The 144,179-nt window shown below is 43.2% G+C and overlaps 8 protein-coding genes across 11 annotated transcripts; 5 read left to right on the top strand and 3 right to left on the bottom strand.

Moving 5' to 3' along the window:
• The first annotated feature begins 6,159 nt into the window (after nucleotides 1–6,159).
• Nucleotides 6,160–30,947, top strand: pabpc4 (poly(A) binding protein, cytoplasmic 4 (inducible form)). The gene is made up of 15 exons (XM_084310910.1): nucleotides 6,160–6,814; nucleotides 10,552–10,745; nucleotides 12,024–12,139; nucleotides 13,419–13,558; nucleotides 14,255–14,349; nucleotides 15,086–15,223; nucleotides 15,890–15,985; nucleotides 16,803–17,072; nucleotides 17,516–17,606; nucleotides 17,786–17,881; nucleotides 21,773–21,906; nucleotides 26,576–26,666; nucleotides 27,900–28,030; nucleotides 30,237–30,338; nucleotides 30,559–30,947. The coding sequence occupies exons 1-14, from the start codon at nucleotides 6,619–6,621 to the stop codon at nucleotides 30,333–30,335; spliced, it is 1,887 nt and encodes a 628-aa protein (XP_084167036.1). The 5' UTR covers nucleotides 6,160–6,618; the 3' UTR covers nucleotides 30,336–30,338; nucleotides 30,559–30,947.
• Nucleotides 30,948–35,286: 4,339 nt separating this feature from the next.
• On the top strand, nucleotides 35,287–44,957 carry ppie (peptidylprolyl isomerase E (cyclophilin E)). Its single transcript, XM_084310651.1, has 10 exons — nucleotides 35,287–35,342; nucleotides 35,575–35,673; nucleotides 36,321–36,364; nucleotides 36,507–36,533; nucleotides 36,663–36,744; nucleotides 36,824–36,921; nucleotides 39,473–39,596; nucleotides 43,397–43,582; nucleotides 43,966–44,108; nucleotides 44,764–44,957. Exons 1-10 carry the CDS (start codon nucleotides 35,312–35,314, stop codon nucleotides 44,830–44,832), a joined length of 903 nt encoding a protein of 300 aa, XP_084166777.1. The 5' UTR covers nucleotides 35,287–35,311; the 3' UTR covers nucleotides 44,833–44,957.
• Nucleotides 44,958–45,700: 743 nt separating this feature from the next.
• Nucleotides 45,701–48,001, top strand: gjb10 (gap junction protein beta 10). Its single transcript, XM_084309734.1, has 2 exons — nucleotides 45,701–45,824; nucleotides 46,212–48,001. The coding sequence occupies exon 2, from the start codon at nucleotides 46,300–46,302 to the stop codon at nucleotides 47,122–47,124; it is 825 nt and encodes a 274-aa protein (XP_084165860.1). The 5' UTR covers nucleotides 45,701–45,824; nucleotides 46,212–46,299; the 3' UTR covers nucleotides 47,125–48,001.
• Nucleotides 48,002–52,737: 4,736 nt separating this feature from the next.
• gjb3 (gap junction protein beta 3) lies at nucleotides 52,738–59,603 on the top strand. The gene is made up of 2 exons (XM_084309806.1): nucleotides 52,738–52,891; nucleotides 57,683–59,603. Exon 2 carries the CDS (start codon nucleotides 57,729–57,731, stop codon nucleotides 58,578–58,580), a length of 852 nt encoding a protein of 283 aa, XP_084165932.1. The 5' UTR covers nucleotides 52,738–52,891; nucleotides 57,683–57,728; the 3' UTR covers nucleotides 58,581–59,603.
• An 8,357-nt stretch (nucleotides 59,604–67,960) lies between these two features.
• hmgcl (3-hydroxy-3-methylglutaryl-CoA lyase) lies at nucleotides 67,961–78,953 on the bottom strand. The gene is made up of 9 exons (XM_084309819.1): nucleotides 78,834–78,953; nucleotides 78,560–78,643; nucleotides 78,003–78,110; nucleotides 77,495–77,590; nucleotides 73,689–73,837; nucleotides 73,268–73,331; nucleotides 72,960–73,148; nucleotides 70,351–70,476; nucleotides 67,961–70,089 (listed from the first exon to the last, which is right to left on the bottom strand). Exons 1-9 carry the CDS (start codon nucleotides 78,930–78,932, stop codon nucleotides 69,988–69,990), a joined length of 1,017 nt encoding a protein of 338 aa, XP_084165945.1. The 5' UTR covers nucleotides 78,933–78,953; the 3' UTR covers nucleotides 67,961–69,987.
• A 1,476-nt stretch (nucleotides 78,954–80,429) lies between these two features.
• On the bottom strand, nucleotides 80,430–98,529 carry zbtb8a (zinc finger and BTB domain containing 8A). 2 transcript variants are annotated; one of them, XM_084311023.1, is made up of 4 exons: nucleotides 98,396–98,529; nucleotides 92,408–93,291; nucleotides 82,244–82,413; nucleotides 80,430–81,341 (listed from the first exon to the last, which is right to left on the bottom strand). In XM_084311023.1, the coding sequence occupies exons 1-4, from the start codon at nucleotides 98,458–98,460 to the stop codon at nucleotides 81,024–81,026; spliced, it is 1,437 nt and encodes a 478-aa protein (XP_084167149.1). In that variant the 5' UTR covers nucleotides 98,461–98,529; the 3' UTR covers nucleotides 80,430–81,023. The 2 variants fall into 2 exon arrangements, with proteins under 2 accessions (XP_084167149.1, XP_084167150.1); XM_084311024.1 differs by having other exon boundaries at nucleotides 92,408–93,287; nucleotides 98,396–98,526.
• Nucleotides 98,530–98,809: 280 nt separating this feature from the next.
• gale (UDP-galactose-4-epimerase) lies at nucleotides 98,810–117,305 on the bottom strand. 3 transcript variants are annotated; one of them, XM_084310423.1, is made up of 11 exons: nucleotides 117,183–117,305; nucleotides 114,895–115,023; nucleotides 113,686–113,798; nucleotides 113,139–113,252; nucleotides 111,943–112,119; nucleotides 111,251–111,364; nucleotides 109,229–109,295; nucleotides 105,502–105,587; nucleotides 105,062–105,139; nucleotides 99,945–100,059; nucleotides 98,810–99,227 (listed from the first exon to the last, which is right to left on the bottom strand). In XM_084310423.1, exons 2-11 carry the CDS (start codon nucleotides 115,013–115,015, stop codon nucleotides 99,163–99,165), a joined length of 1,050 nt encoding a protein of 349 aa, XP_084166549.1. In that variant the 5' UTR covers nucleotides 115,016–115,023; nucleotides 117,183–117,305; the 3' UTR covers nucleotides 98,810–99,162. The 3 variants fall into 3 exon arrangements, with proteins under 3 accessions (XP_084166549.1, XP_084166550.1, XP_084166548.1); XM_084310424.1 differs by having other exon boundaries at nucleotides 113,686–113,795; XM_084310422.1 differs by having other exon boundaries at nucleotides 98,811–99,227; nucleotides 113,686–113,801.
• An 11,714-nt stretch (nucleotides 117,306–129,019) lies between these two features.
• LOC311225740 (kazal-type serine protease inhibitor domain-containing protein 1-like) lies at nucleotides 129,020–132,905 on the top strand (the record flags this gene model as incomplete). The annotated part of the gene is made up of 5 exons (XM_084311134.1): nucleotides 129,020–129,107; nucleotides 130,148–130,666; nucleotides 131,078–131,241; nucleotides 131,756–131,927; nucleotides 132,796–132,905. The coding sequence occupies 5 exons, from the start codon at nucleotides 129,020–129,022 to the stop codon at nucleotides 132,903–132,905; spliced, it is 1,053 nt and encodes a 350-aa protein (XP_084167260.1).
• Nucleotides 132,906–144,179: the final 11,274 nt, after the last annotated feature.

Below are 144,179 nucleotides of genomic sequence, written 5' to 3'. Positions count from 1 at the left end.
CCGTACGCCTGTCACAGCCTCCGAACACAGTGTTTGACACTGAAACGTAGTCAAGTTTTGTTTTATTTGTCACATATATAAGGTAGTACATGTACATTACAGTGAAATGCTTGGTTCTGCTGAGCCCCCTGCGATTGTGCTTCATACAGTAAAAGGTCAAAAGAATAAAGGCCAAACACTATACAACAATATACAAACTAAAGTATACAACCTAAAGTATAAAGTGAAGTTAAAATTGCAAGCTTTTTAAAATGCAAATGTTTTCCCCTCGGTTTCTGCGTAGGAGTGTGCCTGAGGCGGTATGATACGGTTGACATTCCTCACTGCCCCCTCTAAAGTCTTAAAGTATAGCAACGACATTGATTGTACCAATACTTTTTTTTGCGGCTACGAGTGAACACATTCGAATTAAATCAGCCCCATTACATCCCGTTCAAAAGTAAAGTTTGTTATTCCATTTGTATCTGATTGACAATTTGCTCATTAAATGCGCGCGTTGGTTGAATTAGTTTCAACTGCAAACACCTGTGTGCCGCTTGTTGCCTGAACATTTAAAGACGAATTTCCCCCACATTCCACACGAGAGGGCAGTGACTGTGTTTCTCCAACGCGACGAGCTCTACAATGGGGCTGTTGGGGATACTTCTGTGTTATATTTTTGCAACTGTTCTACCTGTTCAATCGACTATAGATGGACGTGGTTCTCCAGCTGAAGCCGGTTATTACATCCCATATGACACGATTTTTAGTTCCTGGTTGATGGAGACTCCTAACTTTCACATGCTTGGAGAATTGCCTCCCCAGCTTCCTGAAGTCCAGGTGTTCTGTAACGGGTCTCGGATGAGTTTGCTCGTTGATAAACTATTCAATGGTGTCTTATTTAAAGAAGAGGACCTCCAGCTTGGTGATGGCTGCTACAGCAATGGAGATCTGGAAAACCATCTTGTCTTCACATATGACTTTGTTCAGTGTGGAACTAATCATGAGGTGATATTTCTATAGTTTAAATAAATCTCAGTAATTTCAATCTGTACTATATACTGATTTGAGTCTTGCATTTTCCTCCACAGATTCAGAATGGTATCGAGGTATTCTCCAACCTGCTCAGTTTCAACTCTAGGAAACCCATCACCTGGTGGCCAACACCCTTTGCAATGCCCATCTCCTGTGTCCCAAACGGGTATATATGTTTGTATGTATTTTGAGCTATTAACGCTATAAATGGTTGTCCATTAACCTACATGATGAGTTGCTGATAAGAGTACATTCTCTCAGGTCAGAAGAGAATCCCCCTAGTGTTCCTGTTTCAGTGGCACTTCCCAGTATGGAGAATAGCGGGAGGGTTTCCTTAAAAGCAATGAATGGTGAGTGATGACAACGGTATGCTACTGTGTTTTCATACTTCATGCTCCGTTTGCTCATTTAATGTGAATGTTCCTGCAGCATCCTGGACACTGACGGCAGAGTCGAATATCTACCAAAGAGGCCAAAACATCCATCTCCAGGTGACTAACTCTGGTTCTGACCAGAAGCCTTTCATCCACTCCTGCTTTGTCTCTGCATCCCCCAAGACCAGATCAAGGGCCTGGCTCATTGTGAACAAAGGGTAAGATCTTTCGCCACAGTTTATGCGTCGCCTCCAGTCTTATTCTGGTCCAGTGTAGCGATGGTGGGTTAAGGGCTTATCTACCTCATGCTAATGCGTATGAACTCCTGGTGCAGTGAATACTCTTTGGATTAACCAAATGGCACATTATGTATAATGCCGGTATCAATCTTTACATGCTGTTCGGTAGGTGCACAGCCTCTGTGGGATCCAGTCATGCCATGACTCAGTTTGTGCCATCCAGGAGCGAGAATGCAGTTAATTTCATTCTGAATACTTCTCATCTTGTTTCTGAGGTGAGTGTCCTCCACATGCTGACTGAGTTGACACTGCCTCTGTGATGCTCTGATGGTGGTTAATAAATCCTGTCCCTTCTGAAGGTGCACATCCACTGCACTGTGCTCATCTCGGCCAAGGGCATCACACCAGATTCCAAATCGTGCAACTACAACAAGATCCAGTCAAGGTATTTAATAAGATTATATAATACAATTATTTTGGGGGTCACCGTGGTTCAGGAGGTTGCGCAGTCTGTTAATCTGAAGGTTCCCGGGCTGCCTGTGTCCTTAGCAAGACACTTACCTGCTCCAGATGAGCAGGTTGGCAACTTGCATGGTTGCCACCGCTGTCTGTGAGGGACAAAAATGTAAAGTGCCCTTTTTCTTACAATTCTTTAAAGTTGTTAATGAGATCCTGATTAATGTACTGTGTTCGTTTCAGATGGGAGGAGCTGAGTGGCGATGCAGAGGTGTGCAGCTGCTGTAGCTCAAAGTGTAAAGGTTCCTCACTCAAACACTATGGTCAGTTTGGTTTATTTTTGCAATACTAAATGGCTATATTGTCAATAGACTATAGTTCTGGTCTTCTAATGTCATACATTTTTGGATGTAATTTCTCTCTAGTTCTAATGGCACAATCGCCAACCCTTGTCATTTCAGATGCCAAGGCTGTAGTCAGTACTGGTCCCCTAGTCATCGTAGACGTAACGCCTCCATCTTCGATCCAAGAACGGAATGACCCTTCCAGCACCCCCGTGTTTAACTCTATGCAGTCTGCTTTAGCTGTTCCTGGAGTGACTGAATACCAAACCACCTCAAATACTCAGTCTCGTTCAGGGGTTCATAGTGGACAAGGTGGGGTCATTTATGGTGGCACCTTCTCCCAAAGCTCCTTTGAGAGTAATGCCATCCCTGAAGCCCCTTTTCCCTCTCTACCCAAGATGGCAGAGGGGGTGTTTATATTAAGTCAGAGACCTGGAACCGCACAGACCCTGTGGCTGCCGGGACAGGTGCAGTTCACTGACTCAGTACTAGGTGAGACTTTAAACTCTCCCTCGCAAAGTAATGCACCAGCAGAATTGCAGCCGAGTGTCACTTTCTCAAATGAGATTCCAGCGCTACATCTTGTAGCCCCAGGCCAGAGGTTCTTCTCCTCTCCTTCCACAAATGAGATGCCGGATGAGTGGTTGAACGAAGCAGATGGTGATTCTTTAATGGGGGGCTTGAATGTTCCCTCTATGGTTGACGGGTGGCAGCTTCATGTTTTAGATAGGTGGCCAGTTCCTCTTATTTCCATGCTTGATGGATGGCCGATTCCCCCAAAGCCAGAGGAATCTCCAAGAAAACGATGGGGTGGGAGACCCAGGATGCCTCTCACCAGAACGACACAAGAGCGGTACAAGGCTTGGCCAGTTGACGTGAACCTGCATGAGGGTAGTGTTGACCACAAGAGGGAAGAGTTGGCTCAGAGGCAGACTGAGATTCTGGTGCCCAAACAGGCAGATGATGCAGCATTCCAATCGGTAGTGCACTCCAAGCTGCTCTTGTCTCAAGCCATGGATGGGTCTCAAATGCTGAGTTATGAGGAGGAACTAAAGCCAGGAGGGCGACTAAAGACCAGAAGGTTCGAGGTGAATGACATTGTAGATCAAAAGAAGCAAGCGACTGGGCAGAGGGGGCTCCTCTCAACCTTCCTGGATTTGCTGAGGTATATCTCTTATTTTGGCTGTTCATTTTCAATGTCTCACTACATGATTTTGACAAGTTTATTGATATTTCCCTCTCGGCAGGAAGCTGGACACCGCAGAATAATTCAAAAGGAAACGAGTGCCTTCAACATAGTGATCTGATTTAAATAAAGTGTTTTACTTCCACACTGTTTGTTTACATTCTTACCCTGAATCTCAAATCAACATTGTATCTGCTCGGTCTTGCAGTATTACATTTCAATTAAGGTATTAAAAGTTGCATTTGAATTTGCACTGATATAAAACATTTTGGCGGGCAGGCTGTTGAATATACATTAAATCTCCCAAGTTTTATGCAGGGTGTTATAGATTCATCCTATTGCAATTATTTGTAATAAACCAGCTTACTGAGCATACATTCTTTAGCTTACATATAATGTCTTAAATTCTATCTAGGCCCAGGTGCAGCTTCTCTTTCCATGCTGCGCTCCAGGATCACTTCATTCTCAAAATTAGCTCAGGGTTTCACTTCACATAGTCAGTCATTTTCAAGTACCTTGGAACCTCTGACATAGCCAGACACCGTCTAATGACTGCATTTCCACATTGTTCTCTTAGAAATGCCTGACATGACTAAGCGTCTTTATTTTCTATGTAACCTTGTGTCTTAAAGTATAAAGCCAGTTATTAAACACACTGGGCTCACTGTCACAGATTGTCTTCCGCTCTCTGTATATATCAAACTGAGACTCTGTGCACAGAAAAAAAACTTCTGGTACAACTTGACTCATCTGAATTTCTACAGTTAACTCTCTTGGCTCCTTTAAAATATTCCACAACAGGGGCTACGAGAGCTTATGGAAAGTGATGTAAAATTGGTGTGCATTTTTTTTTTTTTTTTTTTACTTGTATGGTAGTGAATTTTCCTCAAGTGATATTTAACACGTCTTAACCTTGTTGATACCTGCAGATACCCTGGTGCGCTTGATTTGGGGGTTAATTCATGCAAGAATTTAAATGTGTTCTCTGGGTATCTTTAATTTAAACAAGAATACCCTGAAGACTCTGGCAGGAGCACTCATTCAAGCACCTCATGGTACCAAAGGCGCTAAAAACAAAATTACAAACATCACAAAACAAACTGGTCAGACTACTGCTTGACCTTACTCCAAGAACCCACCTCACCCCTGCCCACTTTTGACAACCTAGGATGGCTTGGAGTAGACGACAGGTACAGCAACTTGCAATGGGCCTGGTCTACAAGATACACTACACCACTAAGGTACCCATGTACATGTCAAAATACCACGACCACAACACCAGAGGGAGCTCCACAAATCATGTTAAACCCAGATTTGGCTCAAACAAGGGACTAAACACTTTTTGCAATTATGCCACATCAATGTGGAATGCCCTACCCACAGCTGTAAAGGAATGTGAATCACTACCCACTTTCAAAACCACTCTCAAAGAGCTCCTACGGGAGACTGCAATTCGAAACTGGCCCCTGTAAATGTCTAAACCCAACCCCCTCCAATGTACAGTTTCCCCCACCCCCACCCCGACTACCCAACCCCCACTCCACCTTGATTGAAAACTTTATTAACAGATTGCAGAATGGGTACAATACAGTACTCAATACACACAATTGTTAAGGGGATGCAGACCAGAGAAAGACTTTCGTCTTGTTTACATCAGGGTCCCCCATTTTCAATTCATCAGGACATATATGACATACATGACATACAGATAGACAGTACTGCTACAGCTATACATTTATGACATACCAGATTTGCAAATACAGTAGTTTGTGATACAAAGAGTCCAGAAAAGAGTATATACATTTGATGTAAAAACTGTACATTGGGGGAGGTTGGGTAGGTGGGGTGGGGGGGGGGGGGGGGGCTGTACATTGGAGGTGGTTCGGTGGTTGGGGTGGGGGGGGGTGAACACTGTACAACTGTACAAGCAAAACTGTACACCTCCAATGTACAGTTCCCCACCCCACCTCTCCCAACCCCACCCCACCTTCCCTACCTCCTCCAATGTACAGTTTCTTCCCCCTCAAATGTATATACTCTCTTTTTAGACTCATTTTGTACACATAAACAGTACTGTATATTTGTAGATCTGGTATGTCATAAATGTCTAGATGCAACAGTACTGTCTACCTGTATGTCATGTATGTCATATGATGAATTGAAAATGGGGGACCCTGATGTAAACAAGACGAAAGTCTTTCTCTGGTCTGCATCCCCTTAACAATTGTGTGTATTGAGCTGTACTGTATTGTACCCATTCTGCAATCTGTTAATAAAAATGTCAATCAATCGGTGAAACATCCCTCACATCGAGGTGTTTGGTCTCACGGGAAGCGTTTTGCCTTCGAATCCCCTCCCCCATTGTAGTCCCACCCAGATGTCGCTGTGGGCTCAGCCGTGTAGTTGTGACAGCGCGGCGTGCGCTCTCCCTTTTACACCGCTACGTTTTCTATTCCAAGTTTGACCCTCGCCAGTATTTCCTCCGCAACCGCACTCACTATAAAGTGCCCATGCTTTTCTCACGCAGTCTCTTTCCCCGGCCACAAAACAACCGTGAGTGTCTAACTCACTGTTCTTGAAAAACCTTACAAAAAAAAATATAAAAAAATATAAAATCTATAAAATCTACATAAAAATAAGTACCGTAATATATTAAAAAAAAATACAAATCTAAAAAATAAAAAAAATAAGCAAAATATTTTATTAAAAAAAATAAAACAAGATGAACAGAAGGCCTCCGGCTTACCCCGAAGTTAGCATCTAAAGGCAGAATTACTTCGGGAGACACCGAATTAACCTGCGTTTCAAGCTCGTCATTCTTTGCTTTTTATTCAGCAAACGTGGACAACTTCTGTAGATCAGCAGCAACATTGAAACTGTCAACAGACCGTTTCTTTATTTGGTCCGAATTACGCACAGATTCGACTCCGGAGTACAATTCATGTCAACATTTCTCTGGCTTTTGAGGGAAGACCACGATTCATTTACTTTGTGAAGTCCAAGATATGAACACAGCGACTACGGGGAGTTATCCAATGGCTTCTCTCTATGTTGGCGACCTGCACCCCGATATCACGGAGGCTATGCTGTATGAGAAATTCAGCCCAGCTGGACCGGTGCTTTCTATTCGGGTATGTCGGGATATGATCACCCGACGCTCCCTTGGATATGCTTACGTTAACTTCTCACAACCTGCTGACGGTAAGAAATAAACCATGCATGCAAAATATCATCCAGTAATTACTATGCAGTTATTACAATTACTTGTATGAGCACGCGTGTGTGTGTGTGTCCTGCATGCATCAATGCACATGTCAGACATTAAGGCAGACATCCTACAGTCTAACTCTAGATTTTCACTCTGAAATGTGCACAACACGCTTTGCCGTTATAGGGTAATGCAAATAAATAACATAATATACAAAATAGTTCAGATGAGACAAGCTGTGAACCTCAACTCTTTAAATCCAGCTTTTGGGTCCACATTATATGCATAATGAAGGATACATAATCTAGAAAAAGTAAAAACTACATTATGTTGTTGGACCTCTTTGATGCATTGAATTGCAAAAACTGAAGAATAATAATGCTTGTGCAGATACTGTAGACTGGAGTAATATTTTGACCCATTTAAGTACAATGCCCCAGTTCTTGCTGCTGTGGTATAGGCTCTGGCAATGCCAGGACTTGGAACTACATTCTGTGATTTTTCACATACAGGTTGTGTGTAATGCCTGGAAGTTTATTGTAAAAACCCAGTGATATTTCGGCATATGATGGAAGAGTAGTACTGCAGTGGGAGAATAATTCATCTCTGAGTTTATCTCACCCAGAGTGACCCATTTATGCTCCTATTTAAAGGGGCACCAAGGGACATTTCCGTAGTGAAATGAATTCCCATTCCCCCCCTGCTGTTACACTCACTGAAGGGAAGAAGAGGAACAGACACAGTGGAACAATAACTGTTTGATTGTCACACATATTCATTTAGTCTGATGGACAAAAAAAAACTACAACCTTTTTTTGTATTGATTATTTATTTTCCCAATTTACCCCCAGCTTTATTTGTGATCTGCTTGGGGGCCAGGCGAATGTGTCAGTAATATATTGCAGTTAGATTAATAGTAGTTGATTAGCGTTGATACACTATAGCTGGTGTATTTAAGTATATCATTTTGTAAGTGCAAATCTATGTTGCTTCGAGCCAGCTTAGAAATCCCAATACACATTAAAGGTAGATAATATAACCATATAGACAAAGGCCATTGGAAACCACAAAACCAAGCATTATTTATCTTTCGGCTTCAGACAAATCATTCGGTGTACTTTCCAACACCATTGTAGACCACGCCTGTCACTCTGAGACCATGGCGTCGAAGGCTTGAGCAACAAAGGTGGTTGTTGTGAGTCTTATCTTGACCGCAGAGACCCCCAGCAAACTGTTTACACACAGTGAGTTTTTTGGCTTGTTGTATCAATACTAAACACCTGTCACAGCGTATCTGTGGCAGGGCCAGTAACTTTAAAGCTGTAGCAATAACTAGGTTACAATTGGCTTACTCTCCAAGGATAAGACTGTGGTATCTCTCACTTGAGTCACTGTAAGAGGAGCTGGATGTGGGAACCTGAAGAGAGGGACCATTTGTTGGCAGTTTAGAGTATAGAGTTGGGGGGGGGGGTATTGAGTAGATATTGGATGTTGGTTGCTTATAGGTTATTAAAATAATTTTCCAACATATAACCTAACATGGAGGGTGAGACAGGCTGGTGTATCTTGTTGTCAGTATAAACGAGCGAATGGATTTGCCACTAGTTCAGCGAGGGCAGAGGACTCCGTGCATGGTGAACAGGGTAGTCGAGGCCTTTATATCATCTCTTGTTGTTTGATTGATTGATTGAAAACTTTATTAACAGATTGCAGAATGGGTACAATTACAGTACAGCTCAATACACACAATTGTTAAGGGGATGCAGACCAGAGAAAGACTTTCGTCTTGTTTACATCAGGGTCCCCCATTTTCAATTCATCATAACATAATGACATCGACGACATACAGATAGATGTATTTCATCATGTCGCAGCTGCGTGTGTAAACAGTGACAAGACCTGGTGTTATTCATCTGTGCATTCTTGTCGAATGTGTCTCCTCTCCTCCTCATCAATGGTAGAGAATGCTCAACTCACAGTCCATGCCAGCACATACCTCTCAGGACCCCACGCTAAATATAGAGCCTCTTTTCAGGCAGCCCAAATGTTGCCTGACCTGAAACACTCAATACATTATGAGTCTTTTAAATGATCGAAACGGTCGATGGGATAGGATAACATGGCTTGCTATTAATTAATAATCCAGTTGTGAGCCGTTGCCATGTTTGTTTTGCTATAGACGGCCCTGTGACATTTCACTTCAATCATGTCATGTTCTAAATTACTGCGAGAGTTTGGTATGGCAATGCCAATCATTATGTTTAGCTATAGCTGATTACGATCCAGGTTATTATTATAAATATATATATATATATATATTTATTATTACCAAGAACCCCACTGGGAACCTTCTAGAATTAGACACACATGTTTGACTGCCATCACGCACCTTCTCTCAGCACACGGATTGTGAAGTACAATTGCAGGGCAAACTGCTGATGCCAGCAGACGCAAGGCAGCTCCGTTTTGTTTACCAGACATTTTTAGCTGGAAAGCCCTGTGTGTGTGTGTGTGTGTGTGTGCGTGTGTGTGTTTGTGTTTGTGTGGTAGTGTGTGTGTTTGTGTGGTAGTGTGTGTGTGTGTGTGTGTTATTGTGGAGTGACTGAACAAAAGCATGCTCACTAGTTTCCATGTCATGTCTGCCCAGATGGACATGATAGCCGACATAATGAGAGAGAGAGAGAGAGAGAGAGAGAGAGAGAGAGAGAGATAGAAAGAGATAATTAAGGGAATTAAAGGAGATTTGAACAAATAAACTAGGCTCAAAGATGATGATTCTATTTAACTGGTAGCTTACTACTAACATGTCATGTGACCTGGCCGTGTAGCATGTGGGCCATCACTGCACTACTGTTTCTATCTGTCTAAAGTGTGAGCGCCATGTGCTCCTAACTAGCCCACTGCAGCTGTTTCTCTACGAAGCACAACAGCTGCTGCTCCACAGCCCCTCAGCCTTATGCTCCACTACCTTACAATGTTACACACATGCCTTGAATATCAGGGGTGTAACGATCTCAGTACAGAATAGAAAATAAAAGGTCTCTTTGAAAACAGTGGATCAAAATGGAAAACTGTACTACTCCTCTCGTTCTCTTCCATAAGTCTTAAGTTCCCCGTTTGTCATCTAAACTAGGCATCTGCCTACATCTTGTGCTATGCACACAGACAAGCCAATATATACTGATATAATATATAGTTCTGTAGTTACACACACATGTACACATGAAGAATCGGAAATTCAAATCGAATCATGACCTCAAAATCAAAAATACGTATTAAATCAGAACATTTTCGTATCGTTACACACCCCTGTTGATTGATAGTATTGGTTATGGCCCGGTGGCATTGTCCACTCAATTATAGGCATACGCAGGAGGTCAAGCTGTTTTTACAACAGGCTATTGTAACATCATTGTATTAGGCTTGGGTTGTGTGGTGGTTTCTACCCCCCCCCCCCCATTGATTTTTGGAATGGGTTGAAATAGTTAATTTGTGCCTTGATTTTGGATTTCCCATAGCAGTGTGGTGTAATAATAGTAATAGTGTGTTGGTAGTTTGGAACCGTGCTCTACAAAATGGCGCATGTGGACAGTAATAGATGGAAGCATGGTGTGTGTGTGTGTGTGTGTGTGTGTGTATGTGTGTGTGTGTGTATGTACACACTAGTTGTTGAGATGTTCACGGGGCTTCATGTAAACAAACATCCTCTGTCCTCCGCCTCCCCCACCAGCGGAAAGAGCCCTGGACACCATGAACTTTGACGTGGTGAAAGGGAAGCCCATCAGAATCATGTGGTCACAGAGGGACCCGTCCCTACGGAAGTCCGGGGTGGGCAACGTGTTCATCAAGAACCTGGACAAGTCCATCGACAACAAGGCCCTCTACGACACCTTCTCTGCCTTCGGCAACATCCTCTCCTGCAAGGTAGAGACGCCTTGAACACGGCTGAGGATCGGAACACTACTACAGGCACATCTATTTTAGATGCTTCAGATACAGTTTCTTCTTTTGCATGGATAGGGGAGTTTGTTGTTTGGCAGGCAGACGGTGCACGTGCCGGGAGTTGGAGATGCATTACTTACATGGAAATTATATCATTCCCCCCCCCCCCCCCCCCCATCCCCCTCAAATTCCCCCAATTACTGGCACGACAGTCTTCTTCTCATGGCGTTAGCCTATCGGCTTTCATATTTCATATTTCAGCCTGTCAGCTTTCACCATTTCAGCAGGTTTATTGTGGGTTTTAATATTGGGTTTTGCTTAACCTGAAGCTCCCATTGACAGCGATATAGTTCGATCCATCCAAAACACAGTCAAGAGACTTGTATGTGTTTTATGTTGTAATTCCATCAAGTCAAAACCTAAAGTTGTACATGCTTGTGTTTACAATGACATGTTTTGCATGGAGAGAGGAAGCTGACTTGGGATCAGCCCTTACTGGCACTCTTTGCCTAGGCACTATAGGCATAAATGCCAAAACTGACCTCATATCAGCATTTTCTGGGCATCTCCAACTTCTTGTTTCTGAAAACTATCCCAAGAGGAGTGTTCACCAAAGGATGGGAGACATTATGGTCATAATGATAGGTTACATCTAGATGATGTAGAAAACTACGTAGAAAATTATATCTCTGGAGCATGCTTTAGAGATGCATTTTGGGAGCTCTTTGGGAGGTTTGGGAGGTTTGAATTCCTGCTTAGATAATACATGGAGATTAAGTCACATAGGAAGAAGGTTGATAGTCACACCAATACCTTCCTTTTAAAGGTGCTGTAAGTGGTATTCTTCTGGTTAAATAGTTCTACAAACAGCCATCACTGATATAGCGTGTTTGGTCAGTAACATGGGTCTCTCAGTCCCTCCAACTCTGCAGTAAACACCCACTTCAATCCAATCAGGAGAGAGAACCCAAAATATTTTTACTTATTTCAAGAAATCTTGCCAAGCTAAATTAGCTTACTGTGCTGGTAGATTATTTTTAAGGACACATTTGCTTCTCTCGATTGGATAAAGTGGGAACGGGATACCAGAAAATGTATTTTCTGTTTACTGCAGAGCGGAGGGACTGGGCTATTATTTTAACATGTAGACCACTTATTTGAACAAACGTGTAAAGAAAATACCACTTACAGCACCTTTAAAAGACCAGTATTTGTATTCTTGTAGTCTAACCAAACAGCTGAATGTCTTCTCTGGTCCAGGTGGTGTGTGATGAAAATGGCTCCAAGGGCTACGCCTTTGTTCACTTTGAGACCCAGGATGCCGCAGACCGAGCCATCGAGAAGATGAATGGCATGCTTCTGAATGACCGCAAGGTGTGAGTGTCTGATCATCCAAGACGAGACGTTTGTTGTTGTTTTTCAAGAGGCCCAGGGCCTTTGGTTTTTAGCTTGGCACTGTTTTGGAAGATCTATTTCACAAGTCAAGAAGTTTCAACACGAGTTCTGAACAGAGAATTCTATGTAATGTTTTGGTTCCGAAGGGTTGACATTCAAAGAGCGCAGCTGACTTTGATTAGGATTAGTGGTGCCAGTGAGTTCCCATTGCAGAAGAAAAATGTTCCGTGTCTGTACGTCAGTTGAATGTTTGGTTTTTAATGTTTGTAATGACTTAAAAGGTAATGCTTTTGGTGATTTTGGTGATTTTAACAGTGTCTGGCCAGTGTTTGTGATCAAATTGACATGAAGAGTCGCACATTATCTTTACCCGTATGCCTATCTTGACTGTTGCATATTCCTGTTGAGTGGACTGAGTTTTGCTGCGTTGTCCTTTTTTCTTCTTTTTGCATTGTTCTCAGGTGGTAGGTTTGTGAATCGATGTGTGAATAATACAACTAACAAGGAGGTTTCCCTCAGTGGCCACTAATAAGATAATAAGACTCTTTAATTTTATTTGTCCTAGCAGCTGCGTGTCCTCCTGTATGTCCATTTGTCCACCCGTCGGTCCGTCTGCCGTGGACTCCCTGTGTGTGTGTGTAACCAAGCTTGTGTGTTTTAGTGATGGATCGAATGCAGGAATGCAATACTGGATGGCCAATTGGGAGAGGTCGTCGTAGCAAGGTATATAAAGATAATTTGGTCCTCTTCAGCTTTCATTTGTACTGCAGAGGTCTAGCCCTCCATCCCTCTTCATCCAAACCCCTCACCAAGTCTTGGACCAGGAAATGTGATATTCTTTGTCTCAGTGTCGTTGTCGTCTGTGTTTAGCATGCACACACTTATTTGCCTGCCGTTTTGGTGATATTAACAGGAATTTCATTGTTTATCCCAAGAATGAGTCCACAATTGACAAGTGAGTGATGTGACTTGCGAATGTGTCTTGTGAATGTTGTCTACTTTCTTTTCATAATGGAATGGACTCTCTCTTACTGGTCTTGTGTGGTCAGGTCTGCCTCTGTGTCAGTGCGGTGAGAACCGGCCCGGGATGAAGTGTTTTTCAGGTCTTAAGTATTTCTGAAGTATGTAGATTCAAAAAAAAGGGAAGGGAAAAAAGAGACAGTCAGAGAGACGAATGCATATCTTTGCTCCGTTTTTTCCCCTTTATGTCCGGGACTGTTTTACAAGAGTGCGCTCCGCTGCTCTCCCCTTCGTCCGCAGGTTCGTGGGGCGTTTCAAGTCTCGCAAGGAGCGAGAGGCGGAGCTGGGCGCCAAGGCCAAGGAGTTCACCAACGTCTACATCAAGAACTTCGGCGACGAGATGGTAGATGACCGACTGAAGGAACTCTTTGAGAAATACGGTGAGCCGAGGCTAGATTTAGGCAGATCGATTCCAGGGGCTTTACGTAGTGGATCGACGCGGTCTGACTTTGCCGTCCAATAACATGCGTGTGTCCTGTGGTATATCTACACATAGATCTTATGACAGTCTCATCTCATCATGGCGGTGTGAGTGTCACACGGGCTGTTTGTGTTTTCCTTCGGTCATGACCGAAGCTTTATCAGGGGGTGTGTCTTGGATGGGGATGTGGTGGAGATTGATGTGTGGGGTGTTTCGGGGACTGGCTGTTCTGGGGGGGGGGTTCACATGCCTTTGAGCAACACTGTACTTATTGTACTTATTTTATACCTATTCTTATGTCTGCACGTTCTACGTGGCACTACTTTTATTGTCCTTTATACCTATTCTTATGTCTGCAGTTTATGCATTGTTTTTATTCTGTCAACTGTATGCTAATTTTATGCCTATGTTCATTTTGTGCTATTTAATGTGGGGCACTTTGGGCCGCGGTCCATGTGTGAAAGGTGCTATATAGATAGAGTTATTATTATTATATTGTAAAAAGAAATGTATGCATTGAAAAGTCTCGACGACATTGAAAATGAGAGTGACTTCAATTGTCCTTTTCGAGAATAAATAAAGGTTTGAATCTACAGCATACCTGTGATGGCTGAAAAACATGAACCTCGTCTTGTTTAAACTTGAACCCCACCAGGAAAGATTCTCAGCGTAAAGGTGATGACGGACCCCACCGGCAAATCCAGAGGCTTCGGGTTCGTGAGTTTCGAACAACACGAGGACGCCAACAAGGTACTGTGTTTGTTAATCCTGGGGTTCTTGAGAGGGTGCCAGTGATCCCCAGAAAAACACAGAGAATTTATTTATATCCCTGAAACAACAGTGGTGGATATTACGGATTAACCCCTAACCACCACGGCATCCGCTGTTGCCACCGCGGACACCTGGAATAGTCTTTAATCAAATCTTTTTCCAAATTTGCTGAGAAGATTCATGAATCTACTTTTGGTGACCCCATGACCTTGTTCATCTGATTCTCCCAAAACTTGCTTTGTGGCATCTAGGGACCAATATCTTTGAATGTATCATTCGGATAGTTGATATATGGCCGCAAGAAAAGAAAAAAACACATGATGTTTTGCACCAAACGAATATTTTTGTCTCATGACAACAAGGAGGCTGTGGTGCTATTCCCAACTACCGGCTTATCCTACCATGATGCACATGTGTTTTTTGTGATATCCTAGCATTGTTATCAATATGAAAGTGATGCATAAAACAATATGGCCGTCATTTATATTTCTCAAAATCATGTTTTTCTTCCCTGCTCCTCCTGTTCACATGCTTCTCACTAAATCTCATGCCTGGTGTTTTGTGACCATCGTCTTTTAGACCGAATCATTTTGACCAGATCACATCTCAGATGGGGGTCCAATTAGTTGAGCCGCTACGTTAATCCATCTTGAATGTTTTTGTGTGCGGCATGTGTCTGTATGTATCTATCTGACCAACACGACTACAACCACAGGCAGTGGAGGACATGAATGGAATGGAACTCGGCGGCAAAATGGTCTTCGTTGGGCGCGCTCAGAAAAAAATGGAACGTCAGGCAGAGCTGAAGAGGAAGTTTGAACTGCTGAAACAGGAGAGGATAAGCCGTTACCAGGTCAATATGATCTCCAGTCTGTTTCTTTGGCATTAATAAACTAAGAATAATCATTGTTAAACGCTGAATTGTTCATAATATTGCTTTATGCTCAGCCATTTCTTTTTTTAAATACTAACCATGTACTGTCTTTCACTAGTATGCACTCTGCTACTAAGGAATCTACCTTGCCTATATTATTACCTACTATGCTAATAAGCACTCAAGTACCCTTACCCTTAGCTGCCTGAGTTGTACCATTCCTGCTGACTTGTTGTACAAAACTTGTAAGTGGCTTTGGATAAAAGCATCAGCTAAATGACAAAATGTAAATGTAAGATGTAATGTTCTAGGGCCACCCATACTTACATGTTGTGCAGTTGTGGTATTCTGAAACACTTTGGATAAAAGCATCCAACAGCATAATGTTATTCATGTTAATAGCATGATAATAGAGACATTATTCTTATGACTAACAGACAGTTGGATGAGTTTGTGTGTGTTTGTGTATATGTGCGTGTTTATGTGTAACAAATATGAGTATATATGTATATGTGTGTGTGTGTAATGATATTTGTGTGTTATGTATATACATGTGTGTTTATGTGTGTGTGTGTTTATGTGTTTATGTGTATATGTGTGTGTTTATGTGTGCTGTGGATCATGACGGTTTGCTTGTGGTTTCAGGGTGTTAACCTTTACATCAAGAACCTGGACGACACCATAGACGACGAGAAACTGCGCAAAGAGTTCTCTCCATTCGGGTCCATTACAAGTGCCAAGGTGAGAGAGTCCACAGGCAACCAGACACACTAGAACCAATGTAATGATGCAGTTACACAAGTATTGTCAGAGAGTGTGTTACGCTGCATTCATTAATGGTTGGAGGTCGGAAGTTGGAAGTAGGAAATGCCTCATCTACAACCATCTCCAACCTACGTGCGTTCGAACTACAAAGTCTTCCATGAACTACAACTCCCACGTCAGAAAGTTTACAACGACATATAGCTAATATACTTACAAATGTGATCTTAAAACGGCTAATAATAACGGTAACGTTTATACGACATGGGCGGCCATGTTGAAATGATGTCAAACGACACAGAGGCTTGAGCTCATAACCGCGTTTGCGACTAGGAACTCCGAATCGACGCGCCGTTTTATGTGATTTTATAACCTCCCGAGGCCCTGAAATGCTTGTTTCCGCGTTCAAGTTTTGCGCTCTGATTGGCCAGGTCATGTGACATGTGCGCCAATCGTGGGACAGCAAGTTCTGCGCCTATTTCCGGGTGTAACAGCCTGCAAACCACCTGGCGTTCTATCGCCATGCTCTAAGACAAACTCTAACCTTAACCAACTTCGAAAGAGCGCCTAAGCTTAACCGTCGGAATCAGGGCAGGCGTTCTATCGCCATGCTCTAAGACAAACTCTAACCTTAACCAACTTCGAAAGAGCGCCTAAGCTTAACCAGTGTAGAAACTTGCGGTCCCACGATTGGCGCAATGTCACATGACCAGAAACGCGCATGGCCAATCAGAGACGCGGAAACAAACATTTTGTTGTCTAAAGTATTCAGGCTGACGGGACGGCTCTGTTTCAGGTGATGCTGGAGGAGGGTCGCTCCAAGGGCTTCGGCTTCGTCTGCTTCTCCTCTCCGGAGGAGGCCACCAAGGCCGTGACGGAGATGAACGGACGCATCGTCGGCTCCAAGCCCCTCTACGTGGCCCTGGCTCAGCGCAAAGAGGAGCGCAAGGCCCACCTCACCAACCAGTACATGCAACGCATCGCGGGCATGAGGGCCATGCCGGCAAACGCCATCATCAATCAGTTCCAGCCCGCCAGCGGATACTTCATGCCTGCCGTGCCGCAGGTGAGATGGGTTTTGACTTTAAAACAACTGTTAGTTCTAGGAAATATACACGATTCCAGTCCAGAGTGTACAATAATTCACACTTGTTACTTTCCAAGTCACTTGTGATTCATCGAGGGTTCACTGCAGAAGTGCTGCTGAAGCCAGTGCTCAGTACAGATAGCAGATACTATTTTATCTATTTATTACAAGATTATTTGCACTACATCCCCTACCTAATTTTTGCATTCTAAAAAGCTTGCATTTGTACTTTATTGTTTGCATTTTGTACGCCACTTTGTACTTTAGGTTGTACTTTAGTTTGTATATTGTATTTTGTATAGTGTTTGGCCATTATTCTTTTTACTTTCTACTGTATGAAGCAGCACACTCTCAGGCGGCTCATACAGAGCCAAGCATCTCACTTGAAAACTTGAAACATTACACTCTGCACATATCTCCAGGCCCAGAACAGGACCACCTACTATGCACCCAATCAGCTGGCCCAGATGCGGCCTAACCCCCGCTGGCAGCAGCAAGGTGGTAGAGGACAAGGTATGGATGGATGATATATGACAGCAGTATCTATCTATGTCACTACTATCAACCACTACACAGATATTCACAGCGATGACACCGTTGTTGCGATAATAAGTGCATTGGGTGTAATTAAATGTTCTGTCCTGTGTCTTCCTGAACTTCTCGTCTCCTGCTCCGTCTTCCTGCCTGCCTAGGTGGATTCCAGGGGATGCCCAACACATTGCGCCAGCCAGGCCCACGTACCAACCTGAGACACATGGCTCCTAACGCTGGCGGCCAGGGCCCACGAGGTAGATCACTGTTTAGGATCAATATATATATAGATCAATATATATATATATATATATATATATATATATATATATATATATATATATATATATATATATATATATATATATATATATATATATATATATATATTCTTATTTAGCCTTTATTTAACCAGGTTTGTTCCATTGAGATCCAGGATATCTTTTACAAGGGAGACCTGGCCAAGAATAGCGGCAACACAGAGTTTCAGAATAAACACAGACATTACAGATAAAAGTAGCATTACAAAATGGTCAATTAAAACATTTTCACACAGAAAACCTGGTTACAATAGGCTTCACCTGTAAAGCCATTGTAATTTCCATCATTCAAATTTAAAAGAGACGATAAGCAAATCGGAACCATACCCAGAATGCCAGTTGCAGTTGACAGCTGCTCTTGTATTATATCAAATGCATGCTGAAGATACACATGCATGCACATGCAGGAGTGAGTGCAAAGCTGAGGACAGTATCATCAGCATAGAAATGAAAGGCTGTGTTTGGAATATTCTGTCAAACACAATTTATATATATATAATAATGGGCCCAGAACCGAACCTTGTGGGACCCCCTTGCAGACTTGCAGTACCTCTGATGTACTGTAGCACCCCTAACTAAACAGCCTGAGTTCTGGCTGTGAGATAGTTTGCAATCCATCCAACCCCATATTCAGAAAACTAAAATAGCTGTAAAACGTCCTATTAAAGTAACAGTATCAAAGGCCTTAGAGAAGTCTTATGAAAAGAGAAAGACAGCATTGCTTCAGTTATATAATTTATGACCATCATAGCAGCAGATTGTCACATCCTTTAATTCTGAATTTGCAAAGTGGGCGTATTGGTGGTATACAGTTCAAAGCCCCAATTTGGATTGTTTTGGACCATATTATAAATGTGAGAGGTATACAGTATTCACAAACATTCTTGACTTTTTCTAGACTTGGAGAAGGAAAGTAAACTTGAAACTGTGTTAACCCATTCTAAATCAGAATATAGGTTTGTTTTACTCCAGTCCTTAAATGTATTACCGACATAAACCATTTCCAGACACTAAATACAGGTAATCACAGTAATCATGCAGTATTTGACCGTAACACATATCATGATATATACAATATCATTATCAAAAAGAGTTCTTCTGAATATTGTGATGTTTATATTTGCCCTCATTACCCAGCCCTAATTAGTTCCTCTTCCGCCCGTGCGGTCGGTCGGCGGACCGCAAATGACATCATGTCATAAATCAATATCCCCAGACTGTTCTACAAAAGTATCGTTTTTTTTGTCAAACGTATTCAAGTATAAACATCATAACCATGTCACAACAGCATTTATAATGTATATTATCATCAATACGTTAGTTTAGGAATAGGTTAAAATGTTATTAGATAGATTTTCCTTTTTGAAATGGTCTGTTTATTTCGCGAGAGGCGACCATTTTGGAAAACTTTGAACCATGGGAATTGTAGTTTTTTTGTGGTAATTTTGTAGAGGACGTTCATAGCTCTGGATCTGCGTTGGAATTTTTCAAAAGTACACTTCCTGGAAGGATCTATGGGGTTCAAGGTTCATAGTTCTGTATGCATTTTTTTTTATAACTCTTATTATTCGGGATAATATACCACAAAACGTAACGTTATTGACAAATATTGAAACGCAGTTAGTTTCTCTTCCCTATTGTTAGCATGCAGCAACAATTAGATCTGAAATTTGTTTCTAAACGGTTGCACCCTGGTCAAAATAAAAAGAAATGTACACTAGATTACAGTAGATTTCATTATCTGTTCTTATGCACGCCTGGTGATACTAAATCCAAATAGAACTCGGCCATTTGAAAGATAATGTATGTATATATATAAATGTGCGAATTGGCCATAATAAGGTAATTTATAAGCCTGCTATTCTATATTCTATAATAGGGCTGACCCCTATTAGTCGATTAGTTGACTAATCCATCGAAAGGAGCCGTAGTCGACTGGCCAACCTCTTAGTCGAATATTAAAAAAAAAAAAATTATAATTGTTTAAAAAAAAATATATATATATATCATTCTTTCCAAAAGAAAAGAGGCCTAGAAGCGTGGCTAACGCTAATGGCACGCATACCAGAGGCTAACTGCCTACGAAAACAGGCACAGAGGCACTGAAAGAGGATTTCACCCATCTAATGAACACACTAGACTAGACAAATATCAAGATGTATCCATCAGTGGAGCCTTCAGTCGACTCCTTCAGACATTAATCACCCCCCACAGCCCAAATGGAATGATACAAAAAAAATATATAAAAAAAAAGATATGTAAACGGGAACTATCTTATAAATGGCCTTTTCCTGTGTTTAGCATTGTTTCCTAGCTATGTGGACTTATATTAATAGGATCTATGTCTCTAATTCTCATATTGGCGCATTTTTCAATTCTCCTCTCACAATATTCACACTCACTGAACTGAGCCATCTGAAAATTAGCATATCTGTGATGTCAGAGGTTTCTCAGCTGCATAATAACGCCCGCCCCTCTGTTTGTTGCCACCAGGCCACACAGTGGTTGGAGCCCAGCCTCAAAACGGCTTAAGATCTTGAGGTAGAAAAATGCTGTTTTTGAGTACTTGATTAGAAATACAAAACAATAAAAAAAATTGAAAAAAAAAACTTACAGAGGTGTTCCATAGACTCACAGGAATTGTGTAAAATTGCCCAAATAGTGAAAGAAATAGTCAAATAGTTCCCCTTTAAAATATTATACTTTTTTTTATTATTATTTTTAATAGTCGACTAACGGCAAATTTTGGCCAATCATAGTCGACCATCCAAATCCTTAGTCGGGGACAGCCCTATTCTATAATAATATTTCAAATTCCATTGGTCCGGATGGGAGAATTCAGTACTGTTTGATTGATTGATTGAAAACTTTATTAACAGATTGCAGAATGGGTACAATACAGTACAGCTCAATACATACAATTGTTAAGGGGATGCAGACCAGAGAAAGACTTTCGTCTTGTTTACATCAGGGTCCCCCATTTTCAATTCATCATAACATATATGACACACACGACATACAGATAGACAGTACTGCTACATCTATACATTTATGACATACCAGATTTGCAAATACAGTACTGTTTGTGATACAAAAAGAGTCCAGAAAAGAGTATCTACAGAACCTTCTGTTTAATCATCTTCCCTTTATTAATTTCCTTAGATTTGTACACATGATCTCAAGAAGGTACTGAACAAGATTAGTGGCAGTTTTTAATGTTTGGTCATTATTAGCATGGTGTTATTCACTGTCAAAGATTAAAAGAAAAATCATAATTCATATTCTCCTTTGTTTCATCACAATTTAAGCAAGCCTAGTAATAGACACAATATTTCTGACACTGGGAATACATTCACTGAGGTCCATAGATGTCCCTAGATACCAAGAATATGCAAATGGGCCTTGTAGAAAATAGGCTACAGGCTTAAGAGGTTAAAGGAACACGCCAATAGTATGGGAAATGCGTTTACCGAATGGTAGTGGATACGGACCACTAGCCTAGCTTAAAACTCGGGGAGAGGTGTTTTTAGCCAACAGCTAGACTAGCTGGCCCGTATCCACTTCCATTCATCTGTGCTAAGCTAGGCTAGCTTGCGGTCAGGTAGCTTTCTACTGAACGCACAGAGAGGAAATTGGTATCTATCTTCTTGTCTGACTCTGGAGAAGACGCTAAGCTAATCTCCCAAAATGTTGGTGTGTTCCTTTAAGATAATGTTATACTCCTAGATTTATCTACCAGTTCCAATGGCTCTGGGTGACCCCGTTGGAGCTCTAGCTGTGAAGGACGTTTGTGTTGACCCTTGTCCCTTTTCTCCTCCCCATTACTAGGTGCCGGCCAGTCCATGGGTCCTCGCCCCCCCATGGGGGTCCCTGGGGGCCCTCGGGCCATGCCACCCTACAAGTATGCCACCAGTGTCCGCAACCCCAACCCCCAGGTGGTGCAGCCAATCGCCTTACAGCAGGTATGACCCACAGGCCGATCAGATCAGGGCAAGAACAGTGGTTAGCACTGTTGCCTCATGTAAGATAAGATGATCTTCGGGTGTCAAAGCAGCATGGGGGGGTACAGGGTGTGAATGAATGAAAACTTTATTTAACAGATTGCAGAATGGGTACAATACAGTACGGCTCAATACACACAATTGTTAAGGGGATGCAGACCAGAGAAAGACGTTTGTCTTGTCCCCCATTTTCAATTCATAGTGACATTTATGACATACACAACACATACATAACATCATGACATTTATGGCATAGGGACATACATGACATACAGGTATATAGTACTGTTACATTTGTGACATATACGATATGCAAATATACAGTACTGTTACCCATAGATCCTAACAGATTATATGATGGGGAGGAGACTGTACATTAGGAGGGGGTGGGAGAAAAAATATACATACGGTGGGGAGAAAATATATACATACGGTGGGGAGGAGACTGTCTATTAGGAGGTGGGGGGGGTTGGATATTTACGGTGGCCAGTTTCGAATTGCAGCCTGTAGGTGCTCTTTAAGGCCATGGTTACACTGGGGAATGCAGCAACGTTTTTGTTGCTGAATGATTACGTTTGCTGTCCAAGTTAAAAAGAAACGCCGTTTTGGCAGGAAAACGCGTTGTCCTACTGGCAACGCTGAAAAGGTGTTTTCGTTTTCGCCAAAACTCGCTGACAATGGTGCCATGTAATCTGCATGAGCCAGATACGGAGCCGTTCTGCCCAATGCCCATGCGCAGTAGAGACCCGCACGGTTATTTCCAGTGTTTACAGCAGAGCTGTACCAAGTAGCTGCGGCTACCAACATGTTGTCAAGTTATTGTTACCACGCAAGAGTCGACTGCATGAGCAGCTCAGAGCTCCTCTTTCAACATAACAAGCATTAAACAAAATGGCCCAGTCATCTATTCACTTTTGTTTAATACATGAGGCGTTGTCTAATGTTATCTAGCTACTGATAGCTCCTGATATCAACATCTGATATCATCAGTTTGGTGCTGGCTGGCTAGCGTCGCTCGTGAGCTAACGTTAGCTACCTAGCTAACGTTACTTTCAGACCCTGTTAGCTGCGGCTACCAACGTGTTGTCAAGTTATTGTTATAAGGAGCCCAGTCCAAGCTACCACAGTCTGCATTCCCTTTTGTTAAATAACGTTTACATCCATTAATTCTGCTAGCATTAACGTTACCACGCTGCTAGCCACAATGCTATACTGTTATACTGGCATATTCCAATCATGTTAGCATGTAAGCTAACAAAATCGGCGATATTTTTGTGAGACTAAACTATCTGCTCTTGGTGGTAAATTTGTTTCATCAACAAATGAGCGGCAGAACACACAGTGAATGTATCCGTTTTGTTTATTGCACTTTTATTGGACTTTCTTTGCTGAAAAATAAATGCTACATTGGCTAAATGGCTCACGAGCGGTTTTGAATGTTGGTAGGGATTCACATATTTTTACGGCTGTGGGTAGGGAGTTCCACATTGTTGTGGCATAATTGCGAAATGTGTTTAGTCCCTTGTTTGTGCCAAATCTGGGTTGCACATGATTTGTGGAACTCCCTCTGGTGTTGTGGGCGTGGCTCAGGGGTAGAGCGGGTTGTCCAATGATCCAAGGGTTGGTGGTTCGAATCCCGCTCAACCCCATGTCCATCCCACTGCCGTTGTGTCCTTGGGCAAGACACTTAACCTACTTGCCTTGTATGAATGTGTATGCATGTGAATGAATGTTGGTGGTGGTCGGAGGGGCCGTAGGCGTTGATTATTCGCCACGCTTCTGTGAGTCTGCCTCAGGGCAGCTCTGGCTGCAATTGTAGCTTACCACCACCGGTATGACGGTGTATGAACGAATAATGGACTCTGTGAAGCGCTCTGGGTCAGTGAAGAGCGCTATATAAATCCAAGTCATTATTATTATTATTATTCACTGACCTTTGGCAAGTATTTCGACATGTACATGGGTACCTGTGTGGTGTAGCGGGTGGGGGATGCATAGCTTCACAGTCCTATATACACTATAGGTACACTTAAAGTATAGATACAAATACAATATAATATAAAAAAAGTACAAACACAAGATAGTCCAGTGATGAGAGTCCAGTGATATTAGTCTCTAGTGCAAAATACAAGTCAGTACGGTGATGTGAGTCTCTAGTTCTCAAGTCCCGAGTTGTGACAGTGATAGTTCTGGCAGCAGATCCGGCCGCCCAAGCCCTTTGTTGTAGAGCCTGATGGCTGCCGGTATAAAGGACCGGCCCAGGCGGTTTGTGGTGGGTCGGGGGGATGAGTCTTAGGCTGAACGTGCTCTTCATTCTGGCTAACTCCTCGTAGAGGGAGTGAGAGGGGTTCTCCAGGATGGCTTCTAGCTTTTTCCTCATCCTCCTCCCAGCCACCACCTCTAGGTTATCCAGCTCACCACCCACTACTGAGCTAGCCTTCTTCACCAACTTGTTCAGCTTGCTGGAGTCCCTCGAGTTGATGTTGCCCCCCAGCACACCACAGCAAAAAAGAGGACGCTGGCTACAACCGACTGGTAGAAAGATAGAAGTTCCTGGGTTCAAACCCCAGCAGCAGGGCTTTTCTGTGTGTATGTTCTCCCTTTTGCGTGGGTTTCCTCTGGGTACTCCGTTTTCCTCCCGCACAATAAGACTTGCATGCTAGTGTAAACTACTAACGAGTCGGTCGCAGTCAACCAGCAGCTGCTAACGGGTCTGACCCTTTAGCTCAGTTGGTTAGTGTGGCCGAACTGTGGATTCTATGGTCCCAGGTTCAAATCCACAAGGTTATACTAGGCATAGCCTGCCATTACCCTTGACCAAGGTACTTGCATTACTACTGGAGTTGGTTCCCAGGTGCTGCTCTGTGGCTGCTCACTGCTCCTAAATAGTTAGAATGGAATGCAGAGGACAAACTTCCCCAACAGGGTAATAAAGTAGAACTCAACTCAACTCACATCATTAATGGGTGTACATTCACGCCTGTCTCGTTCTTGTCTTCTCTTTGCTGGTTCTGGGCTGTATACTGTATGTGCACTGAGCTTTGCTTGCTTCATATCACAGCTGGGCAAATTAACATAGACTGAGACAATCTTTTGATCTCCCAGATGATGGTAGGTCAGGTAATTTTATTTTACTTACTCAGAAGCATTTTATGTTACCTAAACATAAAATCCGGGCCACTTGTGAAACACAAAGTTGTTGAAATGGTCAACAGTCTGTTTACTGGGGGCTGACATCTTGATCTTCATTATTTTCACTCCAAGTCGCATTTGATTCATCATGGCAGCGCGCCGTAAACAGACAGACTCTCCATTTAAATTCTGAGCCTATGTTTAAGTCTATATTCATCTATGCTTTGCTTGCTTCGTGTTAGAGCCAGCAAATCCTCTCTCATCTCCTGTTATTCCTCTTCTGCATATGGCTCGCTGATAACAAACTATCATTACACATGGGCAAAACAGAGTCCATTCTCTTCGGTTCAAATAACAAACTCAGCAAGACCGACGGCTTCTCAGTTACAGTGGGTGACAATATTGTCACAAGGAAAGAAGATATTACCTACCTGGGTTCCATCCTAGAGGCAAATCTTTCCTGTGACAAAATGGCATCCAATGTAATAAAAAAAGTCAACCAACGAACTTGTTTCTTGTACCGGATCTCCTCACTGGTAAACAAGAATACCCTGAAGACTCTAGCAGGAGCACTCATTCAAGGGTACTACGACTATGCTTGCACCTCATGGTACCAAAGCACCTCAAAGGCGCTAAAAACAAAATTACAAACATCTCAAAACAAACTGGTCAGACTACTGCTTGACCTTACTCCTAGAACCCACCTCACCCCTGCCCACTTTGACAACCTAGGATGGCTTAGAGTAGACGACAGAGTACAGCAACTTGCAATGGGCCTGGTCTACAAGATACACTACACGACCAAGGTACCCATGTACATGACAAAATACTTCCCAAAGGTCAGTGAATACCACGATCACAACACCAGAGGGAGCTCCACAAATCATGTTAAACCCAGATTCGGCTCAAACAAGGGACTAAACACGTTTCGCAATTATGCCACATCAATGTGGAACGCCCTACCCAAAGCTGTAAAGGAATGTGAATCACTACCCACTTTCAAAAACACTCTCAAAAAACACCTAAGGGAGACTGCAACTCGAAACTGGCCCCTGTAAATGTCCGAACACAACCCCCTCCAATGTACAGTAAATTACCAAGTATGGTCTTGTCAATAATCCAATGTACAGTGTTGTTTGTACAGTTGTACAGTGTACCCCACCCACCCCTCCTACCCAACCCCCCCCCCCCCCCACTCCTACCCAACCCCCCCCACTCCTACCCAACCCCCCCCCCCCCCCCCTCCTACCCAACCCCCCCCACTCCTACCCAACCCCCCCCCCCCCCCCCCCTCCTACCCAACCCCCCCCCCCCCCCCCCCCCCCCCCCCCACTCCTACCTGATGTAAACAAGACGAAAGTCTTTCTCTGGTCTGCATCCCCTTAACAATTGTATGTATTGAGCTGTACTGTACTGTACCCATTCTGCAATCTGTTAATAAAGTTTTCATTCATTCATTCATTCATTCTATAACGACTTCTTCACCCGTCCCTTCCAGACTCAGCCAGCTGTGCATGTCCAGGGCCAGGAGCCTCTCACGTCCTCCATGCTGGCTGCCGCGCCCCCTCAGGAGCAGAAACAGATGCTGGGTGAGAGGTCATAATGTTGTATATAGGTGTATTATAATATACATATAAGGTCATATTACAGGTGTGGTCATAATACAGGTGTATTATAATATACATATAAGGTCATATTACAGGTGTATTATAATATACATATATGGTCATAATACAGGTGTATTATAATATACATATATGGTCATAATACAAGCTGTATTATAATATACATATAAGGTCATAATACAGGTGTATTATAATATACATATATGGTCATAATAATACAGGTGTATTATAATATACATATAAGGTCATATTACAGGTGTATTATAATATACATATAAGGTCATAATACAGGTGTATTATAATATACATATAAGGTCATAATACAAGTGTATTATAATATACATATAAGGTCATAATACAGGTGTATTATAATATACATTATAAGGTCATAATAATACAGGTGTATTATAATATACATATAAGGTCATAATACAGGTGTATTATAATATACATATAAGGTCATAATACAGGTGTATTATAATATACATATATGGTCATAATACAGGTGTATTATAATATACATATAAGGTCATAATACAAGTGTATTATAATATACATATAAGGTCATAATACAGGTGTATTATAATATACATATAAGGTCATAATACAGGTGTATTATAATATACATATATGGTCATAATAATACAGGTGTATTATAATATATATATAAGGTCATAATACAGGTGTATTATAATATACATATAAGGTCATAATACAGGTGTATTATAATATACATATATGGTCATAATAATACAGGTGTATTATAATATACATATATGGTCATAATACAGGTAGTATTACGATACATTCTGTAGGGACTTTAACCTTGTGTCTCTCATACATCCTGAATTGCAAATATTTTCTTCCAGTAGATAAGTTCACTTCAGATGTTGATCTCTCTCTCTCTCTCTCTCTCTCTCTCTCTCTCTCTCTCTCTCTCTCTCTCTCTCTCTCTCTCTCTTTCTCTGTTCCCCCCTTCTTTCTTCTCACATGACATGTTAGTAGTAAGCTACCAGTTAAATAGAATCATCATCTTTGAGCCTAGTTTATTTGTTCAAATCTCCTTTAATTCCCTTAATTCTCTCTCTCTCTCTCTCTCTCTCTCTCTCTCTCTCTCTCTCTCTCTCTCTCTCTCTCTCTCTCTCTCTCTCTCTCTCTCTCTCTCTCTCTCTCTCTCTCTGTCATACCTACATACAGGGGAGCGTCTCTTCCCTCTGATCCAGTCCATGCATGCCAGCCTGGCAGGGAAGATCACCGGCATGCTGCTGGAGATTGACAACTCAGAGCTGCTGCATATGCTGGAGTCCCACGAGTCACTGCGCTCCAAGGTACATCAGTCATCATCATTATCATCACCATCATTATCATTAGTGTACCATGAGGGCACTATCATCATCACCATCATCATCATCAGAGGCACTTTATTCACCAAGTACAATGAATGGACAGGAATTTGTCTTAAAGAAAATAGTAAATGGGTTACATTTATATAGCGCTTGTATCCAAACCGCTTTACAACTTATGCTTCACATTCACCCATTCACTCACACATTCACACACAACGACGGCAGAGGCAACCATTCAAGGTGCCAGCCTGCTCATCGGGAGCAGTTAAGGGGTTAAGTGTCTTGCTCAAGGACACTTCGACATGCTGCCGAGAGGAGTTGGAATTTAACCGGGAACCTTCCCAGGTGACTGCTCTACCTCTTGAGCCGCTGTCACCCTGTAAAAAGACATATCGACAACTTGCATATTCTACCTGTGGTACAAAGGCAATAGGACCTCACATACAGTCCTCGGGGACAGCAGGGACTATAAATCACTACAGTGTACCATGAGGTATTATAGGGACTATAAATCAGAACAGTGTACCATGAGGCATTATAGGGACTATAAATCAGAACAGTGTACCATGAGGCATTATAGGGACTATAAATCAGAACAGTGTACCATGAGGCATTATAGGGACTATAAATCAGAACAGTGTACCATGAGGCATTATAGGGACTATAAATCAGAACAGTGTACCATGAGGTATTATAGGGACTATAAATCAGAACAGTGTACCATGAGGCATTATAGGGACTATAAATCAGAACAGTGTACCTTACTTACTTACTTACTTAGGCCTTTAAATTCCCAAAGGAACATAGGCCATCGACGAAGCTCCTCCATCCTCTTCGGTCTTGTGCCCTCCGCTCCAGATCTTGCCAGGACAGCCCTTCTTTCTTCATCTCCTGTTCTGTGGTTCTTCTCCACCTGGAGAACAGTGTACCATGAGGTGGTTATAGGGCCTATAAATCAGAACAGTGTACCATGAGGTGGTTATAGGGACTATAAATCAGAACAGTGTACATGAGGTAGTTATAGGGACTATAAATCAGAACAGTGTACCATGAGGTAGTTATAGGGACTATAACTCAGACCAGTGTACCATGAGGTAGTTATGTAAGGGATAATGTGCGCCTCTGTGTTCCAGAACGCAGTGTCAGTCAATTATTTTGCGACAATGACCGAGTATAGCTATACATTATCCCGCTTATTACAGGGCTAATTTACTAATATACGTAATTCATTTTACACCATCGACAAGACGAGATCAAATGCAGACGCAGTTGTTCTGTTGCTCCTCTGTCATCGGCAGACGGCAGGTGTGTGGTCTGATTGCACCTGATGTAGTGCAGCTGTGCATATGCTGAGCTTAGCTTTCGTGACTGCGATCAAAATGCTTGATTGTGATTGGTCAATAGCGCTCTGTTGCCCCTAACAGCGGTCATTATTGCGCGTTGCCCATAGCAGCGGTGAATTATCGAGAAATAATTGACCGCTGTTATGGGCAACAGAGCGCTATTGACCAATCACAATCAAGCATTTTGGCGAATGTTAAAACGCCATGTAATAAAGGGACTATAATTCAGACCAGTGTACCATGAGGTAGTTATAGGGAGTATAAATCAGACCAATGTACCTCATGGTACACTGGTCTTAAATAGTCTTAAAAAGTATATAAAGTATAGCTTTAGAGAGGCTGTGAGTGTTATACAACACTGACACAATTCCTTGGTCTGCAGACACTGTAAAGTATTGTAAGAATGTGCTTGGGTGCTATTATCCCCACCATGATGTGTTTTGGTCCTAATGCATTGTATGTAATTACTACAGCTCTTGGTGTTGGGACCTCGCATTGGAAATTAGGCCAATGTGGATAAAAATCCTGAACTGAACTTACTGTAAAGATATTTGGTCATTATTTTAACATGGAAAAGCTACTGCTAACAACACAGGCCACTGTGAAAGTTTTCAAATGATTGTCAGTGGTTATTAAAGACAATGTGAAGACAATGCCTACATGGGTATTGGTTTATAATTAGAAAATACAAAGAAGTGGGGGGCCCTGTGCCCCCCCTCCGTCCCCCGTCCCACTTCATCCCTGATCACCTGTCAAAAAAAGGTGTGAACCCCTGCAGTATTGATTAGCCACCTCAGCACTCTGTCTATTGTTGTATGATGTCATTGTTCATTGTGTGTGTTCAGGTGGAGGAAGCGGTTGCTGTGCTACAGGCCCATCAGGCAAAGAAGGACATCACCCAGAAAGTGGGTGTCATCACCACGACCGCCGCCACCACGTCTTAATGTGTAAGAGAGTGTACTTTATTAGATGAATATACAGTAACTAACTACATATAAACACTGCAACGTTGTTCTCCTCGATACCTGTTACATCCCCCGAGCCGTGAGCTATCGATGAGTGAATGAGTTCATATGTAAATAATAATTGTTATTGTGAAACGTGTTGTTTTGGTCCTTCCGTTTATAGGCTTTAATAGAGTGTGTTTTTATGTTGTTGTCATTTCAGGGTTCGGCAAACTGAGAAACGACAGGGGGAGAACATGCTGACTGTAAACCACCAGAGTCCTCTCCAACAATATGCAAAAACTAAAATCAAGAAAAAAATTGAAAATATAATTTAAAAACATACTTGAACATTTTGGAAATAAGATATTACAGTACTTAATTTTCCTAGTTCTGTAATAGTTTTAAACTGTATATGATAAGCAATAATGCAAATGAGGGTATTCTCTTGACCTATGGCCCTTCATTCTGTGGCTAAGGACAGACCCCTTTTCTACCAGGGAAATGAGCCTTGCTCTGTTTCTTTGTTTGAAAGTTTTGTGTTTGATTTGATTTGAACTACTGAATTCCTGCGTCCCATCATACTATCATGGATGTGTGGCATTCTCAATAAAGGGATGATATATCAAGTTTATCACCGTTGTTTGTCTTTCTTTGACAAAACAGTTAGCTTGTTTGTTTATAATAAAAAATATATATAAATTATATTGACATTGTTTAACCAAATAATAATGCAAAACTAGTGCTTCTGAATCAGGTTGAGGTCTAGCTATTGAAGTTATTTGTCACATTAGTAATGGATTCTGATACTTATTAGTTAAATATTATTCATAATTTTGAAATTATGCTAGTATGGGGACATTGACAGTGGTGGAAAGTAATTAAGTGTCTACTGCAAGTACAGCACATAAATATAATTTCAAGTTACTTTACTTGAGTACTTTCATTATAGGAAAGTTTACTTTTACGTTTTACTCCACTACATTTCAAAGGAAATGTTATATGTTTACTCCCACTAAATTCAGTTACTATTTTGAAGAAAAAGATTTTGCATAGAAAATATGGGAATGATTATGTACTAAAAATCTGAAGCCTGACAACTTTAAGAGGATGTAATCAGCAGCATAACTGGACTACATACTACATACTTTAACATAACTGAAAATATACCAACTCACTTCTCTCTCTCTAATGAATGATACATGATACATAGCCTTTACCTTCTCTCTCTCTCTCTCTCTCTCTCTCTCTCTCTCTCTCTCTCTCTCTCTCTCTCTCTCTCTCTCTCTCTCTATCTCTGTCTTTCTCTATCACACACACACACCATATATATACCATATTCACACACGCACACACTTTCTCATTCACTCTGTCACACCCCACACACACACGCACTTACATCCACATAGCCTTCTGTCCACATAGCCTTCTCATAGTCTGCATATCATATCTATAACTCATAGTCTGTACTGTATGTCAAGGTACCATTTAATTTAGTATCATGTATAAATACTCTACAGTCATGTTTAAATACTTACAGAGATCTAGACTATAGTCATTCTGTCAGTAAACTATCCTTAATCAAAGACTATTTTGTCCGCCTCCATGAATAATCTGGTCAAATTATTCCACATCAAACCTTTAGAGGTCAGTGGTTCGAGGATTGCAAAAAGCTAAAACAAAAGGCCGGCTGTCACAAAACAGTCACATCTAGAGACCTCAAAACCTACTCTAGTGAGGCCTTTAACCTAGAACTGGAGAGTCTGGACTGGTCAGAAGAGCTCAGTGGTACACTGGTTGAAGAAACATGGCTTGGTTTCAAAACCAAATTCTCAACAATACTAAACGACATGGCCCCCCTAAGAACCACCAGGGTAAAAGATAACGCTGAGCCGTGGATGCACTCCAAAATATTGACCACTATGAAAACCAGAGACAAAAAATGCTCTGAGTTTCGTAAAAGTCAGTCAAAGCTTACCAAAAGCTCGAGCAGTGAACTCCAAGCCCACGTGACTGAACTCAAACTGCAAAGAAACAGACTAAGAAATGACGTAAACTCCATGATCAAAAATGCAAAAAAGAATTTCATCAATGACAAAACTGAGGAAAACAAAAAGAAACCCAGTGAACTTTGGAAATTACTCAATAATCAACTAGGCTGCAGTAAAAAACTTAATACCAGATTTTCAAATATAAACATAAAGACAGATAACACGCTCATCACAGACAAGCTGGATGTGGCCAATTACTTAAACATTTTCTTCACAAACATAGCCACAACACTGGTAAATAAACTACCCTGGTCCCTCCCACTCAGGGCTTTTTGGGGTAGAACACATCCTAGCCTACTACAATAACCTAGGGGTCCGCAAAGACGATTTCAAACTTGAAATGGTAACAACAGCGGAGGTACTAAAAAAACTGAGAGCCCTCCAACCTAACAAGGCCACTGGCTATGACAATATCCCGTCCAAATTCCTCAGAGACTCAGCAGCCGCCATCACCCCAGTCATCACACACATAATAAACCTCTCCATAAAACAGGGACACGTACCCAAAGACTTCAAAATTGCGAGAGTAACCCCCCCTGCACAAAAAAGGCAGCAAATTGGACCCAGGCAACTACCGCCCTGTTTCTATTCTTACCTCCATCTCGAAAGTCATGGAATCTTTTTTACGAACAGGTCGAAAAGTACCTTGCGGAAAAAAATCGAATCTACGAATTCCAATCTGGCTTCAGAACATCCCACTCCACTGACACATGCCCTCTCTATTTGAACGACCACATCAAACAAGAGGTGGACGTGGGCAAATACTGCGGCATGGTCATGCTGGACCTACAAAAGGCCTTCGACACTGTCAATCACTCCATTCTGATTGACAAGCTAAAAGCAATTGGTTTTGATAGTCTATCAGCGAGCTGGATGCAATCCTACCTGGAGGGGAGAGAACAGACGGTGGAGGTAAACGGTACTCTACCCCCCCCCCTCCCAGTGAGCTGTGGTGTTCCACAAGGAAGCATACTAGGACCGTTACTGTTCCTAATTTATGCAAATGACATGTCGTCAGCTTGTGACTGCAACTTGTTCCTGTTCGCGGACGACTCAGCCCTGCTGGTCTCTGACAAGAACAAGTTACAGGTTGAAAAAACCCTCAGCTCGGAACTCGGCAGAATCTGCACCTGGCTCGCTGATAACAAACTATCATTACACCTGGGTAAAACAGAGTCCATTCTCTTCGGTTCAAATAACAAACTCAGCAAGACCGATGGCTTCTCAGTTACAGTGGGTGACAATATTATCACAAGGAAAGATGAAATTACCTACCTGGGTTCCATCCTAGAGGCTAATCTTTCCTGTGACAAAATGGCATCCAATGTAATAAAAAAAGTCAACCAACGAACGCGATTCTTGTACCGGATCTCCTCTCTGGTAAACAAGAATACCCTGAAGACTCTAGCAGGAGCACTCATTCAAGGGTACTACGACTATGCTTGCACCTCATGGTACCAAAGCACCTCAAAGGCACTAAAAAACAAATTACAAACATCTCAAAACAAGCTAGTCAGACTACTACTTGACCTGACTCCCAGAACCCACCTCACCCCTGCCCACTTTGACAACCTAGGATGGCTTAGAGTAGACGACAGAGTACAGCAACTTGCAATGGGCCTGGTCTACAAGATACACTACACGACCAAGGTACCCATGTACATGACAAAATACTTCCCAAAGGTCAGTGAATACCACGATCACAACACCAGAGGGAGCTCCACAAATCATGTTAAACCCAGATTCGGCTCAAACAAGGGACTAAACACGTTTCGCAATTATGCCACATCAATGTGGAACGCCCTACCCAAAGCTGTAAAGGAATGTGAATCACTACCCACTTTCAAAAACACTCTCAACAAACACCTAAGGGAGACTGCAACTCGAAACTGGCCCCTGTAAATGTCCGAACACAACCCCCTCCAATGTACAGTAAATTACCAAGTATGGTCTTGTCAATAATCCAATGTACAGTGTTGTTTGTACAGTTGTACAGTGTCCCCCACCCACCCCTCCTACCCAACCCCCCCCCCCCCCCACTCCTACCCAACCCCCCCCATCCACCCAACCACCTCCAATGTACAGTCCCCCCCCACCCCCACCTACCCAATCCAATGTACAGTTTCTACGCCTAATGTATATACTCTTTTCTTTCTGGACTCTTTTTGTATCACAAACAGTACTGTAATTGCAAATCTGGTATGTCATAAATGTATAGATGTAGCAGTACTGTCTATCTGTATGTCATGTATGTCATATATGTTACGATGAATTGAAAATGGGGGACCCTGATGTAAACAAGACGAAAGTCTTTCTCTGGTCTGCATCCCCTTAACAATTGTATGTATTGAGCTGTACTGTACTGTACCCATTCTGCAATCTGTTAATAAAGTTTTCATTCATTCATTCATTCATTCATTCATTCATTCATTCATTCACCTAAGGGAGACTGCAATTCATAACTGGCCCCTGTAATACAGCTGTACTGTATTGTACCCATTCTGCAATCTGTTAATAAAAATCAAATCAATCAATCAATCAATCAATCAATCAATGCATGCTCCCAAGCACTGGAACACACAAACATAATGTAGAATATACTTTCACTTTGGATACTTAAGTAGAATTTTGAATGGAGACTTTTACCAAAGTACTATTTTATCTGGGCATTTCTACTTTGATTTAAGTAAAGGAACTGTGTATTTCTTCCACCACGGGACAATTGTGAATATTGTGATCAAGCATACAATAATACTGGAGGAGCTGATAGACAGATGGACTTCTGCTGGAGATGATGGTGATTGCGGATTTGATTCCAAAGACAGGTGGCGCAAGAGCTCGCTTGAAAAGGAGAGAGGCGGGCTTTCGTTGTAATGCACCAATGAGGATCTGTGTTGGGGTTAGGGTTGAAAGGTTACATCCAATATGGCGTCGACCAAACGGGTGCTGTATATTGGTTAGTGTGTTTAACTTTTGCTTTATTAACTATATTTTAGTTGAATTACTGAACAAATTACCATCGGTGAAACATATACGCATTAACCCCTGTTTGCGGCACAGAAATTAGTCTCGGATAGCAACATGTGAAGCGAGGAGAGTTGGCAAACGCTAACGTGGTAGTTCAAAAGGATGGACGTTTTCTCCTTGCCTTGTTAATTTTCTAAACCAACGTTTGTGTGTTTTGATAGGTGGTCTGGCGGAGGAGGTGGATGAGAAGGTGCTGCAGGCAGCATTCATCCCATTTGGAGATATAACGGACATTCAAATCCCTCTAGACTATGAAACCGGTAAGATCAGATGTTTCTTAAACTTAGCTAAACGTTGAGCTAGCTTAGCCGCCGTAGCTAACAACGCTAGCATAGAAGATATAGACAGCTAGCCCATAATATCCCCCACCACGGCTATAACCATGTTTAACATTACATAGCTATAACCTAACCAACCTTCGCGAAGAAGATGAACGGTTGGTTCCCTTTAGAGATGGCTATAACGTTAGCTAGGTTATGTTAAAACATGGTGGGATGTATTGGCTCACGTTTCCTTTTGCCTTTTAATAAAAAGGGCGTGCATGATATATCCAATGTACAGTTTCTTCGTCAAATGTTTTTAAACTTTTTTTGTATCACAAACAGTACTGTATTTGTAAATCTGGTATGTCATAAATGTATAGATGTAGCAGTACTGTATCTGTATGTCATATGTCACTATGAATTGAAAATGGGGGACCCTGATTGGACTGATGTAAACAAGACGAAAATCTTTCTCTGGTATGCATCCCCTTAACAATTGTGTGTATTGAGCCGTACTGTATTTTACCCATTCTGCAATCTGTTAATAAAGTACGTAATGTTTCACTCAAGATATTCAACGTTGTACCATGCATCATTATGAATCATGAATGAAGAAGCTAAAGTAGCTTTCTTTTCCTTCCTAGAAAAACACAGAGGATTCGCTTTTATTGAATTTGAAATGGCAGAGGTGAGTTCTGGACCAAGTGTAAAGTAAATTATAGTGTAGTATTCATTGCCACCTAGTGGATCTTGTAATAAATGGATAATATGATGGATCTTGCTGTGATATTCCTATATCTTATGTCTTTTATGTAACTCTTATTCCCCAGGATGCTGCAGCTTCAATTGATAACATGGTGAGTTGGTAGCCTGTATCTGTTTGCCTGTATGTCATTGTTGTACCTTAATAACTGTATGTCGATGCCACGTGGTGGTGGTCAGGTTACTTGGTAAAATGTATTTGTTTCACTGTCTTTCCCTGCCAGAACGAGTCTGAGCTTTTTGGACGGACCATCCGGGTGAACATCGCCAAACCTATGAGGATCAAAGAGGGATCCTCTCGACCAGGTGACTCACAAATTAATCCCTATTCAGTTTTGCCTGGATTTGTAAATATTTTGACGCTAACTTCCTGTGTTTCTGTCAGTGTGGTCCGATGACGACTGGCTGAAGAAGTTCTCTGGGAAGAACGAGGAGACGGAGATGGAGGAGTCGGCTGCAGGATCCGCCAGCGCCACAAAGGAAGTAAGACAGCGTTCTTGTCGACGTGGTGGTGATGATGATGGAGAGGAGGAGGATTAGATCAGATTAAAATGTATTGCCATTATACAGCACAAGCACAGTACAACAACAGTAAAGTGCAATAGTAATATACAATGTACAGGAGATTAAACCGGGTATAAAATATATAAATTAGTACTACTGAGTATAGTACTAATCAGATGTATGTACAGAGTTGTACTATTAATATGTACAGTGATGCAGGTATAAAGAGGTAGTAAGTTATACTGGCCAGCAGTGTAACTAATAAGAGTAGGTAAGGGATATGTATAGATAAAGTATCTATCTACAGGTGTGTACAAATTATTATATGCAGGTATGTACAGACGGATGTGGATATATATATATATGGTAATAGTATAGATGTATATACGGATGATGACTATGATAAAGCCTTAGTAATGAGGTCAACGTCTGTGTCTTTCGAAGTATATGAATAAAAACCTGTATAATCTTTCCATAACTCATTCGGGGCCAAACCCGTGATAAGTCTGGTTAACTCGCCATGCGCTGGGTGCCAGACCAGAGATTTCTCGGGTTTTGGTCGTTATTTCTTTTATTCGATATTTCCCTTCATAATTCATCCATCCAGCCTGATGTAGGGCTGGGCGATATGACGATATTATATAAATATCGGGTACAGTTCATTAACGATACACTTTTTAAACGTATCGTGGATATCGTGATGTTTTGCCCAAGAGGCTTGTGTCGCGTCAATCTGGTCCACACGTTGACACTTTTGAACAGCGCCGCCCCACACACTACTGCATCAAAAGTGACTACTTATGATAACAAAGGCATTCGTTTTGTGGCATTAACGTTATAATAATAATAATGCAGGACCTGTTCAGAGGTCTCTATATAGTTACACTTTCAATAACATCAGCGTATTTACATAGTGCCGACCGAGGTCGACCTAGATATAGCAAGCTCGTTCATATCTCAGCCCGTGCTGACTCAGTTGTGCCCATTCTGCGGTCTGTTAATAAAGTTTTCAATCAGACAGATGTATGGAAAGGCTTTTATTATAACATCCGTTACAGTAAAATCATTATGCCTCCAGTCGTTTAGTCCTTCTGCGGAGCTAAAAGCTAAACGTCGGCCGCGCGAGCTGCCATTGTCATTGAGCTCTCCAATGGCGGAAGTAAAAAATAAATACGCGCTTTCCGATTGGTGCTAAGAACAGCAGGGCGGGTGCAAGCGATGTGACGTAATTGGCAGACGCGACTGTCAATCAAAATCATTCTGTTTGCCGACTGAATGAATGAGAACGTTATTAAAAGATTGCAGCATGGGTACAATACAGTACAGCTCAATACAACAACAGTCAACAGCGGACTGGAGGATGCAGACCAGAGAAAGACTTTCGTCTTGTTTACATCAGGGTCCCCCATTTTCAATTCATCATATTTCATATCTAAATCATATAATATCTCATTGCTAAATATATGCAATATATAATCTAATAATCCAATAATCTAAATCTAATATATAATATAAAAATGCTAAATGCATGGGTATTTTATTTTGTCTTTAATGTTAGCTTGCAAACTCAAATACTGTCTTGGTAAGCCTCATAATGAATTTTGGGGAAAAAAAGAAAAACATCGTGATGCGTATCGTGTATCGCCGAAAGGTCAGAAAATATCGTGATATCATATTTAGGCCATATCGCCCAGCCCTAGCCTGATGTTATCATTGGGAATGGGTCTGAGATCGCAAACGTCCAATACCGCCGCCTGCCTTGCGGCCTCCATTGCACTCCATTTGAAACGATGTGGCTTGTTGCCTGGGCCGAGCTGCGGCGGGCGGGGTCTAAATACTCTGGTTATAACAGATGCATCAACGAGGGTGTGCCCCCCCGTTCATGTTCAATACTGGATTATGATCGCGATCAGTATTTGGAATGGCGATCAGATAATTGGATTATTCTTTTTGCAGTACATCATAGACAAGGTAAGGACTATATGTTATCAATCTTGCGTTGATCCGATAATTCTTTCCCCGCAATCGTGTCTGTAATGTACTGTGTAACATATTCCGTTGGTGGCGATCAAAGCATAGAAAAACGACCCCCCCCCACCCTTTCATGCATGCATGATGAAACATAATACCGATAATCTAGCGTTGATTTCAGATTGATTATTGATCCAGGAGAGGAATGGTACGATTTAATATGAAATGCAGTTTGGTGGCGTTTCCTGGGATTACACAGAAGCACTCTAAAACTATACTCATATTCACCACAGTATAAAACGGAAATGTATGGGTGGGGGGAAAAAAAGATTAAAAAAAAGTCTGTTTTTTGCATCTTGACCAGAAGAAACTCAATGACAATCTACTATGTTATTAGATCCATAGCTATAATATTTAATATAGTTTTTGGGGCATTTATCCCCATTGAACAAAGCGCTGGCACACATGGCCATACGCCCACAGCGACCTCTGGCGTCCAATGAGTTAAGTGTTTCTGTGAAACAAAATTAAGATGCTATTGTTTTGTTTGTTTTTCCAGGGTGAGCCGCCAGCCAAGAAGGGCAGAGTGAACCCTCAGGTCTACATGGACATCAAAATCGGCAACAAGCCTGCGGGTCGACTGCGCTTCCTCCTCAGGGCTGACGTCGTTCCCATGACAGCAGGTCTCCATGCTTTTCTTTGTATTGGTTTTGGTATCCTATCTGCAAAATAACAAAAACAAACGTATGGCGTAAATAATAAATAACTGTATAATAACTATAACTACCGAGTACCGATTCACATTTCGTTACTGTACAAAAAGAAAAATCATTTATCAAAAATAAAAAATAAATAAAAATTCACGTCAACGTTCACATGCACAATATACGCTTACCTAGGATTTGACTTGATTCAACAACAAAGCAGTCGGGGCAATGGCAAGCCGAAAGCTGTCGAAAGTGTGGTTATTTGAAGTTTGGATTTTATAATTTTTTTTACAACTGAGGTAGGTAGATTAGAGACTGAAGTACCGAAAAAAGGTACCGTTGGGTACCGGTATTGATTCACAGGTTCAAATGTGAAAGGTACCCAACCCTAACGAGAACCAGTGGAATATCATGAATATTGCCATGGCTGTGATGCGCCTGCAGCCACGAGAGCGAAGCTCGAGTGGCGTAGGCATCACAGAGTGGCAATATTTATGATATCCCACTGGTTCGAGTGTATTATTGCTTTTATACAGCAAGTTGCACCGTCGGGGGAAAATATAGGATGAATACAGACAATTATTGTGTCTTTATATCGATTTCAGTGAACTTGACGTAGAAAAATAGTTCCTTTTTTTTATCCACTTTTTCTCCCATTTTTCTATATTTTCTCCCATCCCAATTTCGTATCATCCAATTCAACCCTCCCCTGTCACGAACGCTGTTTCTTGCCTCCCACAAGCCGGCTGCAATGTGGACTAAGTCATACATAGCACAAGTCCCCTCCGGTACTTGAGGTAACAGCAGTCGCATCTTTTCACCTGCGCAGCTCGATCTCTCAGTGTCGAGGAGTAACGCGTGGGAGGCTCACGCTGCCCCCGACACTTCCTGATTCTACTGCGCAGGCGCACCAACCGACTTGTAGGAGTCGCTTGTTCACAACGTTCGATCCCCACCCTTCAGTTTCCCTCCCCGTAATACGGCCAATGTGTATTACTGCGGACGACCAGCTAAACTGAAAACAATGTGGAGAGCTGGATTCGAACACGCGAATCCTAGCGTCTCCACACTGGTGGCGAGTGCCTTGCCCACTACACCACCTAGCCGCCCAGAAAAATAGTTCCTAAAGATGTCTCGTTGCTATGTAATTTCAAATGGAGTAGGCTTGCTATGTAATTTCAAATGGAGTAGGCTATCGAAAGTCGGAAAAAGTCATCAGCACCTCGGACAGTTCCGGGAGTTGGCCCAGTTCAATGCCCAGGCCGTCGTCTTGGTGGTGTTGAAGGATTAATTGCGGCTTTTTTCCAGCGCGACCAGCTCGTCTTTCGTTGGATTGGCAATTGGCATTTGGCCCGTCCTCTTTATATATCCACTTGTTTATGGTTAACGGGTACGTTAAATCAAACATAACGGTGTCCACGGAGTAGGTCATGTTGACACCGTTTCCGTTTGATGAATGGCAGTTGACATTTTCGACAACATTCTAAAGCCAGTGCAGTGGTATATTCATGGTGATTTAACCGTGAGTGTATCATGAATATACTCACGGTTTAGAACGCTCTCGACCAATCACAATGCGTGATCGGACCTACCTGTTGGTTCAGATCTTGCATTGTGATTTGCTGAGCAACATTCCAAAATCTCCTGGTAATGCACTCTTAACCTAGCAATGCCTTATGTTTACTGCTACACCTCCGGAAAACCTTATTAATAAGATTGTTGATAAAACTGTTGCAATACGACACTGGAGGTTGTGCTATACCATGATGTTGGCACTACTGTGCTGATGTAATGCCAAAACCTCACAGTATAGCAGGGCTGGGCGTTTTGACTTCCCACGGTCATGAAAACAAGATAACCAAGATAAAACGATAATAATTAGGCCACATTGCCGTGTTGCTCTCATTTTGTCTAGTGTTGTAAATGCAGTGTACCACTACCCTTCCTACCCCAAAGGTAAAACAAATTCAGTCGTCGTCATATGATCTCAAATCAATGAGTAATCGTCATTAGGTTTTTTGTACTACAGTATGGTACTCTATATATATATATAATGTGAGAATGATTGAGAGGATTGAGGTTAAACCTGCAGTAGATAACGTCTTCTAATTTAACATTGTGTTTTCAGACGCACAGAAAGAAATCATAAAAAGGTTGCCACCGATGAATAGAATAATATCAGGGTCAGTAACACCATTAATTTGCCACAATACTGAGTGCTAGATCCACAAAGAATGGATTGCACGGTGCTAGTTGCACCCTTACTTACAATTCATTATGAATTGAAAATGGGGGACCCTGATGTAAACAAGACGGAAGTCTTTCTCTGGTCTGCATCCCCTTAACAATTGTGTGTATTGAGCCGTACTGTATTGTACCCATTCTGCAATCTGTTAATAACATTTTCATTCAATCAATCACCGTGCAGATTGATTGAATGCAGGGTGCAACTTGCACCGTGCAATCCATTCTTTGTGGATCTAGCCCTGAGTAATGCCTTAAGCGTGGCTCGGACTTCCACCCAATTAGTAGGGAAGTTGTCAGGGAAAGGCTAATACTTCTTTGGCTGCCAATCACCCTCATGCAAGAGCCTATAGCAGAGAAACATGGTCAAAAAATTAAATAAAAAAACATCTTATTGCAATTAGGGGTGGGAATCACCAGTTTCATCATGATACGATACGATATCGATTCTTTGGACAACGATACGATATTTGCCGATATCACAAAGTCTCTCACGATACAATACGATACGATTAGATTCAGGTGCCTGCGATCGATATGAGATGATATCATATGCCCATTTAACACAATCAGTAACATTTAGATCAACAAAAAAAAGGTAATGAAAATATCATTTGACATTTGTATTTTTGAGCTCTTCCAGACATTTAAAGGAAAATCAATCTATTGTTTTTAATACAAATAGACCTCCTGTTCACTGTAAAGTGCCACGTTTTTATATATTGAGCTTTAAACTTTAAGCTAAATTTTTTGGAACTCAAAACTCACAACCTCCCTCTCCCAAACCGTTCCTACAACAATTTGTTGATGTTGCATGATCATGTATAGGCCTACATTTATTATGTATTATATTGTTTATGTTTAAATAACATTTAAACATCAAACTCCTCTGACCTCATCTGGTCTTTCCAAAGACGCGCGCACACACACACACAGAAAGAGAGAATGCTATGCTGTAACGTCTACACACACGGAGCTACTGCTGTTGTTCTTGGGCGGATATGAGACTCGCCACAGGATTTTCAAAATAAGAGTATCGATATGAATCGATCTTATTACATCGCATCGATCCGATTCGATTGTTGATAATTACATCGATGTATCGTCCCACCCCTAATTGCAATGTGGTTAGAAGTGGTGGAGAGAATAAAAGCCAGCATATAATGGTAGTGTCTGGTTAGGAACAAATTATAATGGTTGGATTATCCAATGGGGGGTCCGGGAGAGGGGGGTACGAGCTGGAGCATATGTGTATTTGTATATCCTATTGTGTGTTGTCATGTTTGTTTATGTGTTTGTTTAAAAAATAATAAAAAAATAAAATACAAAAAAAAAAACATCTTATTTTGTGGACCGTTTGAATGTAATACATTCTCAGACTTGTACCACAGGACTGTGAGTTTCAGTGTGCATGTGAAGGCGATCACAGGTCACCCGCCCTCTTCCAAGGTAACCACATGCAACGTTTATGTTTGTAGGGAGTCTGTTAAATGGAACATGATGAGTCTTATTCCCCCTTACGTCCTCTACAGAGAACTTCCGCTGCTTGTGTACACACGAGAAGGGCTTTGGCTTCAAAGGCAGCTGCTTCCACCGCGTCATTCCTCAGTTCATGTGCCAGGGAGGAGATTTCACCAACCACAACGGCACCGGCGGCAAGTCCATCTACGGACGCAAGTTTGACGACGAGAACTTTGTCCTCAAACACACGCAAGCAGGTGAGATGTTTCCGCATACCTTTCCAACTGTCTTTTCCAGAGTTGGACAAGAAGATGGATACCAATTTCCCCTCTGTGCGTTCAGTAGCGAGCTATCCGGTTGCAAGCAAGCCTAGCACAAATGAATGGAAGCAGATATGGACCACCTAGCTGTTGGCCTGAAAACCTCTCCCGGAGTTTTAAGCTAGGCTAGTGGTCCGTATCCGCTTCCATTCATTTGTGCTAAGCTAGGCTAGCTTTCTACTGAACGCATAGAGAAGAATTGGTATTTACCTTCTTGTCTGAGTCAGTAAGTGCATTTCCCATAATGTTGGTGTGTTCCTTTTAACATGTTTTTGGACAATTGTATTTAACTGGCTAATGTTCCTCTTTTACGCGTACAGGACAGTTATCCATGGCAAACTCCGGGGCCAACAGCAACGGCTCTCAGTTCTTCATCACCAATGACAAAACAGACTGGCTGGACGGCAAGCATGTGGTGTTTGGAGAACTGGTGGAGGGCATGGATGTGGTCCGTGCTATGGAGGTAAGGGATACAGCAGTATGAACTTAAGGGACTCTGACTCTTGGTACTTAACTAAACACTGCATGGTGCAGTGTGCTACTATGTTTTCTAAAACGGGTAGCTCAAATCAAGCAATCTGATGGTATAATGAGCATATACCCAGCTATGATTCTAATTCCTTTTCACAAGTCGGTATAAAAAAAGCAAAAAACTGTGAGCCTTGTTAAAAGAGATGGTCTGGTCTACAGAGGAGACTGGGACTGACACATCCCTAGTTAAAAGGAGGAATCCTTTTGGTGCCAAAATTGGGGAAGCCCTTGCGTCATGACACACAACATGCCCATATATGTATCTTTCCTGCCTGTACCTCCCCTCCCTCCCCCATGCTGCTATGACACCTGAATTTCCCCAAGGGGATTAATAAAGGAACACTTGACTTGATAAAGCAGTGTGTGGGGGATGGGAATGTGATGATGTATCACTCTGGTCGTCATGGTTATAGTAATAAAATTATGTATAATGTGTTTTATAGAATTTTATAAAAAGCAATCTTTACATTATTGTCCCTTTTTTATATTGAAAGGAGCCAGTGAACGGTCTGAGATGGATTTTGATATTTGACATATCTTGAGGTACATTTGTAAAACATTAACATTGCTCTCTCCTGTTTCTACAGGCTCAAGGAACAAAAGAAGGCAAACCGAAGCAGAAGGTCATCATCTCAGACTGTGGAGAATATGAATGAAATGAATTAAACTGTGTGTGTGTGTGTGTGTGTGTGTGTGTGTGTGTGTGTGTGTGTCTGTGTGAGAGAAGGATTAAGTGTGTCTTTGAACGTTTCCTCTTTGTTTGAGCCCCATGTAAATATTCGAATAAACACTTTTATAAAGTACCCGTATGAAGATGTGTCTTTGTATTGCACTGGCTAAACATTAGTCGTTACAGCCAATTAAAGTAAGAAATAAAGTGATTTTCATCAACAATTAGCTATGTTTTTCTGAAAGGGGGCATATTATGGAAATAGTTTTGCATAGTCTTTGCATGGATGTGGCAGACTGACTTTATTAAGCACTGGAGGATTTGCCATTAGGCCAGGGTTTTGGATTAAGTGGGACACAGATCAATTAACTGTTTTTTTTGGAGCCAGGAACACTGCCTGCCCAATGTACTGCCCAGTTTGTAAAAGTGCGTTACTCTTTGGTGTGTGGGGTAACCTGGCAGGGAAGGAACTTATTAATTTAAAAATGTCTGCTATAAAACTGTTCAATCAATACATGGGAAGAAAGAAATTCTGGAAAATAAATAATTCAAATAAATTAAAACGTATATGTTCCACAGATTCAAGGAAGTCTTGTAAAGTTGTTCAAAAATATACATGTCCCATTTAATTGATCGTGTAGTTGAGATAATTAGAAACTATAGAAAGCTCAAAATTCGGAACGAATAGTCGAGACCAAAATTGTAAATACTATTGAAATAATATTGTTCTTCGTTTACATCAATCAATTTGCGTGTAACGACGGCCCTGCGGAAAGTCCAGCTGTTAAACCGCTGCTGAACTGCCGCACCTGGGCAGGTTGACCGAAGTAAGAAGATATTAGTTAACCGTAACAACTCCACCCACTCCACTCCCATGTTGAGAAACATCTTGACATTTTCGGTGGTGCATCGGAAGCCTGTTCCTCCGCTCCGGCTCTGCCCCAGTAAGGGAGCGTTCACATCGTTGAAAGTAACCATGTGAGTATATGATCGTGTATTTTATTATTGTTTTCAATGGCAATAGTTGGTGTTGGTGTTTTGGATACGCGCTATTGACGCACGGAATTATGCGTTTATCTTCAGTGTCTGTAGCGCAACAGTTGTTGGAGCTTGAATGCGCGAACTGAATTTTATGACTAGAATGTTTATGTCTATAACAAAAACATTGGACCTGTGAGTTTTTTTTTAATGCCCACTGTTGTACAGACATGTGAATTAGCCCTATGTGTTTTGAATAGGTTACTGGTTGTTACTTGATGTCCTTTTTTTTTTTTTTTTTTTTTTAATGGGAAAACCGAATTACTGGTAATAATAGCCAGTAAACTATGATCCAACTCCATCTAATACATTCCTTATGTATCTCAGCTTTCTAGATTGCTGAGGTTGGACTTTTCAACTATTCCGAGCTTCCCCTATCTTGCCTCCACCAGAAGGGAGGGCAGACAACCTCACCATGAACTGGGCATTCCTCCAGAGCCTCCTGAGTGCAGTGAACAAGTACTCCACGGCGTTTGGCCGCGTGTGGCTCTCCATTGTCTTCCTGTTTCGGGTGATGGTGTTTGTGGTGGCCGCCGAGAAGGTTTGGGGCGACGAGCAGAAAGACTTCAAGTGCAACACGGCTCAGCCGGGCTGCCACAACGTGTGCTACGACCACTTCTTCCCCATATCCCACGTCAGACTGTGGGCCCTGCAGCTCATCTTCGTCACCTGTCCCTCTTTCCTGGTGGTGCTACACGTGGCCTACAGGGACGAGCGGGAGCGGAAAAACTGCCTCAAGTACGGCGAGAACTGCCGGCGTCTGTACAAGAACACGGGAAAGAAGCGCGGAGGCCTGTGGTGGACCTACGTGCTGACCCTCCTCTTCAAGATCGCTGTGGACACCACCTTCTTGTACCTGCTCTACCGCATCTACGAGGGCTACGACTTCCCGTCGCTCATCAAGTGTGCGCAGAAGCCCTGTCCCAATGTGGTGGACTGCTTCATCGCCCGGCCCACCGAGAAGCGCATCTTCACCATCTTCATGACGGTCACCAGCATGGTGTGCATCCTGCTCTCCTGCTTCGAGCTCACCTATCTGATAGGCAAGCGCTGTCGTGAGTGCATCACGGCCCTCCACCACTCACGCAACGCCGTGCCCACCCCCATGCCCACCGCCATGCTGCCACCCTCCCTGGCCAACTGCAAGAATGGTAACCTGGTGGAGTCGAGTACTCTAAGAATGGAGAGCAACTGTACCCTCAAAGCCCCGGCCCCCTCGTACTGCGTATCCATATCTTGAGATACTGAGACTTCACAAAGACTCTGAAGACTGTATGGCAAACAAAGAGGAGGTAAAGGAGATGTTCTACATCAAGTACACTTCCCTGGACAATTGCCAGACAATTGTCTACTCGGAACAATGAACTACAGTGGAGCTGGTGGTCTCTTGACAAACCTGGGTAGACTGTTCACTATCGCGTCTATGATCCCCTGTGAATTGTGAGAAGATCTGAAATGTTTAGACCGTGAACCGAATGATGAATGAGATTGGAAGAAAAAAAGATTGTCATATATTTAATCATCGATATGAAACGTGCACTTTCCTGTTTATCTTATGGCCGTTTATAGAAGGAAGTTCTTTAGTGGAAAAAAAAGTCAGTGTCTAATCCCATCTGTGAGAGAACTGCATCACAGTGTGATTACAATGGAATCAAATACATGAGTCAGTATAAACAAAACATTGATCATTTGAAGAAGGTGGTTTTCCAAACTCAAGGATTTTCAACTTAATATTCCTCGTGCTCCGTTTTGTAAAGGGCTTCAACTTTATCCTTGCGTCTAAACCATACTAAGGCCTCTACCCATTGCTCAGCTTTTATTTGCAGCCATGGTGGCTTCAGAGATTCTCAGCAGCGCCATTATGATAACCTGAAAGACTGTGCCGTTCATATCATCTTCATGTGACTCTTCATTTCTGATATTTTCACGGCTGAAACATACTCTGTACAAAGTCAGAGGGAGCTTCTGTATTTCTTTAAACACATGTAGTTTATACATCGGGGTGTGTATATTGCCACGCAGCACCTCACTGTTTACATCCATACATTTTGGACATTTATACATTTGGATGTGTAATACTTCTTGTAATTATTTTTCATTAAAGAATGTTGTATCCATTTGTGTAAATTGTGTTTTATTGCACAAGACAGGGTGTGTAATTTATTTTACATTGTTAAAAAGAGGGAAACATTGATTTAATACATTTATTAGTATTTGCGTAGAAAATTCCCTGTTAGGATCACAACATTGTACCAGTCACCTTCTATATTTCAGATTCAACGCCACATTGGTCCCATATCATGGTCTTTCACTTTTCAGTGAGTTTCAGAGACACACATGTCAGTATGGACAGTAGATTCCCATGTTGCCATGATGATTCCCCCTACTTGTTTATACCTTGTTATATATTATATATGTTATAACCTTGTTATATTGGTTCTTTCAAAGAGGTAGGGTTCCCCTCTCCCCCAATTTCTCAGCATTGACGCGACGAGTCGACCCACCCTGTGAAAGAATGGTCGGTGACAACAGCGGCCTCCTGAGTGGGCGACTCCTTTGTTTGCGTGAGAATGATAAGAGGGATGGTATCTGTAGTAAAGGTGAAAACGGGTGAGAAAACCGATAAAACATGTTTAAGTTTAGTTTGGATGAGACACAGATTGCATTTAGATAGATTTAAATGATTGCTCTCTCACTTGTAATCCCCAAAGGGGGTGTTTGGGTGGCACATACTAGGTGTGTGTTTTGCAATATCTACAGGCCGAAAGAATGCAAGCAACGTTCAATATTTGTCAGCCCTGTTCAGTCTTTTGAATCGGGACAGGGTGCGGGTTTGTTCATGTGTACACTAGAGTTCCCACGTTGAGCCTCTGGGGTATTCTTTTAGCTCCCTCTCAACTTTGCCTGCGTCGTAATACATGCCCATGATTTCAGAGTCTGGTGAAGAAAGCTATTTGTTTTTCCTGTTGTGTTTTGACACACATGCAGAGACACGCAGAGCACAGTACTTTGACTCGCGGGGTGCATTCCTTCAGGTACGCCCCGGCAAACTGCCTAGACCAGTTCTCATTCTGGAGCCAAGAAAGAACTTTCCACCCCTCCTCCTCCCCGTCATCTCTTCAAGTGAGTTGAACTCCAGTAGGTGTTGCCAAGGCAGATGTTCACATGTCCCTGAACCTTTATGCCACAAAGCACTTTTACTGAAAAGCAAAGGGTTATAATAAGCTTATAATCTCTTGTCGACCCCTCAAGACCTTTAGTCCAGAAACAAGGCATCTGGGTTGGACAGCATGTATCATTCTTGGAAGACCGGGCGCAACAATTGATAATATTACTTGTTGGACAAGCTAAAGCGTATTAAAGGTTATTGGGTCACAGTAAAAGTATTGAGTGATTTGAGCAACCTTGTAATTCAATGCAAACTGGGCATATCAGAAATATGATACGTAGGGTCTCCTACACGTATTGCTGTAGTGTAGTTGCACATGACACAAATCATGAACAGATGGTTTGAAAGTTTATGTCATTTGACCCAATGAGAAAGTGTGCTGCATTGATTATCTAGCCATTTATGTGCTGAGGTAATCTATTAAAAAAGTGTGCGGGTAAGGCAGGATTTAACATACACTCTCACATACCTAACATAGACTTACTCATGTACCGATATTACAGTTACTGATACATAATAGATTATACCTATTTTGATAAGGATGTGGTTAGTGATGTACAGTATGTACTGGCTGCACCACTGTGAGATGAGACCCTTCCCTGTCCGTTTGTAATCTGAGAGCCAGATGCAATAGAGCTGAACGTATGGGCGCCACCTCTAGAGACAAGTTGGCAAAGGCACCCCTCTATATGAGCTGGCAAGTTCTGGCTTGGCTCAGACATTTTTAACAAACAGACATTTGATGATGCCCCCCCCCCCCCCCCCCCCCCCCCCCCCCCCGTTTGGGGGCTTCGGGTTGATCTACAAACACTGGCAACGCTCTTGTCTGCTCTTGTCCAAGGAAGAGGTAAGAATACATATGCTGTGAACTGAAATACAGAGCCATACGGCTCTATTGTGAAAACATCATGAGAAACACTTAATTATCTTCTGTGTCTGACAAAGGTTTGTTTGTAAAAGAGGCTAGTTGTGGTGTTATGGAGAGACTAGAGCCACTAGAGTCATAATCCTAAAACTGAGGACGGCCTCAACAGAGTGCTAGGTTTCTTCATTGGGATTCATAGGATAGAGTGGAAACTGGTGTATGTAAAGTACAAAACCTGCCGCAATTTCACACACAAAAAAGCCAAACTGCTGTTCAAACAGTGAATAACAGAAGAGCAGGACAACACAATGGAATGTTAGAGAGCCTGAAAGGTAACATGATAAGACATGGTGGATGATATGAATAGAGGCCTTGCTGAAATCTGGCTGAATCCTCCCCACTGACCCATCTTTCAATCACAGTGTAGAACGTAGCCGTGTCTCCGTCCCCGACCGCCATGAACCTATAGGTGTGGCCCTTGAGGACTGGCTGCACTTCTCTGCTCACATTGTCTCAACAACCAGAACCTGCGGATTCTTCCTGAACAATGTGAGGAGGATCCACCCCTTCCTGACACCCAACTCCTCCTGCAATCAACAGCCATGTCACGCCTCAACTATTGTGGTGCACTGCTGGCTGGTGTACTGGTTTGTGCCACCAAGGCGCTTCAACTCATACTGAACGCAGCGGACCGCCTGATCTCCAACGTACCAAAGTCAGCCCACGACACCCCACTTCTCGGAGACCTGCACTGGCTTCCCATTGCTGCACAAATCAGCTTCAAGGTTCTTTGTCTGGCATTCAGTGCAACAAAGGGAATGGCTCCATCCTACCTCTGGTCAATAGTCTCTAACTACACACCCTCAAGACAGCCCAAATCTGCCCAATTTTCCACTGTCGACTAAAACACACTTTTTCAATCAATATCTGAATTTAAAAACATGAATGAAAAAAAAGAACGTACTGTCTTCTACTACTATGTACTGCTACATGTCTATACTACTTTCTACTATGTACTATGCTACTATTCGCTTTGGATAAAAGTGTCAGCTAAATGACTAAATGTAAATTAATAGAGGCCTTGCACAGAATGTCTGTGTGGTGTCTAGACTCTTTCTTCCAGTATGCATGCCTGTAACCATTGGTAACCACTTTCAAAAGAAAATGCCAAATTTCTGTGCTGTGGTAGAGTACACTGGAAAAGCACAATATTACTGTCCTACTGTGACTTGTTTACAAGATCCAGTAATAACACCAGATTATTATGTTTATTTTGGTCATATATCAATACATAGAAATCATTGTCTCTTCCATTGCTGTGTACAAAACAATGGTTGCTGTGCAACAGGCAGCCATGTTGGAAGAAAGATAATTCCATTCAATGCCTCTATTATCTTGCTGGCTGAGTTGTCCCCCCACTCTTTCACCTTTACTCATATTCTGCCACTTTGCCACACCTCACCATCACAATGTAAGACGTCACCTAGCAGCATATCTCTTCTTTGATGCTTTCCACCAATCAGCAATGCAGAGAGGAACAAGAGCAAAATCACATTCACCTCAACTCAGGTGTGTCAGTACGTAGATAAAGGTATTCTGGGACAGGTTTGTACAAGAACTAAGTCCTGTTCCTGGAGACTGGAGAGGAAATTAGGATGACAAATAAATAGGCCCAAACATGTGTAACGGGGAAGCCCGTGGGTATGTTAGGAGTGAATTCACTTCTTAGTGCAGCGGCCTGTGTCGTCGCCCGCGGACGCGGGAGCCCCCTGTTCGACTCCCCCTCGGGACATTAACATTTTAACATCAAACACAACGCAGACCCAGTATGATCCGTCACAGTGGTGCCCAGTGACCCGGATGTCCTGAGGGGCGTGAGTTTAGGGAGGTGAGTGTAACGGGGAAGCCCGTGGGTATGTCCACAGTCACGGAAACAGGTGTGTTGACGAGTGACTGTGGCAGTGCGGGCTGGTAAATTAAACTCACTTCCCCATAACAGGGTTAACAGACGCATAGGTACGGTAGTTAGGAGTGAATTCACTTCTTAGTGCAGCGGCCTGTGTCGTCGCCCGCGGGAGCCCCCTGTTCGACTCCCCCTCGGGACATTAACATTTAACACCAACACAACGCAGACCAGTATGATCCGTCACACATGCATGATCTGATCTGATCAAGTCTCAGATTGACAGAATGTGTCAATGTCAACATGTATTCATTAATTTTGAGTACCTCGGCTCACACGACTTTAGGTTTTCAGAGTTGTATTTTTCAATGCTTTCAAACTGTATTATTTAAAGATGGTAAGAGTGTTGTGTTCATTTAGTATACATAAGACAGTACAAGTATTTTCTTGTGATATATATTATTACATCCACACTCCTTCTTCATTGCAGGGGTTCAATGAATAGGTGAAATGTAGTCCTATATATCTGATAGATGTTTAATAGGCGTACATAAGGCTTTCTATAGATTACTATGCACATAAAGACATAGGCATTGTACTGGCAATGTGACACCCCACAACTGAAGAAGAAAATAATAGATGAATAATTTAATAATAATAATAATAATAATAATTATTATTATTATAATAATTAAGGTGGCTATCGATACTACAAGAGTAGTAGACAGAGAGAGAGAGAGATGAGAGAGAGAGAGAGAGAGAGAGAGAGAGAGAGAGAGAGAGAGAGAGAGAGAGAGAGAGAGAGAGAGAGAGAGAGAGAGAGAGAGAGAGGGGGGGGGGGGGGGAGAGAGAGGGGGGGGGGTTCAGTAAACATCTGTGCCGCCCCTGAACCAGTAAACCACACCCACATGCAACTCCGCGGCGCACATTCTCAAGACTGTGGTATTCTACCTGTCGAGTGGAACTAAATCTTTAGGGTTAAAAGTAAAACTAAATTAAAACAACAGTTAACCAAAAGGAAATGTTAACTCACAGTTGTTCTTCGAACTAATAATGGACTGATTACATTGGTAAGTGGAAAGCCTTATAATAGTTTGATTTTGATGGGGATGGGGATTTGATACGGGCTACGTGTAAATACAATTGCGGTGTGGTGAAATAAGTTGATAACTTTTATTCAAAAATAGTCTATATTGTAGATACGTAAACGAGATGTAGGCTTACTTACATAGACAACCATTGACGCTCCGTGAGAATACCTGTCAAAACCAGTTATATGAGTGCATTTTATATAAATAGTTGAATAGGACTATATAATCGTGTATGTTTCATGTTTAGATAAATACCTGAACATACAGTAAGGCTATATGTAATGTGCTATGTGTTTACGGTATGTTCATGCAACCAAATAACATCAATAATAATAGGTGCCCCCCCCCCCCTTCAAATGTTTTATGGAAGGTTTTAGAGCAAGGCCTACTGTACTCACTTCATTTAATACCTGTCTCGACTGTACTGCGTGTTTTGTTATTGTTAGCGTCACACTGGCACTGCTGGTGCTGGAAGGCCATTGAATATTGTCTTCGAATTTACAATTAGTCATTTAGCAGACGCTTTTATCCAAAGTGATCCAAATTGTGAACATTTAAGTCAGCAGGAGAGCTATGATTTAGTCATCCAAATGGTATTTCCATGGTTGGTCTAGTGAAGTTCAATCAATATTTGTGAATGCGCTCTTCTCTCTCAAAGTCTGAGACCTGAGAAGTAAAATAGTTTTTATACCCAAATTATTCTATAGCGGTGTAGTTTTGAAACTAAAAAAATGTACCTTCACACCAGAACATAATTTCTCAGTGTCATATTAATCTTTCCCAGTTCACTATCTATGGAGCAGCTCCATATTTTGTACCTGATGACATCACAAGTTTGACTTTTAGCATTTGGATTTGAGAGATTTGTCATATTTTGAACTTTCTTAGATCATAGGAACAACATGTATGAATTAAATTAGGTGGTGTTCCCTTTTCAGGAGCTAAATGTTTCATCATTATATCCATTATAATAAGCCATCTGGGACAAGGTATTCATAGTATTCTCATAATGTCTTTTGCTATACAATATGGCACAATTCCACAGCTCCTCCACAATTGTCATTTAATGATAGGGGAGAACGGGGGACGTTCGACGTTGTCACACTTTTTACTCTAGTGTGAATTGCTCATCATCAAAACATCTTTCAATAGTCATTCCTACATGTGGTGGTGTAGTGGGCGGTGGTGTAGTGGGCAAGGCGCTCGCCACCAATGCATGAGACGCTGGGTTCGAGCCCAGCTCTCCGCATTGCTATCAGCTTGGCTGGTCGTTCATACTAATACAATTGGCAGTATTAGGGGGTGGGAAGCTGATGGGTGGGGATCGGACGTTGTGGACAGTGACTCCTACAGGTCGGTTGGTGCGCCTGCGCAGCAGAATCAGGAAGCGACGGGGGCGGCGTGTCCCTCCCACGCAGACCCCCGACGCTGAGAGATCGCGCTGTGCAGGTGAAAAGATGCGACGGCTGCTTCCTCGAGTACCGGAGGGGACACGTGATGTAAGGCTTTGTCCACATTGCAGCCGGCTTGTGGGAGGCATGGCCTAACAGCGTTCGAGACAGGGGAGGGTAGAATTGGACGATACGAAATTGGGATGGGAGAAAAATAGAAAATGGGAGAAAAAGTTGATAAAAAAAAAGAAATTTGTCATTCCTACATTAAATTGAAGCTTAAAAAAATTGAAGCTTAAGATGTTGGCTTGAAATGTGTATCCCTCTCATTTTCCAACATATTGTAACAAAGAGTTAATCACCTATCAAAGACACTCTGACACATTGTGACAACCAACCCCATCATGGGGATGGTTGTCACAGACTATGGGGTTGGTTGTCACACCATGTGTTTTAATGGGAAAAATCTTAAAAAGAAGACAAGAAGGCAGAACTAAATTTGAAAGTTTAATTGCATTGACAAGTTGACAAATACATAACTTAATGCATCTTAACATGAACATAAACAGGAAACACATCTTTAGGCCATCCTATAAGGCTATATAACAAAATAAGAACACAATAAATCGGCCTAACAATAATAGCCTACACAACATGTGACAACCAACCCGTGTGACAACGTCCCCCGTTCTCCCCTAATCATGATCTTAATTATGATCATTCTATTTTATCATAGTCACCTGTTGTTGCGATCAATATATGTGATAGAATGCTAGAATGCTACTTATACACCTGCATACAACCCATAACTCATAACTCTTGTACATATTATAGCATGTACAATAATTCTGTATATACCATATATTTATTCTCACTATATATATAAAGAAGATATACTAGTAAGAGTAGAATAGGTATAGATATAGATATATAGATATAGTATACAGATATGTAAAAGGATTATGTGCAGGTAAGTACAGACAGGTGTGGATATAATATATCCACACCTGTCTGTACTTACCTGCACACAACCTTTTACATATCTTTAGATACTATATCTACATATCCTAATCTTACTACATTACATTACATTGTCATTTAGCTGACGCTTTTATGCAAAGCGACTTACACGTTTTGTATGACAAGTCAGCAGGAAGGGCACAACTCTATCAGCTGAGTAACAATGTTCATCGAAGTGTTCAAACTTGAGTGCTACAGTGTAGAGTAGACAGTAAGAAGGTTATTATTATTATTATTATTATTATTATTTTTATTTATTTCAAATATTGATTGAAGAACAATAGTCTTTAGTCGACGGTGAAAGATTGGTTGGGTTTTGGCTGTCCTAACTGTGGTGGGAGGTTCGTTCCACCATTGTGGAACAAGGACCGAGAATAGGCTGCCTCTTTTTGATGACTCTCCCGGAGCTCGGACAGGAGTGGGTCTGAGGCGGCCAGAAGACATAGAGCAGAGGGGTCTTGAGGGTGTGTAGTTAGCCGGCGATGGGGAGCCAGTGCAGGTCCCTAAGAAGTGGGGTAACATGGGCTGACTTTGGTAGGTTGTAGATCAGGCGGGCGACTGCGTTCTGAATGAGTTGAAGAGGCTTGATGGCGGTGGTCGGTAGACCAGCAAGCAAGCAGTGCATTGCAGTAGTCGAGGTGAGAGATGACTGTTGATTGGACAAGGAGTTGGGTGGCTTATTTAGTCAGGAAGGGGAGGATCCCTTCTGACATTGCTCAGAAGGAATCTGCAGATTCTGGTTGTTGCGGCGATGTGAGCGGAGAAGTTCAGCCGATCGTCGAGGACAATGCCAAGGTTCTTGGCGGTCGGGGACGTGGCCACAGCTACATTCTCCACTGTGATGGAAAGGTCGGTCAGGGGGGAGGATTTGGCCGGCAGGTGAAGCATTTCTGTTTTGCTTAGGTCCAAAGGGGGCGGGGGCCGACAGGGTCCCTCTCCATGATACTCGGTAGGAGCAGTCGTCGAGATAGGATATCAGCCATGCCAGCGCAGAGCCAGCAACTCCCATTCCTGCAAGGGATGCGAGGAGGATCTGGTGGTTGACTGTGTCGAAGGCTGCCGACAGGTCCAGGAGAATCAGGACAGAGTTTCAAGTTTCAAGTTTCTTTAATAGTTGTCATACAGAAGTACAGAATACTTTCATACAAAATGCTTCTTACTGTTACGCTCCAGAGACTGTGCTAGACAAGATAGTATCAAATAACATAGTATAGCATGTAATTTAGAAGAAGAAAATGAGGTCACAGTGTTCGGTATAGACATATGTATATGTTCTGAGTTACCATATAATATACAATACTATACTACTAGAGGAGAGGCCCTTCGCTTTTGCTAAGTGAAGAGCCTCTGTGACCGCTATGTGGGGTGACCAGTCCTGAAGCCTGACTGGTTAGGGTCTAGGTACTGTAGGAGGTAATTCTGTAAGAGATAATCAGTAAGTTGGTTGGATACAGCACGTTCAAGAGATTTAGAGAGGAAGGAGAGAAGAGAGACCGTACGATAGTTGTCTATGACGGTGGGGTTCATGGTTTTTTTTTTTATGAGCTGTGTGACTCTGGCTTGTTTTAGGGAGGTGGGGGACCACCCCCGAGTTGAGGGAGGAGTTGATGGTTGCCATTAGGAATGGATTGGGAGGATATCTGGTGCTATGGTCTGGAGGAGTGGATAGGGTAGCGGGTCCAGCTGGCATGTAGTGGGACGGTTTGACGTTACCAGTGTCAAGGCCTCTGCGTCTGTAATGGGAGAGAAAGATGACAGAGTGAAGGATGAGGTTCTCGATTCAGAATTTGGAATGGGTGGGGGTTGGGATGTTCTCGACTTTATTCTCAAATCGCAAAGTCTTCAGCAGAGAGAGAGGAGGGGGGGGGGGGGGTGGAGGGGGAGTGAGGAGGGAGGACATGGTGGTGTGCAGTTTGCGAAGGTTCTTGGCCGAGGCCTCGATCCTATGGTGAAAGAAGCTTTGGCAGTAGTAAGGGTTTTGGAGAAAGCTAATAAGAGGTTGTGATATGTGTCGATGTCAGCAGTGAGGCGAGTCTTTCTAGACTTCCTCTCGGCCACTAACTCTGCACATACATCTGGTTAGAACTACACTCAGTAGTACTAATTTGTATATTTTCTACCCAGTTTAATCACCTGTACAGTGTACATTGCATATTACTATTGCACTTTACTGTTACATTTGTACTCTGGTTGGATGCCAAACATCTTTTCATTGTACTGTGCTGTATAATGACAATACATTTTAATCTAATCTAATCTAATATGGGATGCCATCAGTATTGGCTCAATAATGATCAGATAGAGTAGATGATACCAACAAAATAAACAACCCTGCTCACTAATACTTTCTGTTTTTTAGGTAAACTACAACCAGACAAGAAGTTCACAAAAGAAACAGTCAAATCATGGACTGGAAGACGTTCCAGGCCCTCCTCAGTGGAGTGAACAAGTACTCCACAGCGTTCGGTCGGATATGGCTGTCCGTGGTGTTTGTGTTCCGGGTGATGGTGTACGTGGTGGCGGCAGAGCGAGTGTGGGGCGACGAGCAGAAGGACTTTGACTGCAACACCAAGCAGCCCGGCTGTGCCAACGTCTGCTACGACCACTACTTCCCCATCTCCCACATACGGCTGTGGGCCCTGCAGCTCATCTTTGTCACCTGCCCGTCCTTCATGGTGGTCATGCACGTGGGGTACAGGGAAGAGCGCGAGCGCAAGCACCAGGCCAAGCACGGTGGGGACACCAAGCTGTACCGCAACACGGGCAAGAAGCACGGCGGCCTGTGGTGGACCTATCTGCTCAGCCTCTTCGTCAAGACGGCCATAGAGATCAGCTTCCTCTACATCCTCCACCGCATCTACGACAGCTTCTACCTGCCGCGGCTGGTCAAGTGCGACGTGGCGCCCTGCCCCAACCTGGTGGACTGCTACATCGGTCACCCCACTGAGAAGAAGGTCTTCACCTACTTCATGGTCGGAGCCTCTGCCCTCTGCATTGTGCTCAACGTCTGTGAGGCCATCTACCTCGTCTCCAAGCGCATTGTCCGCTGTACCAACAAGATGAAGAAGCGCCATCGCCACACGGCTGTTAGTCAAGAGGACCACACGAACGACGCTTGCAATAACCACAATCTGCGTCTGTCCAGACTGGAACTGAAGGAGAGACCTCCATCCTTCAAGTCTGCCTACAGGCCATTGGCCCTCAGGCTCACGGAAGACATGCGGGCCTCTGCCCCTAATCTGTTGTCTTCTGCATGATCAGAAGAACTAAGCCTAGACTAAGACTAAGGAGGGAAAAAAAAGACTACGGCTACGTTCACACTGCAAGCCCCGCCCAATTCTCATTTAATGCTCAAATCAGATTTTTTGTTTGTTTGGCCCTTCATTATTTTTTTAAATGTGGCCAATATCAGATTCCAGCGCGGATTGGTCACGCTCCTGAACTAATGCACAATCAATAATGAAGATGGACGTAAACATGGAGGACACTGAAGTCACAGTTTATGGTTCAATTTATAAGTTGATGTGCAGTGGAGGCCAGCTCATTCGTGAGCAGATGATAATCGGAGGTGAAAGAGAGACATTTCTGATTTAGGATTAACATATGAAATCAGAATCGAAAAGATCAGATTCCATGTGATTCGTGCTGTTCACAATGGAAAAATACAGATCTGAGTCACACATGAGCAATCAGATTTGGGCCACTCTTGACTGAACGTACCCTAAGAGATCGACTGGGCTTGGGGCTAGACCTCAGGGAAATACTTCACAAAGCAGACAGAGGGCCATAAATCTCAAACTCTTGACCCTTCTTGGCTCTTGAATGTGGCCTGTTTTACAAGTCCATCCGCAATCTTTACAAGTCGACTGGCAGACAAATTGAACTGTCAATATCATGCTATTTACTTTTTCTGAAACAATAAATGCTTCATAACCTTTTTAAATAATACTTTGCAAATTGAATTCATCCCACCCTTTAAACATTCCAGTCAGGTTTCTGGCCAGGTCCATGAGGTGTGACATAGGAGGGGGTGGGTTGTAATGACTTGTGTGGAAATACTCAGTCACAGACAAGAAGGCAGGTATTCATGACACACCTGGCGGAGGTATTCACCCATACTGTGGATTTCCTAGTGCAGGGATCCTGCTCACACCTCCATGGGTTAGTCTCTAGCCCAGATGGGGGTTAGCCTAAATGGATTTCTAAAGAAATTATTCTGAGAGGGGAAAGATTCATCTCTAGCCACTAACTAGACAGCCAAGACACTATTTCAATAATGGATGACGGTGAAAGCATACACGCCACCGAGAACAGTTAGTACTCTGTAGATATTTAGAGTACTAACTGTTCTCGGTGGCGTGTATGCTTTCACCGTCATCCATTATTGAAATAGTGTCTTGATCTAGCACAGAATAGACGAGCCAGTCATGCTGTTGGTTTTATGATAAACAATGACTTCATAACTTACCTGCTAATGATAACGTTAACTAATGAAAATAATAAAGACACTTTCGCCGCCATGACTCAGCATCAAACCCACCTTGTTGAGCATCTGCAACGACATAAACACACGGAGATGAGCAATGATTGTTTCTGAATCGTTAACCGTATGAGAAACGGGTAAATATTTACGAAATCTAAGTGATTTTCCAACCTCGCGGAACTAGAGCTCGGTGAAGGCTGCAGGGCAGCGCTGCCGGCTGTTCGCGCGTCACTCGGGGGGCGTGCTTCAGCGGCCAATCAGAGCGCAAAACGGCAACGCGGAACTGGAACAGCGTTGTAGAAGGCATTCACGCGGACTGCACAGCAGAAAGAGAGGAATGGAACCTTTTTTTTTAAGTGAGAAGGTAAACATCGGGTTACACCTACACATGTAGACAGGTCAACCAACCAGACAATGCTAGGCTAGAAGTGAGCATTGCTTATGGGGTGTCGATTGAACCATGTTCCCCAACATAGGTAAAGAAACGACCCCATGTTTTATAAAATCTAGCTGTCGAACCCCTTATGACACACCTTATTTTCTCCATCTTAAAGGGGAACTATTTTACTATTTCTTTCACTATTTTGGCACCTTTACACAATTCCTGTGAGTCTATGAAACACCTCTGTATTTTTTTATTTTTTTTTATTCATTGTTTTGTATTTCTAATCAAGTCCTCAAAAACAGCATTTTTCTACCTCAAGATCTTAAGCCGTTTTGAGGCTGGGCTCCAACCACTGTGTGCAGCTCATCATGTACCTGATGCCACACAGCCACATTATCATGCAGCAGTGTCTCTCTGACATCACAAATCAGCACATTTTCAGATGACTCAGTTCAGTGAAGGTGAATATTGTGAGAGGAGAATTGGAAGAATGCGCCAATATGAGAATTAGAGACATAGATCATATTAATATAAGTTCACATAGCTAGGAAACAATGCTAAACACTGAAAAAGGCCATTTATAAGATAGTTCCCCTTTAAGGAAGTGCAAAATATCCCTGAGCCACATAGAGTGAGATGGAGGAGTGGGTGACTTCCAATGCAGTAAAATGAGACGTCTAGCCAGGAGAGTAACAAATGCCACCTGGTCAGCTTTATATCGTGGCAGAGACAGGGTAGTAGGAGGGACACCAAAGCAAGCAGTTATGGCAGTCGGACTGATTGGGATCTCAATACTATTTGAGATAGTTTCAAATATTTCAGACCAAATATTATGTAGGGAAGAGCAGGACCAAACCATGTGACTATGTGTAGTAGGGGCACAATGGCATCTATCACAGGTGGGATCAATGTTGCCATAGATCTTGGCTAGCCTGACTTTAGTCAAATGTGAACAGTGAACAATTTTACATTGGATCAGCCCGTGCCTGGCACAAATTGAAGAGGAGTGGACCCGGTGTAGAATATCCTCCCACAGGTCTTCTGTAATGTTCTCACCCAGGTCCTCCTCCCATCTCCTCCTGATATTTTCTAATAAGGTAGGGCGCAGTGAGGAAATCAAGGGTTAGCTGTAATTGTAGCTAGTAAAGAAAAAGATTGTAAACCAAAATGTCATCTAAACTGATTCCAGATCCTAAGTGTTGATTTGACAATAATATTTTTAGAGTAGGGAGAGGGCGAGGCAGGAAAAAGTAGAGGTGCGTGAGCAAGAGCAGCCAGTGAGGCAGGGCTGGAAGAGGAGGATTCCAAATGCAACCATACAGGAGATGAAGGTGTGTTTTCAAACCGTGCCCAATGTTGTATTACTCTAAAGTTGGCTGCCCAATAATAGAATTTTGAATCGGGCAGAGCCAATTTAACCCTAACCCTCCCAGAGGTTTTGGTCTTTGTAGGAGGGCTCTACCGAGCCTAGGAACTCTCCTGCCTGGGGACTCTCCTGTTCCAGATGAACTGCAGGCAAGGGGGGACTGTACAATCCCTTTAAAAAGAAAAGTGTATTTGGCCAGGCCGTCTTTTCATATAGAGCATCCCACCAATGGAACTCAATACCTCAAACAATTAGATAAATGCAGTAATGCAAATATCCCTGAGCCACATAGAGTGAGATGGAGGAGTGGGTGACTTCCAATGCAGTAAAATGAGACGTCTAGCCAGGAGAGTAACAAATGCCACCAGGTTAGCTTTATATCGTGGCAGAGACAGGGTAGTAGGAGGGACACCAAAGCAAGCAGTTATGGCAGTCGGACTGATTGGGATCTCAATACTATTTGAGATAGTTTCAAATATTTCAGACCAAATATTATGTAGGGAAGAGCAGGACCAAACCATGTGACTATGTGTAGTAGGGGCACAATGGCATCTATCACAGGTGGGATCAATGTTGCCATAGATCTTGGCTAGCCTGACTTTAGTCAAATGTGAACAGTGAACAATTTTACATTGGATCAGCCCGTGCCTGGCACAAATTGAAGAGGAGTGGACCCGGTGTAGAATATCCTCCCACAGGTCTTCTGTAATGTTCTCACCCAGGTCCTCCTCCCATCTCCTCCTGATATTTTCTAATAAGGTAGGGCGCAGTGAGGAAATCAAGGGTTAGCTGTAATTGTAGCTAGTAAAGAAAAAGATTGTAAACCAAAATGTCATCTAAACTGATTCCAGATCCTAAGTGTTGATTTGACAATAATATTTTTAGAGTAGGGAGAGGGCGAGGCAGGAAAAAGTAGAGGTGCGTGAGCAAGAGCAGCCAGTGAGGCAGGGCTGGAAGAGGAGGATTCCAAATGCAACCATACAGGAGATGAAGGTGTGTTTTCAAACCGTGCCCAATGTTGTATTACTCTAAAGTTGGCTGCCCAATAATAGAATTTTGAATCGGGCAGAGCTAATTTAACCCTAACCCTCCCAGAGGTTTTGGTCTTTGTAGGAGGGCTCTACCGAGCCTAGGGACTCTCCTGCCTGGGGACTCTCCTGTTCCAGATGAACTGCAGGCAAGGGGGGACTGTACAATCCCTTTAAAAAGAAAAGTGTATTTGGCCAGGCCGTCTTTTCATATAGAGCATCCCACCAATGGAACTCAATACCTCAAACAATTAGAGTGTCCACATCATATCACTCATTCAAGTGCAGGGTTAAGGAATGGCTCATTGATAACCAGAATTGTCAACACTGAGGTGTCTGTGTATGTGTGTGTGTGTGGATATGGTGCGTTTGTCTATGTCTGGGTCTTTCAATATGTCATGATGTGCTCTGTCCTTGTGTCCATGACTGTATTGTGACCTGTATCCCGTATGTTCTATGTGCTTTTGTTGTGTTTTTATTCTAATGTTATTTATCTTGATTTTATTCTGTTTTTATTGCTAACCCTTTTTTACACAGGATTTTAGCCTGTACCTTCTGGCAGGGGACTGCCAATGGAAATTAGCCTTTTGGCTCAAATTGGGTGCATTTACACCTGTAAAATGTTTTATTAATGTACGCTGTCCCCCTTGATCAAATAAAGTAAAAAGAAATAAAATAAAATGCGACACCAAACTAAATGTTCTGGAAAAATTCTGGAAAAATGCTTGTGTAAGAAAGATGGGTAAACATAAACACTGAAAAACGTATGAGAATTTTGGTAGGGAGTTCATCTTAACTGAGTTGACTTGCGCAGTTAAGGACAGGGGTAATAGTGACCATCGTTCAAAGTCTTTATGCAGTTTGCTTAACAAAGGGGAGAAGTTCAATTTAAATAAATCCTTAAATTTGTCTGTGAAACGAATGCCAAGATATGTGAAGCCAAGTGGGGACATTTGAAAGGGCAAAGTATGCAAGGGGTAATTTCGACCTTCTGCATTCAGAGGGAATAGCTCACTTTGATCTAAGTTTAGTTTATATCCTGATATTTCACCGAATGAACTGAAAACGCCAAGGGCAGCTGGAATAGAGACAGAGAGATTCGATACATATAAAAGCAAGTCATCCGCATAAAGTGATGTCTTCTGTTCAATGCCAAATCTATGAATACCGAGTTATGTTAGGATTTGATCTGAGAGCAATGGCCAATGGTTGATGTGATATTAAATAATAAAGGACTCAAATAGCAGCCTTGCCGAGTAGAGTGAAAGAGAGGAAAATATTCAGACTGTGCGTTATTGGTTCTGACTGAGGCTATAGGGGAGGTATATAGCAGGGTTTATGCAGCACAGCCACTCCATGTATATAGACTGCCTGTGTTTTGACGTGCCTGTACACAACCGTGCCTCATCCAGGCCCACTGTTGATTTAAATCAGGCAAAAGGAATGCTGTGGTTTAATTCTGTCGCCTGGGAGCGCACAAGCTCGGAAGGGACAGGAGGTGGAAGGGCAAACAGATGCTGATGTTGGAACTGTGATGTGGATATTTGATAGCCACACATTGTCCTTTGTGGAATCATTACTGTATCTGGAAAACTATTTTATTATTATTATTATTATTAGTAGTAGTAGTATTGGTAAAATAGTGGTCTTATGTTCGTTTTGCTATCATGCCATTTTCTACTCTTTAAAAGTGAAAGTTACCCTTTGAACCTTTGTGAATCTAGTCATCTTAGATCTATGGTCCCATCTGGAACACAGCCTCAGATGATAGTCATCACTCAGATGATAGTCATTCTAGATCTATGGTCCCATTTGGAACACAGCCTCAGATGATAGTCATCACTCAGATGATAGTCATTCTAGATCTATGGTCCCATTTGGAACACAACCTCAGATGATAGTCATCACTCAGATGATAGTCATTCTAGATCTATGGTCCCATCTGGAACACAGCCTCAGATGATAGTCATTCTAGATCTATGGTCCCATCTGGAACACAGCCTCAGATGATAGTCATCACTCAGATGATAGTCATTCTAGATCTATGGTCCCATCTGGAACACAGCCTCAGATGATAGTCATCACTCAGATGATAGTCATTCTAGATCGTCATTTACATCACCATTACAAAAAGGAAATTCCACGGTAATATGTCGCTATTGGTGAGGATTTCACCATAGGATGTCAGTTGACTATTCACAGATAATATCTCATATTAGCATGAACTGTTAACGTAAAATAATTGTATTCCCACTACCTCCTCAAAGTTAAAGGGGCACTTCACCAAAAAGAAACTGCTGATTTATTTTGAACATAATTTCACACATAAAAAAAAAAGTTTTGCACACATTAATTTAGTTTGACAGTTATTGAGAGTAAATTTGTTTGAATATGGCCACCAGTGATGTCATCTGGGTCATTGAATCCTTGTGTTGTGTTAATTACAGCTCAATGATTGAATAAATTAATTATAAGGTAGCAGTCCCTATAAGACGAGGTTGTAATTTTTACAATTTCATGGTGCTGTAATTAACACAACAATGGCTCTGATGACATCACTGGTGGCCAAATTCAAACTCTCAATAGCTGTCAAACTAAATTAATGTGTTTTTGGATGTGTGAGATTATGTGCAAAATAAATCAGCATTGTTTTTGGGTGAAGTGCCCCTTTAAGTAATTAGAATTTCACATTTGTGAGTATATGACCTCACTGACACAAGTCAAGTTTAGCTCAGAGTTCATTGGAGACACTACATCGCTACAGGAATCTCAGTCCACCTGTCAGTCTAGTCTGTCAGGTTTCTCTGGTGTGGTGGTGAGGAAAACTGTAACCATTTGTTAACATCCTTGTACATCATTGTATCCTTGTCAATGAACATTAGTTTTTAACCACAATCTCCCCCTGGAAACATATTACGATCACCATGACTTTGAACATTTTTCATTTTCTATATACAATTCTGTACAATTCACTATTCATTATTATTAGTGGTGTGTTATACTGTATATGCAAGGATTAAAAAAAAAATATATATATACACATTACAAGGATTTTAACCACAATCTCCTCTTGGGATGATCAACATGACTTTTGTTTTGGTACATAAATCTGTACAATGCAGTCTTCAGTGTATGAGTGGTGTGTTACATACTTTACAAGGATACAAAAGAATCCTTAAAAAACACATATATGTATTAGCCATCAGATTACAAAAGCATATGACGTCTTTAGTTCATCCGGACCAAACTGGCTTCATAAGAGGTCGCCTGATCACTGATAACATAAGACGAATACTGCACGTACTAGATGCAGACAAGGACGACACCATACCTAAGGCGATGCTGTCCCTGGATGCTATGAAAGCCTTTGACAGGCTGGAATGGTCGTATCTATGGGCAGTATTAGAAAGGATGGGGTTAGGAAAAGGATTCATTGATATGATTAAAGTATTATACAAAGACCCATCGGCCATGATTACAACAGGTACATTCATCTCCAAAATCTTTCCGGTATCACGCTCAGCCAGACAGGGTTGCCCTCTTAGTCCCGGACTATTCGATCTATCATTAGAGCCTTTAGCACAATATATAAGACAATCCCAATCCATAGAACCAATCGTAATCAAGGGCACACAACATAAAATTAGTTTATATGCGGACGACGTAATATTGTTCATGCAAAGCCCCAACACCACATTGCCTCATCTACTCAAGTTGATTGAGAACTTTGGTGATTTATCGGGATTTAAAATAAATTGGCCGAAGTCGGCTTTCCTTCCACTTAACACCCATGCAAAAAAAGATATAACCCTCCCAGGTGAGATACCTATGGTAAAACATTTTAGATGCTTGGGAGTGGAAATATTCCCCACCATAAGACAAACGGTGAAGCACAATTACACAAAAATACAAAACAAAATCAAAGACGACCTTGACAGATGGGCAAAACTTAAAAACTCAGTACAGGCAAGGGTATCAATAGTTAAGATGGATGTACTACCTAGAATCAACTTCTTCAGTTCAATGCTACCGTTACCCCCTCCAGAGGGTTACTGGAAAAGATTACACTCCTCCACACATACAAGTTTATTTGGAATAACAAACCACCACGTATAAAAAGATCCACCGCACAGAGAAATAAAGCAGACGGTGGTATGGCATTTCCAGATTTTTTCCAATATTTTAAGGCGTACACATTAAGACCATTGACAACATGGTTTGATCCCCAAGCATTAGTATCCTGGAGAAAATTGGAAGAAAACATAGTAGCCCCACATAGACTGAAGGACATAGCATACACTAAACTACCAATCAAGCACTGTGAGCGGAAATTTGGCCCCATAATTACCCATGCGATCCGGATATGGCGTGAAACACAAAAAAAATATCCTAACCCACAAAAATGGCACAATCACACTCCCTTATTCAATAACAATGCACTCTTAATTGAAAAACGTCCTATAAGATTCCCTATATGGGAAGAGCAAGGCATACACTCATTAGGGGATGTCTTTAACAACCAGGGTTTTTGTAGTTATGGAGAAATATGCACAAAATGTTATCTCACCGAGTCCACATGGCTTTTTTACATACAGTTACGGCTTACGGCTATGTTTGAAGTCTCACGGTGTTCCATTAGACATACCAGTTGAACACCACAGATACCACAAATTCTTCTATGAAAGAGAGACATCGAGAGGTTTTGTTTCAGGTTTTTATTATCAATTACTAACGTCCTCGTATGAACCCCTCCAACTAGACTCTGTCTGGAGGAGGGATATACCAGACCTGGAAAGTGACTTTGATTGGCAAGGAGCATGGGCAAATGTCCGACTTACATCAAGGAACCCGGACCATCAACAAATCAATCTTAACTATATTCACAGGACATACTTGACTCCTATAAGACTGAACAGAATGGGTCTTAAACAAGACTCCAAATGCTCCCAATGTACAAATGGAGACGAAGGGACATTTATGCACATGTATTGGGACTGCCCACCAGTTAAGGCATTCTGAAAAGATGTGACCCAACAATTATCAAAACTCGTATCTTGGAATATACCAGTACACCCCTCTGTATTACTATTGAATGATGTTTTTGAGTTTGCAGTAAATCCACAGCTAAAGAGATTGGTTTTATCGGGTATCACAGTAGCTAAAAAGCTGATCGCATCATGCTGGTTTCAACCGGAAAAAATGTGCCGGAAAGTTTGGTTTCTTACATATCTCGATGTGATTTATCAAGAAATATCTACAGCAAGAATTCTGGGTCTTAATGAATCCAAAATGTCAATGTGGTTAGAAGTGGTGGAGAGAATAAAAGCTAGCTTATAATGGTAGTGTCTGGTTAGGAGCGAGGGATAATGGAGGTACTATCCAAGGAGGGGTCCGGGAGGGGGGGGGTTCGAGCTGGAGCATATGTGTGTAGGGTTTTAGATAACAGGTATTAGGGGTATATCCTGTATAAGACATTGGTATAATTGGTAATTTCGTTGGATATACACTGTATACGGTAAAATATTATTATATCTTTTTTTTGCTTTCTGTTTCTGTGCTTGCATGTCATTTTAGCCATCTTAATTGTTAGTTTCATTATGCATTGTGTGTTGAGTACTGACTTTTAATAATTTTGTTTTGCAATAAGAAAAAAAAAGAAAAAAAAAGAGAAAAAAAAAACACATATACAACTGTTAGTTAGGGCTGCTAGATTATGGCAAAAATCGTAATAATTCTGAACTTTATATATAATTAAACTGAAAAACAAAAAGACATGACCCGACTCAAAGACTTGACATGTCTTGAAAACATGACTAGTCTTAAAACATGACCCGTCTAAAAGTCAATTATCTTGTTTACATAATCGTTGGAAGCCAAATTCGTACTTGAAAATAAAATATGATTAATTGTCCAGGCCTACTGTTAGTCTTGATACATGTAGCAGGCAAACATGCATGTAATTCCTTTGTTACAGTATGTTTCAGAACGTGCACATAACGCATTGTAATACCCCAAGAATATGATTAAATGTGAAACAGTTCCTTCATAAAATAGTATTTATTTTTTTAAACAAACGTGAGCATCGTTTCGTACACAGATTTGAATGAACAGACAATAGATTAAAATAAATATTTACACAAAATTCACGAAACCACCCAAACCAATAACAGAGTGGCAACAGTGCAAAGAATGCCAGCCCGTTTCTCCCAAGCTAGCGGTTACTGTGGCTACGTTCATAAGGACTCATTCAGTTTGATGGAATCCCACGGTGCTTCCAATCAAACTACGATCACCTAGAAAATGTTGACCATTGCTTACAGAGGATTATATTATAAAACAAAACAGATCTCTTCATTTCTTCAACTAATTGTCATTTTGGATTACAATGGTAGACTGACTTCATCAGTTCAGAGGACACTGGCTGATCATCATACAGATTTAAAAATGAAGGCTGTGCAGGCGATCGACCGGACAAAGGGAACCCAATATGAGCATATCATTGGTGGAGGTCAACCAATAGAAATCACACTGTTTAATCTCTACATTTACCCTTTAGATCCAGGTAGAAGGAGTGAGGTCAGGGTTGTAAATCCAACAGCTTTCACAGTTTGGACATACTGTACTACACTCACTGCCAAGGGCTTTCTAAATTAATTGAGTATCAAACTAATGAGTACACATGTCAAGGCATGGGTTGGTTCTGACATACATGCTCAGTGTGACTAGACAGACTGTACATAAGGCACCATATAGGCCCATTATAAAGCCCCATCTCTTCTGGAGGTGAAGTCTGTACCTTGCATGGCCACCCGCATTTCACTGTATGCCCTGGTATGTATGTGACAAATAAACCTCTTGAATCTTGAATCTTGAGTACATGTGTGTAAAACTGTCTGCGATATGTTCTCACCAGAGTTCTAATATATATCTCACTAAATGTGGCAGGACGAGGATGTTTGTTGCACCAGACTTGGTGAAGGGAGGAGACACTCGGTACTCAGCTGTGTCCTTGTTGTGAAAAAATAAATAAAAAATGATATATTCTTAAAGACGAATAAGGAATCTTAACAATGTGTATTTGAATCCACGAGAGAAGGGGGAATGATAATGTAAGGAACGCAAGTAACAACCCATTTGTTAGATCAGTAACTGTAACGTGACTCCCCGAAATTGGAACAGTAGTTACATTACTTCGTTACAGGAGAAAGCAACGCGACTATACACCGACACGTTACTTTGGATTTACTTTGTAATGCGCCACCACCAAACACTGGAACGCAAATTGAAGGCCATGACTCAAATAAGTTGAATGACTGTTGAGGACTGGGTGGATGACGGTGGATGGTTCAGTAGTGTTACTGATGACAGGTCCTGTCGCGGGGGGGGGGGGGGGGGGGGTGACCTAGAGCTTGCAGGTGGCCCGGGCCACTTTGGAGTTAGTCTTCCGGTTGAGGGAACGACAGATGAAGGCTCCAGCATCCATCAGCTTGGGGAGGTCCACTCCCTGAACAGACAGACAGACACACAAAGAGAGAAAGAAAGACAAAGCGTCAAAGTCAAACATTTAAAAAAAGAGAACACAATGCATGTTGTGAACGGACTAGAAACTAAACAAAAAAACACCACTCCCAAAGATTAGACCACCTCTAGAGTAAACACGGCTGACAATGCCGCTTCTCGACAGATTGGAAGTAAAAACACCCGCGTGGTGGAGGAAGTGAAAATGAAGGGAGGACAAAGAGGAAGACGAGAGGTGGATTCTTACGGTCTCGATGCCCAGTCCGTGCAGCATGTAGACCACGTCCTCTGTGGCCACGTTCCCAGAGGCGCCCTGTGCGTACGGGCAGCCTCCCAGGCCTGCTACTGACGAGTCCACCACACTGACACCCATCTGGACAACACAGGGAGATCCTTTGACTTGATACACCCAAGAGAAATATTATGCATTGCTAAATTATATAACGTTCATATGCATCGGTGAGTCACATCTATAAATCAAAATCAAAATCACTTCCTATATGTGTGCAATACTGCTGTATTCACAAATACAGTGAATGTACAGGAACGGGCTTTTGTTGGTATTGAGGCAGACACATCAACAACACAACTCACTACTTTTAACTCTTTGGACGCCAGACCCGATGATAGTATAGTCGGGTTTTCATCGTTATTTCTTTTATTCGATATTTCCATTCATTACAGGCACACGGACTCGGGGTTAACATGGGGAATCATCCTGAGTAGGGATGCCCCGATCACGTTTTTTGCCACCGATACCGATCACCGATCGTCTTGAGCCATATCGGCCGATACCGATCCGATACCGAACCGATACCGATCGTTTTTGATTAAAAGAAAATTCAAAATTATTTTATATAATTTTTTATTTTTTTTAAATAAAATATATATAATTAGACTTGTACTTGTATTATCTGCGAGACATCGCCACCACGCAACAAGTCAAAATGCTCGCTATCTGCAAACAGCTCCACTGTCTGTGTGTACTAGAGTAGCCTCCAGCTACGGCCAGGATTCTCCGGTGCTGCAGCTCGACCCTAGTATTGGTATAAATCACATTCAGCAAGCCCTCAGCTCGAATACGCATCGAATCAATGTTATAAGACATTGATATCAGGATCTGTAGCTACTGCTAGCCGGCTAGATAACGCTAAGACAACGCCTCAGTGAACTATTTAGTTTAGAGCTAACGTGAGCTACGGAGGTAACTTATCATGCACTCGACTATTGCTGGAGCATTTGTTGATATCAGCAGCCATCAGTAGCTAGCCAGCTAGATAACGTTAGACAATGCCTCATGTAGTCACTGTCATTTAGTTTAAACAGTAACGTTAGGTAGGTAGCCAACGTTAGCTCACGTCGCATGCACCAGACTATAGCAGACTGCGAGGCTCTTGTTTACATGAGTGCGGGAGGGGCTGGGGAGGAGGAGGCGCCGTACGCTGCAAGCAGCTCTGTGTGTCTGAGAGAGAAGTCAGCAGTGACTGTGAGATCTCCGCTAAGAATTGGATCATGTTTTTCGATCGGTTTTGACGATCGGCGAAAATAAAGCATTATCACCGATCGCATATTTATACTGATTATCGGCCGATAACGATCGGTGGCCGATCGATCAGGGCATCCCTAATCCTGAGAATGCCAAAGTGCAATACCGGCCGCATCCACCCAGGTGGCAGTATCGAGCACCCTTTGAAACATTATATCTTGGCCTGTGCGTCGATCAAAGGTCTCCGGTCGGACTTTTCTTTGTGGAGCGGTTGTTCCGATCGGATTGAAAAGCATGAAATGCTCCCGATGCATGATGTGTGGCGGATTATGTTGGCGACACGATCGACACCAATACTGGGACTCGCAATCAGATAATTGGAATATTCTTTTTGAGGTACATCCTAGTGAAGGTAAGGGCTATATCAATCCTGCTGTGATCCAACCATGACTTCACCTCGATCACAACATATGTGTGTAAGTGTAACGTTACTCAACAACGTATGCCGTTGGTGACGATCAAAGAATAAAAAAAACAACACCCTTTCATGCATTCCTGATGAAACATAATACCGATAATATAGATTTGCTTTCGAAATAGTAGCGTGTACAGGCGAGAGACGGCAACGCTTTTAGTGAAATGCACGTATTGCTGCATAGCGTCGTTTTCTGGGATTAGACAGGATAACTCTAAAACTATACTCATATTCACCACGGTATAAAACGAGTTAAATCTCCCCCCCCCCCCCACATATTGAACGATAGACAGTCGATGGGCCATAGTATTGTATCCATAGCTATAATATAGAATATAGTTATAGCCCTGCAAACACTGCCACTTATTCCCATCTCTTAGAGCTTGGCGTGCTAAGTACAAAACAATGCTCAACTGCGTGGCATCCATTGAGTTAAGGACTCCATCGCAGAGTTGTTTACACACACACACACACTTGCAACTATTACCCAGCCTCTTAACTGTAATCTGACTCTTCTGCTTCATGTATTACATACCTTGTAATTGTATTTTACAAGTTTGTTTTAATTATTTCCCTTAGCTCTGTGATGTATGTCTTGTCCGTCTCTCTTCTTTTCCCTGTTACCCTTCGAGAGGCCTTTTTGTCCTCTGACCGTCATTGGAAATAAAAATTTGTTCTTAATTGACCTGCCTGGTTAAATAAAAAAAATAAAAGAAATAAACAGTGCACACTGACACCTCACACACAGTGCAAAGAGACACGATAGACAGTAGACTATACATAACACCTCATATGTACACATAATGGTCATTTTCACAGCATGGCGCCCAGTATGGTTGCACACGTAGACGCGCTCTGTTGAGTGTCCAGTGCGCCGGAGCCAAGCTGTACCAACCTGCAGGGCTACGAGGATGTTCGCCAAGGCCTGGCCGTAGGTGTCGTGGCAGTGGACGGCCAGGGCATCGACTGGCACCTCTCTGGTCACCGCTTCCAGCATCTCGGCCATGCCCCCCGGGGTGCCCACTCCTATGGTGTCGCCCAGGGAGATCTCATAGCACCCCATGGCGTGGAGACGCTTGGCCACCTGCAAGTGACACACAAACAGACGACGCTAAAACTGGCGGCTTGAAACGATAAACATAATAGCCATAAAAGATAATGACGATGCTATTTTCTTTTTATTTAAACCATGCAAGAACTCACATGTGCCACTCTTTCAGGTGCCACCTTGCCTTCATATGGACATCCCAGCACACATGACACATAGCTAGAGGGACAAGGAATGTAGATGAGTCATTCTACGATCACACATTAGCGTTGAAGGGGTAATGTACTGTATGATCACTCTTTTCACTACACGCCGACAGTTAAAGGTAGAATCTGTAATGCTTTCAAACATCAACCCCAAGCCCTGCTTAGTATTGCACTTTATTTAAATGTTTTGCTTTGGTCAGGTGTGTGAGTTGGAGTTGAGTGGCAATAGCGGAGGGGTTGCTATTGCTGGCGAGAGAAAATCACAGTATAATAAGTTACTAAATGTCAAACAAAGTGAAGTACCAAGGGGTTACGTCACAGTTTGACGGCATTACAGATTCTACCTTTAATGTCTGGCTGCCACTCTTACCCTCTGACAGGCACACCAGCCTCCTTCGCTGCTCGCATGACCTCTTCAAAGCGCTGGAGACTCTCGTCCACTGTGCAGTTAATGTTTTTCTTGCTGAACAGCTCGGACGCTGCGCCAAATATGGCGACCTCTGCAGCTCCTGCCTTCACCTGTGGGGAGGATGAAAGAAACAGTCAAAGGTATACCTTAACAACAAGCCCTGGGTATCAGAACAATCAAAGGTATACCCTAACAACAAGCCCTGGGTATCAAAACAATCAAAGGTATACCCTAACAACAAGCCCTGGGTATCGAAACAGTCAAAGGTATACCCTAACAACAAGCCCTGGGTATCAAAACAGTCGTATACCCTAACAACAAGCCCTGGGTATCAAAACAGTCAAAGGTATACCCTAACAACAAGCCCTGGGTATCGAAACAGTCAAAGGTATACCCTAACAACAAGCCCTGGGTATCAAAGGACTTGCCAGTGTGCCTAAATGAGAAGGCAGCATTCCTTACGGGTGACACTGAGGGTTATACTGACAGAAGGAAGGAACTCTGAGCCAAATTACAGTGGGAAATTAGTTCTGCACAGGAAGTCCCAGATAAGGATGGGAGAGGCTCAAAACAATGATGGGAAGGGTGCCTTAATAGTCAAAACAACATTTTATGGACAGTTCTTCCTTTGTGAATTAACTTAACCAGGTCTATGGAAGATTCAACACTGTTGTCGTACAAAACTTGTAAGTCGCTTTGGATAAAAGCGTCAGCTAAATGACTAAATGTAAATGTCTAGACGAGAGTGACGCTATCTGTGCCGAATGTCCCCATGATGCCCACTCTTCATCTGTTAGAGGAGGAGGAGGAGGAGGTCGGCCATTGCTTCTCACAGATTAAGCCGTGGCCAGATGGCCTACATGGTTGAGTTTTGAAGGTGTGTTCCAACCTGCTACGGTGTGTTTTACTCAACTATTTCTGATCTTACTCAATAGCTGCACTGTACCTAATCCATGGACAGTGTATACAATTACACTGGTACAAAATAAGAGCTGGGATGACCTTCAACCCTGCAATATTAACATCTGTACTGGCTATGTGCGTGGAGAGGGTCCTGAGCAACCACCTGACCTCATCCATAGCAGAACAATTGGGCCCTTTACTCTTTGTTTACTCTAGGCACACAGGGGACTGAGGACTCTCACTGTGGTCAACATGGTTCCCAGTCACCTACAAAGGACAAGACCAACGCACAAGTTTCATTTATTGACTTTAGTTCAGTAATTCATAGTATTCGGTCGCAGACATCTTGGGTCGCAAAACAATAGGTGATTGTAATCAAACAGCAGTTGATTATCATTACAACCACAGCTAAATGAGGTGTGACATTGCGCCATATTGTATGGCAAAATACATCATGAGAATACTATGAATAGATCCTTTTCACAGTGGCCATTTTGACTCGTCATAGCAGGCTAAACACAGGTGTAACTAATAACATACATTTTTTAAATTTTTTAATTTAGGTGTGTCGGAGCTATGTGCCAGTGAGCCAGCATGCACTATACAAGGTCACCGTCACTGGTGTGCGTGTGTGTTAAGCAGTGTTGTAGTACTGGAGTCCAGGACTCTGACTCACTCGTGACTCGACTTGGACTTGAGCACTGATGACTCAGAGGACTTTCACACTCAGCCTTTTGTATCGAATCACCGTCCCGGAGCACGGGGGGGGGAGTGTTCTCACTCACCCCTTTTGGGGTGCGAACCGGCGCTGATTCGTTTCACCCCCCGCTGAACGGGATCAGCTGGCAGAGGTGGTCTCGGGTTCGGCCCCGGGAGAACGGGGGGTGTGGCTTTGCGAGCTTGTACCTTTTCACGGGCGTGGCGCCTGGTGCTGACATAACGTCATACATTTTGTTTGCCATTGCTATGTCTATACATTGTTCGAATGCATTTATTTCTATTAGACCAGTGGTGCCCAACCAGTCGGCCGTGGTCGACCAGTAGATCAATGACATGCAATATATAATTGCCACAAGCGATGGCATAATGTTAGCTTCTGAACAGGCTAGTTAACTAGCGTTAGCCGTTAGCCATTGCTGTATACTATACTTTCTTGTTCGAATGCATTTATTTCTATTAGACCAGTCGGCCGTGGTCGACCAGTAGATCGCTCAAAACGCTCAAAAGCGGACTCTACAACACCATCCATTCGTGATAAAATTGGGTGGGTTATATTGACAAGGCTTGACAACAGAGGTTCAAATATAACTTCATATTTATTGGCAATTTGTTCATTTTATATCAACATCCAGAGTCCGCAGTCGTGTTAAGACATTCCCGTTTACATTTTCGGTCGACCAGTAGATCAATGACATTCAATATAATCGATGCGAGCAATGTTACTAGTAAAAGGTTATAAAGCTAACTAGCGGTAGCCGTTAGCTTAGCGTTATTGTTAACCCTGCAAAACGTTCAAAAGCGGACTCTACAACAGAGTTCCATTCGTGAGAAAAGGGGGGTGGGTTATATTGACAAGGCTTGACAGCAGAGGTTCAAATATAACTTCATATTTATTAGTTATTTGTTTCTTTATATCAACATCCATTCTCCAGTCTCCGTGTTAACACTTCCTGTGTTTACATTTCGAGAGTGACATCATCGACTACGGCAAGCTTACAAGCTCAAAACGCAAACCGTAAACAAAACCCAGAGCACACCCAGACTGAAGTGTGTACACAAACTAGAGGGGGGGGGGGGGGAGTTCGCATCAGATCTCGGAACGGGCAGAACGGAACGAAATAGAAACGAATAGGGTGAGTGAGAAAAGGCTCAGACTTGGACTTGAGCATTGACTGCATAGTGGTCTGTTTAGTACGTTTTAATCAGAGGTGTAAAAAGTACCCAGAAACTATACTTAGGTGAAAGTATGGGTACCGTCTCAAAATCGTTCTCAAGTAAAAGTCAGAGTATCTGGCTAAAAACACACTTGAGTAAAAGTAAAAAAGTTTCTACTTTTAAATGTACTTAAGTAAAAACTTTATTTTTTATTCCGGGGCAATGAAATGTTCCGTTTCGTCCTCTTCATCACTCGTACTATCGTTTGTGGCCATCTTCTGTAGCTTGTCACTCTGACTGTCTATTCTTCTGATAGCAGGTGTTTAATCAAAGTTTTTAAATAAAGTGCGGCTGCAGGATTAATAACGTTAAATGTTAGTTCGGCCAGAGAAACAAATATACTAATTAAAATAGTTGAACCTGCGAGATTTGTACTTTGTACTTTGTAGGTCTGCATTTTAAATGTAAGGAGTAAAAAGTATGTTTTTGTTTCTCTGAAATGTAATTGAGTAAAAGTACAAGTATACAGACCTAATAATACTCCAGTAAAGTACAAATCCCCCAAAACAGTACTTAAGTATTGTAACAAAGTATAATTACTCAACTACTTTACACCCCTGGTTTTAATTAACGGGGCTGATGATGACACAGCCAGCGCCCGTGGTTTGACCATTAACGAGGACAGTAGTGGTCCGTTTAGTACGTTTTTTAATTAACGATGATGCTGGTAACCAAAGAGACAGCATTTTTTCCGGTGTATGTTTTGGAATCTAATCATTTAACCATGGAGTTTGACCATTGCTGATAACGTTAGTTAGGAGGAGTTACTAATGTTAGTGAGTAGTGGGGTCTGTTTATTAGTTATTCATACAGGAAGGTGGAGGACGATGTATGCGACTTCGCTTGTCTCACTATAATCCAACAATGGGCACCACCTCTCTTATTGATCCGGTGATATGTTGCAGAGTGAGCGATAGGCTGATACTCACAGCAGCCTGGAAGCCCTTGAGGTTGGGGGTCAGGACTGGGTAGGAGACACCAGGTTTCCTCTGGATCCCCTTCATCACCTCCACCTGGTCTGCCATCTGACAGTCAACAAGAAAAAACAAAGATTATCTCAATTCGCCTATACGGAATGCACAAGACTCTTGGCGACAAGGGCGCAAACAAGACATATCGACAGCTTCCAAAGACAACAGGACATCACAAACACCATGTTATTTGTAAGGATACAGTTAGTACAATGTACATCAGTATTAACAGTTTAGCGTGTTAATGGTTTGTGACGGTGGAAGGAGATGAACACAACATTTTTCACCATGATTCTAGAGCACAGACACCGGCCCTGATGTTACTTCCTGGTTACGTGATAGTACAGGCCTGACATGGCACATTGTTGGAGACAATGGTACTGTTGTTATATTCTCCATTTATTGTAATAATCGGGGGGGGGGGGGTGTCAGGGCTTTTGCATGAGAATCGCCCTGTCACGGTTACCTGTGGAACCCATTTTGGAGAGACAAAGCTGGTGGCTTCAATGACCGACAGCCCCGACTCTGACAACATGTCAATCAAGTGAATCTTTGTCTCGGCAGGGACAATGGTCTGAAAGTTGAGCAAAACAAGAAGAGAAAGTCATTGTCACTTCTGCATGATTGAAATTACTTCACAAAACATGACCTATGCACCCTGATATTACAACTATGACAACAATGGCTGTATGGCTGACTAGTCACCTAGTAGTACGCATTGCTTTATTATCGTATTCTTTTATTAACTTTTTTCACTTAACTTTTTTTTTTATTATGTTATGAATGAATGAATGAATGAAAACTTTATTTAACAGATTGCAGAATGGGTAGGCCTACAATACAGTACGGCTCAATACACACAATTGTTAAGGGGATGCAGACCAGAGAAAGACGTGTCTTGTTTACATCAGGGTCCCCCATTTTCAATTCCTAGTGACATTTATGACATACACAACATACATGACATTTATGGCATAGGGACATACAGGTATTTAGTAATGTTATTCATGTTATCTTACGTACCTTCTCATTCTGAAGACCATCTCTGGGTCCAACCTCCACTATCTTCACTCTCTCCGGAAGAAACTTACCTACACTCACACCAGCCTACACACACACAAGCACAAGCACAGATACAGACACACATTTTAAGTACATGTAGAAAGTGGTAACATACCTATTGCGACAGGTAGATATTTCTGGTTAACCAGCCTTTGACTAGAGGACGTTTGCTCGCAAGCATATAAATCCACAATATTAACGATTGGACATCCAGGATAAAAGTACAAAAACTCACTGGTTTTGGGACAGATGCAGAACAACTAATATCCATGCAGTGGCGACCCATTCTGGAGCTAAAAATGCCTCTGTTGACAAATCTCATGACTGCCGCCATGTTGGTTCAGCCTTCCTAATGACGCCACAGCCTCTTCTTTGATGGCTCGTCTTCCTGCTGCCACTGCCACCTATGGGTCAGAGTTTGTAGCTTGATTTTACAGATTCTCCTTTCAACTTCTCAGCATTATGAGAGGTTATGAAATGTTTTCCCCACTGAACTCAATTAAAACACTTTTATTTAGATCAGTACTTTTTATTCAGAAATAGCGCCTTAGATCTTTCCATAATCCCTCTTAGATATACATGACATACATAGGCTATCGATTATTTTCAGAGGTCAGAGCTCATGCAGGGTGACCTGCAGTGCATCACCCCTGAAGCAGTTTTGGGTGCAGTGCCTTGCTCAAGGACGCGTTACAGAAACATCAGATGCAATACCAGCCACCCTCCATGTCAACTCACTGTGCTTGGGATCAAACCAGCAACCTTTAGATAATAATAATAATACTACATCGGATTTATATAGCGCTTTTCTAAATGCTCAAAGACGCTTATTGCCCTAGGTGCTCAACGGTAACAGGTTGCCTGCTCCACATGTTCTGGGAATGTAACAAACTGAGACCTTACTGGGGCTCAATTTGGGAGATTCTCGAAGAGGTCACAGGGTTTGAGATCCCATGTACACCTAAATTAGCATTATTAGGAGACATGTCGGACATTTCTCCAGATAAGAGAGGCAAGGTGCGGATCATTAAATTGGCCATGATTGCAGGGAACAAGTGTATTGCCATGCTGTGGAAAAGTGCTGAATCCCCCCCCATGTCTATGTGGCTTAGTGAAATCTCTTCGTACATGGATGGCATCAGAGAAAATAATGTTCAATCTAAAGAAAAAACCACATCTCTTTGATAAATGCTGGGCTGGGTTTAGGCAATACTTAGAACAGATTACATAGTAGGTTGAAGATGTAGGCTATTATTGAAGCTCCCTTTTGTATTTCTGATGGGTATATATTGCAATGAATGATACTGTAAATGTTATTAGTTGCTCTTTGAAGAGAAAAGATGTAACGTTAGATATTTATTTGTTTGGTGTAGAAGTATGGGCACCTGTTAGACGGGTGTAACTGGGTTTACTAAATTCTCAAAATGTGTAAAAATAAAAAAATAAAAAATGAATTTGTTGAGGTCCTAGTCTGGGGGAGGGGAAGGGGGGTCTGGCCTAGAGTTTTTTTTTTTTATATTGATTTTTTATTTTTATTTCAGGGGGGGGGGGGTTATTTTATATCTATTTTTCTGTAACTCTGGGAGGGGGGGCAGTTGGCAGCATTTCCTTTTGTATGGTTGTTGAACTGATGCTGTAAAACCGAAGAAAAAAAAGAAAATACCAATAAACATAGTTTAAAAAAAAAAAGACGCTTATTATTATTGGTCAGCCTCTCTCTACCTCTAGGTCTACCTGTCCCCAATCTGATCAAACAATTCTCTAAATATTCTGATGAGGATAATAGAACAAGAATAAAGCAAATTTATAAAAATATCTTTAATGTGTGAAAAAGTACAAAAAGGAAATAAATAATTGGCAACTTTTAGTGCGTATCAAATCATACATAATCATAATTATACATAATCATAAAGTCCCACAAAAGTGAGACCATCACAAGACATTAATTAGCACACAAAGAAAACTGCTCATTGTCGACGTTCTTACAGGCATTGGCACAGACTCCTCATTCCCTTTGCTTTAGTGAACCTTGATATCGAGTTCAGTAGAGATTCTGCTAAACGACTTCAGCTCCACAGAAAGTTTTTTTTCACATGCACATGTAAAACAACATGATGTCATAATGATTCATGATGACAGAATTATATCCCAAAAAAGGAAAACACTGTACAGACATGCATGACGTCACCTTTGGGCTTGCAGTTCTTCATGAGGAGCAGAAACAAAAACTAAAAAAAACCTTAGTTTACACGTCAATATCTTTCTCTGGAAACAATGATTCATCAGGATAATTCCTCTATCTTAAATGCTTGTTCTTACATCACCGACCATGACATTACATATCATGCACAACTTTATTTGCATAAATAATGGCTTTTATCCCCCCTCGACCCTTGACCCCCACCCCATCCTCTTTGGCGCAGTTTCACTGTAGCTCCTCGTCACTGTCGTCCACCTCGTGGATGATTAGGTCGGCCCCCGAGTCTTCCGCCAGGTCGTCGTCATCGGTTACCAGCCAGGACCTCCGGGTGTCCCCCTCCTCCTCCCCGTCCACTCCCAGGAGCAGTGCCGGCTCCTCGTCGGCCTCCTGCAGACTGTCCATGGCCAGGCTGTCGCAGCCCACCTCCTTGATGCACTCAGTGCACATGCGGTAGCGCCTGGTGCCCTCGCACACCACATGGCTGTTGTCCTCTGACACCTGCTGCTTGCACTTCCTGCAGACCAGCTTCCTGGCCTCGTGGATCTGCGAGGTAACCAGGGACAGAGTAGTACGAGGTTAGAAATGTCAAGTTAGACGACAAAAAAACACTTCTGGCAAAAGAAAGGTAATGAAAATGCAACAAGAATATGATCTAATCATTTTCCATTGTGCTTTTTTTTTTGTTTTGATCCACTTTTTCTCCCATTTTCTATATTTTCTCCCATCCCAATTTCGTATCATCCAATTCAACCCTCCCCTGTCACGAACGCTGTTTCTTGCCTCCCACAAGCCGGCTGCAATGTGGACTAAGTCATACATAGCACAAGTCCCCTCCGGTACTTGAGGTAACAGCAGTCGCATCTTTTCACATGCGCAGCTCGATCTCTCAGTGGCGAGGAGTAACGCGTGGGAGGCTCACGCTGCCCCCGACACTTCCTGATTCTACTGCGCAGGCGCACCAACCGACCTGTAGGAGTCGCTGTCCACAACGCCCGATCCCCACCCATCAGTTTCCCACCCCCTAATACGGCCAATGTGTATTAGTATGAACGACCAGCTAAACTGAAAGCAACGTGGAGCGCTGGGCTCGAACAGGCAAGCCCAGCGTCTCCGTCATTCGTGGCGAGCGCCTTGCCCACTACGCCACGTAGCCGCCCCCCCCATTGTGCTTTTTTATGGCCCTTACTTGTCTGATATCGGTTGTTTGAACAATAGTTTGTAAATTAACCTGTAAGCTAATATTTGGGTCTTATTGCTTAATACAATTACACAAACATTTGTTTAACAAAGAACAAATGCATTTCAGTTTTGCTCTTATCTCCTTTTGTTTAACAATACATTTCAGTTCCCCATTCAAGTTCTCGGTTAAAAAAACTTTATAACTATGGGTGTTGGTATCATCGCATGTGCTTATGTGTGTATATACACGTTGGGAATGACCCTACTGTCTCAAAATGGCTGCGGAGGTGCTCCAGGCGTGTGAAGCGCTTGTTGCAGGCCTGGCAGGGGTACGGTCTCTCCCCCGTGTGGCAGCGCAGGTGGCGCTTCAGGTCGGCCTTCCTCTTCACCGTGTGTGTGCAGAAGGGGCACTTGAAGCGCATGGAGGGGTTGATGTCTGTGGGGAAAAGACAGAGGAGACACTCCTCAGGAACTGCCGCTAAATGGTAAATGGTGCATTTATATAGCAGCTTTTATCCAAAGCACTTTACAATTTGTTCCTTACATTCACCCATTCACTCACACACACACCGACACTTCGACACGCTGCCCGGGAGGAGCGGGAATCAAGCCGGGAACCTCCGGATTACCAGACGACTGCTCTACCTCCCGAGCCACTGTCACCCCTAATCCTGGCCGCTAATCCTGTTCACTACCAGGGTGACGTGATTTCTATTGTGTTGACTTTGGGTTTCACTTTGCCAAAGAAAAAGGTGGGTCACCTCTACTACCACATAGTGGGCCCACATATGACAGACTTGGTGAATGATTGTATCCAAACTAAAGTGCCGTATACTATCAGACCGACATCGTGTCCATCTCGAAAATCATGGAAAAAATATTTTACGAACCTTGCGGAAATAAAATCTAATCTACGAATTCCAATCTGGCTTCAAACCGCCTGGGCCGGTCCTTTATACCGGCAGCCATCAGGCTCTATAACCAAGGACTCGGACGGCCGGCTCTCCGGTCAAGAGAACTATCACTGTCAGAACGCGAGAACTCCTATCCACGTGCACTCACTCACTGGACTATCTTCTTTTTTTTTATTCTTTTTTTACTTTTTATATTGTATTTGTATTTACATATTGTATCTATAGTGTATATAGATATACTGGACTGTGAAGCTCTGTATCCCCCCCCCCCCCCCCCCCCCCCCATGGTGCTTTGACACCTGAATTTCCCCAAGGGGATTAATAAAGGATCATCTTATCTTACTTACAACTTTTAACACAAAACAAATATATATATATATAAATCACACCGAAGACTATCAAGTCCCATAAATAGTAATGTAGTGTTAGGTCACCCGAAGATTCATAAGCGTAATATTAAATGTCCAGGTAGGGAACTGGGGAAATCTCCTGCCGCTGAATGGTGAAATACAACAGGGGGAGACTGAAGGGACCTGCCTGAAGATGGATCAAACCTATGTTAACACGGCCAGTGTTGGAACGCAATTGCTTGACGTAGCTTGGTGCACTAACAAAACAAATGTTTCAAATAATGTAAGTGCCCTGCCAACAGTGTTATATAAGCCTACAATAGCTATCAATAGGAATGGCATCTGTGTTTTCCACCGAAAATAGGCGTGACCGCGAGAAAAGCCCCATGTACCCGGATGCACTGTCCTGTATGAAAGCAAAAATGTTCTGCATGGGTTGGTGCCAGTGGCAGTCAAACCAGTAGCCCTGGCAGCGTTAGTGGCGTGCTACACTGTACCTCTTTAAGTACACAGAACCAGTAGTTATGGCAGTGTTAGTGCCACACTCCTGAGTTTGGGCCACGGCTACCATCTTGGGGGACTAACTTTCATAGTGATTTTTGGGAAGGTATACACCCCTGTTGCTAGAAAATATGTGATAGCAATGCAGCAGTTGCCTCCAAATGTGTGCTATCATATCTTTTATAACACTACCAAGCATATTTTTCAGGCCTCCTGTCCGAAATTACATGCCCCAAATTAATCATGATAGCTCCTGAACCATAAGGCCTATATGCATGTGTCTGGTCTCCTTTGATAGGTAACAAGCTAGGACATATGAATCCAGTGTAAGTAAACCCACATATATTACCATTCCAGAGTAAATGGAGATACAATGAAGGAAAACATCATATTTATATCCTCGCCTGGTACATAATCTTAATTTAAAAGGCAATATGACCATTATTACCAATATCACATGGATAATAATGCAACTGAATGGGTCCTCCTACTCCTTGACTACAAATGTAACTCTGGATCTGATGAAAATACACAAAAAATACAACATTTATAGGGCGGCTAGGTGGTGCAGTGGGCAAGGCGCTCACCACCAATGCAGGAGACGCTGGGTTCGAGCCCAGCTCTCCGCATTGCTATCAGCTTGGCTGGTCGTTCATACTAATACAATTGGCAGTATTAGGGGGTGGGAAGCTGATGGGTGGGGATCGGACGTTGTGGACAGCGACTCCTACAGGTCGGTTGGTGCGCCTGCGCAGCAGAATCAGGAATCGACGGGGGCGGCGTGCCCTCCAAACGCAGACCCCCGACGCTGAGAGATCGCGCTGTGCAGGTGAAAAGATGCGACTGCTGCTTCCTCGAGTACCGGAGGGGGACACGTGATGTAAGGCTTAGTCCACATTGCAGCCGGCTTGTGGGAGGCATGGCCTAACAGCGTTCGAGACAGGGGAGGGTAGAATTGGACGATACGAAATTGGGATGGGAGAAAAATAGAAAATGGGAGAAAAAGTAGATAAAAAAAAAAAAAATACAATTTATGATACAATTTTTCAAGATATCCCATTTGATCCATGGACATGACTTTTAAAGGCTGTCTAGATCTATAATTATTATTATTATCTGACTCCACCCACCCATATGAACAAACATTTTATTGGATGTCTATAAGCCAACCACTGTTCCACATCATCTAAAGTGGACTGCATTAGAGCCACACCCCTCTTTCAGCAAGCATGGCCGATCGTGATGCTAGGAGAAAGTGTAAGGAACATTTTAATCAAGTACCGGTAATCATGTTTACATTTTTAACACAAACCACCTTCTACTTCCTTATGCAGTAAAAACATTGACGGGTAATTCTGAGCTCATCCAAACACTGAACAAGCTTGGGCATGGGGTCTATTACTCCCAACTTGAAGAGAATGACACTGCTCTGTGTCTCCAAAAGCTAGCAACAGCCTCAACTCAAAGAGTTGTACTTCCAGCATCAATCTTGCATGGGACAATATTGATAGACTTGAGGAAACTCTCACTGGAAAGGGCACATCACATAGAGTCAATGGTATAGTTGTACAGGCCAATGTCTATGGACCACAACTACCAAGAGCTGAGCTTCCACACATTGAGAAACTGAAGCAGGACCAAGAACTGGGAGTATATGTAGCAGGTGTGGGCGCGTGTGGGCACACAGCCTCTCCCAACCAGGGACACTGTGTCCAGGAAACCAAGGAAGCTGCTCTTCTTGCCTGCAAGAAGAACCTGGTGTGGGCACTTGCAAGGCAAACAGATACAGAGAATCAGACAATCCCAAGCTGGACTGGTTTTAATATCAGCACCAGGGACCAAGAACCAATCTCACAAGATATAGTTGGGTATCTGCCAACCATCAATTCACCAGCCACACAGTTGACCAGTGTTTGAAATCCTGAATCAATCAGAGATAATCAGAAAGGAACTGCATCTAGAATCAAAAGTAGTCATGGATCAAGCACTATATGCGAAAGCCACTGAAATTACCTGGAAGCACAAAGAGCGCTTCTCCAACATTCTTTTCAGAATGGGGACATTCCATACCATATGTAATGCCTTAGCCATCCTAGGAAAGCGATTTCGGGATGCTGGTCTAAAGGACATATGCATAGAGGCTGGAATTGTCGCAGAGGGTTCTGTCAATGGAGTCCTTGATGGTAAACACTATAACCGTGCTGTCAGGGTCCACAAGTACATCTATGAAGCACTGATGAGACTCGCATGGGTTGAGGACAGCATTCCAGAGAAGAGTGGGATGATCAAATCATTCTTGGACAATGTGAAAGACATGACCAGTGACTTGAACCAACAGACGGCGAACAATCTGCTGCAAAGTCCACTCTTAGCTGAGCTGATAACCCTGTGGACAGACTTTCTGGAACACCTCCGCCACAACAATGGAGAGCTTTCTGCATTCTGGATGTCATACATTGACATGGTAGATAACGTAATACTTGGCCTTCTGCGTGCCTCTCGTGAGGGGGACTGGGAGTTGCACCTCCATGCTATAAGAAGCATGATCCCATGGTGCTTTGCTTATGATAAGATAAATTATGCCAGGTACCTGTCCCCTTACTTTGCTCAGATGAAAAACCGCCCAGAGAAGCATCCTGCTGTGTATGAGGCCTTCAAGACAGGCCAATTCTTGGTGCAGCTGTCAAGTAACAACCCCTTTGGACGGATCCCTGTGGACCAGGCTACTGAAGTCACAATTAACAGCTGAGCACCGCAGTGCATTCCTGGGACAGTTATGGGAGATGGTGCAAGGTAACAAATCAGAGGTTTGTCATGCGGAGCTACAGGAGCCAATAATCCTGAAAGATGAGGAAGCAGCTTCAGCAGTGGTTAGCCTCATACCGGAATGGGTCAACCCATTTGCAGAGAAGCGGGACCTCATTAGAATCTCTACAGCAAAGACAGCCCCCAAGGAGATTGACTCCAACCTGATGAAGGCATATGAGATTGGTGAGCAATGCTATGCAATCTTCAAGGATGAGAGACTGGCAAAAGACCCACCAGCAAATAAATTCCATGACCCAATGAAAACGGGCCACGGCTACCATCTTGGGGGACTAACTTTCATAGTGATTTTTGGGAAGGTATACACCCCTGTTGCTAGAAAATATGTGATAGCAATGCAGCAGTTGCCTCCAAATGTGTGCTATCATATCTTTTATAACACTACCAAGCATATTTTTCAGGCCTCCTGTCCGAAATTACATGCCCCAAATTAATCATGATAGCTCCTGAACCATAAGGCCTATATGCATGTGTCTGGTCTCCTTTGATAGGTAACAAGCTAGGACATATGAATCCAGTGTAAGTAAACCCACATATATTACCATTCCAGAGTAAATGGAGATACAATGAAGGAAAACATCATATTTATATCCTCGCCTGGTACATAATCTTAATTTAAAAGGCAATATGACCATTATTACCAATATCACATGGATAATAATGCAACTGAATGGGTCCTCCTACTCCTTGACTACAAATGTAACTCTGGATCTGATGAAAATACACAAAAAATACAACATTTATAGGGCGGCTAGGTGGTGCAGTGGGCAAGGCGCTCACCACCAATGCAGGAGACGCTGGGTTCGAGCCCAGCTCTCCGCATTGCTATCAGCTTGGCTGGTCGTTCATACTAATACAATTGGCAGTATTAGGGGGTGGGAAGCTGATGGGTGGGGATCGGACGTTGTGGACAGCGACTCCTACAGGTCGGTTGGTGCGCCTGCGCAGCAGAATCAGGAATCGACGGGGGCGGCGTGCCCTCCAAACGCAGACCCCCGACGCTGAGAGATCGCGCTGTGCAGGTGAAAAGATGCGACTGCTGCTTCCTCGAGTACCGGAGGGGGACACGTGATGTAAGGCTTAGTCCACATTGCAGCCGGCTTGTGGGAGGCATGGCCTAACAGCGTTCGAGACAGGGGAGGGTAGAATTGGACGATACGAAATTGGGATGGGAGAAAAATAGAAAATGGGAGAAAAAGTAGATAAAAAAAAAAAAAAATACAATTTATGATACAATTTTTCAAGATATCCCATTTGATCCATGGACATGACTTTTAAAGGCTGTCTAGATCTATAATTATTATTATTATCTGACTCCACCCACCCATATGAACAAACATTTTATTGGATGTCTATAAGCCAACCACTGTTCCACATCATCTAAAGTGGACTGCATTAGAGCCACACCCCTCTTTCAGCAAGCATGGCCGATCGTGATGCTAGGAGAAAGTGTAAGGAACATTTTAATCAAGTACCGGTAATCATGTTTACATTTTTAACACAAACCACCTTCTACTTCCTTATGCAGTAAAAACATTGACGGGTAATTCTGAGCTCATCCAAACACTGAACAAGCTTGGGCATGGGGTCTATTACTCCCAACTTGAAGAGAATGACACTGCTCTGTGTCTCCAAAAGCTAGCAACAGCCTCAACTCAAAGAGTTGTACTTCCAGCATCAATCTTGCATGGGACAATATTGATAGACTTGAGGAAACTCTCACTGGAAAGGGCACATCACATAGAGTCAATGGTATAGTTGTACAGGCCAATGTCTATGGACCACAACTACCAAGAGCTGAGCTTCCACACATTGAGAAACTGAAGCAGGACCAAGAACTGGGAGTATATGTAGCAGGTGTGGGCGCGTGTGGGCACACAGCCTCTCCCAACCAGGGACACTGTGTCCAGGAAACCAAGGAAGCTGCTCTTCTTGCCTGCAAGAAGAACCTGGTGTGGGCACTTGCAAGGCAAACAGATACAGAGAATCAGACAATCCCAAGCTGGACTGGTTTTAATATCAGCACCAGGGACCAAGAACCAATCTCACAAGATATAGTTGGGTATCTGCCAACCATCAATTCACCAGCCACACAGTTGACCAGTGTTTGAAATCCTGAATCAATCAGAGATAATCAGAAAGGAACTGCATCTAGAATCAAAAGTAGTCATGGATCAAGCACTATATGCGAAAGCCACTGAAATTACCTGGAAGCACAAAGAGCGCTTCTCCAACATTCTTTTCAGAATGGGGACATTCCATACCATATGTAATGCCTTAGCCATCCTAGGAAAGCGATTTCGGGATGCTGGTCTAAAGGACATATGCATAGAGGCTGGAATTGTCGCAGAGGGTTCTGTCAATGGAGTCCTTGATGGTAAACACTATAACCGTGCTGTCAGGGTCCACAAGTACATCTATGAAGCACTGATGAGACTCGCATGGGTTGAGGACAGCATTCCAGAGAAGAGTGGGATGATCAAATCATTCTTGGACAATGTGAAAGACATGACCAGTGACTTGAACCAACAGACGGCGAACAATCTGCTGCAAAGTCCACTCTTAGCTGAGCTGATAACCCTGTGGACAGACTTTCTGGAACACCTCCGCCACAACAATGGAGAGCTTTCTGCATTCTGGATGTCATACATTGACATGGTAGATAACGTAATACTTGGCCTTCTGCGTGCCTCTCGTGAGGGGGACTGGGAGTTGCACCTCCATGCTATAAGAAGCATGATCCCATGGTGCTTTGCTTATGATAAGATAAATTATGCCAGGTACCTGTCCCCTTACTTTGCTCAGATGAAAAACCGCCCAGAGAAGCATCCTGCTGTGTATGAGGCCTTCAAGACAGGCCAATTCTTGGTGCAGCTGTCAAGTAACAACCCCTTTGGACGGATCCCTGTGGACCAGGCTACTGAAGTCACAATTAACAGCTGAGCACCGCAGTGCATTCCTGGGACAGTTATGGGAGATGGTGCAAGGTAACAAATCAGAGGTTTGTCATGCGGAGCTACAGGAGCCAATAATCCTGAAAGATGAGGAAGCAGCTTCAGCAGTGGTTAGCCTCATACCGGAATGGGTCAACCCATTTGCAGAGAAGCGGGACCTCATTAGAATCTCTACAGCAAAGACAGCCCCCAAGGAGATTGACTCCAACCTGATGAAGGCATATGAGATTGGTGAGCAATGCTATGCAATCTTCAAGGATGAGAGACTGGCAAAAGACCCACCAGCAAATAAATTCCATGACCCAATGAAAACCAACAGGCTAAAAACATTCAGTGATATGTGTAAGAAGAGAGAAGTGAAATCAAGTGGGAGGGCATTGCAATCATCTTGAAAGCAAACAGGTCTTTGTTTGGACACATCAAAGTGATGGCACAAGGGCGCAGTCTACATATGGAAGATATCCTTTCTCATCCACTTGGGCGATTTTCCTGGGCCCTGTCCACAGTCCACACCAGGCAGATTGCTGAGAAAGACAAATAAAGCTACTTTGGCCACGACCTTACAGACAAATTTAGCATTAACATAGCAACTCCCAGGGAACTCTGCTACAGTGGTTGATGGAATGAACTTGGTCCAAAGAGTGAAAGGTGATCAAGTTACTTTCAGAGATGTTGCCACAACAGTTCTGGGTATGGCTCTGAGGGAAGGCAGTCAGAGTAGCAGAATATATGTTGTGTTTGACACATACAAGGAGAACTCTATCAAGAACAGTGAAAGCTATCTACGGGGTGAAGAGACTGGCCATGAGTTGCAAGGTATCACAGGTACACAGATGGTGAGGCAGTGGAGGAGCTTCCTGACCAAAGTCAGTAACAAAACTAGTCTCATTAGCTGTATAGTCGATGAATGGAGGAAGGCAGAGTACAGAGCAAAGCTATAAGACAAGATTCTGTATGCAACTGTGAATGACAAATGTTACAGAATCTCATCTCAGGACAGTGAGGAGGTGTCAGCTCTTCAATGCCAACAAGAAGCAGATGGTCGCCTACTTCTCCATGCTGACCATGCCACAAAGAGAGGGATACCCATCTGTAGTTATCTGCTCAGAAGACACAGATGTCTTTATCATGTCTTTAGCGTTCTGTGACAAGATTGAGGCCCCATTGTTCCAGATGTGTGGCAGTAAATCCTGTGCAAGGCTTGTGGACACCAGGAAGGTTGCTGCCACTGTTCGCGTAGAGGTGTGTAGGGCTCTCATCGGGTTGCATGCATATACAGGATGTGATACTGTAAGTGCTTTTGCAGGCAAAGGGAAGACAAGTGCCCTAAAAATTCTGACCAGCAATAGGCAAAATCAGGACACATGCTCAGAGTTGGGTCAGGAATGGGATCTCTCCCCAGAGCTGAGGGACAAACTAGAGGCATTTACATGTCTCCTGTATGCCCCAAAAGCATCAACCACCAAGGTCAATCAGCTCAGATATCACATTTTCTATGCCAAAAAAGGTGAACTTGAAAGTCATCAACTCCCACCATGCAAGGACTGCTTAACAAAACATGCACAGAAAGCCAACTACCAGGCTGGTATATGGAGAAGATGTTTGGAGAAGGACCCACAAGTGCCAATCCCTGTTGGCAGAAGCCTGAAGATGGAGAGCGAAGAGGAAGCTGAACAGTTGGTGGTGGACTGGATGGAAGGCCAGCCAGCACCCGATGCCGTCCTGGATCTACTGGCCTGTAACTGTCCAAAAATGTGTTTACTCCCAAGATGTATGTGTGTTGCAAATGGCCTCAGGTGCACTGACATGTGTAGACTGGCAGACTGTGAGAACCAGGCATCCACCTCAGAGAGTGTGGAAAGTTCTGATGAAGATGTGGAAGATGTAAAACAAAGTATGGTAGGGTTTGTATAATAATAATAATAATAATAATAATTATTATTATTATTATTATTATTATTATTATTATTATTATTATTATTATTATTATTATTATTATTATTATTATTATTATTATTATTATTGTTATTATTATTATTATATATGTTATTGTTTTTTTACATCTGTACTAGTCTCGGCTCCCAGACCATTGGAGAGCACCGCCAACAGCGCCACGGATAGAGACTTAGAACTGTCTGTACTGAGGGGAGCTTTCCCACCCTCTAACACTGCCAATTGTATTAGTATGACGACCGGCCAAGCCGGTAGCAACGGCGAGAGCCAGGCTCGATACCAGCATATCCTGCGTTAGTGGCGAGCACCTTGCCCACTGCGCCACTCAGCCGCCCTGAGTATACCTTTTTAAACGGTATCATAAATGTTGTATTTCTAATGTATTGTCATCACATTTACAGTTACATTTGTAGTCAAGGAGTGGGAGAACACATTCAGTTGCATTATTATCCATGGGATATTGGTTATAATGGTCATATTGCCTTTTAAATTAAGATTATGTACCAGGCGAGGGTAAAAATATGATGTTTTCCTTCATTGTATCTCCATTTACTCTGGAATGGTAATATATGTGGGTTTACTTACATTGGATTCATATGTCCTAGCTTGTTACCTATCAAAGGAGACCAGAAACATGCATATAGGCCTTATGGTTCAGGAGCTATCATGATTCATTTGGGGCATGTAATTGCGGACAGGAGGCCTGAAAAATATGCTTGGTAGTGTTATAAAAGATGTGATAGCACACATTTGGAGGCAACTGCTAGATTGCTATCACATCTTTTCTAGCAGTAGGGGTGTGTACCTTCCCAAAAATCACTATGAAAGTTTGTCCCCCAAGATGGTAACGACCAACCCTACTGGCTCACGGCCTAACACACCTCTCTAAATCCTCAGAAACAGATATTTTCTCACACACTTCCTCCACTCACCTTTGTTGAAGTGTCCAATAACACCAACTATAGTTGGAAGAGTGGTGTACAGCTCATCGGCCTTCTCTGCCCTCTGTGTCCGTGCCTCCTGGATCTCCAGGGCTTCATGCTGGGTGGAGGAGCGGGTGCCGTAGGGTGTCTTCCTCCTGCTCCTGGCCGTTCCTTTCCCTCTGCGGCGCTCCGGGGCGGGCAGGATGAACAGAGGGTCCCCAGGGTCCTGCGGATCCTCCGCGTCCACGTTGGCCGGAGGAGTGGTGGGGCTGCATGGGTCGGGCTTCAGGCCTGCAGCCGGAGCTTCCTGCTCCGTATCCCTCACCAGGAAGCCCGGCTGGGACCGGGAGCCGTCATGGGTCCAGAGGGCCGGCGGGGGGCTGACGGAGCAGGGGCCCTGTTGCTGCTCTGGGGCCTCGTCTTCAGCCCTGTGGGGAAAGCTGCAGGACTCGGACAGGCTGAAGTAGCGGTCGCCGTCTCCCTCCTTGGCGCTGATTTCCAGGGAGGACTTGATGAAGTTCTTGCAGTAGCTGATGACGTTGTTCATCTGCAGGTAGCTGGCGGCTGACATCACCTCGATGACGTTGAGGCTGGAGAGGTCGAGCTGGCCCGAGTAGATGAAGTCCAGGATGACCGTGAAGGTCTCGGGGGTGAACACGTCGAAGGAGGCGTTGACTGACTCGCCCAGCCCATCGGCCCCCTGGGACAGCAGCATGCGGAAGTAGCCGCTGCTCGCGAACAGGACGTTGCGATGCGCCCTGAACAGCTGGCCCTCCACCAGCACATTGCAGTCACAGAAGAGCTCCTGGCGGCGCTGTTGGTTGAGCTGCTTCAATAGGCTGCTCTGGTGGGAAGCGGTGATGTCGGCTGTGTTGAACCACCTCTGGGCCTGCCTGGGAGAGACAGCAGAGCACCACTTCAGATGAGCTGACCCTTTTTCATGTATTTATACAGGTAAACACAGCTTCTTCATGGGCGACCTGTTTACGATAGTGCGTTGGACAAACGAGTACAGTTCTGACAAGAATTCTGTCAAACGTCAACAAACATGTCTTTCATTTGAAACAAGTACAAGCAACATCAAAACTCTATCATTACCCTGCCCATACCTGTACCCCCCCCCCCCCCCATTCTGCTATGACGCCCAAATTTCTCCAAGGGGATCAATAAAGGAATATCTTATCTTATCTTAAATAAATCTTCTAATGGAACAGAATGTTCTAACTTAAAGGTTTTCTGTAGTTCATTCCATTTGTATGGGACATAATATCTAAAACCAGTTTTGCCAAGCTCAGTTTTTACATGTGGTGTATCTAAAGTTAAGTAATCCTGTGAACTATGTCCGGTAGCGTGGCTACTGGCTACATGAGTAGAGCTCCGGACTCATGATCGGAAGATCACCGGTTCGAGCCCCGGTCAAGGCCGTTGTCGGAAAGTGGTGTTGTTGTCCAGCAGGGGGCACTCTGTCCTCTGGACTTGTCAGTAACAATGCCCCTGTTACAGTGATAGGGACACCGTATAGCTGTGAGTGCCGTAACTCGGATGAGATGCTAAACTGAGGTCCTGACTGAATTCTGTTGTTAACACTTTCAATGCCCAAAACGTGATAAGACGTTTTATCAGCCCAATGCCTGAATGCCCACGACGACAATTATCGTTTTATTTTTTTATTAGCGATCTGAATTCATATTTCATCAACCGAGTCTCCCGTTGGTATGCAGCCCCTGTAGGAGCTCAGATGTGAAAAAACCGCCCCCTATCGTCTCCCAGATGGTAATGCACCCTTTTGGAATGGACTCAATGAAAATGGATGACAAAAGAAAAATCCGGAATCCACATTTTACTTCTCAGGCATGTATCCCGAGCCGATCGGATTCATTGTGGAGCCTCAGAACAGCGTGGAATACATATGTACAGTATGTAGCGTTGGATCAATAAAAGTGATCGATTTTTGGAGTGGCGATCAGGAATTGGAATGATCTTTTTGGAGAACATCTGATCTGAGGTAAGGAATCTATTTTACAAGTCTTGGGATAATAAGAGTTGTATTCGCTGAGATCTCAGCGTTCGCCCTATGTGTGTGTGTGTGTGTGTGTGGGCATTTCGCTTTGAGGAAATCAGAGAATCGATTTTTCAGATCGCCTATATAGCGTGCATACGTACACATATACTATCGATAATCTAGCGTTTATTTGAAAAAGATTCATAAATAGGCCGAAAAATTACAACGTTTTTGTGTATTCTAGAATATTCCAGAAAAGGGCGATTATCATGGAATATTTATATTTTCCTTGAAAACGAGGGCTTTTCAAAATGCTATAAAACGAAAATGAACAGATAAAAAAACAATCCGCTTCGACAATGTTGACTGGAAAACGAGTCATTGATAAGCGACGGGCAGATTAGACACATAGCCATAATTTAAAACATAGATTAGGCGTTATTACCGCTAACATTGAAGTGGAAGGTGGGCATTCAAGCGGTAAATCAAGATTAAGCTTGGGCTCTGAAAGTGTTAAAGAACCCAGGACGCCTATCGCAAAGAGTAGGGGGTTGTCCAATGTTCCTGGCCAAATTCCCAATCAGGTCTCTGACATCAAGGCCACCTAATCATCCCTAGGGGTGGGAATCACCAGTTTCATCATGATACGATACGATATCGATTCTTTGGACAACGATACGATATTTGCCGATATCACAAAGTCTCTCACGATACAGTACGATTAGATTAGATTCAGGTGCCTGCAATCGATATGAGATGATATCATATGCCCATTTAACACAATCAGTAACATTTAGATCAACTAAAAAAAGGTAACGAAAATATCATTTGACATTTGTATTTTTGAGCTCTTCCAGACATTTAAAGGAAAATCAATCTATTGTTTTTAATACAAATAGACCTCCTGTTCACTGTAAAGTGCCACGTTTTGATATATTGAGCTTTAAACTTTAAGCTCCATTTTTTGGAACTCAAAACTCAACCTAAAACCCCTCCCTACCTCCCTCTCCCAAACCGTTCCTACAACAATTTGTTGATGTTGCATGATCATGTATAGGCCTACATTTATTATGTATTATATTGTTTATGTTTAAATAACATTTAAACATCAAACTCCTCTGACCTCATCTGGTCTTTCCAAAGACGCGCGCACACACACACAGAAAGGGAGAATGCTATGCTGTAACGTCTACACACACGGAGCTACTGCTGTTGTTCTTGGGCGGATATGAGACTCGCCACAGGATTTTCAAAATAAGAGTATCGATATGAATCGATCTTATTACATTGCATCGATCCGATTCGATTGTTGATAATTACATCGATGTATCGATCTGGATCGATGTATCGTCCCACCCCTAATCATCCCTCCCCCTTAATTGGCTGGTATCAATCCATGTCTCCTGACACACTCCACTGACACATGCCTTCTCTATTTGAATGACCACATCAAACAAGAGGTGGACGTGGGCAAATACTGCGGCATGGTCATGCTGCCTGGACCTCCAAAAGGCTTTCGACACTGTCAATCACTCCATTCTGATTGACAAGCTAAAAGCAATTGGTTTTGATAGTTTATCAGTGAGCTGGATGCAATCCTACCTGGAGGGGAGAGAACAGATGGTGGAGGTAAACGGTACACTATCCCCCCCCCCCCCCCCTCCCAGTGAGCTGTGGTGTTCCACAAGGAAGCATACTAGGACCGTCCGTTACTGTTCCTAATTTATGCTAAAGTAATTACATGTCATCAGCTTGTGACTGCAACTTGTTCCTGTTCGCGGACGACTCAGCCCTGCTGGTCTCTGACAGGGACAAGTTGCAGGTTGAAAAAGCCCTCAGCTCAGAACTAGGCTAAATCTGCACCTGGCTCGCTGATAACAAACTATCATTGCACATGGGTAAAACAGAGTCCATTCTCTTTGGATCAAATAACAAACTCAGCAAGGCCAACAGCTTCTCAGTTACAGTGGGTGACAATATTGTCACAAGGAAAGATGAAATCACATAGGTTCCATCCTAGAGGCAAATCTTTCCTGTGACAAAATGGCAACCAATGTAATAAAAAAAAGTCAACCAATGAACAAGATTCTTGTACCGGATCTCCTCTCTGGTAAACAAGAATACCCTGAAGACTCTAACAGGAGCACTCATTCAAGGGTACTACGACTATGCTTGCACCTCATGGTACCAAAGCACCTCAAAGCCAGGCACTAAAAACAAGACTACAAACATCACAAAACAAACTGGTCAGACTACTGCTTGACCTAAAGCAGTAAAGGAATGTGAATCTACCCTCCTTCAAAACCGCTCTCAAAGAGAACCTACGGGTGGCTGCAATTAGAAACTGACCCCGGTAAATGTCAAAATCCCATCCCCCCACTCCCCCACCCAATCCCCTCTATGTACAGTTTCTTCCCCTTTGGACTTCTATTTTTTTTATGTTCTCTCTTTCTTACACAGTACCGTATATTTGTATGTCGTTGTATGTCATAAATGCCTTGATGAATTGAAAGTGGAGGATGTAAACAAGATGAAAGTATTGTTCTGGTCTTCATCCTCTTAGCAGTTGTTTGTATTGAGCTGTACTGTATTGTACCCATTCTGCAATCTGTTAATAACGTTTTCAATCAATCAATCAATCAATCAATCAATCAATCAATCAATCAATCAAACGTCTGCGGTGGAGCTACTCAGTGAAGTCAGACCAGGTTGTACTGGGCTTGTTTAACTGTGTGAATGTGAAGCAGGCCGGGCATTGCTGAAAAAGAGACTTTTTATTTTATTTTTTACTTTGTATTATTATTATTTCTTAATGTATTTATTTTACTGTAAAAAAATGTAAACGTTATACAATGCCAGGGGTTTATATGCAAAACGTGTGGAAATGATGCTACAGTAGGTCTATGACTGCATACAAATCCTATCAGTTAAGCAAGGAGACCAAAACATTAAGCTAGACGCTAGAGGTTAATTTAAAAACAGTGACAACGCAGTGCTTTGCGTTGTCAAATATATCAACTGTCTTTGTTAAATATACGATGGAACAGAACCAACTCAACGGAGAGCCTGCCCACGAGATCGCGTTCTGCATCGTGATTGGCTGGTACAGCCTTCAGTCAATTTTTTTTTCTTCTATGGGGCTACACCCGATTCCGTAAGAGCATCGGGTGACAAAACCCCTAATGGTTTCAGACGATATTTAATGGACTCATTTCATCTCTAAAGTAATAAAGATACAATATAGGACAGGAGTCAACCGAAATATAAAGCAATTACAGGCCAGATCTATATTCTGCCAAATTTGAATATATGCTTTTGCAGAATAATTACTCGAAATATACTCATTACGGGTCATGTATTATCATTCTATATAGGCTATGATTTATGTTCATTATTATTGTTTGTTACAACAAACAAGGAAAGGGTCTGCAGTGCCCGGCAGGCAGCCCACACGGAAACACCCGTCATCAGTCGTGCATAGGACGGACACCTCGTAGGGTAGACCCAGTTGGGTACATCATGGTGTTGTTAACCAAGCCACCCCATAATAACCCCGACATATCCACGGAGAGAGAACACAGCACTGCACCAGTTCTGCGAAGGGAAAAGCCCAGTATGTCCTGTAGTCAGAGACGCCCACTTCAGGTTCCAGCAGCTCCCCCACAATAGAAAGAAATCTAGACCCGACATCCAGTCAAAGAAAGAACCGAATGTATAACAATCACGACATGTAACCAAATAGTGCCTAATTCTCGAGGCGAGAGTCGAGGTGTGTGTCACCCGCTTTTTCCATCCAAAAGACCACCCCTTTCCCGTTGAAGCCCGAGAGCCAAGAGATACGGGAGGCAGCGAGGAGAGGCTCTGCCTCCGGCTGGACCCAGCGACTGTTTCTCGGGCATGCGATGTCTGCAAGACCCGCTTACGCCCTAACCTCCTCACCCACCATGCCCGTTTCTCCGCCGATACCAGTGATTTTTTTTTTCATCGATACTCACTGGTGACCTGGTTCACCCGGTGCCCGGTAGAGTCTATTTGTCCCCGCGTCGGTGACCATATCCATCTTTTGTTTCTGTTGGCTTATTATTATCCTTTTTTCCCATCCAGGGTTGTCATGTAGCCGACTTCCTGCTCAGCCCTAAAGACCGAAACCCGTTCAGACCGAAAAAACGACTATGCTGACGTGGGTGTTGTAGGTGCCCGAGGGCCGAGACGCCACTTAAAGCCCTAGTGCCCTTTTTTTGTGTGTGCTCAAATGCAAGACTGACTCGGAATGCATCACATTTTGTATTTATCACACCTCACCTGTTACTACATTTGTTGAAGGTCATGCTCTTACCAGTAGTCAAACGTAGGTTAATAAATGCTTTATGCAATAGGCCTACAACAAGTCATATGTAGGCTAATCAATGTTAATAGATGAATAGACATACCTTAAATTATAAATGTTTATTTATTATCTCATCATGATTGCGGCTTTTATAGCATTAATTACATAATTAAGAGGAAATGTCCATGATGATCGTAGAAAAGACAGGAAAAGACATAACGGAGACATACAGTTTTACATGTAAACATCTGCCATAAGCAAGCTGGAGAATCAGTCATGTTCAAATGCAATGAAATAAACCATTCAGTTTGTCTTCAAGGTCTCTTCGTGAGTGAATGTGAAATAAATGAGGAACTTCATGGTTTTCTTTGGCCCTTTTTGATTTAGGAGGAAGGTGATGGGACTCGACCGGACGAGGAAGCGAGTAGAGTTTCATCAGGAGGCTGTACCGTTGGAGAAGCCGGTTGGGTTGTTGGACTGCCAGCGCCACAAGTCCTCACCTATACGCAGACACACAAACGCGTGAGGACATAGAAGGAAATACTTCAAGAGATAGAACAAGACTTTAGTTTCAGGGGAGGGTGCGTGTTATACGCCTTCACTTGTATTTACAGTAAAACAATAGATATACATTACTCTTGGAGTAAAAGAAGGACTTCATCCCCAGGCGATCAGGATACTCAATTACTCTAAGCAACACTAACCCATCCATCTACAGTCATTGCACACACATCCCACATGCACACACTCACTTTAAACAAAGTTTGCATTTTGTACTTTAGTTTGTATATTTTGTATAGTGTTAAGACCTTATTCTTTTTACTTTTTTACTCTATGAAGCACAATCGCAGGGGGCTCATACAGAACCAAGCATTTCACTGTAATGTACATGCACCTTATATGTGACAAATAAAACAAAACTTGAACTTCATACTCATCACCATATTACATAGTGTAATTAGGAACGTGTTCATTTGTATATCCTCCTAAGACACAGTTTCAGTTTCACCCCATAGGTCAGAGGTCAGGTAGAGCCAGTTTGAGGCGCCCCTGAAGCAGAATCGAACTTGCGACCGCGTGGTAACGGGATGTGCCCGCAATGTTAACATTGAAACCAGATACAGGTGTGGAGTTACAGTGACCAGACGGTTGGGTGGTATATATATATATATATATATATATATATATGTATCAGTGCAGAATAGGTTTGTTCTTACACATTCTCTCCAGGTCAAAGTCAGCCTTCCAGCCCAGCTCCTTCTCGGCCAGCCGAGGGTCAGCATAGCAGGACGCTACATCTCCCTCCCTCCGGGGGGCCACCTGGTACGCAATCTAAGAAGAAGAGGAAGAAGTCTTTATTTGTCATGCAGATGAACACACACACATGCGAGATGGGCGAGACACAGGAACACGCATGCCTCGAGTTGCAGATGAAATGTCTCTGCACTTGCCCCATCCCGTTGTGAACCCATTATTTTCCCATTGGGTTCATCTTATCGGGAGGGGAAACCCTTGTGAGCACGGGGAGAACATGCAAACTCCACACAGAAAGGCCCGGGAGATACCCCACCTGGGTACCTGGCAACGCGGCAACCTGGTCCCCAGACGGGAATCGAACCCAGGACCTTCTAGCTGTGAGGCGACAGTGTTAACCACTACCGCCGTGTGGGGATCTATGGGGAGGGCAATCAAGAGTAAATAAGTAAGGGATAATGTATAGCTACGAGGTCATTGTCGCAAAATAATTGACCGACACATAGTTTAAAATACCGAGCCGCTTCGGCGAGGTGTTTTAAACGTCAGTGAAGGTCAATTATTTTGCGACAATGACAGAGTAAAGCTATACATTATCCCGCTTATTACATGGCTAACTTACTAACAATATACCTAATTCATTTGACAAATCGCAGTTGTTCTGTGGCTCTGTCAGCCCAAATAAAGTGATTATTATTATCGCGGGCAGCCTCTGTTCTGGCTCCGCTGTAATCTACACAAGCGGCTCGGTATTTTAAACTCCGTGTCGGTCAATTATTTTGCGACAATGACCGAGTATAGCTATACATTATCCCGCTTATTACATGGCTAACTTACTAACAATATACCTAATTCATTTTACATCGACTCGCAACACTGGTTCTGGCTGCGTTCTGGCTCCGCTCGTCGCTCCGCCCCCTGTCATCGCCGGCAGCAGAACACCGGCAGTCAGTGGCGGCCGCTGGGTACTTCGCCACTAGGGGCGCTATACCAAATATTTTGCAAACATGTACAGTACAATACTGTACCACGCAAGACTCATGGCAAGACGTGAGCGATTCGACTCACGCTCACGGCAATGAATCGGCTCTTATGAACGAGTCGCTCAGCTGTTACTACAACAACACACAACCAGTCAAATAAAGTATAGTCTAGACTCTAATTCACAACTTGAAACACAATATAAATAGAAAAGTTAGAAACAAAACTCGCCCGTCTCCAAACACAGGCAGATCTCTCCCTCTCTCCTTCTCTCTCTCACACACAGCGCGACGTGGAATCGATTCGTTACACAATCAGACCTATTATATACCAAGAATAACTTCAGTATGAGTACAGGGCTGTACACATATTTTGCATATTGTTAAACGAGCCAAGGCTAGCTATTAAACTATCGATATGAATCGAAAATCTGGGACCCTGATGTAAACAAGACAAACGTCTTTCTCTGGTCTGCATCCCCTTAACAATTGTGTGTATTGAGCCGTACTGTATTGTACCCATTCTGCAATCTGTTAATAAAGTTCTCATTCATTCAAACATAGACAATATTGAACAAGCCATAATCCACGTATTTTCAATCCGAGAGAGCTGCAGTAGTTAAATCAATGAGCCATCGATAAATAAACAATCAGCAATGTCTCGCTTCATGAATGGCCAGCAGTAGTACTGCTCCTAAAAAAACTATTTACAACCGTTAACGTTAAGCCAGTTAGCCCGCACCAGCCTAGTAGTACTACTAACGTTAGCTCCCAGAACGATAGCCAGTTAGCCCGCACCAGCCTAGTAGTACTACTAACGTTAGAGAGAGAGAGAGAGAGAGAGACTCACTGTTTAGTTGAAACGTCCAGGGCAGGAAACGTGTATAATCCGCCATATAGCTTGTTAGCCAAGTGTTAGCTCAGCTGAGCTCGTCGACGTTAGCACAACACTCAACAAGTACATTCCTTTGTCCATTTCCGCTCGAACAGACTGCAAACTACCTGGCGTTCTATCGCCATGCTCTAAGACAAACTCTAACCTTAACCAACTTTGAAAGAGTGCCTAAGCTTAACAGTCTAAAGAACTTGCAGTCACAGCACGGCACGCTCTAAGACAAACAACAGTCCTAGTACCAGGAACCAAGCTAGAAGCTAGAATTGGAACATTAGAAATTGGATTCGGCCAATCAGAGATCGTCTCTGTGAAATTCTGCCATAGAAAAAAATACTGGCGTCGGCCAATCAGAGAGCGTCTCCGCGAAATGCGGCTATGGAAATTCTCACGGAAGTTCACGCTGCTTTCTATACCGCTTCAAATCGCGCTCGGATTCCAACATAATAGTCATATTTCAACGCACAACGCCGTATGCACTGATTGGCTGTGACGGAGACAGCGATCAAACTGTGACGCGCAGTCAGAGCGCTATCGCTTCTTGCCCGGGCGAGAAATACGAAAAAATAAAAAAAAACGTCACTTCCTGCCCATGAAAACGCTGTTTTTTTAATTTAGATAATAACGTTATATTGTGCATTGGAAATACAAACACTTAAAATGAGTAAATATTATTCATTTTAAACATGTTTATATTATTTATAGGGCTATAAAACAAAAAACAAAAACGTTTTTTTTTCCTTCTTCTCTCATTTAACAGGTGGGTCGGCGCCCTAGCGCCACCAGTGGCGAGCCGCCACTGCCGGCAGTGTCTAATTGCACTGAAACAGTGTGTGTCAGTGGGCTTGATTGCGAACAGCTGCGCACAGCGGTCATTATTGAAAAAACAGCGGTCATTATTGAAAAATAATGACCGCTGTCGGGGGGCTATTGACCAATCACAAGCAAGCATTTCGGCGAATGTGAAAACGCCATATAATAAATACAAATAACCCCCCCAAAACGTTAGGTGGTTAACACTTTGATTGCCTAAGGTTAAATTCATGATATACCATCCGTTGCCAGCTCTATTTAACATGGAGAAGTTCCCCTTCTTTGCAGGGCTATAACTTTTTAAATTATATTGCTAGATTACCATTATTAGGGCCCATTCAAGGTCCTATATGTATTGTTCATGGTGTAGCAACGTTAAACTTTTTCATTCACATATTCATACTAAAATATGGTCTAAAGTATAAGTATGTTTTCATCTCTTTCTGCAGCTTTCTCCAGAACGTGATTTATAGCCCCAAATGCATTATATTGATGATGAAATACAGTTTGGTAGGAATCTGTGCGAGATCAAAAATTTCAATTGGACGTACTTCTAGAATTTACTACACGTCATCTGATGTTGACCGGATGGGCTAGGGGGCGTTTATAATTCCGTGGGCAACGTTATACCATTCATCTAATGTGGGTCATATGTTCATCATAGCAGTTAGTAAAGAACACGTTAGAATATAACGCTAAAACTCACCCCAGTCTCCTCGGGCCGTTGGGCGATCAGCGTGGAGTACACATTTTTCAATTATGGGATGTCGAAATACCGGATCTATTTCCAGGTTGTATAATAGTATATACGTCCAAATCATGTTGTTTTTTCGAGTTATTTCCACCGATCGATGTTCACTGTGTGAAGACGGAGTCTCTCTAACATTAGCGAGTGCCCGGACCACATATGGAGTGAGTCCTGCCGGGTTAAAGGTTGACATCCGGTTTTTCGATCTGCCGATCGGCCACCAGATGGCGCTCTTGAACCGCTAGAGGATTGAGAGGAGATCAGAACTGTGTGTCAAGGCTGCAGAGGGGAAATATGATTCCGATCACAGATTTTTGAAACACAGATTTTGCGTTTTCGGCAGTTAAAGTGTTAAGACCAGCGCTTCTAAAAGTGGGGTCCTGGGGGGGTTCCAGGGGGGGGGGGGGTCACCAGTTAAGACCAGTGCTTCTCAAAGTGGGGTCCATGGGGGGGTCCCAGGGGGGGGGGGGGGGGGGTCACTAGCCAAATGAGTAGTTTAATTTCACTATAATTTCATTAACTAGAAGTTCATCCAATGAGAGAATATATCATGTGTGACTAATTTGATAATAGAGGAATTTAAACCTATCGTTATCTCCTCAACTACAGCTAATTTCAAAAGGATGTACAAACAACTTATTCTTGAGAAGTATGCCGTGGATGGTTAAGCATGTGTTTCGAATCAAATTGATTAGATCAATTGTTCAAAATTTTGATTGCCGATTGTTGTTAATTATTATTATTTTTAGTTTTTTTTGGTTGATAACGAAGATCAGCGATACATTTAAGATGATGCACTGGTTTAGGGCATTTACAAGCTTCTAGCTTCAGCCCTAACCTTTTCGGAAACTTGTAATTTGATTTGTGTGTTGTTTCTTTTGTACATGCTAAAATGGCTCAAAATAAACTTCATTCATTCATACAGAAGAGACAGCTAATTCTGGACTAAAGCAAAAAGCTGCTCAGAGGGGAGATAATCGAAGCTTCATTCTTCCTGCACGCACATTTCAATGTGGGCAAGATCATCAGGTTCTCAGGACCAAAAGTACTTGTCTGAAAACCTTTTTTCAAAAAACGCTTTTTCAAAATTAATGTAATTAATAATCAAGCGAGGACCATGTAGAGTCTACCTCCATGTACAGTAATTGTGTATGGAAGTGTATTGGCCACGTTACACTGTAACTGACATTCGACTACCCACAGTGCACCATCTCTGGTTTGGTGCCTTGCTCAAGGTGGGGTTTCGGGTATCATAAATCTAATACCAACACCCCTCCAGATGCTAGCTCACAGCTGGAATACCAGGGAGCCAAGTGGTATTGGGTCACCGGTTAGCCCCTCTACATCTAGGCCACCCACTTCCGATCAAGAGATACGGTCACGTGATCACACCCGTCATCCCAGATCAGTTGCACTGATTCAGTTTCTATTCCGATTCTCTTCCATTCATGAAAAAAGAGAACAACTAGGTCATGAATGCTGGAACACCCTCCTATATAAAGACACCGGCGGCTCTAACCTTTTCTCTTTTCTCGTTAACTGGCTGAAAAAGGTGGGCTGCTTTCATTAGCCCCAGAGAAACATTCTGATCGACTACACAGCCGTCTCCGTTCGCCAAAGGCCCAGCTAGACATTCATTTCACTCACCGCTTTCCCTGAGGCCTTTTCCATAGCTTTGACCATCTGGAGCACAGAGTAGCCCGTTCCTGTGCCGAGGTTGTACACCTACACACACACACACAGTGAATCAGAGGGGTTAGCGATGGGATTCGAGAGAGAAGTATACAGTATGCATGTATGTACTGTGTGTATGTATGTTTGTATTAACACGTATCTTTTGAATGTATTCTGGTATTTTATCATATGTATATTTTTGTATTTTTGTATGTTTGATTTTACAAAACAGGGGAAGTTCTCGATAAGCCTCTAGGCTTCTAACTTCTCCTTCACAATATGGTTATAACTTATTATCATGTATTGTTTTTACTTTTGTTCAACGGTGTTAATAAATAAATACAAAATATAAAAATACAAGTAGGAACAGAACAGGAGGTGGTTCGGAGCGACGAAGGACGCCGGTTACGTACCTTGAGACCACAGTTGTCCTTCAGCTTCTTGAGAGCAGCTATATGTCCCTTTGCCAGATCCACAACGTGGATATAATCTCTCACACCTAGATAGAGAGAGAGAGAGAACATGATCCATCAGTCGCAAAATTTCACATTCGACAAGCTGTAATTCTGGCATAGAATTACAGAGGCAAACCACTCAATTTAAGTGTTCCTAGAATGTACTCAATCAATATTTGAAAACATGAACACCTCTTTCCCAAAGCCAGAAAACAGGGAATTAAGGCCAAAACTCGCATGGTCTTCATAAGGTGGGGAGCTGCTCTACAGAAAATGTATTGACCCATCTCAAGCTCCGCCTTCTTTTCTTAATCCTCCAATCACAACTGTTGCTTTCATCAGATGTCCGAGGGAAAATATACTATCACATCTGTTCACAACTGTTGCTGATTGGAGGATCAAGAAAACAGGGTGGAGCTTGAGATGGGTCCATTGTAAAAGATGGTGGTGGTGACTGGGGGAGGGGCCAGGGGGTATATTCTAGTTCAGAACTCACAGCAGCACTACTACTTAAAGTATTCAAACATATCTGGGTGCTCAAAATCAGTCACCCATTCATCGTCTATGGAGCAGCTCCAAACGTCACACCTGATGACATTGCAGGTTTGAGTCCCAATTAAGGCTGTCCCCGAAGCCTGTTTTTGGGATTCGAACTTCGTCAGGGTTTTTCGAACGAATGTTTGAACCTTCGCTTTAAATTAAAAAATTAAAATAAAATCAAATCTTGTTTTTTTAATAATTCTTTATTATTATTATTATTATTATTATTATTATTATTATTATTATTATTATTATTATTATTATATTATTATTATTATTTTTTTTTTTTTTTAAATATCCTCAAACTAAATCCTCAATTTGAATCAAGTGATTAATCTGATTAAATTAGTATTTTTTTATTTTATTAAATCAACTTTCCAGCCCAGGGAGAAGCCCCAGCCCAACTAAATCAACTTTCTTTAATGAATATAACTCAGTTTCTTTTAATACTATAATATTAGTGTAGCCTAATCTTTATCTGCAACTGTGAAGAAAAACCCCATTGGTTTAAACAGAATTAATAGAAACAAATATTAAAAAAAAGAAAAAATACAGTAGATTTTTATTAAAAATAAAAAATTTGAATGTTGATTTAGAATTTGAATGCCAACGTAACGAACAAAGGTTCGAACGTTCGGGCTCAGCCCTAGTCCCAATTCTCTGGTCTTTGAATAGTTCAACAGGGTGAAGGAAAACGGTGTTTTTCAATGTATGTAATGTATATTGAGGGAGATGACAGCATCTAAAGGGGCCAGGTCAGAGAGGTCGAAATGTGCATGGTGGTGGTGGAGGCGGTTTAAAAGTGGCTGGCAGTCAGAGAGGGTGTTGCAGCAGCTGACTAAGAGAGGGCTTCAAGGTCCTTTAGCTTGTTAAACATAACAACTGATAAGGACAGGGAACAGTGCAGGCACAATGGTCAGAGAGAGAGTTTTGACATTAATGAAACAGACGTTTTAATGTGTGTTAAAGGTTTAAAAGCAGTTGTCATGGCAGCGGCACATAGTAACGAGGAAAGAGGGGCGGGCCTGTCGTTGCTATGCCAAAGATCATATAACAGCAGTTTTCTTCCGGGTAAGGGCAGACTAAGAAACGAATCCCACAGAAGAGAGGAACCATCAGAGACTTTGAAGCGATTTCCCCCTCCCCCTCCCCTCGCGGGGAAAAGGAGGGGAGGACTGACGTGGCACGACCACGACGACAGGCTTTTGGGATAACAGCCAGGCTGCAACGACCACCGAGCGGGGTAACAGGAGATCACTAGAATAATGAATGTTAGTGTTCCATCAAAGACTTTCGCAGGGACAATGCAATCTAGATCACTAGAATAATGAATGTTAGTGTTCCATCAAAGACTTTCGCAGGGACAATGCAATCTGATAACATCTGATCTGAGGCTTTTGTTTATGTAATAAACAACGTTTTTCAAGAAAGGGACTACGCTGATGGTGTGAATTCTTATGTGTACGGATTGCATTAAAGGGGATGACAAAGATTGTACAGCTAGTATGACAAGACGGAGAAATAAACACAACGCAGACTGTAACTGAGGGGTACAATTCCCTGACTGTATTGATAAGTATGGTATCATTAAACCACTACCGCTTTATGTACTTTAATTACTGGCCATACAGTACATGATATCTAAATATAATGAACACTTCCCACAATGAACCGGTTCCAATCAAAGTTGTCTTTAAGTATTTATTGCAGCAAAAGGTACATAATACTTCTCGATTATACTTTGAATGCACTTGTAAGGCAAAGGAATGTGCGTAGGCAAATCAACAATGAATGTCCATTCTCTGGTTACGCAGGAGGTAATTATACAACCTGAATCTTAGGGAATTATATCTATGGTACACTAGTAATATATAGCGGGAGATACTGGAAGGGTCCCCCTGGTTGTAAGCCAGCAGGGGTAGAAGATCTGTCGGTAGTAGAGAGTCTGGTCAACGATGACTAAGGAGACTCCAAGTACAGGAGACGGTGCAATAGCCTCTTGATCCACAGACGAATACAGCTGTTCTCCGTAGACTGTAGCTCCACAGTGAAGAAAGCTAGCCGGCCTCAGGCTCTCTGAGGCGCCGACTCGACTTGGCTCCTCGCGGGGTAAATCCAACACATGCAGGCGTCGGCGATTATCCGCTCCATAAATCACAGGACCAAAGCAAATATATTCCAGCCGCAAAGGGCTATGTAGTCGTCAGGTAGATTAATCCAGTGTACATGTCCACACGGTTCTCGTCTAGGTCTCCTCGGGTGAAAGCGCCATGAAAGCAGCCCAGCCTGGATAAGAACTCTAGCTAATACGAGGAAGCGTTGGGGATGCTGGTCACTGTAGAACTTTAGCCGCACGATACACTATACACCAATAGACTATTACTGACTTAATAGAAATATGTCGCACTCGACGGTATAGCGCCAAACTCTGACAATTCAGTTATTAATTCGCACGCGGTCTCAATGCTCTATTCTGGGGCCAAACAGGCCATACTTCACCGCACGTTGTATCGTGGGTGAGGCTTCAACTTATTGGGTAACTCTTGACTTCTGACTAAGTAAGACTAAGACTAAGTGCTAAGTGCTTCTGTATTCACCTGCGCCGTATTTATATGCACGGTGAACAAACTAGTGCCAATCTCATTTCTGTCGCGTATCCCTGGGCAAGGCCGGGCATGTCCAGACATGTCTTGACGGTGACTTTGAACCTGACTCCGGAGGCTGGTCCCTGGCGCCTGTGGACCGCTGTCCAATAGGAGAATGAAATATTATGGTCTGTAGTAGGCTAAAGGGATATTCCGTGTATATGTACAAGGAATATACAAGGGATATCAAACGATATACAAATACTATGCAATATATATCAATCAATAAATATATATATTCGGTTTAATCTGATCCTTTGTAACACAGACACTACACGACGACAACGGATGGAGAGGTGATAACACAAGCCAACAGATGAGGAGGTGATACTGGCTGATTGATCGGAATCTGGTTGTTCATGTTCACAGTCATTTAAATTAGCCTGTCGTAGACCATGGGATTAACATAGTATATGATCTCTTTAATTGTTGGCGTTCCCCCGAGCCCAACGTTAAACCCAATGAGAACAGATGGGCACATGGTGATGCTTCATCATTACCTGTTCCATCTAGTGTGTCGTAGTCGTTCCCAAATACACTGAGGTGCTTTCTTCTCCCTACAGCAACCTGTGAAAGACAAAGACAATTAACACAGTCTGAAAATAACATCAGTTGGAGGCAGAAGCAGAAACATTTTATTTGCAAAATACAAGCAATGTTCAAGAATATGTCCTGCTGATAAGTGTTGATGTACCAGAGCAGCCCTGCCTGAAGCCTAGTAAGACTACAGTCTCCCCTGGCTGGAGAGGGCTGCCCTTTGGCTAGTCTTGAAGAAGAAAGGAAATACAGGAGTCTTATGACCCCAGAGGAGAGAGCGAAAAATACAAAGCAGTGTTCAACAGTGAGAAGCATAGTCCCTCTCCCCGGAGTAGAGGCAGGGCTTAGATAAGACGGGAATCCCTGGACATGCGGGGGTAAAGAAACGACATTGGAGAGAGTGAATAACAGCACAATGTGTGGCTGGAGTAGGGGCTACCGCTCCCCCATCGACCCTCCCTCCCTCCCAGCCCCCAGTTGGATATCATAAAGCTCACAGTTCGAAACTGTAAATAAATACCATAAATAGCAGTAACACGAGCGCGTTCAAATCTGGCAAAGAGCGGGAGCAGAGTGTTTAAGAATCACAAAGATTCACGCTCTCAACATTCTGATCTAGAGGATGTTGCAAGAGGGTACTACTCTCCCATTGGCTGACTCTCTCAAGTCAGAACCCCCCCTCCCCTTCTGTACCATATTGCAGCAGCAAGGTCTCCTGTTCTTTGAGTTTAGCCAAAAGTCTGTTTAGAGCAGTCGGTTCACTCTGCCGCCATCTTGATAATGGGAACTAACCCCTATCTCTTTGAGTCATCCGTATCTAAGAATCTGTCATACATAGAATTGTTGCAATTCTCGCTCACAGTTAGCCACTCTGCCCCTAGTAGTGGCTCACGGGCACGGCACTGCGCATAAGACCAGGTCAGTCTATGAGACATGTCCTTGTTCTTTCATATTTGATGTCACTGATAAATTACTGACAACACAGAATGGTTAATTTAGTCAAAAAGGACAATTTTGTGATAGAAAAATGCCTTTTGTCCACTTAGGGCTCACGTCCACCTGCCTCATATTTATGACCGCACAAGTCTTTTTTCAATGTATTCCAATGGGGAGGGGCCGTATGCGGCCGCCTATAGGAAGTGCGCTGCAGTCGGCTTCTTTTTTCAGCGCCTTTCAGCTTTATTGTGCGGCCGCACCAGCGTTTAAAGTTTAAACTTGCTGAACTTTTTTTCTCACCGCATGCGCCCACCCCAGTACTACCGGGCGCACTGCCAGCGTTTTTCAGGTGAAAATGTGAGATAGGTGGACCCGGGCCCTTAGACCAGCTCCTATGCATGCTCCATCCACTGGTTTCAGCCAGTTAGTTTAGTTACCATGGCAATCATTTACAACTTGACATAAAATCACAACACATTGAATTATTTATATGAATATGCTTGTTCTGTAGCAAGTAGGCCTAGTTTCATTGTTGCAGCTGTCTTTACATTTACATTTAGTAATTTAGCCGACGCTTTTATCCAAAGCGACTTAGTCCGTCTCTGGTACAGCGCCACCCTAGATAACTGGGATTGGTTGAGGAAATCCAAACAATCCACACCATTTCTTCCCTCTACACGCCAAGACCTTTCCGCTAGACGTTTCTCCTGCACTGGTGCAGTAGTGCTTAAAGTAGTGTTAAGAAATGTCTGGATGGTGCAAAACTACCATCAGGCTGACCGTGGTTGATGTAACCACTTCCAAAACGTAGAATCCCAGGTGGGTTACACAGAAACACTCAACGATTCACTAGCTTCACATTATGACAGACACACATCTTTGGCTAGTCGGTCGGACAACACATATGCAGTGCACAGAGACAGCGGAACAACAGCAGCAGACAACATATATCAACTCTCCATACATTTCCGGATCGACACAGATATAGAAAGTAGAAATCAGGATGCAGAGACCTCTGATCCAGCCATACGTTTAGAGGAGAGTCCTACCTGGGCGACGTAAGGTAGCAGGTTGTTGGGGATCCCCTGCGGATCTTCTCCTATAAGACCCGAGGAATGTGCTCCAATAGGGTTGAAATAACGCAATAGTACAGCATTCCAGTCCTGTGGGTACAGAGGGAGCTTTTATTTTTGGGTGATTCTTTTCTCATTTCTTAACTACGTTGTCAATGTGGTGTTATGGTCTTAAGATTGGATTCCTGGATTGATTGATTGTGTGTGTGTGTTTGACTTAGGACAAAAATGGGAACACACATTTCAGAGAACCCATCAGTTTATTAAAAAGGAGAAGGACACACATTAAGAATTCACATGTGTTCTTCAGTTAGTATTTGTTAAAACGCACCCTCTCTCCCTCTAAATCTGGAAATCAGAGAGACAACCCTCCAATCGGTGGTGTAAAAACGTGTGTGAGTTATTACACCCAAATTAGGTTTTAGTTCTGGTTCAGACCATGTAGCGAGGCTAGAATCCAAACTCATTTGGGTGTAAGAGTTCACACAAACATGTTATGGCCTCATAAAGTCAGAGCCACATTCACCATCTATGGAGCAGCGAGATTACATTAGGCATGTATTGGTAAGGGTTAGTGATTAGGGAATGGATACATTTAGTCGAATGCCTCCCGTTTTGGCCTAAGTCGATGTGTGCGGGTGCGACGTGTGTGTCTGTGTGAACATTACCTTCTCAGCCTTACATTGGTCCTTCACCATCTCCTCAATAAAGTACTTGGTCTTGCCATAGGGGTTGGTGCACCCGCCCACAGGGTGTTGCTCATCTATGGGCAGGCGCTGCGGGTCCCCGTACACTGTGGCAGAGCTGCTGAAGACCAGATTGTGCACCCCATGAGCCTGCATCACCTGGGACACATGCAGGTGCACACAACCACCACACACACACACACACACACACGCACGTATGTACACACGCACAAACAGCAGCCGCTGAGACAGTAGGCTAAAGCACAGACACTTTGGCAAGTAGGCGACACAGGGGTGCGTTAAGAAGCTACAAGCTCCACACATACATGCGTTATTCCATACTGCATACGTAGTATGGAACAGGGATATCGGTCCGATACCGGGCTATAAACAAAATTAAATAATAACATCGTATCGGAGAATTTCTCCAATACTAAAATCTGATAGCAAGAAACACGTGTAACATGCCAGAAATCAAAGCAAAGTGACTTGATTTGCTGCATTTTTGGCACGTTAACCTTCTATAAAAGGGAGAAATGTATTATATATCTCAATAATCTTTGTCCAATAACGCCAAAATGACGGTCCAAGTCTATAAATGGTAAATATAAATGGTTATGGTGCATTTATATAGCGCTTTTATCCAAATCGCTTTACAATTTTGTTCCTCACATTCACCCACAGACGGCGGAGGCAACCATGCAAGGTGCCAACCTGCTTATCGGGAGTGTCTTGCTCAAGGACACAGCGGGAATCGAACCGGAAACCTTCCGATCACCAGACAACAGCTCTACCTCCTGAGCCAATGTCACCCTGTTCTATACTGTTCAATTAAAAGTTGGCTAATGGATCGGATTGATACTCTGTATCGGTCGATTCAGTATCTGTATACTATCGGGACTGAAAGTTATATCCTATATGGAATTTGGAGTAATGTAGTTAGTCAACGTAAAATCCAAGCACAGATCGGTGCATCCCCGGCATGGAATTTGGAGTAGTGTAGTTAGTTAACGTAAAATCCAAGCAAACACACAAAGTATGCAGGTTGTCGTGCACTCACAAAGACAACAACACTGTAAGTGACACCCGCTTCAAACAGTGCAAAGGGATTGATGGTTAGGTGGGTGAGTGGGTGTGTGGGGGCAGACCACAAAGTGACACGTTTAAAACTGACTGACCTCCATTAAGTTGATGGTGACGGTGAGGTTGACCCGGTAGTAGTGCAGCGGCTGTGCCACCGACTGCCCCACGGCCTTCAGACCAGCGAAATGCATCACGGCACAGAAGGAATGCTGCGATGTACAAGACAGCAGAGACCGTCACACACACACCGCCAGTAAATGTGAGCGAGCAATGGTGAGGATTTTATTATTTAACACAATATTCTTACTCTGCATTTCACCAACGTGAAAGCAATAGCATACATAGCATAGCATATAGTATAGTAGTATAGTATATATATAGTATAGCATATAGTATTTACATGCTATACTATGTTATTTGATACTATCTTGTCTAGCACAGTCTCTGGAGCGTAACAGTAAGAAGCATTTTGTATGAAAGTATTCTGTACTTCTGTATGACAACTATTAAAGAAACTTGAAACTTGAAACTTGATAGTGACTTTTACTTCCATGTCGAAAATTTTGTGCCACATTCTTCAAATGGGCGGATGTGTAATTTTTAATGAAACTCTGGGCATGTTAAAAACGTAGTTCCTCTGACCCGTTTAAAGATCCTCTCCAAGCCGGGCTTGTCCAGAAGGTCTAGTTCATGGAACTCAATGCTGGTGTCCAGAAACTTCTCTATCCTGCGGATGCTCTCTGGCACATCTCCTTCTCCTCCACCCCAAAAGGACATGGTAAGGACATGGTACGTACACACACACACACACACACACACACACACACTGAGTGCCAATGACGAGATTTCTCGTTAGTTCATGCCAACCGTTCAGTGCCAACGACGAGAGATTTTTCTTTTTTTTAATTCGCGATTTCCATTCATATTTCATCAATCTAGCCTCACGTTACCACTGGAACTCTCTCTGAGCTCCATTGGGAAAATACCGCTCCCTATCATCTCTCCGGATGGTACTGCACCCCTTTGGATTGGATTGAATGAAACGCATGAGAAAAAAAGAATCCTGCTTCCACATTTTACTTCTCAGGCATGTAACTCGAGCCGATCGGATTCATTGTGGACCATCAGAACAGCGTGGAATCGGTGTTTCGACCACCCAGCGTTGGATCAATAAACGCGATCGATATTTGGAATGGCGATCAGGAATTGGAATAATCTTTTTGGAGAACATCTGATCTGCGGTAAGGAATCTATTTTACCAGTCTTGGGATAATCAGAGCTTTTTTCACAGAGATATCAACGTGGGCCCTATGTGTGTGTGTGCGTGGTGTGTGTGCTGATAAGGAAATGGATAATCGATTTTTCAACCTGCTTCTATAGCGTGCATAAGTACACATATACTATCGATAATCTAGCGTTTATTTGAAAACTATTCATAAATAGGCCGAAAAATGACATTTTTTTGTGTATTCCAGTGTATTCCACTAAAGGGCGATTATTACAGAATCTTTATATTTTCCTGAAACTTTCAAAAAACGAGTTTTTCAAAATGGTATAAAACGGAAATGAACCGATTAAAAAACAATCCGTTTCGACAATGTTGACTGCAAACAAGTCATTGATAAGCGTCGGCCATATTATACACATAGCCATAATTTAAGATATAGTTTATGCGTTCGCAAATATGAGAGCTCTATCATTTAAGTGGGCGTTGGCACGCAACAGGGTTCCGGGGCACCACATGGCTGGCACTGAAAGTGTTAAACAAACACTCCGACACCTCTCACATAGATAATGTATCAGCCTTTAATCAGCAGAGAGCTTCGGTTTCCAGTAAGGAAAGTGACTTACCTCGTACAGCGTTGCTGAAGTTGTCTATGACAATGGGGCAGAAGCCTGCTTCAATGAGCTCCACCACACAATGGCTGCCGACGAAGCCTCCTCCACCCGTGACCAGGACCTTCTCTGCCATTCTCCTGTCTTACAACAGAGGCACACATCACACACTGTTGCACCATGTCCCCTCTACCCTGTCCATACCTGTACCTCCCCTCCCACTTCCCCCACGCTGCTATGACACCCGAATTTCCCCCAAGGGGATCAATACAGGGATGTCTCATCTTATCTTAGTCCAGTAGGCTGATCAGATTTGTCATGCATAATAATAATAATAATTTAGGACCTGCTCAGAGGTCATCAATCGGCACGCATGCAGATGCATGAATGCGATTCGTCTCTGCGATTAACCCATCCCGTCGTCTTTCCCCCCCAAGGGCAGCCGGGAGCAGACAGGCGCAACGTGAGCCGAGCCAGGGGACCAATCCAAGTGCTCCTGTCAGTCTTCGTCAAGGACGCCACAGCGTTAGCGATCTTGTTGTTGTGCATGTTTTTCCATTGGGTTTATCTTATCGGGGGGGAAACCCTTGCGAGCACGGGGAGAACATGCAAACTCCACACAGAAAGGCCTGGGAAATACCCCACCTGGGTAACTGGCATCATGGAAACCTGGTCCCAAGCGGGAATCGAACCCTGGACCTTCTTGCTGTGAGGCGACAGTGTTTGACCACTACAACACCGTGCATGTCATAAATGTCATGATTATATTAGATTAGATGATTATATTAGATTTTTATATCTGTATGTTGTGTATGTCATAAATGTCATTATGAATTGAAAATGGGGGACCCTGATGTAAACAAGACGAAAGTCTTTCTCTGGTCTGCATCCCCTTAAAAATTGTGTGTATTGAGCTGTACTGTACTGTACCCATTCTGCAATCTATTAATTAAAGTTTTCAACCAATCAGTAAGTTTGATCTCCCAGTCGAACAAAACATTGGTAGTCATTGTTCCCTGTGCTGATTGACTTCTTAGGCTATTTCCCGAAAAATTATAATCACATATATTATTTGCGAGACCTAGATCTAAAAAGAGGTCCTTCCACATAATTGCATGTGGGAAACATCATTTTACGCATTTGTCGTTTGTTGATTGCCTAAGTCAACTTACTAAGCGATCAGTCGACAGTCCTGTGACTTATTTAGTCGATTGTCAAAGGGTCTAGGATGACCCTAAATGTTACATACGGTCCACCCTCTATGCAATTCAAAGATAGTGTGTTCTGTTTTCCAATGGCCAGTTGATGCGGTTTATGACCACCAGACCAGATAAGCACTTTCTTTTCCAATTTTGGATGACTGCATCTTCTGGCAGCTTATTTTGTGTACGTTTTATAATAGATTTAGCTCACGCTAACTTTCATAGCGATATCATTGTTGCAGGAGCCAGGTCGTAAAGCTGAAGGTTTTACCAGGATAAGCCTCGACTTATCCATATCACTATGTGTCATTTCACTAAACCCCACCTACAGTTCCTGACAAACCAGGATACAGAGACAAATAGTCTATCTACTTGTACTGGGTTGTACTGTACAACGTGTATTGATACTTGATTACTCACCTGAAGGACTTAAGGGTGATAACATTATTGTACAGAGTTGTCTGGAATGGTAATAATCCTGAATAAACTATATAGCCAGCCTACTGTTAAACTGAAATATCCGTTTAAAACTCATAATTAAGTTACATGATGATGCCATTCAAAGCAACATTTCATATAGTGTAGGCCAAGCGAACTCAGTGAAGCTCACCTTACAAAAGGTAAAGGTGACATCCTATCTGGCCTGAACGGTTCGAACTCAGAGATTGATTGATTGATTGATTGAAAATTGTATTAACAGATTGCAGAATGGGTACAATACAGTACAGCTCAATACACACAATTGGGGGATGCAGACCAGAGAAAGACTTTCGTCTTGTTTACATCAGGGTCCCCCATTTTCAATTCATCATAATATTATGACATACAGATAGACAGTACTGTTACATCTAGACATTTATGACATACCAGATCTACAAATATACAGTACTGTTTGAGTACATAAAGAGAGGTAAAAACGCCAACAGTATCCATGCTTTACCATCAGATTTAGATTTGAAATGCAAAGCCCCTTTCGCGAGCAAAACAAGACACCATACAAAACTTTTAGACCGGTGTATTGAATGCCTACAACTGTCAAGAAGACTTAGACCCCATTCTAGCTGTATAACTGATTTTGGGTGTCGCTGTCAAAATACTTACTCAGGCTGCCTGTACGAGGTTAGAATATGCCTCCACAGAAGAGGGACTGCAGACAATTTGAGGAGTTGAGGAGGAATAGATTTGTCAACTAAAGAAACGTCCCCTGTCGCTTGGACATTATTGCTTCCTGTAAAGACGTGGAACAGATGATACCGTCATTAAGACAAACCTCCGGTTATGCTCTTTTCAAAATAAAAGATTGCAGTTCAGCCACGATTTTAGTGTTCACAAAATAGCATGTTTGAATATGCTCGTTTAGATTCTAATGTAAGTAATATGCCATATTTCAGATTATTTGATAACAATAATGACAAATCAATTCGCCTAAGTGAAGTATGCACTGGACATGCCGTTTATTTTTAAGGATTCACCGGATACTTTCTGTATATTGTCTCCAACTTCACGGTACTTGAAACGTGGACAACGTCGAACCAGGAAGAATCACGCTGCTCTGACGTAGGAAACCACTCGCACACAACCACGCCTTTGACCATTCATCCACTACTACAGTAGAGTTACTGTCTGTGCTCCTCCGACAGTATATCTGCTAAACATAACACTGAAAGTTAAGTAAAACATTTGATAATAATAACAATAATATATATAGGCCTACAGTGTATAAAATAGAAATATAGGAAGTGAAGCCTAATATATTTGCAGACTCTAAATGGTCAAATTATTGCAAAATTAAATTAAGGCGAGACACCTACCTGGGCTCCATCCTAGAGGCAAATCTTTCCTGTGACAAAATGGCATCCAATGTAATAAAAAAAGTCAACCAACGAACTAGATTCTTGTACCGGATCTCCTCTCTGGTAAACAAGAATACCCTGAAGACTCTGGCAGGAGCACTCATTCAAGGGTACTATGACTATGCGTGCACCTCATGGTACCAAAGCACCTCAAAGGCGCTTAAAACAAAATTACAAACATCACAAAACAAACTGGTCAGACTACTACTTGACCTGAACCCCAGAACCCACCTCACCCCTGCCCACTTTGCCAACCTAGGATGGCTTAGAGTAGACGACAGAGTACAGCAACTTGCAATGGGCCTGGTCTACAAGATACACTATACGACCGGGGTGCCCATGTACATGTCAAAATACTTCCCAAAGGTCAGTGAATACCACAAACTACACCAGAGGAAGCTCAACAAATCATGTTAAACCCAGATTCGGCTCAAACAAGGGACTAAACACGTTTCGCAATTATGCCACAACAATGTGGAACGCCCTACCCAAAGCTGTAAAGGAATGTGAATCCCTGCCCACATTCAAAACCGCCCTTAAAGAGCACCTACGGGAGGCTGCAATTCGAAACTGGCCACCGTAAATGCCCAAAACCCCCACCACCTCCTAATAGACAGTCTCCTCCCCACCGCATGTATATATTCCCTCCCCGCCGTATGTATATTTCCCTCCCACCCACCCACCCCCTCCTAATGTACAGTCCCCTCCCCATCATATGTATATACTCTGTCAGGATCTAGGGGTAACAGTACTGTATATTTGAATACCGCCTATGTCACAAATGTATCAGTACTAAATACCTATATGTCCCTATGCCATAAATGTCATGTATGTTGTGTATGTCATAAATGTCTATATGAATTGAAAATGGGGGACCCTGATGGAAACAAGACAAACGTCTTTCTCAGGTCTGCATCCCCTTAACAATTGTATGTATTGAGCCGTACTGTATTGTACCCATTCTGCAATCTGTTAAATAAAGTTTTCATTCATTCATTCATTCACACTGCAGGTGAATAGGCAAATATACTTTTTTTTGTTGATTTTGAGATTTTGTTATATTTTGCTTCCTAAACATGTCTTCTATGAAACTAGTGACAATAAAATGTCAATAACACACATTTAGTTGTTTATTTTACTTCATTTTGCCTTATTGCATCCATAAATGTGCGCATATTTAATGGAGAAGTGCCTCATTTGCATATATAAACATACATTTCAGAAAACTTGCAATATATTTTTTCTTAGTTTATATGTACATAACAAACTGGGAAAGTTTCATAGTGATATCTATTCAAATGTTTTTTGCCTATTAGGGGGTACTACACTGTACTACACTGTTTGTAGCCTGTGTGTAGTTCTGTTCAGTTCAATAACATCATTATTATTATTATTCAGTTATCAGGCATGTGTTTAGGTTGTCTATTACTAATGGTTTGATTAGGTTTTGTGTTTGTAAATATCTGTTTAAAAAAAAAAAGTATGGCATTTTACAATACAGAACTTTGAAGGCGTTTTCCCAAAAATGAGTTTTAAGAGTTTTCCCTCATACTCTGCGCCAGAAATCTCCACTGCAGTAGCACTCACATACACCAAACCTTCCAGTTCTATTCATATCTATGTTCTGAAGGTATTTACAGAAGGGTTTGTTGATATCGCATTCATACCCTGATTTATATCACATTTCATTCCTAAAAACATGGCGAAATATGGAATTTTACCATAAAAATTGACTGAATGGAGTATTTTCTGATTTATGGAGTGATAAAAAGAGATATCCAAAATCCCCTCTGTAATAACCTTTGGCTCTAATATGTCAACAAAATGAAACTATAATTTTGAAAATGGCTTTATCCAATGTTCAGATTTCTGTCCTGGAATTATATGCAAATTAGTGCATATTTAAGTAGATAATGCCTAATTTGCATATTTAAACATACAATTTCAGAAAACTTGTAATACAAAACAGTCTTGTCTTAATATAAGTAATCAACTGGGGAAGTTTCATTGTGATATCTATTAGTTAATTATTTTACCCTATTCACCTGTAGTGTCTCCCCTTAAATAAACAAAAATACATTACATTTCCCAACAACCTCCTTCACTGAAGCACTGCTGGTACTTGTAAATGGTCACAATCCATGACTCTATGGCTGATGGTGATGTACCTGAATGTAATGAATCTATCTGACTCTATCGACTGATATAGAATAGAATAGAAATACTTTTATTATCCCGAGGGAAATTTGACACTGCAACTGATGGTGATGTACCTGAATGTAAGGATATTCGACTTTTGGATAGATTTCACAACTTATGGTTCTGACTGAGCTATGGTTACTCTTGATAAGACAATATATTCTTAATTTAGGTCCATACCATTGATTGATTGATTGATTGATTGATTGATTGATTGATTGATTGATTGATTGAAAAGTTTATTAACAGATTGCAGAATGGGTACAGTACAGTACAGCTCAATACATACAATTGTTAAGGGGATGCAGACCAGAGAAAGACTTTCGTCTTGTTTACATCAGGGTCCCCCATTTTCAATTCATCATAAAACCATACATCATAATACCATACATCAACAGACCATCTTTCTCTCACCTCCATAGCCATGACGTGCTTTGAGAAGCTAGTGAAGGGCTACATCTGTTCCTCCCTCCCCATCAACCTGGACCCCCTGCAATTTGCATACCGCCCTAACAGGTCCACGGAGAACGCCATAGCCCATGTGCTGCACCCAGCAGCATCACACCTGCAGGCAGGGGAACTATGTGAGAATGCTGTTCATCGACTACAGCTCAGCATTCAATACCATAGTCCCCTCCAAACTCATAGCCAAGCTCAGGGACCTGGGCTTGAACTATGACCTCTGCCAGTGGGTCTTGGACTTCCTGACGGGCAGACCCCAGGTGGTAAGAGCAGGCAACTGCACCTCCTCATCCATCACGCTCAACATAGGGGCCCCCCAGGGCTGTGTTCTGAGCCCCCTCCTCTACTCCCTGTACACACATGACTGCCTGGCACAGCGGAACAACAACACAATCATCAAATTTGCTGATGACACAGTAGTGGTGGGCCTGATCTCTGCCAACGACGAGAGGGCCTACCTGGAAGAGGTAGAGAATCTGTCACAGTGGTGTCAGGAGAACTGCCTCTCCCTGAACGTCAGCAAAACAAAAGAGATGATTGTGGACTTCAGGAGGTCGGGGGTCAAGGACTACAGCCCCCTCAGCATCGACGGGGCACCGGTTGAGAGAGTGAACAGTTTCAAGTACCTCGGAGCCCACATATCCGAGGACTTGACATGGACCACACACATTGACAGTGTTGTGAAGAAGGCACGACAACGCCTCTACTTCCTCAGGCGCCTAAGGAAGTTCCAAGTCAGTCAGAAGATCCTTAAGAACTTCTACTCATGTACAATAGAGAGCATCCTGACTGGCAACATCACCTCCTGGTTTGGGAATAGCACTGCACAAGACCGTAGCAGACTACAAAGAGTGACACGTTCAGCCGAACGCACAATTGGAGGGGGGCTTCCCACCCTCCAGAACATTTACAACAAGCGGTGCAGGGGGAAGGCTAAGAGAATCATCAAGGACTCCAGCCACCCGAACAACTGCCTCTTTGAACTGCTGCGGTCAGGCAAGCGATACCGGAGTCTTAAGGCGAGCACAGAAAGACTCAGAAGAAGCTTCTATCCCCAGGCCATCAGGCTGCTCAACGAACAATAAACACTATGCAACAACCATCAAATGCACACACACCCACACGCACACACTCACTTAAACAAACAACACACTGCAGCACCCACTCTCCACACTTTAGATCACCTAAACACACTTTACACTTTATATTTATTGGTAAAGGATTTGCACTACAACTCGTACACCTTACTGTAAATTGTACCTAAATTGTACCTCATCCCATTTCTGCTCTGCACTATATAGTATTGTATATTAGTACATTGCATAGTATATTGTATATTGTATGGTAACTCAGTTACTTCTATTCTGCATCGAACATTGTACATATGTCTATACTGAACACTGTGACCTCTTTTTTTACTTCTATTTTACATGCTATACTATTTTATTTCATACTTATCTTGTCTAGCACAGTCTCTGGAGCGTAACAGTAAGAAGCATTTTGTATAAAAGTATTCTGTACTTCTGTATGACAACTATTAACACTTTGATTGCCACTCACAAGTTTTCTCGGATTTATAATAGTTATGTTGAAAGCCACTCACGAGATTTCTCTGAATTTTTTTTTCTTTTTCTTTTTAGCGATCTGAAATCATATTGCATCACGCGAGCCTACCCTCAGGAATTGGAATATACCAGTTGGATACCATCTGATGTCAGGTAAGGAATCTATGTTATCAGTGTTAGGATAATCAGACTCTTTTTGATGAAGATATAAGATGTTTTGTGAAATGTGCTCTATCGGTTTTACTGAAAAAACCATGAGGAAATGAAAACGGCTATTATCAGCGCGCGGCTCGAATGGGCGTGCGTGTACGTATAATATTGATCATCTAGCGTTTATTTGAAAACGATTCATAAATAGGCCGACAAATATCAACGTTCTGGAATATTCCAGTAAAAGACGATTATCACAGAATGGGCTGTTTTTACCTCAAAACGTGTGCTTTTCAAAATGCTCTCAAACGGAAATGAAGCGATAAAAAACCAATCTGCCTTGACAGCACTGACTGGAAAATTATTCTTTGATAAGCGACGGGCAGATTAGACACATAGCCATAATTTAAAACATAGATTAGGCGATATTAACGTTAACATTAAAGTGGATGGTGGCATTCAAGCACTAACTCTGGCGCCACCTGGTGGCACTGAAAGTGTTAAAGAAACTTGAAACTTGAACTTCTTTATACATAAGGAATAATATATTCCAAATATATTGAATATCACATTGTAATCTCTTTTGAAAAACGAATGTGTTACAATCACAGCCAGGGCCTCTCTCTCTCTCCTGCTACTTCCACGCCCTTATATGGGCAGCTTCCTACCTGCAGCTTCCACACGCTGTCACCTGGGATCAATCAACGCACCTGAGACGCGTCAGGTCATCACCAGCCCCGCCCCCGACAAGAGACCTGGGTTTCCTGCCACTCCCTGTCCGAGTGTTGCTACGCCTACCTATAGTACGAGGACGTAACCTACCTGCTGCTCTGTGTATTTCTCTGCCTTGTCCTCCTAACCATAGATATATATAGAACTATATATATCTATGCTCCTAACCAGTGGTGCAGTCGTAATATGGGAACTGGTAACACGCCACGCCACGTGCATGCGCACAGAACTGATTTATACACACACACACACGCACGCACATGTGATCTGGTAACACTGCGTGTAACCGCGTGTGACCACGACTGCACCACTGCTCCTAACCCCTGTCTTCCTCTCCCAAGACACCACCCGCCTGGACGTTCCTGTAATCACGAGGAGTGCTCCTGCTCGCCTCTGTCGCACATTCCTGTGTACATTCATAACCCTGTCTGCATGGTACCTTTTTGGATTAAACAACCTAAACCGCTTCATTCTCCTCTCCCCGTGTTCTGCTCTTGGGCTCAAGTTAAACACTACCCTAACAGAATGAACAACTGAGATTTCACCCATTAGAGGTGAATGAAATATCCAAATGATATCTCCTTCTAGTGAATCTGTGCTCGGGCATGTTTAATAAGTCTATTGCAAAGTGGAAGCACCTCACATTTGTGTCTAATATTTGGAGGTTTCCAGCCCATATCTCCACACATCCACCGCCAAAAACGGCTTACGACGGGGTTTCAAGGTCATGCGAATTCCGCCATTCCACGGCGTACAACGTTATTGAGATCATATTTCAATGATCTCTTAATTCCCTCACCCAGCCTCGGCTGAGACAGTGGGACTCGGCACAACCGTGCAACGCTTAAATACCGCCGCCTGGTGGATGATCGGGCGATTTACAACCGGAAATGGATCTCTGGTGATCTCCGTGCATCTGGGAAATGCGTCCGGCAGTCACATATTGTTGCGGGACTCTAGACACACATCCGTGTATATGGATCGCTGCCATAACTCAATAATCGATATGATTTGGGCGTTTATTTCGCCATACAAACCGGAAATGGATCTAGTCGATCGACGTCAAATAAGTGGGATCTTTTTCCTCCAGTCTCATCGGCGAACGGTAAGAGGACAGTAACGTTACTTTCAGCGTGATTGTTATTATTAATGCAAACTGCTCTGATCAATATATCACCCATACTACATAAAGCATTTACTGACGATCACGGAATTATAAACGACCCCCCCCCCCCCGTTCATCCGCGCATGATGAGTCATAACGTTTAGGATCGTATTCAGTTGGATTTTTTAATATAGCGTGTATCACGAATAAACTGCAATCGATAATCTATATTATGCGTTTAGGCCTATAACTAGCGTTCTAGGAATTACTGCAGAAAACGATAAAAACATATTTATATTCTAGACGGTATTTTCGTATATGAATCTATGAATGAAAAAGTATAACGTTCCTACATCCTGAACGATAGATAATCGATGTTGAATGGGCCATAGTAATGTCAATTTAGCAATACAATTTAAAAAGTTATAGCCCTGCAAAGAAGGTGAACATCTCAATAGGCTTAGAGTGGTGGCAGAGAGTGGTATGAGAGGGGCAAACTGCGTGGCAGTTAATGTGTTTATCCAGAACTTGAGTTGGGAGTTTATGAACTCCCAGGAATGATCAGATGGCTTGAATTGTATTACAACTTGCATGTTCATGAAAACCTGATACACTGGAAGCATAATCTGAAAAGGATATTTACAAGACTCATGTATAGGTTTAGAATCCTAGTTCATCACAGTCTTTGATTTTGTTCAGTACTGACCCCAGTGCTCTACCCGCTGAATCAATTAAAACACATAATGTCTTCCTCGAAGGTCATAATTATGTTCATCCCGTAACACTGAAGATCACTCATGCCTATCTAATCATTAAAACAGTGACACGTAATGAGGAATTACCCTTTTTTATTAGACCTTTGGTTGCTATTATTCAGATTATAATGTGGGATTGTGTGGGATGGAGGTGGTGTTGGGTGGCTATATTTTGGAGGAAGTCAGGTGTGTGTAGATCTAGGTAGATGGGTCCAGCCACTACCACATTCTTCTTGGTAGGCGCCCCTGGACAGCCGTTCAACACCTTTTGGGGACAGGATTGATTGATTGATTGATTGATTGATTGAAAACTTTAACAGATTGCAGAATGGTACTATACAGTACGGCTCAATACAAACAACAGCTAACAGGATGCAAACCAGAAAAAGACTTTCATCTTGTTTACATAAGGGTCCTCCATTTTCAATTCATCAAGACATTTATGACATACACATATACAGTACTGTCTAAGAAAAAGAGATCATAAAAAATATACATCTGAAGGGGAAGAAACTGTACATTGAAACAATCGTCTGTCCAACTATCAGGTGTGGGGCCTGGCTGGCCTGCCTGGGTGTCTGTGGAGAAGAGTTTGGGGCCTGGCTGGCCTGCCTGGGTGTCTGTGGAGAAGAGTTTGGGGCCTGGCTGGCCTGCCTGGGTGTCTGTGGAGAAGAGTTTGGGGCCTGGCTGGCCTGCCTGGGTGTCTGTGGAGAAGAGTTTGGGGCCTGGCTGGCCTGCCTGGGTGTCTGTGGAGAAGAGTTTGGGGCCTGGCTGGCCTGTCTGGGTGTCTGTGGAGAAGAGTTTGGGGCGCGTCTATACTTCCCACAAGCAAGTTGTCCTTTTGCGTGATCTGATTGGCCACTGACGTTTCTGGTGATGTGATATGTGCGCCCAATCGTGTGACGGCAAGTTCTTTGGACGGTTAAGCTTAGGCGCTCTTTCGAAGTTGGTTAAGGTTAGAGTTTGTCTTAGAGCATGGCGATAGAACGCCAGCCCTGATTCCAAACTCTAACCTTAACCAACTGCGAAAGAGTCGCCTAAGCTTAACCAGTGATAAACTAGGCGTTAGGTCGTTTGCAGGCTGTTCGACGCGGAAATGGGCTAAGACACTGCTCGTCATGCGATTGGGCGCACATGTCACATGACCAGAAACGTGCATGGCCAAAGAACGCAAAACGGGAACGCAGAAGGACAACTTGCTTGTGGGAAGTATAGACGCGTTTGGCGCCTGGCTGGCCTGCCTGGGTGTCTGTGGAGAAGAGTTTGGGGCCTGGCTGGCCTGCCTGGGTGTCTGTGGAGAAGAGTTTGGGGCCTGGCTGGCCTGTCTGGGTGTCTGTGGAGAAGAGTTTGGCGCCTGGCTGGCCTGCCTGGGTGTCTGTGGACGAGAGTTTGGGGCCTGGCTGGCCTGCCTGGGTGTCTGTGGACGAGAGTTTGGGGCCTGGCTGGCCTGCCCGGGTGTCTGTGGACGAGAGTTTGGGGCCTGGCTGGCCTGCCCGGGTGTCTGTGGACGAGAGTTTGGGGCCTGGCTGGCCTGCCCGGGTGTCTGTGGACGAGAGTTTGGGGCCTGGCTGGCCTGCCTGAGTGTCTGTGGACGTGAGTTTGGGGCCTGGCTGGCCTGTCTGGGTGTCTGTGGACGTGAGTTTGGGGCCTGGCTGGCCTGCCTGGGTGTCTGTGGACGTGAGTTTTGGGGCCTGGCTGGCCTGCCTGGGTGTCTGTGGATGAGAGTTTGGGGCCTGGCTGGCCTGCCTGGGTGTCTGTGGACAAGAGTTTGGGGCCTGGCTGGCCTGCCTGGGTGTTTGTGGACGAGAGTTTGGGGCCTGGCTGGCCTGCCTGGGTGTCTGTGGACGAGAGTTTGGGGCCTGGCTGGCCTGCCTGGGTGTCTGTGGAGCAGAGTTTGGGACATTACTTAGGATTATTCTGATGGCTTCAGGGGTTTGGGGATGATTTGGCAAACCTTCCAGATTAATCTGTCCTCATGGGTAATGGTGTTCAAAGTCTGAGAAAAGAAAAAAGTAAATTACTTCAATATTTCAGGGATTCAGTGAATTTTGTTCAAGGTATAATACATTTTTGAGCATGTGTCAGTATATTTGTGCTATTTACTAAAATAGTGGTTTAATGTAATGTTGTAATAAAGTGTTATTGTAATAAATATTTTATCATTTAATTCTTTAATAAAAACATATTAAGAGTAGCCCTAATTATGTATTAGATGCATCCTGTCTCACACTTTCACCTACTACTTAAAAACATAAAAAACATTTACAGTAGATGTGTCTTTACTACACTAGCTATATTTAAAGTAATATATAGTAATATATTTCAATGTAAACACAGTCCATGAAACAGAGAGGTGTGCTTTGTTGCAGAAGTTGATTGTATATCATGCATGTGATTGTGATGTCATAATCATTATAATTATGAATATAGAACCCTGGTGAACAGTGAGCTTCTAAAATACTATATATATATTTGGGTTCAATCCCATTCTCATACCCCTTTGCATTTCAAATTATACAGTAACTATAATGTTAAAATACACACTCAGTTAGCTGTAGTATAAAATTATATATTTTTAATCTACATTTGAAGAACAGTAAAAAATAAATTGTGTTTTTGTAGTCAGTACAAGGTGTCCCATGTGTGTCTTTCTGGTATAGAAGCCTTTAAAAGCTAGTGCGACATCTAGTGGCTGAATGCTATAGAACCTTCACATGCTTGTAATATTCTTTCTTTTTTTCTTTTCAACAGTTATAAACTTGAACATGCAAATAAAGAAACACACCTAAAGCCTAAACCTGTTGTTTGGGAGTTTAGTCCATCCATTCCCACAGTTTCCTTGTGTTGTTCATTTTACACTAACCATCAAGGGCCATCAGAAGTCTCTTGCACACCTGAATAAAAGCCTTTGTGACATGTATTACAGGTATGACAGATATTACAGATATGACAGGGATTACAGGTATGACAGGTGTTACAGATGTGACAGGTGTTACAGGTGTTACATATCTGACAGGTGTTACATATCTGACAGGTGTTACATGTGTGACAGGTGTTACAGATCTGACAGGTGTTACAGGTGTTACATATCTGACAGGTGTTACAGATGTGACAGGTGTTACAGATCTGACAGGTGTTACAGGTGTTACATATCTGACAGGTGTTACAGATGTGACAGGTGTTACAGATCTGACAGGTGTTACAGGTGTTACATATCTGACAGGTGTTACATGTGTGACAGGTGTTACAGATATGACAGGTGTTACATATCTGACAGGTGTGACAGGTGTTACAGGTGTGACAGATGTGACAGGTGTTACATATCTGACAGGTGTTACATGTGTGACAGGTGTTACAGATATGACAGGTGTGACAGGTGTTACATATCTGACAGGTGTTACATGTGTGACAGGTGTTACAGGTGTGACAGATGTGACAGGTGTTACATATCTGACAGGTGTTACATGTGTGACAGGTGTTACAGATATGACAGGTGTGACAGGTGTTACATATCTGACAGGTGTTACATGTGTGACAGGTGTTACAGGTGTGACAGATGTGACAGGTGTTACATATCTGACAGGTGTGACAGGTGTTACATATCTGACAGCCAGGTGTTACAGGTGCGACAGGTATTACAGGTGTCACAGATGTGACAGGAGTTACAGGTGTGACAAGTTACAGGTGCGACAGGTATTACAGGTGTTACAGATGTGACAGGAGTTACAGATGTGATTAGGAGTTACACGTGTGACAGTTGTGACAGATAAAACACTGTATGAAGAGTCAGGAACACCTGCCCACTGTCATCACTTGCTCATTAGAGTTGATTAAATATAACATGCAGGTCTGGGACATTCTGACTTCAGGCATATAAGAAGCTCCCTGTTCTAGCCTAATAATCACTTTGGCTCAGTGGTACAGCTCTATATTCTCATGTAAAACATCCTGCAGTATGAGATTGTTGTCACCTTTCTGTAGAAAATAGCTTTCTATGGAGCAATTCCCTGTTGACCTGCAGTGAAAGGGCACAGACAGGCCTCATTAGAGCTGATCTACCCTCACCATCCTTGTGGGACGGTATCAGAGGTCAGAGAGCTGAAAAGATGGCCTGATAATGTCGTTGCTGCTCACAACGTGGTATTCCTGTGTTTCCTCTGAGCTCTACGAGAAGCTCTATGATTCCACTTCAAGGATAAAGCAGAGTCGGTTTCTTTATTTGACATTCTGGATCAGTGCGAAGCCACAACTATTCTCAAACATTTCGCCAACATCGTATGAGCTTGTTATATTCTCACTCTCCAGGCACTCAACATGTTGGTGTTTTTCCGTTTTCATTTTCTGTCAAAGATCCTTATTTTTTACACAACCTGTGACACAAACTGTTTACGTCGATCTGTTCTATCATCATATAGGCTCAAATTGGATCTCCTGAGTTCACGTGCATCCATTCTTCACAGACAGATTCACGCAAAAGATTGACATTATTGCCAGACCCAGGAATTTCACATCCCCACACTAGAGAGCCTGTGGCAGAGTGGCAGAGTGGCAGAGAGGTGAATTCTACAGCGCAGAATCTCCCTCAACTCAGACCCCTCTATGTTTGTTAGTGTATATGGTATATAGTATATGACGGACGTTACGGCTATTCGGACAGCTGGATCATGGTTGTGCGAATTAATATTTACATGGAATACACACTGAGTAGAATTATTTTGTATGCTGTCGTGCCATTCCTGAAGCCCTCGCGCCAGCGCTGCCCTGCCAAGAGACACTGGCACACGAAGAAAGCCGACAACACGGAGGAAGGAATGAGATGATTCAGACTCTTCAGGGATGAAAATGTGTTCACGTCTCCCTCGTTCTTTGCAAAATATCAGTCTCTTTCCGAAAGTACTTGCAGCTGGTGAAGACATTGGGGAAAACAATATGACAAATAATCTTGGAAAAGGCACATGGTAGTGATAATAATAATAACAACAACAACAACAACAACAACAACAACAACAACAACAACAACAACAACAACAACAACAACAAATCCAGAGACGCACAGAGGACAGAAGGAAACATTTTAAACTCAGAGGAGGAAGAACACATGAGCAAACTGACTGTTTTGAACTCATAGAAGAGGCCATTTCACTGTCTTGCTCCTGCGTTGTGCTCTGGTGTGTATCTTCAAACTGTAAGTTCTCTCTAAGAAGCCTCTACTCCTTTGTCTGAGACTTGGTGTGCGTGTGTGCAGCAGTGTGCCGCCTGCGAGAGGTCCATGCCATGGCTTCGGTGCAGCTTTGGTTATATCTGTGTATCTGCGTGACTGTATGTGTCCACGCGTCCCTCGGCCTGCCCCCCCAGCACCTCGGCTGGCTGCGTCTGTGGAAGGAAGGGGAGGGCTGTGGGGAGGGCTGCGATCGGCAGCTCTGCCCCCCGGAGCCCACCGACTGCCCCGCGGGGCGCGTGCAGGACGGCTGCGGCTGCTGTGAGCAGTGTGCTAACGCGGAGGGGCAGCAGTGTGACCCCGACGGAGCTCAGAAGTTCTACGGCCGCTGCGGAGAGGGTCTAGTCTGTCAGAGGAAGAGGAGGAGGACAGGAGGACGCAGGGGCCGCAAGAGGGCCGGACCAGAACCCACGTGTGTGTGCGAGGACGAGGGCCCCGCGTGTGGCTCAGATGGGAGGACTTACCCCAACCGGTGTCAGCTGAAAGAGGCCGCGAGCCGCAGCGAGGCCAGCCTCCTGCTCGCTGGACAAGGACCATGTTACACTGGTGAGTGCTCTCATTAATGTATCGGTCCAGAAGAATCCATAACTTTAGCAAATGAATAGTATCATATCGATTGATCATATGTGATAAAAATTTATGACATCATCAATGCAAACATTGGGCCTCATTCATGAAATGTCATTATGCACATATTTGTTCTTACACACTAGAATTTCCTTTAGCCCTTAATAGTCTTACAGACAGGAAGCAAAGCCTGAGCAAGACACTTAACCCCTAACTGCTCCCAATGAGCAGGTTGGCACCTTGCATGGTTTCCTCCACCGTGAATGTGTGTGAGTGAATGGGTAAAATGTGAGGAACAAATTGTAAAGCGCTTTGGATAAAAGATGTTATATAAATGCACCATTTACCATTTAGTATTAATACCTGGGGTTCCCTTTTCTATTTCCACAGCTCCACGGATTCTCCGAGCTCCCAGGGACCTGTCCAACCACACGGGTAACAACATTGTGTTCGGCTGCGAGGTCTCTGCCTTCCCCTTGCCAAACCTGAGCTGGAGGAAGGAGGGGAGGGGGGGCAACTTCCTGCCGGGGGACGACCCTCACATCTCTGTCCAGGTTTGACGATGTCATTACCGTCAGCGTCGGGTTGTCAGACTAGCGTCTCAAAGTTAAAGTCAAAGTCAACTTTATCGTCATTTCCCATAATGTGCAAGACATACAGAAAAAATGGATTACGTTCCTCCCTTCCCACGGTGTATATAAAAAGATATCGACAATATAAACATAAAGTAACATATAGGACACAATATACAACACACAATATACAGGACTATGTACAATATAAACAGTAGCTAAAATGAAATAAAAGAGGTAAAAGAGAACTTAGTGCAAATATTCTAGCAGCAGTAGTACATAGTAAAATAAAATAAAGTGGCAGTGAGTTAGTAAAGTGGCAGTGTGTGTGTGTGTGTGTGTGTGTGTGTGTGTGTGTGTGTGTGTGTGTGTGTGTGTGTGCGTCAGCATGTCTTTTAGAAGTTTCATCAGGAACAGGAAGGTGTTGCTTGATTCAAGTACGACCCGAAGTTTCCTTGAGTATTGATGACGTCTGTGTTTGCGCTTATATGTCCAGACTCCCTCCCTTCCATCTTCCCAGGTACGAGGCGGCCCCCAGCGCTACACCGTCTCCACGTGGCTCCAGATCCAGGGGCTCCACCTCTCTGACGCGGGGGTTTACTCTTGTATCTCCCACAATGCCTTAGGAGAGACGTCTGCATCAGCTCGACTCACAGTGCTGAGGCATGGTGGGTCTTGTGAGATCGTAATAATGAAAATGTATGAGTGCTGTTCCAAACTTAGATGTCTATATCATCATTAAAAGTGATAGATCTTCTACCAAACTATTATTATAATAAAAAATTAATCCTATCATGGAATAGTGTTGAAGATCGTAGATAACCTGAGAGTTAGGCGGCTGGGTGGCGCAGCGGACATTGCGCTCATCACCAACGCAAGAGACACCGGGTTCGACTCCGGCTGTCGGCGTTGCCTCCGGCTTGGGCCAGTCGTCATACTAACTCAATTGGCAGAGTTAGTGGGTGGAAGTCGATGGGTGGTAATCTGGACGTTGTGGACAGCGACTCCTACAGGTCGGTTGGGGACGCCTGCACAGCAGAGACAGGAAATGGCGGGGGTAGTGTGAGCCTCCCACACGTTACACCTCGCCAATGAGAGTCCGCGCTGGCAGGTGAAACGATGTGACAGGCTGCCTCCTCGTGTATCAGAGGGGACACGTGATGCAAGGCTTCTATCCTCCCTACAACCGGCCAGTGGGGGGCATATGCGAGCAACATTCAAGACAGGGGAGGGGAGAATTGGCACAGTGGGTAATTGGGATGGGAGAAAAATAGAAAAAAAGAGGAGAAAAAATTAACCTGAGAGTTTTTCCTCATATAAAATTGTGATATTGTAAGAGGATGCAATCAGCATTTTTGTAATATTGATCCATGCTTTTCCACCTCAAACTGCATAGTGTTTTGGAATATGCAATTCATCGTGCAATTCATAACACCTCTAATAACCAACTATGGCATTTGCATTTTTACCCATATGTAACGTGGTTATAAATGGACTAGTAAATGTTTTCTGATCTGTCATCTTTTGATCCATCAGTGGTGAGGGTGATAAAGTATCGTCTGGAAGAGGAAGAGGAGGATTACTACGACGACTCAGGTGAAGGTAGCGATGATGGCCAGCCTGGGTCTGGAGAGTACCTGGAATGAAAAATATTGAACTCACCCCAAATGCCAGGTCCACTGGTAATTAAGAAACCAGAATATTGTTTGTTAATTAATCATAATTAACCATTCCGTTTTAAGAAGAATAACTATTTCCTATATAAATATACTGCTTCATATATCTGCTTGTGTTCCCATCTTTAACTGTATCCTAACACTTATATAATAAAACACTCAATTATGAATAGCCAATTTATTGTGAGAGTTTTTAACATGCCAGATTTTTGCAATAAAAAACAACCAAATTAATGAATAAAAGATAGTTAAAAAATAAATCCATGTCAAGGTAAACTCTCATGTTACAGTATGCTTTCTGTTTCCGAAACCAAACTGCGCGAGCGTGATACGTCAGGGCTGCTCAGCTCTAGATAGAAGTGCAACGGACGTCACACGGTTTCATTCTGACTGTCCCTCGAGTCTCCCCCCGTAAGATACACATGTGGTTGGATTTCGGAAACAAATGAGTTTTGCCTACAAATAGTAAAAGGGTCTATAGAACTGGTTCATTATGAAAAAAGGTTTATTTCGGGTGTAGTTCAACTTTACAACACAAGTGGGCACCATTATCCCAATTATAGAGGCGCCTGACACACAGATAGGGTCAAAAGGGGGCTTGATCTCCTGCCCCTCTGCTCTACTATGCACACTCTTATTGGTGTATTTTTTGGTGATACATTTTTGTTCACTATGATCTCTCCACTTAACATGATGCAGGATATACAACAAAAAGGAGGAACCCCCTATTTAATAATGGACACACTGACCCTCCTCTTTAACCCTTTCACTACCACACTGCAGATGGTTAACATTTCACTACCACACTACAGACGGTTAACCCTTTCACTACCACACTGCAGACGGTTAACCCTTTCACTACCACACTGCAGACGGTTAAACCATGTCGACTTAACCCCTAACTGCTCCTGATGAGCAGTGTGGCACCTTGCATGGTTGCCTCCGCCGTTGGTGTGTGAAGGTACGAGCGATGTGAGGCACAAGTTGTAAATAAACATATAATATTTTTTTTGATCCACTTTTTCTCCCATTTTCTATATTTTTCTCCCATCCCAATTGCGTATCATCCAATTCAACCCTCCCCTGTCACGAACGCTGTTTCTTGCCTCCCACAAGCCGGCTGCAATGTGGACTAAGTCATACATAGCACAAGTCCCCTCCGGTACTTGAGGTAACAGCAGTCGCATCTTTTCACCTGCGCAGCTCGATCTCTCAGTGGCGAGGAGTAACGCGTGGGAGGCTCACGCTGCCCCCGACACTTCCTGATTCCACTGCGCAGGCGCACCAACCGACCTGTAGGAGTCGCTGTCCACAACGCCCGATCCCCACCCATCAGTTTCCCACCCCCTAATACGGCCAATGTGTATTAGTACGGACGACCAGCTAAACTGAAAGCAATGTGGAGCGCTGGGATCGAACCCAGCGTCTCCAGCATTCGAGGCGAGTGCCTTGCCCACTTCGCCACGTAGCCGCCAAATAAACATATAATATATAAATGCAGTCCACTTACCATCTCAGTGAAGAAGGAGAATGGACTAACCCACCAACCTTTCAGGGAGACATAATAGACTAATAATAATAATGTACATAATTCCCAATGCTCCCCTCCAAAACACACAGACGGATTGAGAAAGAGACAAGACGTGTGTCCGTCCACCGGGGACCCTGTCAGCCACTCCCTCTCTCCAACCTGAGTGCCTGGTAATCCTCCGCTCATCCCCCCCCCCCCCCCAGAGCCCCCAGTTGGGCTACAGTAGCTCCGTCTGAACGGCGAGGCTGCATTAACAGCGAGGAGCTTTCCCCCTGCTGTCTTGTGTTAGTCAATGTTGATTGGAGATTATTGGGCCTGCGGGGGAGAGAACACGGCCCCCGTCATCTCATCTCAAATCACTCTCTCTCTCTTCCTCCTGTATCTCTCCTTTTTCTTCTCTCAATTAACTCTTTCTTTCTTTTTAATCCTGCCGCCCCTCCTCCTTTTCAATGTCATTAACTTTCACTTTTCACCCTTATTCAATTTCTGAGAGAGAGAGAGAGAAAGAGAGAGAGAGTGAGAGAGAAAGAAAGAAAGAAAGAAAGAAAGAAAGAAAGAAAGAAAGAAAGAAAGAAAGAAAGAAAGAAAGAAAGAAAGAAAGAAAGAAAGAAAGAAAGAAAGAAAGAAAGAAAGAAAGAAAGAAAGAAAGAAAGAAAGTAGGAAAGAAAGAAAGAGAAAGATGTCTTCCTCCTCGGCGGAGCCAGAAGGATGTCACGTGGGCATGTGTTCCCCTGGTGTGGAGGTTCCCCCTCCTCTGCTAATTACCTTGTACAAACTAGAATCTGATATGGCGGATATGAGGCCCAAATAGAATTATTGTGGGCTAACAAAGAGATATTGAGATTCAGGGAATGGGGGAGAGAGAGACGGCAAGTGAGATAGGATGAAAGGTACACACACACACACTACACACGCATGTACACGCACGCAACGCATGCATGCACACACACATATACACACGCATAAATACATATACACACACACACACACACACACACACACACACACACACACACACACACACACACACACACACACACACACACACACACACACACACACACACACACACACACACACACACACAATCACTTGTCCTTCCTCTCCATTCCCTCAGATAGGCTAATGTTATTACTGTGGTAATTATCCTCATTAGTGCCAGCAGCTGTAGAGGGCCCATCGCTTGTTGTTCAAACTCCACCCGGCCATCACTGTCCTCACATCTCTCTTTATGTTCCCAGAGATCTCATTTGGACAATTTGTGTTCATCCTTTGCACGCTATGTATAGACAATTGGATGTTTCACATTTGAAAACAGAGCTCCCGGATCATCTAATTTGCCCGTGCCCACTGTTTTCTAAGCACCGGGAATCCATCCTGTTGATGAGGTTTGGTCGCTTGCGGTGCAGCAGCAGTCTGAGGGCTGGTGCAGAGCAGCGGGTATGGAGGACAGAGCTCTATAGTGTGACGGGAAGTGCGGCGTGCAGCATAGCCTGCTGTAGGAGAGGAGGGACGAGTGAAAGACTCTGTCCTGGATCTCGGAAATAGGTCATGTTATGCAGGCAAGGATATATACACCCATATGATGACGTTTCAGTTTAGCGGCATGGGTGGACCTATCGTTTTCATTTCAGAGTTGTCATTTCCATATGATTCATAAACCTGGCTCACTTTACGCCCATCCTTTCTACTTTCCATGTTTCGTTTTGTTTTCAGGCTAAATATGGAACACAAGATGGCAGTGTTTTGTCAGTTGGATGGTCTGACTGTGCTGTCGATTTGACAGACCCTCCTTTCTCGTCTCACCTCTGACCTGTTCCATATTTTTGTTTGCACCTCAGACAGCCATCTACTCCACATGAGAAATTATACCTGCCACACGGTCCATCCATGCGTGTGCCGCGCTTTGACACTTTTATAACGAGTCACCTTTTCATGAAGAACAGCCAATATTATCATTCATATAACTAAGGCTATCGGATTAGTAAGGCTATTTATTTTGTTGAAGTTTATTTGAAAGCAACATAAATATGATTCCTTTCACTGCTCTTAACGGTACACTCTTGCCTGAAAAATATGACACCCACAACCCGAAAATAGATTGCTTTACACAAAGCATCCCTCACTCTTTGAGATTGTCTTTTGTTTTATTGCTATGGCTGTGGCGGACAGTAGGTAACCTGTACACCGCTAAGCCCCGCATCAGGCGCTAAATGTCATGCATAGCCTGTTTTTATTGGCTGCTATGACCCAGTGTGCCCTTCTCCTTTTCCTGGAAGCCATCGTTAAAGAGGTGGCTGTTAATGCTGGTCACCAGATGGGCTCTGTCTCCCTCAGGTCCGACGCTGGGTGTTTACCATGCACTGAGCTATGGATAACAGGTGAGCCTAGGCGATGGCCCCTCAGCCAATCAGAGAGCGGCAGCTGCCTGGACCGTGGCTGTAAACCTTTATTTGGCATTTGGGACTGTATGGAGAGGCATTACGGAAGAGAGAGAGGAGGAGGATAGGGGCAATGGCTTTGATGATTACAATGTCTCAAGGTGTGTCCAATCGACAATTGGTTTTAAAGGTTTACACGTTTTGTGCATTTTTATTAGACTAGTTGTGTCTTCTTCTCCTCCTCCACACACACCTTCCTCCAGTGGTCACCGTTGCCTCTCCTCGAGTCCCATGTGTTCGGTACATAGGAGGACACTTCAATTAAATCAAGTAAATAAAACGGATTCTTCAGATGACAGACTGGCAAGGCCTTTTCACCCCCCCCCCCCCCCCCCCCCCCCCCCCCCCTGACCTCGTTTTCATTAGAATGTTCCCTGGGTATTCTGTGTAGCAAAATGTTTTCAGCTGTACTAAGCGAGCAAACACTGAACATTCATTTCCCTTCCCAGCGCAGACCATCTCTGAGTCACCACAATTTCGGTATCATGGCAACCGCAGTGGTAGGATGGGCCAGGGGTGGTCAGAGAGAGAGAGGGGGGGGGGGGGGGCAGTTTTAAAAGCTCTAAATCAATCTGCCCTAATGGACGGCCTTCGTGTGTGTCTACTGCCTACATGTATGGATTAGTTTGGTCGGAGCACCTGTCCCTGCTCTGTCAACAGTCATCCTCAGGTTACCTGCCCCAGTCTCACCTGCAGGTTACACAATGTCCCTTTATTCTCTGGTGCCTGCCCTCACATCACAGCTATTGTTATATATAAATGTTTAGCGTGTATTTACTTGTATATTGGAATTTTGTCATAGGATATACATACGAGACATTACAACACAAAGATTCACAATAGATTTGGATATAGTTTAACACGTGAGAAAAATACTAGCTAATTTGATTTGGAATGGCTTGAGACAGAAGGACCTTCCCTCTGGAACATTTCATTTTAATTTATTTCATTTTCATTTATTCGTTTATTTGGAAGGGACAGCATGTATTAATGGACAATACAGATAATGCACTGTAAATACACAGGATTTAGCAAGGGATGCTAATATTCATCCTCAGTCCCCAAAAGTAAAACAAATAAAATACAAAAACAGAGCAATATAAAAACATGTTAAAACAAAAGAACAACCATTTACAAATACATGGCTACAAAGCTAAAATGACCAAGACCATAAAGGTCCTATATGGTCACATGCTTGGTGTTCTACAAACAATTTTTTTTACTTTGAGTTTAAAAGTAGTAAAAGATGGACATTCTGGAATGGTGGTAGGTACACTGTTCCACAACATACTTCCTGCACTGACGAGACATTTTGACCCAAAGTGGTGCGTCGGCGCTGCACCTCGCAATCCTCTTTAGAGGTCGACCTATAGTCCTATGACCACGATCAGACTTATTTTTAATGAATTCTCCCAAGGGGGAGGACAGAGTCCATGTAATGTTTTGTAAATCATATAGACCTGTTTGAACGACTTGAAATTAGAAAAACTAAGAAAACTGTATTTTTCCATTATGACACAGTGATGAGATTTAAGAGTTATTTTTGTCTAGGACCTTGAGGGCTCTTTTGAAGAGCTGTTTTATGGGTTTGAGGATGGTGACACCTGTAAACAGTGGCTCGGGAGGTAGAGCAGTCGTCTGGCAATCCAGAGGTTCCCGGTTCGATTCCCGCTCCTCCCGGGCAGCGTGTCGATGTGTCCTTGAGCAAGATACTTAACCCCTAATTGCTCCCGATGAGCAGGTTGGCACCTTGCATGGTTGCCTCCGGCGTCTGTGTGTGAATGTGTGAGTGAATGGGTAAAGTGTGAGTAACAAATTGTAAAGCGCTTTGGATAAAAGCACTATAGAAAAAAGCAGCCATTTGGGCGGCAGGGTGGCGCAGTGGACATTGTGCTCGTCACCAACGCAAGAGACACCGGTCTCGAATCTGGCTGTCAGCGTTGCCTCCGGCTTGGGGCGGCCGTCATACTGACTCAATTGGCAGAGTTAGCAGGAGGGAAGTCGAAGGGTGGTAGTCTGGTCGTTGTGAACAGCGACTCCTACAGGTCGGTTGGGGCGCCTGCACAACAAAGTCAGGAAAATGGCGGGGGTAGTGTGAGCCTCCTACACGTTACTCCTCGCCAAATGAGAGTCCACGCTGGCAGGTGAAAAGATGTGACTGGCTGCCTCCACATGTATCGGAGGGGACATGCGATGGGCTTCTATCCTCCCTACGACCGGCCAGTGGGGGGCATATGCGAGCAACAATCAAGAAAGGGGAGGGGAGAATTGGCACGGCTAAATTGGGATGGGAGAAAAATAGAAAAAGGAGGAGAAAAAGTAGATAAAAATGGTAATGGTAATTTACCATTTACCATGAGATAGAATCAGACAATGTAAGTATGTTTTACGATCGGAACAGCCGATCAAATGTGGATTATGACTCACTGTAGATCTCCACCCGTATTCCTGCCTGAACACCGTCCTCCGACTCTGAGTCCAGATCTGGTCCTAATGATGCCTCTCAGGCTGATCTGGGGGCTAAGCTACCAGAGCAGCCCAGTGGAGCGAGGCTAAAGCTGGGCTTAACTACCTTCCAACGGCAGCTTGGATCTTTGATATCAAACCCAAAATGGGAGACTTGAGCTCAACCATGGATGGGAAGAGACTATCCTTGAGCTTTGCGCCCCCTGTGATGAGATTTAACACTCAAATTCCATAACTACTAGAAAGGCCATAGCAGTCATTCTGACCGCTCACATATCCCTGGCATATAATTTCCATAACATTGTAATAAGAAACAGGTAATAAAAGAAACATCAGGACAACAATTCTAATGTATATATATATATATATATATATATTTTTTTATTATCTTTTTCCCCCTTCTTTTTCCGTTTTTCTCCCATCCCAATGTTAGTCGTTATGCCAATTCCCAATCCCCTTCCTGGTCGTTGCGCACTCTACCCCCTACCGTCGGTCCGGGAGGGCGGAAACTATCACATGCTTCCTCCGACACATGTGTGCCCAGCCCACCGCTTCTTTTCACCTGGCAGCGCGGACTCTCACTGAGAGAGTGTAACGTGTGGAAGGTCACACTACCTCTCCCAGATCCTTCGCTTGCTGTGCAGGCGCCCCGACCGAACTGTAGGAGTCGCTGTTTACAACGACCAGGACCCACCCTTGCCGGGTTTCCCACCCTCTAACACTGCCAATTGTGTTAGTATGGACGGTCAGCCAACCCGGAAGCACCACAGCTGGATTCGATCCCACTGTCTCTGTGGTGGTAGACAGACGCTTAGTCCGCTGCGCTACCCACCCGCCTCTAATGTATTTTTTTATAGTTTATTAATTAATTCAGAATAGCACCTCCTTACCCTGAATGGAAAAGACAAACATGTGCTATCAAGTGCTGAAAATGAACTGATTCATAAAACAAGGTTAAGTGATTTTGATATACCATCTTGTAGGAGCCGCATTTAAGTTTATTTTGTTTTGATTCATTCTGAACCTTTACTAATATATGTTTCTGTTTCAGTGAGTGGTGCGCTTGGCTCAGGTGAAGGGGGCGGGGGCTAAAGTTATAAGCCACAGGTGCGGCGTGTGACGGGAGGGCAGCAGGCAGCAGCAATACCGTCATTGACACGCAGACGCAGCCTTATGTTCACCAGATTATTAGGATCTCCTGTTTATTTCTATGTTTAATATTGTTTTCATATGTTGTTCTTTCTGGACATTAAACAAGCAAAAAGAGCAACAAAAACGTCCAGTGGTTTTCTGTTCTGCGAGTCTGACACTGCTTCCCAGCCCCAAGCTCTACAAGTGGTCAAGAAAAGGAACCTTCAAAAAAGGAACTTTTTTGGATTTTGGCCACTACACATCTACTATTTATAGTATGAACAATACGTTATTTATAGATAGTATAGGCTATTATAGACTAATAATATACTATCTTTAATACCAACAATACCTTTGGTAGGACAGGAGATAAAATGCTTTTGTAGAGCAGTACTGATGGTTGTTGTTATGTGTGGGGGTTTGTCTGTACCCTGTGTTCCCAGGTGTTCCCAGTGTGATGTGTTATGTCTAGTTGTAGTTCCCTGTTCTGGTCTTGTAGTCCTTATCGTTTTCCTCCCAGGTGTATCCATTTGTAATCAACCCAGGTGTGTCTTGTCTCATCATCCCCTCGTGTATAACAGTCCTGTTCTTCCCTGCGTGAGATGCTGATCCTGTCTGTACAGTTCTGTGTTTTGTTTGTCATTCTTTTATGTTACTTTCTTTTTTTTTATCCACTTTTTTTCTCCTCTTTTTCTATTTTTCTCCCATCCCAATTTCGCTGTGCCAATTCTCCCCTCCCCTGTCTTGAACGTTACTCACATATGCCCCCCACTGGCCGGTTGTAGGGAGGATAGAAGCCTTGCATCACATGTCCCCTCCGATACATGTGGAGGCAGCCTGTCACATCTTTTCACCTGCCAGCGCGGACTCTCATTGGCGAGGTGTAACGTGTGGGAGGCTCACACTACCCCCGCCATTTCCTGTCTCTGCTGTGCAGGCATCCCCCAACCGACCTGTAGGAGTCGCTGTCCACAACGTCCAGATTACCACCCATCGACTTCCACCCGCTAACTCTGCCAATTGAGTTACTATGACGCCCAAGCCGGAGGCAACGCCGCGTCTATACTTTCCGTAGCCGCATTTCTGCAGACCCCTCTCTGATTGGTTGAGCCCATTTCTGCAGACCCCTCTCTGATTGGTTGAGCGAAGCCCCTCTCTGATTGGTTGAGCGAAGCCCCTCTCTGATTGGTTTAGCTCGTCACGCGGCAAAAGGCGAGCGTAATGAGGCGTGTTCGAGATGGGATAGGCGGATGCAGATCTGCGCAGGTTTTACTACGGCCTCGCCAAGCGCGTTGCATGATGGTTAGAATGTTGTCCGACTTGCTCTGAAAATCTGACGAGACGAGGCGCGGAAATATCGTGGGACCGAGCCACGCACAGCCTTCAGAGCCAGGCGCCACAGTACCTCTCACCCGGCTGCTCCACGCAAATCCATGATGGGGAACGACTTGCTGTCGTTGCGCAAAGCGCTATTGGCTCAGAAAAGTTGTCACCACCAGCCACGCCCACAAGAGGAAGTTATGAGATGTTTGATTGATTGATTGATTGAAGACTTTATTACAGTACGGGTCCCGTCTACCCGTCTATCAGATATATTTATTATTATTATTGGATACAGGAGTTTGGGTACCAAGAGCTTCTTCAAATAAAGTTTTCATTAATTAATTCATTCATCATATCATCATGATAAACTTCAAGTTGCGTGTTGTGTGTGCGCGCCCTGCGGTGGCCAGGAGCACGCAACAAGATGTAATACATTATGGTATATGATTTATGAATAGTATATTCCACTATAGCAGTATATGGTGTGCTGTACATTTGAATCTAATCTAATTTTGCACACGGCCATCGCATTATAATGAGCTGGACAGTATGTGTAATGTGTGTGGTGGTGACGTGAAAACGTATCTGCCATGCGAGACTAGACGAGAGGCTCTCGTGAAATCTGAAGTGTCCGACGTTCTGACTCCTCCCCCGGCTGCACTCGGCTACTCTCGTCTACTTTCGAGGCGAACCGAAATCCATCTCGAACAAGACATGCATCATATCAAGAATATAAAAAGAAATTTACTACCAGATTCGCGTATAACGTTATTTCGCGTGACAACACAGCCAGCTGTCAGAAACTGTACATTGTAACGTTATATAACATAACGTTATGTTATTTCGCGTTCATCTCATGCACCTTGTTGTGTATCCTGTTTCTTTTTCCTCATTATTATATTCAGAGTTAATTATATTGTTTACACTGTCTTAACAGAACCTCCGACTCGGCGGCGGGATGCCCTGCTATCAGCCACATCAGAATGTGGCTCCTTAACCAGTAGTCTGCTGCATGTGAGGGACGCGGGCTCGGTGGGGGAAAGTATGCAGGGGGAACTGCGTGCTTTGTTCCCCGAGCTCATGGCGGCGGCGGCAGTCGCAAACGGTGTGCCGCTGCCGCAGCCACTGCCTGTTCCTATCCCTGACGATCTCATAGGTCATCTATGGCAACGTCGCCCGGTGAGAGGGGTGGACGTTGTCTGCCCATTTTTCCCCTCGATGGAGGCCTACGTCCGTCAGGGACAGGTGGTCTCCCACATCATGGGCCTTACTCCCGCCTACGTGCAAGTCACGAGGGTGGTGGGTTTTGTAGAAGGCATGAAGGAGGGCGCGCCTCGGCTTGATAGGCCGATGGCGGCGCTCCTTTGTCCTGAGGTGGTGTGGGAGCCGTTACGGAAGCCGGTTCCCCAAGGGAAATCGGCGAGGCGGTTGGCGTTTTGGAGTGACCAGTCAGAGATTCATGTCCGGGATACTGACGGGCGGCACAAAGCTGACTGATTTACAACATGATCAGCTCGCCCAGGCGGCAGGAGCCATCCTGCATCTGATTCAGCCGCAGGCTATAGCCGCTGGGAAAGTGCGTGCCCTGGCCACTCTAATCCAGCGCCACCTTTGGCTGGAGCAGGCGCGTGTGCCGGAGAAGAAGAGGACTCCACTTCTGACGGCACCCCTCTCCGATGCTGGACTATTCGGGTCAGCACTGCAGCTGATGACCTCAACCTGCAGGGAGATGCAGGAGGAGCGCTCCGTGCTCCAGCCTCATTTCCCCCCGTCCGATGTCGCCGGTGGAGTCAGATGGCCGCCGCGTCGTCGAGGTTCCTCCGCCGTGGCCGCCGCTGCTACCACCGCCACTGCTGGACCTTCGGCTAAGAAGGCCAGGAGGAGAGAGGGCGCCTCCGCCACTGCAGCCGGCCCATCTACGCCCGGAGGTGACGGTAGGGATCGTCGTGACCAGCCGCCGATCGTTTACCGTCCCTCCGGGGCTCCACGGGGTGGCAAATCCCGAGCGGCTCGTGGCAGGCGTCGCTAAAAATAATTGACTTTTTCCCTCTGTGGTCCCCCCCCTGTTCCCTTCCCGGCCCTAATATGATTTTGTTGGAAGAAATAAAGAGTCCCTCCTAAAGGACTTTTTTTTTTTTTTTTTTTTTTTACCGAGAATAAACACTGAACTAGGAAGAACGGCTTTTTCAAGCTTCGCACCTTGGGCATGGAATGGGCTACAGGACCATATCCACTTAGATACCCTGGTCTCCCTCTGCGAGTTTAGGTCTGTATTACATAACTTCCTACAGGAAGAGTGTCGCTGCTTTCTCTAGTCGGGTCCCAGCTGCAAAACTGCAGAGTTACTGTATT

The sequence above is a fragment of the Notolepis coatsorum genome, assembly GCF_963971535.1.
Source record: "Notolepis coatsorum genome assembly, chromosome: 3".
Taxonomy (NCBI): Eukaryota; Metazoa; Chordata; class Actinopteri; order Aulopiformes; family Paralepididae; genus Notolepis; species Notolepis coatsorum.
Note: the sequence above shows the minus strand (reverse complement) of the source record. Positions and strands in the feature narration are given on the sequence as shown.

Excerpts from the sequence above, each read along its gene's own strand:
- pabpc4 (XM_084310910.1), top strand. The coding sequence starts at position 6,619 with ATGAACACAGCGACTACGGGGAGTTATCCAATGGCTTCTCTCTATGTT. Across the intron at positions 14,350-15,085 it reads AACACGAGGACGCCAACAAG|GCAGTGGAGGACATGAATGG; the intron begins GTACTGTGTTTG and ends CTACAACCACAG. Across the intron at positions 26,667-27,899 it reads GGAGCAGAAACAGATGCTGG|GGGAGCGTCTCTTCCCTCTG; the intron begins GTGAGAGGTCAT and ends ACCTACATACAG.
- ppie (XM_084310651.1), top strand. The coding sequence starts at position 35,312 with ATGGCGTCGACCAAACGGGTGCTGTATATTG. Across the intron at positions 36,365-36,506 it reads TTGAATTTGAAATGGCAGAG|GATGCTGCAGCTTCAATTGA; the intron begins GTGAGTTCTGGA and ends CTTATTCCCCAG. Across the intron at positions 39,597-43,396 it reads CGTCGTTCCCATGACAGCAG|AGAACTTCCGCTGCTTGTGT; the intron begins GTCTCCATGCTT and ends CGTCCTCTACAG.
- gjb10 (XM_084309734.1), top strand. The coding sequence starts at position 46,300 with ATGAACTGGGCATTCCTCCAGAGCCTCCTGAGTGCAGTGAACAAGTAC.
- gjb3 (XM_084309806.1), top strand. The coding sequence starts at position 57,729 with ATGGACTGGAAGACGTTCCAGGCCCTCCTCAGTGGAGTGAACAAGTAC.
- hmgcl (XM_084309819.1), bottom strand. The coding sequence starts at position 78,932 with ATGGCGGCAGTCATGAGATTTGTCAACAGAGGCATTTTTAGCTCCAGA. Across the intron at positions 78,111-78,559 it reads ATGGTCTTCAGAATGAGAAG|ACCATTGTCCCTGCCGAGAC; the intron begins GTACGTAAGATA and ends CTCAACTTTCAG. Across the intron at positions 73,149-73,267 it reads CACCTGAAAGAGTGGCACAT|GTGGCCAAGCGTCTCCACGC; the intron begins GTGAGTTCTTGC and ends TGTCACTTGCAG.
- zbtb8a (XM_084311023.1), bottom strand. The coding sequence starts at position 98,460 with ATGGATATGGTCACCGACGCGGGGACAAATAGACTCTACCGGGCACCG. Across the intron at positions 93,292-98,395 it reads CCGGGTGAACCAGGTCACCA|GCAGGCCCAGAGGTGGTTCA; the intron begins GTGAGTATCGAT and ends TGTCTCTCCCAG. Across the intron at positions 81,342-82,243 it reads TCCGCAGCCATTTTGAGACA|ATCCACGAGGCCAGGAAGCT; the intron begins GTAGGGTCATTC and ends GTTACCTCGCAG.
- gale (XM_084310422.1), bottom strand. The coding sequence starts at position 115,015 with ATGGCAGAGAAGGTCCTGGTCACGGGTGGAGGAGGCTTCGTCGGCAGC. Across the intron at positions 113,253-113,685 it reads TGGAGAGGATCTTTAAACGG|CATTCCTTCTGTGCCGTGAT; the intron begins GTCAGAGGAACT and ends TGTACATCGCAG. Across the intron at positions 109,296-111,250 it reads TGCTACCTTACGTCGCCCAG|GTTGCTGTAGGGAGAAGAAA; the intron begins GTAGGACTCTCC and ends TGTCTTTCACAG.